General features: G+C 38.2%; 8 protein-coding genes and 1 pseudogene across 12 annotated transcripts in view; 1 reads left to right on the top strand and 8 right to left on the bottom strand.

The window, feature by feature from the left end:
• The window catches only part of LOC306858408 (putative methyltransferase-like protein 25), a gene marked incomplete at its 5' end in the record, with an annotated part of 14000 nt that extends 8256 nt beyond the window's left edge, over window positions 1–5744 (bottom strand). The window contains 6 exons of one of the 3 annotated variants that reach the window (XM_079398939.1): window positions 1–9; window positions 2411–2558; window positions 4237–4845; window positions 4924–5042; window positions 5173–5337; window positions 5459–5744. The exon at window positions 1–9 is cut by the window's left edge and continues 86 nt beyond it. In XM_079398939.1, coding sequence (XP_079255065.1) covers window positions 1–9; window positions 2411–2558; window positions 4237–4845; window positions 4924–5042; window positions 5173–5337; window positions 5459–5663 — 1255 coding nt within the window. The remainder of the gene's footprint in view (window positions 10–2410; window positions 2559–4236; window positions 4846–4923; window positions 5043–5172; window positions 5338–5458) is intronic. The other 2 variants (XM_079398938.1, XM_079398940.1) reach the window with 2 other exon arrangements.
• LOC306859027 (scavenger receptor cysteine-rich type 1 protein M130-like) overlaps window positions 1–20869 on the bottom strand; it is a gene marked incomplete at both ends in the record, with an annotated part of 112205 nt that extends 91336 nt beyond the window's left edge. Inside the window, 2 exons of the mRNA XM_079399837.1 lie at window positions 19630–19929; window positions 20863–20869. Of these exons, the coding sequence (XP_079255963.1) occupies window positions 19630–19929; window positions 20863–20869 (307 nt within the window). The remainder of the gene's footprint in view (window positions 1–19629; window positions 19930–20862) is intronic.
• On the top strand, window positions 5499–13180 carry LOC306858410 (thyroid transcription factor 1-associated protein 26 homolog). Of its 2 annotated transcripts, XR_013783208.1 has the most exons (5): window positions 5499–6115; window positions 6870–7212; window positions 7662–7773; window positions 7956–8177; window positions 12924–13180. XR_013783208.1 is itself a non-coding variant. In XM_079398942.1 (4 exons), exons 1-4 carry the CDS (start codon window positions 5962–5964, stop codon window positions 8118–8120), a joined length of 774 nt encoding a protein of 257 aa, XP_079255068.1. In that variant the 5' UTR covers window positions 5715–5961; the 3' UTR covers window positions 8121–13174. The 2 variants fall into 2 exon arrangements, 1 of the variants encoding a protein (XP_079255068.1); XM_079398942.1 differs by having other exon boundaries at window positions 5715–6115; window positions 7956–13174.
• On the bottom strand, window positions 9805–17295 carry LOC306858490 (antigen WC1.1-like; the record flags this gene model as incomplete). The annotated part of the gene is made up of 13 exons (XM_079399057.1): window positions 9805–10090; window positions 10213–10275; window positions 10471–10533; window positions 10623–10688; window positions 12902–12976; window positions 13272–13331; window positions 13743–13826; window positions 13925–14146; window positions 15100–15414; window positions 15630–15707; window positions 16081–16383; window positions 16553–16870; window positions 16956–17295. The coding sequence occupies 13 exons, from the start codon at window positions 17293–17295 to the stop codon at window positions 10035–10037; spliced, it is 2043 nt and encodes a 680-aa protein (XP_079255183.1). The 3' UTR covers window positions 9805–10034.
• Window positions 20870–25835: 4966 nt separating the features above from the next.
• LOC306859026 (scavenger receptor cysteine-rich type 1 protein M130-like) lies at window positions 25836–28152 on the bottom strand (the record flags this gene model as incomplete). Its single annotated transcript, XM_079399836.1, has 3 exons — window positions 25836–26164; window positions 26265–26561; window positions 27999–28152. The coding sequence occupies 3 exons, from the start codon at window positions 28150–28152 to the stop codon at window positions 25836–25838; spliced, it is 780 nt and encodes a 259-aa protein (XP_079255962.1).
• Window positions 28153–48500: 20348 nt separating this feature from the next.
• LOC306859025 (scavenger receptor cysteine-rich type 1 protein M130-like) lies at window positions 48501–58581 on the bottom strand (the record flags this gene model as incomplete). Its single annotated transcript, XM_079399835.1, has 16 exons — window positions 48501–48568; window positions 48771–48833; window positions 49145–49216; window positions 49361–49417; window positions 49594–49653; window positions 50473–50556; window positions 50655–50858; window positions 50972–51286; window positions 51380–51457; window positions 51569–51865; window positions 52484–52801; window positions 52878–53201; window positions 53335–53649; window positions 53755–54057; window positions 58023–58331; window positions 58524–58581. The coding sequence occupies 16 exons, from the start codon at window positions 58579–58581 to the stop codon at window positions 48501–48503; spliced, it is 2925 nt and encodes a 974-aa protein (XP_079255961.1).
• Window positions 58582–58769: 188 nt separating this feature from the next.
• On the bottom strand, window positions 58770–63167 carry LOC306859024 (scavenger receptor cysteine-rich type 1 protein M130-like; the record flags this gene model as incomplete). Its single annotated transcript, XM_079399834.1, has 8 exons — window positions 58770–58831; window positions 60096–60368; window positions 60576–60647; window positions 60773–61075; window positions 61662–61979; window positions 62264–62590; window positions 62709–63020; window positions 63149–63167. 8 exons carry the CDS (start codon window positions 63165–63167, stop codon window positions 58770–58772), a joined length of 1686 nt encoding a protein of 561 aa, XP_079255960.1.
• Window positions 63168–69461: 6294 nt separating this feature from the next.
• Window positions 69462–93354, bottom strand: LOC306859023 (scavenger receptor cysteine-rich type 1 protein M130-like; the record flags this gene model as incomplete). Its single annotated transcript, XM_079399833.1, has 24 exons — window positions 69462–69529; window positions 69826–69885; window positions 69978–70046; window positions 70447–70512; window positions 70697–70756; window positions 70960–71052; window positions 71151–71363; window positions 71477–71791; window positions 72195–72266; window positions 72374–72676; window positions 72803–73120; window positions 73197–73520; window positions 73730–74044; window positions 74175–74489; window positions 77778–78092; window positions 78249–78545; window positions 78629–78943; window positions 85104–85418; window positions 91522–91584; window positions 91715–91777; window positions 91902–91970; window positions 92630–92683; window positions 93163–93246; window positions 93345–93354. 24 exons carry the CDS (start codon window positions 93352–93354, stop codon window positions 69462–69464), a joined length of 4176 nt encoding a protein of 1391 aa, XP_079255959.1.
• A 125-nt stretch (window positions 93355–93479) lies between these two features.
• Window positions 93480–132196, bottom strand: LOC306859022 (antigen WC1.1-like; annotated as a pseudogene). The gene is made up of 30 exons: window positions 132145–132196; window positions 120272–120418; window positions 117217–117531; window positions 116850–116948; window positions 115270–115566; window positions 112936–113250; window positions 112383–112694; window positions 111959–112273; window positions 111513–111875; window positions 111158–111475; window positions 110746–111048; window positions 110053–110367; window positions 109736–109948; window positions 109542–109637; window positions 109274–109333; window positions 108302–108364; window positions 102664–102987; window positions 101538–101852; window positions 101003–101302; window positions 100609–100926; window positions 100047–100346; window positions 99277–99591; window positions 98942–99166; window positions 98763–98843; window positions 96917–96973; window positions 96724–96792; window positions 96537–96599; window positions 96348–96410; window positions 96115–96177; window positions 93480–93727 (listed from the first exon to the last, which is right to left on the bottom strand). The product of its transcript is annotated as an antigen WC1.1-like (transcript).
• Window positions 132197–144179: the final 11983 nt, after the last annotated feature.

Below are 144179 nucleotides of genomic sequence, written 5' to 3'. Positions count from 1 at the left end.
CGACACACCCTGAGCAACAACCACAAAACAACACAAAAAAACAGAGATGAAAAACATCAAATACTGTTCAAATGTTTGGGTCATAAGATCTTTTAAAAAAACATTATACTTGTAGTCAGCAAGGATGCATTAAGATTGATCAAAGATGATAGTAAAGACATTTATAATGTTATAAACTGTTATTTTAAATAATAATAATATTTCACAATTTTACTTTATTTATTGTATTTTCAATCAAATAAAAACACCCTTGGTGAGCACAAGAGACTTCTCAAAAACATTAAAAATCTTAACAAGCCAAACTTTTTATTGCATTTTAAACTAAACATTTTGTAGATGAGAACCTGTTGAACACATGCCATTCAAACAAGACCCACACTGCAGTTCGAGGCCTATTCGTGGCGCAGATAAACACTGTTTACTCCAGCTATCATGCTAATCTAAACCATGCCAAACTGAACAGGATCCAGAGTCCAGCACAGGCCTAAAAAATGTGTGTGTGATACAGAATGAGCTGTGCGTAAAAAAATGCCTGAGAGAGGGACAGTGTACAAAACAATATCAGCGATTTCATTATGAAACGTCAGACTTGTTATGAGTGAACTTTAATACGGTCTTGAAGCGATCAGCTGCTGTGTGATGTTAAACTGAAGAATCTTCAGTTTGCATTTGATAATACAACAGTTTAAAACTGAAATGTGTATTTTTTTTTTTTGATGAAAATGCACATTTAATGAATAAGCGACTGCATAACTAATGATGTTGGTGGGAGGGACTTCCTGTTTTCTGTTTAAGTAGGAGACATTGCGGGGGCTCTTCTGAATTGAGTCAAATGCAGGGCCTGAGAGGAGATATCATGGAAAAGTTTTACGCTGTCAAAATGAAAAGATCATAGCAATAAATTCTGCTCAGTGAAAGTGAAATTCTATGTAAAATCTTCAGAAATCTGTGGGATGGTGTGAGTGGCACAAAAATGACACACTTCACCTTAAATGCACAGCATGCTTTAATCGCACAAGGTTTTTAAGACTAAAAGACACCATGTGCATTTCAATTGGAACTGCATTTGTTTCATTATATTTTGTTTCTTCTTCAGAACAAACGTGCTTGTAAAGCGAGCCGCTGAAGCCCTGAAAACGCTGACTTCATCATGCTGAAAACGCCACATGTTGTACTGACTCTTCTTGAGTTCGTGAGATCAAACAGACAGTCTGTTGAAAGGGAAGAGTGTTTGTGATGTCAGTCCAGCTTTTGCACACACTTCATGCGTTTTAGCTCTGTCCCTGCAGCAATCGAGGCTTCTGTGATGTGATCAGCAGGCTTTAAAAGACAATGAGATATTATTGTAGCCCTGCTGTGTTTCATAGCACAGTAATTATGTGATCAAAATATCATATTATGAAGGCACTCCAATCCTTTCTGTACTGTCTGCTCTAAGAGAATGTGTCTAAGAGGCAGGCAGAAACCATATGCTCTCTTAAAACTAACACCAAGTTAGAAAGTCCACCTAAAAATAAAAATTGTCATAATTTACTTATTCTCACGTTGTTCCAAATCGGTATTCTCTATGAACATAATCTGAAAAAAGTGTCAGTGTTTTTTGTCCACACAATGAAAGGCAGTAGGTTATTATTTTAATAGTAAGTTATTATTTTTATAAATTTTTACAATTACAAATGGCAAATAATGACTGCATTATCTATAATAACAATTATGTTTAAACAATTAAGTCATTTAATAAACAAACATTTACATTTATAATAAAACAATGTATTATTTATTGTTAAATAATACATCAAATAATAATACTTTTTATTAGTATTATGTTATAAAATGTATTATTAACAATTTTATAATGAATAATACATTTATTATTATTGTTGCAGTAATTATATTTACTATATTACTAAATTATATTACATTATATATTGTATTGATATGATATTATAACAATTATTACAACGGTTGTGTTCATTTAATTCATTATTGAATAATAAGTATTATAATATTGTTATATAAGAGCATATTTTTTTTATATTTCTAGATGTTAATCATTATAGATGTTAATGATTAGGATGTTGTAAAAATTACAATAATGATACAAAAATGTATTAATTACTATGAAATAATTTTTTTATTTGCTAAACAATCAAGAACAAAAATATGAATTATAAAATAATTAATAACAAATAATAATAATAGTACTTTATTGCTTTATTAGTAGTAGTAGTAGTAGTAGTTATAGTAGTATTTTACTTTTTGTACCCAAGTATTGGTACAGGGGTGCACATTACCGGAAAAAAATGTTATACAGAGAAAAGCAATTCCACACAGCTTGTCTTGTTTGAAGACTTGTTCAACCATTCCGAAAGCGACTGATCAGTCCACGTGTGTGTGTGTGTGTTCTTACTCTGTCTGTCCTGATCAAACTCTTCAGAGAGCAGGTGGTAGCAGCAGCCCACACTGCAAACGGCGCGCAGCTCCTGTTTGGCTCTGAACATCCTCAGAGTGCTGGGGGCCAAATCTCCACACGTATGCAGACCAACCAGAACTGCATCCTGGGTACCAGCCAGAGAAAAGAGAGAGGGAAAAAGAAAAAAAAGGGGGATAATTTAGTGAAATCAACACAGACCGTTTGCCATCTCTCATTGATCATAAATAATGTGCAATGGACACATCCAAGTCCCTCTCCATTCTTGAGCTCAATTTCACCTAATTAACATGATTAGGATAATCGCAGGCGTCTCGCTGAGCTGGAATAGCATTGGTGCAACATCAGCTCTATAATCAGAGCCCACAGCTGGACAACTATAGCAGCATAAAGCTTCTCTTGTGCTATTATATGAGTTTAGTATACATCATTTATTTGATCCTGAGAGAATGTCATATGAAATTAATTCACAATGCATTTAAGAGGAAAAAAGCAATGCTTCAAATAGAAAAGAAAATACATCTTCAGCACCTGCTTAGTATTTTAAGCATGATATTATATGATGATATGATATTACAAAACAACAATGTAAAATTCTTTAATAAACTGATTATAATATATATATATATATATATATATAAAAAAAAGAATAACAATAAAAATTACAACAATAATAATAATAATAATAATAACAACAGTATTATTACAGAAATTCATATTACTGTTGTTGTTACTTTACATTTCTACACAATTTTTCACCCTTGCTTATTTGTTTTACAATTAATAATAAATTATTATTATTATTATTTGGATTATTACTGCTATTGTTATTGTTTTTATTTTAACAACATTTATTTGAACATTTTAAAATATTTCTACAATTATTATTATTATATAATGAATTAAATAATTGGTTTAATAAATCATAATAATTATTACTGTTGTTGTTGTTGTTTTACACTTTGTACACAATGTTTCTGCTCTGCTTATTTATTTTAGAACATTTTTAATATTATTATTATTATATTTAACATTATTTTACATTTTTAGAATATTTTTCTCTAAATAATTCTAAAATGTATTTCAAATTATTTCAGTCAATTAATAATAATAATATTCCCAAGGAGTTTTAGGCACGTTTTTGCATTTTTTTTGGGAGTGCCCCTCTCTCTCACCTTTTTGGACTCCGCTCTCACAGGACCTATCATATTTGTTGGGTACTGAGATATGTTTGACTCCGCGCTATTCTTTCATGAATGACTTTTGGGACTTCACCTTATCCGTCCAACAAAGATCTTTAGCTGCTCTCACAGCAGCAAAATAATTGCTGGTCAGCGTTGGAATCCTCCTCACACAATGGACAGACGAACCTGGACTTGTTGGACATTATCTCAATGGAACTCTCTACTTCTCGTATACATGGATCTAACGTGAAAACTGTTAATTCATGGCATTCAGCTTTTAATATTGTGTCTTTTCTAAAATCTTTGTAAAAATTATTTTATTGTTATTTGTTTATCTATTAATATTAATGTGTTTATTAATATTATTATTTATTTTTTGAGTCTACCAAGGGGTGGGATGGGTTGGGATTTAAATTTGTACAGCTGCATTTTGTTTTGTACCACTTTTCCACAAAATAAAACTTAATAAACAGCTGTTAACAAAAAATAAATAAATAATAATTTATGATTATTATTACTACTACTACTACCATTAGTTATTAAACCAATTAATTTGTTATTTATTATTATTATTAACTATTTGACATAGTCAGGATCCCCTGTATTATGACATCTCTTCACCTGCAGCTCTGTGATCAGCGTCTTGAGCTCAGTTTCTGCTGTGACATATGAGGTCAGAGGGGAAAACAGTCTGTCGTCGCTGTTGTTCTCCCTTCCTTCTCGAGCTTTCCTCTCCAGATTCTCTCTCTTCCTCTTCTCCCTTTCCTGCAGGCTCAGGTGGCTGGGGTGAACACGGGGAGAGATGTCCTCTATGACGTCCAGAGACAGCAAACTGAGGAAGCTGCTTCCTGAATCTGAATCATTTGGGTCTAATTGACATTCTGGGGCATTATCTGAAGCAGATAAATCATTGGTGACTTGTTTTGATAAAGCACTGATTTCCGCTTGAGCCTCAAAACGTCCCTTTTCCTTAGTAACAGAGTTTTTGTAGCCATCAGTATTTTCAAAGTTGCTGCTGTGTTGTTTACTCTCCTCCTCACTGTCCAACGGCTGCTTCCTAGGGGCTGTGTTCGGTTTCTGATAGGCTTTGGAGAACTTCTTCAGTTTCCTGTTTCTCTCCTGAGCTCCATGTGTGTTGGTGCTGGAGGAGTCGATCCCAAACACCTGTAGGTTAAACCGCATGGACAGAAACGAGCACAGGTAGCCTTTCCCTGAACCCACGTCTATCACCTGAGATGAAGAAACAGACAATGAAAAAGATGAAATTCAGTTTGTTTTTAACTAAATTACATTTTAAGCATTTTTTACCTGTTTGACTCGGCAGCATTTGGCCAAACTAGCCACAGCCTCAGACATAGCCTGCACCTCATGGGCCTTCTTACAGTTCATAAACTCATCCGGTGCAAGAACTTTAACTGATGACTCTCCTATGGGAATTACAGACAATGCATGAAATACGACCTTCTAATAACCTGAATGAACATGCATAATAATCACAATAAAGATCCAGAGGAATGTAAATGTGATTTTCAATGCTTCTGATCTGACTGTAGTTACCTGTTAAAGTGCCAGTCATCAATCTCAGATTCTGCATCAGATCTTCCAGCTGCATACAGACCCCCAGGTCTGGTAAACAGTGGGCTTTCGCTGCCCTCAGCAGGGCTGATATGTCCACCAACTTACTTGAGGCATTGCAGAAACCAAAGGTGGTGTTTTCCTTCTCTAAAAGTAATTAGATGATAGATAGATAGATAGATAGATAGATAGATAGATAGATAGATAGATAGATAGATAGATAGATAGATAGATAGATAGATAGATAGATAGATAGATAGCATCTTACCTTCTATCGCCTCCATGCGGTCTTGTGTGGAACTGACAGCACACAGCACTTCCTCTGGACTCACGCGCATGAACGTGCTCCAAACAGCACGCGTGTAAAAGTCCACAGTGTGTGCATTTGAGATACTTAATGATATGGAGAGAAAGCGCTTGACTTCATCTATTTTCCTTTTTAAAGCGTCGATGTTTATGTCATTAAATGCCATTTTTACAGGCACAGAAAAGTGCGAATATTTAGCGAGAGCAGCAGCTGTTGTGTTGACACAGTATTACAGACATAAGTAGTCAAATCAGGATATGATTGCCCTGAGGGACCGACTGCGCGGCCATGTTGGGTGTACTAGTCAGCGTTTTGTTGAATGGGCGAATCGAATTTTTTGCCCTCACACAAATGGCGTTTATTTTGATTAGTAATGCCTTGCGACCATCCGTACGTCATTATTGTGCGTCTCTACACGAGAAACATCCGTTTTGTCCACATACTAGCGTAAGTTGACGTGAAACATGGCACCTTTAAAACAAACCGCAAAAACTAAAGGTCCGATTAAAGGAAAATACATTAATAACACATTCACACATGGTGGTTTATCACACAATGCCAAAAGGAGAAGAAAATGGCTTCTGGAGAACAAAGTTTTTGATGGTAGTTTAAAAGAAGGTGAGATGTAACTTATACTTTAAACACAGCCACGTACATAATTAACATATAAGTAAATGTATTTTTTATGTGGAAAGTTCACAATGAATAAACAAATTCGACATAATGACAAATAAAGACGTCCGAAATTAGAAAAATATGTTAAGTGTAAAACGCACGTGCCCGTGTTTTTAGGTAACGTTATGTATCTTTGCTTTAACGTTGGTTACATACATTTTTGAAAACGTTAACTTACGTATTTTCCTTATATAAATTGCCATAATATATTTTGATTAACGTAATGGATCCAGAAAAAAAAATTTGTGTCACGACATCGACCAATATTTAAAAAAAATATTAATATTAATACATAAAAATAAGGGAAGTGATGTGTGGCCAAGTATGGTGACCCATACCCAGATTTTGTGCTGTGCATTTAACCCATCCAAGTGTACACACAGTAGTGAACATACACCCGGAGCAGTGAGCAGCCATAAAGAATCAATGAACGTTCATCAATGATAATTATCCGTGAATAAATCACAGACCATTATCCGATTCACGCTCAGAGGAGTGCACTATCACTCATCATTGTGGTTTGGAAAACGCAACACTTTCGAAACACATTTCCTAGTTAGAAACTATAGAAATTATCCCTGAAAGTGTAGTCATTTACTATATTTTTATAGTATATTTATTTACAACAAATATTTAATTGGGACTAAATGTAGAATGTGTACTGTTTGAATCTCATCTCCCTCTCATTCTTTCTCAGGTCAGGGATTTGCCTTCAAAAGGAAGGAGAAGATAAAACATGAATATAACAAACTTCTCAGAAAGGAGAGGAAGAAAATGCAACCATCAAAAATCCAGTTAGAAGAGGAATATCCTGAGCATCTGAGACATCTATACCTGGCTGAAAGAGAACGACTAGATGAAGAAGAACAAGAAAAAAAGAAGAAAAGATGTAAAGGGAGAGCAGTAGATGAAGAGACAGAGACAGATGATGAACTAAAAACTGAGTTGGATATACCTTTCACTGAGAAACACATCTCAAACACAATGTTTGACCAAACTATCATCCCTGATTCAGCTAATGAACCAGCAGAGCCTGACAGGTACAGTAATAGCTTGTTCATGAATAGTTGTTCATGAGTCCCTTGTTTGTCCTGAACAGTTAAACTGCCCGCTGTTCTTCAGAAAAAAATCCTTCAGGTCCCACAAATTATTTGTTTTTCCAGCATTTTTGTGTATTTGAACCCTTTCCAACAATGATTGTATGATTTTGAGATCCATCTTTCCACACTGAGGACAGCTGAGGGACTCATATGCAACTATCACAGAAGGTTCAAACGCACACTGATGCTCCTTTAAACAATAAACAATAGCATGCATTTTGTATGATCCCTCTTATTTTGGTAAAATAATCAACATTTTGCAGATTCTGCAAGCTGTGTATATATATATATATATATATATATATATATATATATACACACACACACACACACACACCCTCATATATATATATAGATAAAAAAAATCCACATTTCTGATTTGTCATCAGCTCCCACAAGACTCCATTCATCCAACGGAAGCAGAAGCAAAAAATGTCATCATATCAGAAGACAAAGCAAGAATATGAAAGGATAAAGGATGAACGTGCACGAAAAAGAGAGGTGAGAAAATAAAAACTAGAAAATTGATCAGTATGGTGGAATTGTACAGTTTTCCATTCCCTAATGAATCTTCTATGTGATGTCATTAAGGAAGACTTATGTCATGTAAACATACATTTTCATTACCCTTTACATGCTTTGGTAAATGATTGATACATGTTTTATTATACGTGTCTGTGTAGGAATTCTTGAAAGACAAAGCTCAGCGAGAGGAGGCTCTTAAGAAATATAAGGAAAAGAAAATGGCAACATATCAGTTGTTGAAAAGAAAAACTAAGAAGGGTCAGCCCGACCTTAACCTGCATATGGAGCTACTGCTGCAAAAGATTCAAGCTCAGCGCAAATAATTTAGTGTCATCTATAAAATCAGACTGTAAAGTTAAAATGGACCATAAACTGTTTGGGTGAGTGTTTTTTGTTTTTGTTTTTTTTTTTACCTCAAGGATGTATACCTTTATCTTTCCCAGTAATGTTTCTTGTAAATAAAATAATAAATTATGCTCTACTTCAGTGAATTCAAGCTGACAGTACAGAAATAATGCTATGACAGTAAGCTTATGGAAAAACATTTAAAGGGTTGGTTCACTCAAAAATGAGTTGGGTGATTTAGGCCCAATCCCAATTATATTTTATACCCCTTCCCCTCCACCAACTCCTTTCCCTTGAAACAGAGTGTCAAGGGGTAGGGGTGAAAATATTCCCCTAAGAATTGGGACACCACTACTATACTGTCACACATCGTCATACGTCGTATAGCTCCTACAATACACACACCTAAACTGGTGTGCATTAGAGCCTCCGCTCTATATTAATGCGCTGCTTAGTGACACACACACACACACACTTATTAGAGATCAAGCAGCTCACATATCCAGGAGCAAAGAAACTTGTCAATGCTGCCCCACGACTTTTATTAATAACAGTATAAATACTGAATCGCTACATTATATTTTCCAGCAACAAGAGGATAAAATTGCTGTTTTTGAAGTAAACTCACTCATTGTAAAGAGAGACCCGCATACATGCTACTTTCACCTCTCTCTCGATTTGGCAATATTTGAGAAAAGGGTTTAGCGATCTCTGATTATTTTGGGGGACTAGCCGCCCTCAATGTTTATGGTGGTTTTTGCCCTGATCAGACATGAAAATATGTTGTGTGTGATGATAAATATATGTGCAGTCTGTGATAAGACCTTAGCAACTTTAGCGATTTTTTTTTTTGTGAACGTTTCTTTGAATAACATGACCGTAAAAATTAACTCACAATTGAATTTATTGTAAAACAAATGATTACTTTTCATTAAAATCTTTATTAATGCCAAAAATGCTTACATTTATGTGTCTTGTTCGCTCGGGCAGCCATGTTGCCGCTGAAGCTGCTTTATGCTGATAATTCTCATACGCCTTCGTTTGAAGTGTGGTCCCGAAAAATCTTCGTTTGAAGGCCTATTTTGCCCTTCCCCTTCCCCTACCCCTCCAACAAAAAGAGAATTGAGACACCCCTTCACGTGAACGCAGGGCTAAGGGGTAGAAATGGGATTGGGCCTTACTCACCCTCAAGGCATCCTAGGTGTATATGACGTTCTTCTTTCAGACGAATCCAATCCAAGCATGTATGACCGTCAGCAGAAGTGAGAAAAAGCCGGAGCCGTGTGAGGCATGTTTTATTATGGATGCACACACTTTATTATGCGCACTGATTACTTTTGGACTGTTGAACAAAAACACCCACCTACTCCCATTCTAAAGCTTGGAAGAGCAAGGATAAGTTTTAATATAACTCCGATTGGATTTGTCTGAAAGAAGAAAGTCACATACAGCTAGGATGCTTTGAGGGTGAGTAAAACATGGACTAATTTAGATTTTTGGGTGAACTAACCCTTTAAGCTTTATAATATCTATTAAGTAGTAAATCTATTTTTATCATTATATTTAGTTAGATAATGCTGTCAGCAGCCTAAAAGTATAGTAGTGCCTCAAAGTACTTTTATCACATTATTTTCTACTTAAAGTATTTTTGTGACATGATGAATGAATGATGTCTTTTGTTTATTAGGTGAATGCATTGATATCAAAATAGAAATACAAATATTAAAATGTGTTGATACTGAATTTACAGAGCTTGTAATCTTTCAAACAAAAATATTTATAATAACATAAAAACACTGGCATTGATGCATTAGTAGCAATCTAAGACATTCCCAGTAGCTCCAGTTACTGTAAAATGATTTCAAGAACAGATGCAGGTGGTGTGGTCATTGTTATATGGCTCCTCCCTCTTTATTTGACTCCTCCCCCACATCATCATAGTCTGTTTCTAAAAATAAGCAAATTCACGTTCACATTTTTATAAATGCATCACGATTTAGTTTAAATAGGGTTTAAATGAGTGACATAATGATTAAAAGTAGATTATGTAAAAAGGTTATAATGACCTACCTAACAGGTTTCTCTCATCTTCACTGCTGTTCTTCACGTCATCATACTCCTCCTGATCTCCCTCTGATACACGAGAAATAAAACCTTACATTGTAATATGGAACACAGCTTGTGCCATTGATCTCTTTCATGACTTCTGAGACTATTACATTAAACCTGATAAAGCCATGATGATTCATGAATGGTAGAAACGCATGTTCAATATACCATAGAAACATATATAATAGTGATAATAAATTGGAGTTCTGTGTAACTCACCCGTTACACCTTGAAAGTTTGGTCCAATAATGATGACATCATCATAATGCTCTGGTGTGTCCACTACACATATGAAGATATGAACAGAAATATCACATCAGTACTGAGGATCAAGGTATTATGTTAAATATAAAAAAAATAAATTTAAACACCTTTTTTAATATCAGAGTTCTGTCCACCACTTGTCATGATATCATCATAGCTCTCAAGTCTGTCTTCTACAAATTCAACATGAGACATCACACCCATACAAAAAAAATAATTATGTGTATATATATATATAGAGAGAGAGAGAGAGAGAGATTTTATATCAGGGGTGTCCAAAACTGTTCCTGAAGGGCCACTGTCCTGCAGAGTTTTAACGTTAAACATTTAAAATTAAACACCTAAACCAAAGTAATCAAGGTCTTCAGACCCAATTGGTGTTTCTCAGTCCTGTCCTTCTGAGGCTTCAAGTCTAGAGTCCTTCTTGGCATTAAATGCTAGAATGAGGGTCTACTTAGTGCACATGGCTACGTCATAAATGTTTCTGCCCCTGCAGTCTATAATTTGAAGAATACTTTATACTAAACATTTTTATATTAACTGACTATTTTTATTTGACAACCAGCTGTGGTCTTCCACTGGTTTACATTACACACAGCTTAGAATTATGTGATTCATTTACAACTGAACATATGAAAACAATGTCTTTACCACAATGTATTTTCATGTGACAATACTGAAGAAATGACACTTTGCTACAATGTAAAATTGTGAGTGCACAGCTTCTGTAACAGTGTAAATTTGCTGTCCCCTCAAAATAACTCAACAAACAGCCATTAATGTCTAAACCGCTGGCCACAAAAGTGAGTACACCCCTAAGTGAAAATGTCCAAATTAGGCCCAAAGTGTCAATATTTTGTGTGGCCACCATTATTTTCCAGCACTGCCTTAAGCCTCTTGGGCATGGAGTTCACCAGAGCTTCACAGGTTGCCACTGGAGTCCTCTTCCACTCCTCCATGACAACATCACGGAGCTGGTGGATGTTAAGAGACCTTGCGCTCCTCCACCTTCCGTTTGAGGATGCCCCACAGATGCTCAATAGGGTTTAGATCTGGAGACATGCTTCGACAGTCCATCACCTTTATCCTCAGCTTCTTTAGCAAGGCAGTGGTCGTCTTGGAGGTGCGTTTGCGGTCGTTATCATGTTGGAATACTACCCTGGGGCCCAGTTTCTGCTTCAGTATGTCACAGTACATGTTGGCATTCATGGTGCCCTCAATGAACTGTAGCTCCCCAGTGCCGGCAGCACTCATGCAGCCCCAGACCACGACACTCCCACCACCATGCTTGACTGTACTTGTCTTTGTACTCCTCACCTGGTTGCCACCACACATGCTTGACACCATCTGAACCAAATAAATGTATCTTGGTCTCATCAGACCACAGGACATGGTTCCAGTAATCCAAGTCCTTATTCTGCTTGTCTTCAGCAAACTGTTTGCGGGCTTTCTTGTGCATCATCTTTAGAAGAGGCTTCCTTCTGGGACGACAGCCATGCAGACCAATTTGATGCAGTGTGCGGCGTATGGTCTGAGCACTGACAGGCTGACCCCCCACCCCTTCAACCTCTGCAGCAATGCTGGCAACACTCATACGTCTATTTCCCAAACACAACCTCTGGATATGACGCTGAGCACGTGCATTCAATTTCTTTGGTCGACAATGGCGAGGCCTGTTCTGAGTGGAACCTGTCCTGTTAAACCGCTTTATGGTCTTAGCCACCGTGCTGCAGCTCAGTTTCAGGGTCTTGGCAATCTTCTTACAGCCTTCACCATCTTTATGTAGAGCAACCATTCTTTTTTTTCAGATCCTCAGAGAGTTCTTTGCCATGAGGTGCCATGTTGAACTTCCAGTGACCAGTATGAGAGGGTGAGAGCGATAACACCAAATTTAACACACCTGCTTCCCATTCACACCTGAGACCTTGTAACACTAACGAGTCTCATACTGGGGAGAGAAAATGGCTAATTAGGCCCAGTTTGGACATTTTCACTTAGGGGTGTACTCACTTTTGTGGCCAGCACTTTAGACATTTGATGGCTGTGTGTTGAGTTATTTTGAGAGGACAGCAAATTTACACTGTTATACAAGCTGTACACTCACTACTTTACATTGTAGCAAAGTGTCATTTTCTCAGTGTTGTCACATGAAAAGATTGAATAAAATATTTACAAAAATGTGAAGGTGTACTCACTTCTGTATATATAGAGACAGAGAGAGAGTGACAGTGTGTGTGCACACACGCGTGCTTCTCAAACAGCAAGACGCACCCACTAGAAACTTCTAGGCAAGTGTGTTGGAGCTGGTTGGAGCTAAACCCTGCAGGATATTGGCCTGTTTTATATATTTAAAATATTTATTTCTAATACAGAATAACAGTGACACCTGTCTCACGATCTGCTTTCAGTCCATCAGTGATGACATCATCATAGTATCCCGGTGACATTTCCTTCAGCTCCTCTGCATCAACACATGTATGTTTTGTGCATTTTGGAATATTTTTGGAAACAAAATGTAAAATATGCTCTTGCAGGTCTTGAGACCTGCCATTGTATACATCATGTGTAGTGTTGAAAACTTTTTCTTGTAAGATAAAAGTTTTAGTATTGTTATTGAGTCATTGGTCACATATTAAATTTAGAAATAAAGAATATGTTGTATTTCATGAATATGTGGGAATTACTTTTTTTATATTTCTTTGAACATCAAATTATTTATTTTTGTTGTTGATTTAAATATACTTAAGCCCTCTAACCTGAGAGAAGCTCATCAGTATTTTCATACCCAGAATGCAGTTCTTCAGAGATGAGACTCTCTGTTAAAGAAGAAACATTTTCATCATTACAAACAGTCTGAATCCTCATCTCCTTTTTGCATCATAAACAGTGTTAGTGACAACAAAACAAAAATATTATTTACTTACATTTTAAAAACATTAGATACAGAAATGCCACATTTTTGGTTGGGTCTTTTAACAAACACACATGTATACTCGCATAAACCTATTCCTCACTGCCTTCCAGAAATACACACAGGAAGAGACTCTGTCTCTCTCTCTCTCTCTCACACACATACATATAAACATGCACCTGCAGCTCTGTGGTTTTCTGTCAGGAATTCTGTGGTTTGAAGCAGGAGGATTAACAGGACTAATAATAGATGAACATCAACTGTCTGACAGACTCTTATTAATGTTATTAAATGAGATTAATGGCTCATGTCTCACCCCTCTGAGTGAAGTGATTGTGTCTGCGCTGAATCTCCTCATAAACGGCCTCAGTCGTCGTCCTGTGTCTCCTCTTAGAGAGAGCTGTGAGTGTAGACAGACAAACCTGCTGTCAGTTCACAACACATGACTGATCACACACTGAATAAGACACAATATGACAGTCTCTGGATCTCTCCTACCTCTCCTCATCCCTCTGTTCTGCTGGATCAGTATAAGCAGTGGCACTAAGAGCAGTAAGAGCACAACTCCCAGTACAATCACAAGCACTGGGGGGACGGAGAGAGATGCTGCTGGAGGAGTTTGTGGAGGAGAGACTGATGTTGAGCGCACTGGAGGAGTAACTGGAGAAGTAACTGGAGAAGAAGCTGATGTTGTTGCAAGAGTAGTGGATACTGACAAATCTGGAAAAAAAATACTGAAATTCAATTTATGCAAATATATTGAATACACAAATATTATACACTCTAAAAGGATCTAAAAATGGATTTGTGAGCTGTTCTGGCAAAATGAGTCACAATGAGAAAATTTTCACATTCTGTGAAAATTTCACATGTCCTTCAAAATGATATATGATTTGTTGGATTTGGATGAAATATGACTGAGATACACCTGTTTGAAGTTGACAGTCAGCAAAGTCAGTTCTAAGAAAAATCAAGTTGAAGTTTTCTGAAGGTTCCAAAGCAATATCACCCAGCAACGTTGCATTGTTTCCTCCACTTTCTTTCTTAATATTAATTACTATAATAATAATCACAATATAGCCATTTTTTATTTTATCTTTGTTATTAAAAATAAGAACAGATGCAAAAAATAAACAGTAGAACAAATATAAGAAAGAAGCAAATAGGACTAGTGCATTACTGTTTTCATTTTACATCTAAACAAAAGCATTCAAGTAAGAAAAACAAATAATCAAATGTAAAAATCTTCAGTGTGTCCATTACAAATAAATTGATTATTAAAACTACAAAAGCAGTTCAGTTAAGAACAGTGATCTTTTCTTTTATTGTTTGATAATTAGACAGATGGCCTATATAGTAAGTCCTGCTGTACTGCTTGGATCTAATATAATGTGACACATCAGATGTTTTCATAGGTATATCAGTCATCGGCAGCGCAAGGTGAGCAGAGAAAAAGGTACTCTTCTCAGAAAATGTACAAATAAAAATGTTTAATTACTATTTGGAGCATTGGGATTGCTAGACGAGGACTTAATTAACAATTTTTTTGTGAAAACCTGAAATTTGACCAAAATCAACATATTTCACTTTTTCTGTCTGTAGCTCAAAATTAGCCCGTGCGCATTCCAACTCATTTTGCCACAACATTAAAATTCCTGTGTGTTTGCTGTGACCTGCACAGGTGAGTCCAGCGTGCTCTTTGTGGGAGCAGTCAGTGTGGTTTTTCAGGGAGAGAGGACAGTCCCACAGGTGAATCTCATTCCCTCTGCACTCGACTCTGTTCAGCCACACAACACCTTCACCAGCACCAAAGACTGAATTCCCATCAGCCCTCAGTGCTGCTCCACAACCCAGCTGCCTGCAGACCACCTGAGCATCGCTGATGTCCCACTGATCATCACAGACTGAGCCCCACACAGCGTTATGATACACCTCCAGCCTCCCAGAGCACCGGCCCTCCCCTCCACTCAGTCTGAGAGGAACATGATCTAAAAACACACACATCAATCAGCAATGCACATCAAACAAGCAACTTCAGCACATTTACAACAAAACAAGATAATAATACTGAAGCTAGAGGCCTTTAAAATTGATTATTTTGAGGTAAATAATAATGCAAATATAAATAATTGAACAGTAATTTACTAGTAAAATATAGGCTTACATTACAAACATTCAACACATTTGTTGTGAATAAACTTACTTGTGCACCGTCTCTGGTAAGGAGATGGTGAGGTAAAACATATCAGATGACTCTGAGGAGACTCACGAGTTTCCTCCTCTGAGATTAAAACGTGAAAATAAATTCAACAGAATGTTAGGATGAGACAAATTGCATCTCTCAGTGAAAACAAATCATTGTGAACAGGGCCATCCTTTGGGCGGTGCAACTGGTGCCCCGTACCGAACGGACCGAGACCCACCCACCCCCCTGGAGCACGATCGCGAACGGACCGAAGAGGATTACCACCAACCCCACCCCCAGAACGCGATCGCGAATCAGACCGAGGGAGCACCCGCTCCTTCCCCCGCACCAGGCCCCCTGTCAGCTAACTATTTTAATCTCCCAAATCATTTCACAATTCCCTTTATTAGACATAAAATGTATGTACAGAAACATGATTATTGAGACCATTTTTCAAATAAAATCCTACCTGAGCAGGTGATTTTGGCCACTTCTAACTCTTCACAGTTATTCTGTCCCCAGGGTGAAGATGGACACTGCCACAGATTTAAATCATTTGGTCGACATTTCACTTCATCCAGCCAGTTAGGAGCTGATTTCACTCTTGGTGTAGAATCAGACAAAGCACCAGATCTTCCACAGTTCAGCTCTTGACAGATCAGACTCGCTGTGTCTCTGTCCATCTGGTTCCAACACACATTACCCCAGGATCCATTGTAGAAAACCTCCACATTCCCTTCACAGCCCTCAGTTAACCTGATCTCTTTGAACTCTAGATGAAAAACAATGTGCAATAAAACAGCTGGAAGTCAGATTGAGCTAAATCTAAATTATCACCAAAATAACTAGTTAATACAAGGACAATGCATGCTGAAAGCACTTACAGCATCTAAAATATATTTAATTAATACATCTATGGAAATAATTTCTGTACTGTTTACCTGAGCACATGACTCCTACATCCTCCTTGTGTTGACAGTCATGTTTTCCCCAGCCTGGAGAAGAGCAGCTCCACAGGGACGTCTCATTCCCCTCACACTCCACCTCATCCAGCCATATGGGTCCAGAACCAGGACCAAACCAGGCTGGTACCTGCTGGTTACTGAGGGCCACTCCACACTGCAGCTGTCTGCACACCACATGGGCATCTTTAATATCCCAGGAGTCATCACACACTGTCCCCCATGAGCCGCTGTGAAAAACCTCCAGCCTCCCTGCACAGTCTCCCCCAGAACCCACCAGCCTGATGGACCCGCGACCTGATATTCAGAGAAAGAAAAACACATTATTGATCACTAACAACTGAAGTATCTGTTAGTAAATCCCAGATGTTGCTCTTCTCACCAAGGCAGGTGATTGACAGCTGTTGTGTGGAGCTGCAGTTGAGAGTTTGTGGAGAGCTGCAGTTCCCCAGATGAGCTTCACTCCCAGAGCACTGGAAGCCCGTCACACACTCATGACTGTGTTCAGGACTGGATGAAGAGGAGCCGTAGAAGTTCAACACAGAGCCACAACCCAGCTGTCTGCAGACCACAGAAGATTCAGTGAGACTCCAGGAGTCCAGCAGAACTCTCCTCCAGACCTGATGGATGAAAACTTCCAGCTCCCCCTCACACTGTCTCTCTCCAGACAACAGCACAAGACCATCATGAAGAGCCAGAGAGGAATCTGAAAGACGTGGCATTTCATTAAGATATTTCAAGATAATTTATATAATTTATTGAGCTGGGCAAGTTATCCCGTTATTATCGCGTTAACGCATTAATTGATTAACGCTGACAATTATTTTATCGCGCATTAATGCGGTTTTTTATTATTAAGAAAGTCCGTTGCTCACTGGCTCTGAAAACACATACAGACAAACGATGGGTCACAGGAGGGGTGTGATGTTGATCAGTACTGGCTTGGGATGGGTGTCATCATGCGTCTCAACAAATGAGAGCATTTGGGGTGTGCCTATAGAGGTGGCTCACATGAACACTCCTGATAAAATTATTTAGGCTAATCATCAACATTCACAAACCACTGTTCACTGTTATTTTTTAACAGAAAAGAATGCAACGTGTGCATAATCACGAGCATGTGAAGACAGTGGAGAAGCGCTCTTACTCAGCACAGTGGAGTGCATCGTTTTGTTAAAGGGGTCATATGATGCATTTTTAAAGAGCATTATTTTGTGTATTTGGTGTAACAGAATATGTTGGCTATAATGTTCAAAAAACACATTATTTTTCAAATACTCTAGGTCCTCTATGCCCCGCCTCTCTCAAACACTTGGTTTTCTACAAAGTCCATCCTTCCGACAAGTGCAGTCTGCTCTGATTGGCCAACTGGCAAAGTGCATTGTGGAAATGTAACGCCCCTTTACATAATCGCAAGCTTCAGCTTTCAAAATAAATGCAAAGACAGTTAATAATGTCCTTAGTTTTAGCATCAGTTCAAGCCAGAAAGGGGAACAGAGTTGCATGACAGACACAGTGTGATGCTTGTATGTATTTGCAAACAAGCCTGTCTTCCTCTCTCGCACATGCGAGCACACACACGCAAAACTCCGCATTTGAACAAATACTTAAATTTATAACAAAACATACTTGCAGTTGCTGATTCAGAAGTGCCAGATTGTCATAGCAAAGTCAGAATTACCTCCTCTTCTAGGTTCACGAAACTGTCGTTCATAAAATGCGTTGTGATAACATCTGGGTTGTGCTGTTCTGTTGTAAGTAATATAATGATTCCTAAATGCATCTACTTTCAGAAGGCCGAATAAAGTGCTTTTGCTTTCGCATAGAAACACACAGCGTTTCCCTGACACAACTGCATCAACACTACTGCAGTTACTGAAACCACGCCTTCTTTTCTCGTGTGAACATTTGGGCGGCATTACGCAAATATTTCCACATCGTGACGTAGACATGTGGGGGCGTGTTTGAATGAGCCGTTTTAGGGGGGCGTGGCAGAGTCTTAACTTTGATAAAGAATATCTTTTTGGTTTTGCAACTTCAGGGACCTTATCTATACACAATCAGCTTATAACACTCCAAAGAGAAATGAACACTTGAAATTGCATGACCCCTTTAACTTTGTGGTTTATTATTTTGAGTCATTTGGGTCTCTACCCACCCATCAAGTGTTGTCCCGTGCCGCACTCTGTTGCGTTGGGTCCTGTGATCGTGCTGGTCTCTACTTGGAAGGTGCCTGTTATAATATTATGATCGATCCTCTGGACTCTGAGGCTGAGCATTGTTTTTGAAGGTGACGGCCAAGAATGGTGACCCATACCTGGAATTTGTGCTCTGCATTTGGAGTTTGCAGGGCTTGTTTTGTTATTTATATTTATATATATTTTTATTTCTACCCGCCTGCACCCGTACTCTGTAGCGTTGGGTCCTGCGATAGTGCAGGTCTCTATTACTACTATCCTAGTTTTCTATAGGCTAGTGCCAGTTTACCAGGAAGTGACGATTTTGTTCTCTTTGACTCGAGTCAATTTAATCGTTGCCCAGCACTAATAATTTATAATATTTTGTTTTTCAATAAAATCCCCTCACCAGAGCAGATGACTCCAACATCTCGTCTATGAGAACATTCAGCTCGACTCCATGAAGAGATGGAACATTCTGAGAGTTTTGTTTCATTCCCGTCACAATCAAACACATCAGCCCAGATTTCACCGATTCCCTCTCCAAACCAGTCTGATCCCACAACAGACACAGCAGTCCCACAATTCAGCTGTCTACAGAGGACACTGGCAGCTCTCATATCCCAGCATGCATCACACACTGTGCCCCATTTACTTAAGTACTTCCGTTCAACTCGACCAGAACAGGAGTCTGGGCCGTTTACCAGTTTGAGATCAGTGTAATCTGGACAAAAGAAAAGAGAACAGAGAGTTTAGTTCAGGGGTGTCAAACTACACCCCTGGTTAAGTTAAACAAGATGAAACATGCAAAAGAAATATGTTTGGGGAAAAAAATGGTTTGTGATTATCATAATAAGTTGAAAACTACTGCCTCGTTACCAGAACATAACAGCCCAACGTCATTTTCATGGGTACAGTTGTGTTTGAGAGAAGATGATGGACAAAACGATATATAGGATTCATTTCCTCCGCACTGAATCTCTTGTGTCCACATCTGAGCATCTCCTTTCCCAAAAGCAGCTGCTCCCAGCACCTGTACAGGAGCCCCACAGTCCAGCTCTCTACACACAACCTCTGCATCCTGCTGGTCAAAGGCAGTGTCACACACTGACATCCACGTCTGATCATGAGGCACCTCTACTCTGCCAGAACAGCGAGAACCTCCAACCAGTCTGACTCCTTGAAATAAAAATGGGACAATTTTTATGATATTTGCTTAACTTATTGTCCTACTTCTTGCATTGTATGATTTATCATTTAATAGATAACATAAGGAAAATGTTTTTTTTTGGAAAACATTCAGAAAATTTCTCCATACTTTGGGTACTTGAGTCACTTTTTCAAACCCTTTACACAATATAAGCACAGCAGCAGTCTATTGTATGTTGGCTAAACTATGTATCATTGCTAGGACATTATGACTACTTCTTTCTAATTACATGAATTTTCTCACTACACACACCCTCAAACACCCACAAAACTATGTATGGACAAGAAAATTTGCATATATTTACATACTCTTTTCAAAACTGGTAAAGTTACAGTTTTTTAAAACTGCTAACAAGCATCAGTCAGTACTGAAGCCACAATATCAGAACTCTTCACACATTCAGCAAAAAAGAAGTCTAGACGGAGCATACTGTGAATCTTTTTTCATTACTTTCACGCCAAATGCATTCAGATTTTTTAAAATCCACTTTTGTTATTCATACTTCACTATCTGCAAAGCATTATATATTTGAGGCACATTTTTCAAAAGCTAACACTGTCACGGTTCAGTGGACAAACACAAAGAGGAAGAAGTTTCAATGTAAACAGTCTTTAATAAATCCACACAAGGGCAGACAGGCAGGATTCAGGAACCACACATATGGACACAGTGTAGACAAGTAGACCGGATGCTAAACTGAGAACTGAAAACAGCTAATAAAGGGTAACTAATGATGATAATTAATGACACACACCTGAACCAAATGACACAATCAACAGGAGACAGAAAGGTCACACAGAGCACAAGGGGAATGAAAATCACAACAAAAACGTCCAGGGGTGTGACAAACACACTGCTTTCAAAACTGATAAAAGCCCATTCAGTTCAGACTGATGGCAAACTGTCCATTTCTGCGGGAATTAAATTGAATTATATAATCTTAGCAGAATATTTACAATGAAATTAAATAATAATTATTCCAAACACAACTAGCAGGAGTTTCAGCTAAAAGTCAACCTAGATGTCCTATTTTTAGTCCTTTTATCCCGGTTATCTTTTGGTAATGGGGATGGCTTCCGAATAATTTTATATGGATACATGGATCAAGGAAGAAACATTGGTGGGAAAAAAAGAGAGAGAGAGGGTGGACTGTTGATGTTTACTTTATTTTATTTTTTGTAATTACAGATTTTTTTTACAATCGATACTTGAGTCCATTTTTCAAAACTCTTCAGAGCACAAAGTGTGATTTTTTATCATTGCTTTGGGACAAAGTGCATTCAATAACTACATCATTCAAATTACATAAATTCTTTCCTCACTGTAACACTTTATAATAACGTTCAATTGTAAGTCATTTATAAGTGATTAGTTAATGATGAACTAATAATTTACAAAACATTCATATTACAATTTGTGTATGTTTTGATAATTCATTTACAAGTAATTTACAAGTAATTACACTCTAAAAAATGCTGGGTTATTTTTTTTTAACCCAAATGCTGGGTTCAGCCTGTTGGGTCATTTTATTGGGTTATTTTAATGCTGGGTTGAACTCTCTGGTAAAACTTCTCAACAACGCAGCTGTTGAGAGCACAGGCTTTTTAAAGGTCCACTAAAGTGCCTTGAAACATGCAGCACTATTCTTTGTGGTGAAGTAATTTCAACTGAAACAGGAAAACAGGGTGGGACATATCGATCAGCCCCGCGCCCTTTTTAAAATAGCCAACAGCGTTTCATTTATATCTGCTCAGGCCAGAGCCGTTGAACTCGGTAAAGCAGCATTTGACATCTTAGGACAGCCACAGTCTAATAGATTACCCCTAGATTCAATATGATACTCTTACTAAAACAAAACAGTGATCATGGTATTTTTGGTAATTATTGGTAACCAAATGGTATTTTTGACGTCATTCACCATACTGTAGGTTCGCACAGAACCGTTGAGCCATTCTGTGCATGATTGTGGCATCTTTCGACTATTCAGTGACTACGTTTACATGGACATCAGTAATCTAATTATTTACCTTATTCTGAATAAAACAATATTATGATTAAGGTGTTTACATGAGTTGCTTTTAGAATAATCCTTTCATGTTCCTGTTTTACATGTTATAGTGCATAGATCGATTAATGGCATGTGTCATTACATCCCCACGCAACGCCATCCGACGTCCAACCCAGAATTTCATGTATAAACATATAGTTAGTTTTCGTGATGATGCCATATACAGTTTTGGGTGTTTCATTTTTAATTTTATGAAAGCTTCAAGTGCAGTTAATTATTTGTACGTGCATACAGATGACCGTGGTGTTGAAGCTCTTTTATTTGCCGTCAAACGGTTGAGGACTGTATCCTGTTGCAAAATGCGTCGAAAAGTCCTACACGACGGTAATAATGTGATTAAGGTGTTTACATGTCTGTACTGCACTTCAATAATGTGACTAAAATAGGAATACTCCACATGTCTTAATTCGATTTGTGTTTACTTCGATTATGACTTTAGCTGAATTAAGGTAATCAAAAAAATCTCTGTTTACATGGTAGATTCTTAATCAGAGTATTGTCTTAATCGTATTAAAATCAGAGTATTGATGTCCATGTAAACGTAGTCAGTGATTACTATGGTGAATGACGTCAAGTTTACCTCAATATGGCGGATGGCTTACATATAGCGGCCCATAGAAACAGACACTAATAAGGCATCTACGTTTATATATCTATGCTAATTCCATATGGAGAAAAATCTCTTCCTGCCCTCCAGCTGCATTTTGCCCACAGCAATGACGTCATGTGCAAACAACCTATTTGTCTTGTATTTTGTCCATGGGTGTTCTTGCTTAATAATAAATGTTCATCTTTTGATTATTGCTGTTGCCTATAGTAATTCTGTGTGTGATTTTTAATTTCCAGCGCATTTTAAGCCAACAATATAATAATTTTAAACAATAAATTAAACAACTCAGCACGGGTAAAAACGTTTAACCCAACCAGCGTTCTGTCCAATATTTACCTGTAAGAATGCACCCGCCAGTCAAAAAGCAGAATGGTCGAAGGTTCAATGCATGTTCTGTCTTTTACTTGCGCCTCTGAACTTATCTGGATTTAGTTTCAATTTTAGCTCCATGTACAATCTGACTCCAATTTCAAGTCATCATTAAATTTAGGCAATACTCTTAATTAAAAACTGATCACAGATATCGATTGTAACCTATATTAATTTAGAAATTTTATTATTCTAGACATCCCACACTTTCAATTATGCGGACCTAATGTCGCATAGAGTCTCACGGCCTGGGTTTTTGCGTAGATCTCACGGACACAAACTCGCCAGTCTGATGTTAGTCAGAGGGTGTAGGTAGACTAATACCTAATTGTCTGCCGCCAACTGCTTCCTTATGACAAAAAGTGTAGTTTACTTAGTCTTTTCCCATACAACTTGCTAACAACAGTGATAAACAGAAATCTGAGGTCTCCGATGACGTACCTACTGCTCCGTTCATTCATGAGCCTTCAGTTTGACCTATACTGGCCGTTTGCGGTAACAAAAGCCTCCTCACAGTCTAATAGTCAATGATTTCAGGACAGCTCAGAATAAATCAAATATAATAATTTTTTTTTAGTCAGGTAAAAACGTGTCATGCCAATTGCATAATTAAACAATAAGAAGCCAATTCAAAAATAACAAAATAAATAACATCAGTTGTTCAAAGATGAATCTAGGAATAAAATGTTTACCTGATTTCAGGAAGATACATACTATAGAGCATATGAAATATACTCCACACTACGGGCTGACCTGGCTACAGAGTCGCAATGAGATTTGCAACTTTCCCTTAAATACTACCAGAACAAAAGGCCCATAAACCTTTATTCTCTGCCCCAAACAGATTACATCTGTGTATGGGGGATGAGAAGCCTCTCTAGGAGCTGCTCTTGTGCCCCAAATGGTCACACCTGTAGGGTAATGTTTATCAGAGTTTGAAAGGAGACCGCCCACAACAGAAGTACAGAATTCACTTAAGTTTTCAATATTTCTCATAATATAAGTGATTACTGTGAAACTGAGACCAGTTTACCAATCACACAGAAGCCTTTAAAATGATACCAAACATGAAAGGGAAAAAAACAACATTGAAAATATCGTATATAAAACATCGTAAATGATCAAGGAGAAGGTTTGGTCAGGGTGGTGTTGTTTGTTCTTTTTGTAGATCTTTTCTCCAGATTTTATTGCATGGCATCTGTGAGTTCCTGAGTTTTGGCTTCATGAGGAGTTAATTTAATAAAGGAAATAATTTCACTCGCTACATACCCAATGCTGGGTTTGCAAAATAACCCAAGTTGGGTTGTTTTTAACCCAGCATTTTTTAGAGTGTAGTAAATGATGAACTAATCATTTAAAAAACATGACTATGCCTTCATAAATGATTAATAAGTGATGTTAATATTTATTTTGTAGATTAAGTTATAAATCATTTACAAGTGATTAGATGATGATGAACTAATCATTACAAAACATGTCTATATGTTCACAAATGATTCTTAAGTAATATGCTAACGATTTACAAATCTGTCGTAAGTTATATTAAAAAAATAGCATCATGAAATAAACATATCCTTAGTAGGCTAAATGGTTAATAGTTACTCGTTAAGTTACTAGTTAATATATTATTAATCACTTATAAATCACTGAAATGTCAACATTGTACTATCTCTATAAACATTTGTATAATCATGAACAAATGATGATTAAACCATTTGTAAATGATCAGTATACAATTCATGTATGTTTTGTTAAAGTTGTAAGCTGGTCTGCTAAAAAGCACAAAATGAAATTATGTAAATGCATGAACAGATCATTTACAAAGCTTTCTGCATCCCCTAATCTAAAGTGTGAACTGCTCATCACTTGTAAATGTGTTACACATCATTTGTAGATTTTTCTTCTATGTGTATATTGTGTGTGTGTGCGCATATATATATATATATATATATATATATACACACATACATACACACACCGGAAGGTTTGTAAAACATTTACAAGTGATGAGTAGTTTACACTTTAGATTAGGGGATGCAGAAAGCTTTGTAAATGATTTATGCATTTACACAACAGTTTTTGAATACTTTGTAGTGTGTACTGCAGTGTAAAGGCTGACTGGTGAGGGTGTAGACAGATGTCTTCTCTGACACACATGGAGTATTTTAAAGCTGTGCACTTGAGTGGAGGGTAAAACCGGTTCACATTATCACTAGATCCCACACACTCCACACAGAACACAAGTCTGTGATGATGAGAGAAAGGGTTTAACACAACCCACTGGAATCCCCTGACTGTAAGTTATTTACACATGTATATTCACTTGACAGCAAATAATTTATTATTATTAAAAATAAAAAATAGTTTTAGCATACTTGCATTTTTGTGCTTTTTAACAGATCATCTTACAACTTTACCAAAACATACATAAATTATATACTGATCATTTACTAATGGCTTGATCATCACTTGTTCATGATTAACACATGCTTAGTGAAAATAGTACAATGTTGACATTTCAATGATTAAAGTGATAACTTATGACAGATTTGTAAATCGTTAGCATATTACTTATCATTTGTGAATGTATAGTGTATGTTTTGTAAATTATTAGTTCATCATTATCTAATCCCTTGTAAGTGATTTATAACTTAATCTACAAAACATAAAAATATGAACATATCACTAACTAATCGTTTATGAACACATAGTCATGTTTTGTAAAAGATTAGTTCATCATTAACTGATCACTTATAAATGACTTACAACTGAACGTTATTATACAGTGTTTATTCATGCTGGAATTCTGTGTGAGAAAAGATTAGTGATTATGAAATAAAGATGAGCCTACCAGAGCAAATGACTCCAGCATCTTCAGTATGATTAACTTCTATTCCCCATCCATATAATCCACAGTTCATCAATGTAGACTCTGATCCAGTACACCGTAAATCAGAAATCCAGATTGTTCCTGATCCTTCTCCAAAGTGAGCACTCTTTGGTGCACTTAAAGCCTCTCCACAGCCCAGCTCCCTACACACCACTGCAGCATCAGGCATATCCCAGCCAGCATCATTCACTGTTCCCCACTCACCATCATGAAGAACCTCCACTCTACCAGCACAGCGACTGTTAGTACCTACTAATCGCACTGTTTCTGAAGGTAAAAGGGCATAAGAAAGATAGTGAAAATTGAAAAGAATTTTTGTTATTCAGTGGTTTTATGTCAATACTTAAAGTTCATGTTATTTACATACCAGCACATACAATGCTCACATCATTGTCATGGGAACAATTGTGTGAAAGTGACGTTGGACAGAGAGCAAACTGATACTCGTTTCCTCTGCACTGAATCTCTTGTGTCCACATCTGAGCGTCTCCTTTGTCAAAAGCAGCTGTTCCCAGCATCTGTACAGGAGCCCCACATTTCATCTCTCTACACACAACCTCTGCATCCTGCTGGTCAAAGGCAGCAGCACAGACTGTGTACCATCTGTTCCCATGAGGCACCTCTAATCTTCCAGAGCAGCGAGAACCTCCAACCAACCTGATGCCTGAAATGATAACAACAAACCATTTAAAATATCACAATAAATAAATAAATAAAAAATCTACATTATAAAAAAGTCATAAATGTGATTATGTAAATTTATATATTATATGGGAGACCATGTTGTAATTTTTCATAAGCCCCAGCTTGATGTAATGATTGACAGGTTGGGGCGTGATCGGCTCAGAATGCATTTTCAAATCCACATTGATTTTAACTACATTCATTGCGGGGTATTTAATGAATATGCATCTTAAATGTAAGTGTCATATACCTTATACCTTTGGCTCAGAATGCATTTTGAAATTCACACTACATTTTGCTACAATTATCATGTGGTATTATGATGAAAATGCAATCGCAAGTGTCCTATCCGTAAGTCTAAATGCATTTAGGAAAAATAGCATTTAAATGATAATTTTACTAAACATATCTAATCAATTTAATATATATATACATAATATATTTTCATTTTAATTTTGCCACTTTAAAGCGTTAAAAATATGTATTTAATTTATATATTAAAACTAGTGTAGGAAATGACAAATGTAAATTATATAATTGAATAATTGATTATATAACTGAATATTCATTTTGCACTAAACATTGCACGTGTATGAAAATGTCAACAGAAATACATTGCCATTTTACATATTGCATTGCCATTTTGCATATTACATTTCAAGATGAATATTACTACCAATATGCTTCCATACCATTTGGCACCTTAGGTGGCTGACTATTTATAGTTCACCCAAAATGGAATTTTAGGTATACTTCATTTAGCATCAAATATGGTAACAGTGCATCTAATATAGTAAACCCAAGAGGTCACATATTTGACCACCCATGTTTATCAATTATCATAAACAATTAACCATCCATGTTTATTAAAAATCATTCAAAATTACGCCGAGCGATGTTGTTTGGGTACTTTAAATAGAAATTTGTTGCCCATTCTCAGAGGGAAAGTGCCCAAGCAACATCGCTCGGCGACATTGCCTGGCAACATTGCTCAAAAAGTTGCCACATGTATCATCACCTTTAGATCACACCTGAACAGAGCATAAAACACTCTTCAAACGTATTACGATATTTTGGCATATTGTATTTGAATGTTTTGATGTGTAGTTTAACTTCAAATCATAACCCAACATTTTTTTATATAAAAACATTTTACACAAATTGAACATTTTTATATATAAAAATTTTATTGTCGTGCTGTTGAGTCTTTCCATTTTTAGACAGAGATAGGATGGTCTTTACCATCCGTAGCTCATTTCTGACTGATGATACAATTCACCCTGTGTTACACAGCTCCGTGGTCTTCCCTAAAGGCATCATAAAATCAAAATGAACAATTCTTTTTTTTGGGGGGGGGGGGGTTATTGTATTGTATTGATAAATTTGACAATGAAAGCTCGAGAGAAAATCAACTTACCTGAGCAGATAACGCCAACATCGTTATTATGCTCACAGTTACTTTCACCCATTTTTTCTTTTGAGCAATTGAATATTGAGGACTCTGATCCACTACATCCCACATCATCCATCCAGATTTTTCCTGATCCTGGTCCAAAGCGAGCAGCACGCATTGTGTTTGAAGTTTCACCACAGCCCAGCTCTCTACACACCACTGCAGTGTTTGCCAAATCCCAATAATCATCACACACAGTTCCCCATTCTCCATTATAATAAACCTCCACCCTTCCAGCACACGAATCATTACCACCCACCAGCCTCACATTACCTGTAGACAAGATATTGAAAGATGTAAATAAAATCTATCTGAGAGAAGACAAAAAATAACAGAGAAAAGTTAACAAAAGAGAGAGGAACAGAGAAAATGACCATGAGATAAATACATTTGCTTTTATATTAATGCAAATATTAAATATACAAAAGGAGAACAATAAATTATATTATGACCAATTCATAACACAAACACACAATCAATAACTATAACATAACTAACACATAACAATCCTAAGTGTGTACGTACCAGCTGTGGCGAGTTTGATCACAGAAGACAAAAAAATGAGAGTTAGATAGCTCTCCATCTTTGCTATTCATACACTTTCTTTGATTAACTCAGTACTGAAAGATTCAAGAGAGACAGACAGAAAGCTTCACCACCAAACAACAAGCCAATCAAAGACACTTTTACCTTATTAGACAGAAGAAAGGAAATCATCAAAAAGTTTCATTGACAAATCAGAAGACGTATTTATGTTTCTCACCATATTTATTTAAAGAACGTCAGCATTGATGGCCAGGACTCCTCCTCCACCTCATAGCGACACTTAACTGGGGAGAAACATGTAAGATAGAGGGGTGACAAAGTCAAACATACAGGAAACTGATTTCAGGGACAGGAAACATTCCAGTTTATTTACAGCATCAAAGCTCAGCACCTGCAATGAAATATAAAAACACAAGCGGTGGTAAACTGCTATGCGTCTCACTTTGAGTTCATGTTTACAAATATTAGTTGGATACAAGCATAAATCAAATGTACCATTTTAAAGATTTGTTTTCTTTACTGTTATTTATTCAGAAGTGTATTTTAGCAATGCTTGTCAAGTACACAGTATATACATATATTAAAACGTAGGGGTAGAGTAGGGGAAACCCCAAAATTTTTGTTGTAACTAGGACTATGTTAACGAGTGATGTAGTCTAGAAGTATTCACTATGATGCTTACACTGGTGATGTACTTGAGAGAAAACAGATTTCACAGTAAATTATTTAAATTTCAGCAGTAAGAAAATAAGTGTTTTAAAGCTTATTGTTTTGTAGGACATCGCAGTTATATATGATATGAGAACAGTAAAGCCTGTGGATAGGGAGTAAGTGTTATTTAAGAAAAGTAATTATATTTTCATAATGGCACAATTTTTTTTTTTTCAAACATAATCTGTGGGGTAAAACGGGCAAGTTACTCTGTTCGACTGGGTTCGAGACCGACTTTTGCCAAACTCGCTTTTCTTCCTTTTCTCTTCATATTCACTTAACGAGTGTTTAATAATAATGTATTACTTAGGGGTAGACAGGCTATAAGGAGGGCTTTGTTGTCCCAACAAGTCAGCATCTATAATTTCAATAAATATAATCATTTGTTGTTAAAATCTATATGTTATTATTGCATCCTGTTAATGTACAACAATACTGAGGTGCAAATAGTATATGCTACTATCATAGGCGTAATTTACGGGTGGGACATGTCGGGAAGTCGTGGCCTAATGGTTAGAGAGTTGGACTCGTGATCCAAAGGTTGCGGGTTCGAGTCTCCGGCCGGCAGGAATTGTAGGTGGGGGGAGTGAATGTCCAGCGCTCTCTCCACCCTCAATACCACGACTGAGGTGCCCTTGAGCAAGGCACCGAACCCCCAACTGCTCCCCGGGCGCTGCAGCATAAAATGGCAGCCCACTGCTCCGGGTGTGTGTTCACGGTGTGTGTGTGTTCACTGCTGTGTGTGTGTTCACTGCTGTGTGTGTGCACGTTGGATGGGTTAAATGCAGAGCACGAATTCCGAGTATGGGTCACCATACTTGGCTGAATGTCTGAATGTCACTTCACTCACTCACTCACTCACTCACTCACTTTTTACCAAGCAACTGAAAAATAGATTGTGTAAGGTATGTATTAAAGGAAAAGCACCATCTACAAATCGTCACTCTTCATAATCTAATTCATTCAACAAATTTTTCCGCCGGTCAGAAGCTTTTCAACGTCCTCAAAGATGAATATTGTTGTGAAACTATCGCGAGATACGCGATATGCGTCATGGGATATGTAGTTTCCTTTCCCTATAATTAGTCTACAGATCCTGTACCTTTCTTTTTACGATGTTCGTATTGTTTGGATACTGTTTCAAGGTTGAAATATTTTATTTGAGATTTTTGAGAAGATTAATTGGACAATATCTCTGGTCCACAAGTCAAATCATCACTCACTGTAGTCATCAAGTGATCAAGTGATGACTAGAAGGTGGACGACGGTTCTTCTTCAACCACGCAGCGAGGTGAGTTCACTTGAGGCATTGTTAAAAAGTCACAAGTCACGGTTATTATTACAAGTCATGATTAAGTGTTATATGAAAAATTAAGTTATGTAAGAAGTAACATAGAAGTAACCTTTTAGGCAACAGGACAATTCTTTGTTATGACTGGGATTTTCACAATTAAATCAATTAAAAAGTACAAGTCTTTAGTTCATAGTCCTTTAATTCAGTTTTGTATTAAATCACAGCGCGCTCCAGTGGCCGCCAAAAAAACATGATTAGCGACAGTATGTCTATATTCATGTAAGTTAAATATAATATGTTTTCGTGTTAAGCAAAGTAACTTACTGTGCGTGGCTGCTTCACTAAAAAGCTTCTTATATCACTTCCACACTTTCTTTTGGACATTTTGTTGATGTTTTAACATTTATGCTATAGGTAGCAACATTTACCGTTAACTAGCCTTTACATGTGGGGTGGGGGAGGAAAAAATAGAGCTTTTATAAAAACGTAATAAAAAAAAGATTTGTCAAAACAATTTCATTTATTTAATTATTTAATTAATAAAGGTAGTTTAACCATTTTAAACACAAATTAACGCTCATTCGTGTTTTACACAAGGTTTTGCATAGTTCAGGATTGGTTCAATTATTTGATTGGATGAGGAAACATTTTGTGTGCTTGTCTTGACTCTTGACATAATGTTGATTCTTCCATGTTCAGCGCGTGCATCGATCACACCTGCTTTAAGCAAGTTGTCCAGCTGGTATTAAGAGAACATATGCAAGTAATTCAAAGTAGAATGAATCATAATACACACACACAATTGTGCAATTAATGAATACGCTGCAGCTGAGCTGACCATGAAATGGTAAGTTCACCATATTTATCTTGCGTATTTTGATTGATATTAGCTACCCTGGATGTGTTGATGTGAATGTTACGTTTTGCTTATTCGGATGTTTATAGACATATTTGTGAATGTGATGCATGTATACATCAAAGTGAAAATTAAGTGCATTTCCAACTCTGAACTCAGTCCCCAAATAAATTCGGTTATTAAATAAACAAATAGCAAAACGAGTTGTGCGGTGTCCCCACCACTTTTCAAAGCAAAGTTACGCCACATTTATAAGCATAAATAGCATCTAAATAGCTATTTACACTTTGCAAAGATCTGATACTTTACATAACGTAAATAGAATGGCTATTTTCACTTAGAGTAAATAGCACATATCTAAAATGCTGCTGTTGTTAGTTAGAGTAAATAGTACATATAACTATTTTCACTTTAAATAGCATCTATGACAGGGGTGTCCAAAGTCCAACCGCGGGCCAAATACGGCCAGTGAATGAATTTCAAACAGCCCACAGCTTGTCTATTGAAATGTAGGCTGTTATATGTGGCCCGCCAGTCAAACTTTACAAATCATGCAGATGACAACAATTTGATAACTCATATGCTGTCATTTCTTTACCGCACCGAAAGCGGAAGAGCGCTACTTTGTGTGAAGCACGCTGCACGGACCGTTATTAGCTCTGCCCAAAGACAGCGCAGCGCGAGCTCAGAACAAATGCGTTTACTCGCAGGTCTCGATCACTGAACAGCGCTGTGAGAAGCGTTTGAGTTTAGAGCAGAGCTTTCTGATACAAACCACAGACTCCACGGTGATTTAAACACATTTAAAGGCAGATGAAACCGCCCTGCCATTCTCAACAACAACTGATGCGTAAAACCAACACGTTCTCACTCCCAACTCGTCACATATTGAAGCTTGGTCAGGACCTCTTTGGCGTCATGTTGTAACTTGCAGGGATTTATAGACCAGATATTAAACACTTTTACCAGATATGAAACTATGTTGGTCAGTGCCTCCTGAAGAAAACATGAACCTGGCAATCCATATATCCTCCAGTCCTTGGTCTCCCTTGACCCTGATTTAAAGAAAGAAAGAAAAAAAAAGCTATACATTTCCAGAAAAAAAAATCTAATGTTTTTCTTTACAGTACTTGTAATGAGTATCTATTGTGATGAGTACTGATTTAAGCCTGTAGGTGGCAGTAATGTAGGGTATAAGATGAAGTGCACTCTCCAGAGGAAGAGGTTGTAATGGAGACATGCTTTGTGTGCCACATGGAATAAAGACGCCAGTACCATCTATTCTTTTTATCTTTATTTGTTGTATCTGGAACAATACATGGTACCAGGAGTGGGGTCCGAGAAACCCAATGGATGCCATTAAACCACCGGGATCGTTGAAGTTGTGTGGAAATGTTGATGCACATTGGAGGACTTTTAAACAGCAGTTTGAGTTGTATGTTGTTGCTATTGGACAGAAAGCGGCGGTGGATGAAAGAAAAATCGCCCTGTTACTTACCATTGCTGGAGCTGATGCCGTGGAGGTCTATAACACCTTTAATTTTGATGAAGAGGCAGACAAGAAGAAACTGGATAAGGTACTGGAAAAATTTGATGCTCATTGTTTGTCAAGGAAGAACGAGACATATGAACGATATGTATTCAGAACACGTGTGCAGCATGAAGGAGAGGCTTTTGATTACTTTCTGACTGATCTCAAGATAAAGGCAAAGACTTGTAACTTTAATGAATTGAGAGATTCAATGATTCGTGATCAGATTGTTTTTGGTATCTATGAGAAGAAACTGAGAGAAAGATTGTTACGAGAATCAGAACTCACCTTGGATTATGCTGTCAAATTGTGCCAATCCAGTGAAGTAGCGAGACAGCAAGTGAAGCAGTTTGATGGGACTAATACAGCCGCTATGTCATTTCAGAGTGTAGAAGTTGATGCCATTTCCTTCAGAGACAAGAGAAGAGGTAACACACGAGGTTTCAGAGACAATGATACAAGAGGTTTCAGAGATAATGACAATGAAACATTCTCATGCAAGCGCTGTGGGACCAAACATAAGTTCAGACAGTGCCCAGCTTTCGGAAAAAGATGTTCTAAGTGTAATGGCCCCAACCACTTTGCAAAAATGTGTTTTTCAAAAGACATGAAGAGGGAAAATAAAGTGCATTTAGTGGAGGAGGCAGATGACAGTGATTTGAGCGACTCATTTTATGTGAACATGGTTTCTGAAGAGAAAGTAAATCTGGATGCTGCAACGTGTGTATCAAGTGATGATTCAGTCAAGTCTTCGCTGTGGATTGTTCCTCTTGTAGCGAATGGGACCGTAGTACCCTTTAAATTAGATACGGGTGCAAAAGTTAATTTAATTAACATCAGAGATGTGAAAGCACTGAAAGAAAAACCTCTAATTAAAAAACGTACAGTTCCCCTCAGAGCCTATAATGGACAACCAATTGAAACACGAGGAATATGCAGACTAAACATACAAGTAAAAGGAAAGATGAAGAGTTTGATGTTTGTTGTAGTTCCCAATGGTCATGAATCTCTTTTAGGAGATAAAGCGTGTGAGGACCTTCATTTGGTTAAAAGAGTGTATCAAGTCAACAAGGAAACCGTAGTCTTACAGCCTGTATGTGACAATATAACTGACATTGTCAAACAATTTCCAGATGTTTTTGAAGGTCAAGGCACACTGCCATTTACCTATAAAATACAATTGAAAGATGATGCTTCTCCAGTCATACATGCTCCTCGGCGGGTCCCTGCACCTCTGCGTGAGGCCTTGAAAAAGGAATTGGATCGCATGACCCAATCAGGAGTAATCCAACGGATTGATCAACCTACTGACTGGGTAAATTCTATAACTTGTGTGAAGAAGCCTAATGGTGACTTAAGAGTGTGCTTAGATCCTAAAGACCTTAATGATAGCATCAAAAGAGAACATTACCAGATACCCACTCGTGAAGAGATCATTAGTGACATGTCAGGAGCTAAGTTTTTTAGCAAATTAGATGCATCTCAAGGATTCTGGCAGATCCGATTGGATTCTGAGAGTAGCCAGTATTGTACATTTAATACTCCCTTTGGGCGATATTGTTTTCTTCGACTTCCTTTTGGAATCAAATCAGCTCCTGAGATTTTTCATCGAGCCATGGAAACCCTTATTGAAGGTCTAGAGGGTGTTCGAGTATATATTGATGATATTGTGGTGTGGGGGTCCACCATTCAACAACATAATCAGCGATTAGTAAAAGTGATGGAAAGAGTTCGAGCACATGATTTAAAGCTCAATCAGAAAAAGTGCCAATTTGGAGTCACAGAGATCACGTTCTTAGGGGACAAGCTGTCTGCAAAAGGTGTGGAGCCACATCCCGCAAAAGTGCAAGCCCTCCTTGATATGCCTCCACCTATAGATAAGAAGGGAATTCTGCGTGCTTTGGGAATGGTGAACTTCCTGGGAAAATTTTTGCCAAATTTGTCAGCTAAAACTACCCATATGAGAAAGTTGTTACAAAATGATCAGGAGTTTGTCTGGACTTCAGTACATGATCAAGAATGGAAGCAGTTAAAGGAGTCTCTTACTACTGAACCTGTCCTTGTTTTTTTTAATCACACACGACCAACTAAGATTTCTACAGATGCCTCTCAGGATGGATTGGGGGCGGTACTTCTTCAGGCCTTTGAGGATTCCTGGAGACCTGTGGCCTATGCTTCTCGATCTATGACAGAGACTGAAAGACGATATTCACAAATAGAGAAGGAGACTTTGGGTTTAGTATTTGGCTGTGAAAAATTTCATGGATATGTCTATGGATTACCTACTTTTATAGTGGAGACAGATCATAAACCATTAATCTCCATCATTCAAAAGAACTTAAATGATATGTCACCCCGAATTCAACGTATGATGATGAAATTACAGAGATATGATCTGAATCTAGTCTATACACCTGGAAAGTATATCATTGTGGCTGATGCACTGTCTCGAGCACCAGTAGCTTCGGAGATCAGCAAAATGGACGAAGTTGAGAGACATGTGAGTATGGTGTATTCAGCGTTACCAGTTTCAGATGAGATGTTAAAGCTGATCGCAGAGGAAACTGCAAAGGACGCTGAATTGCAGAGGGTTATTGCACACCTTCAACATGGATGGATCAAAGGCAAGTGTCCACAGTACTTTCCTTTAAGGGCAGAACTGAGTGTGGTTGAGGGCATGCTGTTGAGAATTAACAGAATTGTCATTCCAGTATCAATGCGCCACGACATGCTTCGTAGAATTCATGAGGGACATCTTGGTATTGAAAAATGCAAGAGAAGAGCTAGACAAGCTGTTTTCTGGCCTGGAATTAATGTGCACATTGAGAAATACATCAATCAGTGTGACGTCTGTCTAAGTCATCATTATAAACTGGCCAAAGAACCTATGATGATAGCTGCTCATCCTACTGAACCGTGGCAAAAAGTAGGAACTGATCTTTTCCAGTTGAATGGTAAGGATTATCTGGTGGTTATCGATTATTATTCCAATTATCCTGAAGTTGAACAGCTCCATCACATAACATCGAATGACCTGATTCAACGCATGAAAAGCATCTTTGCAAGGCACGGAATTCCTCATATTGTGCAAAGTGACAATGGTCCTCAGTACACTAGTTGTGAATTCAAACTGTTTGCGGAACAGTATGGTTTTAAACATACTACTTCAAGCCCATTTTATCCAAAGGCAAATGGTAAAGCAGAAAAAGGGGTACAAATTGTAAAAAGACTTATGAAAAAAGCCGCAGCAAGCAGGTCTGATATAAATCTGTCTCTTCTGAGTTACCGTTCTTCTCCACTCAGTTGTGGATTATCTCCTGGTGAGTTATTGATGAACCGAAAACTGCGTGATACACTGCCAAAAGTATCCCTGAAAACAGAAAACAACAGTCTATCATTGAAAGAGATGCAACATCTTAAAAAGAAGCAGAAAGAATATTATGACAAGGGAGCTCGACATCTGAAACCTCTTTCTGAACGAGATACAGTTAGAATTGCGGAGCCTACTGGATGGAAAAAGAAAGCTACAGTCCTAAAAGAGGTAAACCCAAGATCATATCTGGTTCAAACAGAAGATGGACAGACATTGCGGAGAAATCGACAGAGCTTGCTTAGGACTGCAGAGAAGTGTCCTCTTGTTGATGAGACAACCCTGTCTGCAGAACTGCAGTCTTGTGACATGCCCCCTGTTGATCTGCAATGTCATGAAATGCTATCTCCAGGTATGTTTAATTCTGCAGAACAAATTCCTGAACTCGAATTATCTGTACCAAAGACTGATATGCCTCTCTTGCGGAGAACTAATCGAGTTCGAAAAGCTCCTGTTCGAATGGACTTATGAAAAAAAAAAAAAAAAAAAAACATTGACATTTTTTACAGTTGGGTTGATGTGAATTATTATTAATTGTGAATCTAATGTGTTAAAAAAAAATGTGTTAAGATTGTGTTAAAAAAAAAAAAAAAAAAAAAAAAAAAGGAAAAGAGATGTAATGAGTATCTATTGTGATGAGTACTGATTTAAGCCTGTAGGTGGCAGTAATGTAGGGTATAAGATGAAGTGCACTCTCCAGAGGAAGAGGTTGTAATGGAGACATTTTTTTTTTTTTTTTTTTTTTTTTTTTTTTTTTTTTTTTTTTTTTTTTTTTATTATGCAATTATGTACATATTAATACAAACATATACAACTCACAACAGTAATAGGTTAGAAAATAATAAAAGCAAATGAAAAAGGGTATACAGAGAGAGAGAGAGAAAAAAAAAAAAAACATATATATGTATATCTTTACCAGGGGAAAAAAGGTTATACATATATTAAATAACCAAATTAAACTTACATAATGCTTCATAGGTCTTTTGAGCTTTTCTGTTTCTAATATTGTGCAAATTAGTACCATATAGTTTAATTTCTTTAATAAAATGTTCACAGTTTGGCTTAGCTTTAGCCCATTTCTTTACATGAATATGATACTTTCCAAGTAAAATAATTAGTTGTGTAAGAAAAAAAATTGTACTCCTAGAATCAATGTTATCTTGTACAAAAACAAATATGACATCATACATTCCTATATGTATTACTGTTCCAAACATCCTAGAGATGAAGTTAGAGACATCTACCCAAAATAATCTTGAGTATATGCACTGAAAGAAAAGATGAGTTACAGATTCTTTAACAACACCACAAAAATCACATGAGTTTTCCATATCCAATTTGAACCGTTCAAATAATTCTTTAACAGGATAAATTCTGTGTAATATTTTAAAAGATACCTCTTTTACTTTATTACTGATGAAAAACTTATTTGTGATTGACCATACTTTCTTCCACTGAATATTTTCATATTTAGATGACCAAAAGACTGTTGAGCATGGGACAAAATTCTTCTTTAACACATTTCTAATATATCTATTACTGCATTTATCTTTAACAATATTAATATCACCAATAAATATTATATCACAATTCAATGGCTGTTGGTCAGCATTAATGTAGTGTGCAGAATTGCGTAATAATGAAACAACTTTACTTGAAATTGCATCAAAAATAACAGCATAGTCTTTTGGTTTCACAGGAATTTTAAATTTTTTAAGAAACTCTGAGTATGACAAAAGCAAACCATGTTCATTAAGTAACTGATTAACGGTAAATATTCCATTGTCATACCAAGACTGATTAAAGATAGATTTTTTTTTATACAAGATATCTCTATTATTCCACAGAAAATATCGATGTGGTGTGAAATTGTGCTTATAGGCTAATTGCCAAGCCAGCAGTGCCTGCTTATGAAAACTCGCCAATTTAATTGGGATTTTATCAACTGAAAAATTACATTTTAAAAGAAAATTAATACCACCCAAAGAGTTGAATATAAAATTGGGGAATATATGCCACACAGTATCTTTATTTTTAATGTACTCGATTATCCATTTTATTTTAAATACCTCATTGAGGTCTGTAAAATTTAACACTTCAAGACCCCCAAATTCTTTACTATTATTTAAAATATATTTTCGTAAGTAGTGAGTTTTTCTTTTCCAAATGAAGTCATAGAGAATCTTATCCAAATCCTTAACAACATTCTTTGGAACTTCCATTGACATTGATACATATACAGACCTTGAAATCCCTTCTGCCTTTGACAGTAAAATGCGACCCATTAAGGACAAATCTCTCATTAACCATGTATTATATCTTTTTTCAATCTTTTCAACAATAGGCTTAAAATTTAATTCATTTCTTTGCATCAAATCTTTACATATTACTATACCAAGGTATGTTACAGTGTCTTTAATTGGTATTCCTTTAATTTCTTTCAAAGAACATTCTTTAAGGGAGAATAAAACGGACTTACTCTTATTCATCTTTAAACCAGAGACCTTAGAAAATTCATCTATACAATTTATAGCACTCTCCACTTCTTCACTATTTTGGACAAAAATTGTGGTGTCATCTGCTAACTGACTGAGTTTAATCTCTTTGTCAAACACTGAGATTCCATGAAAACTAGCTTTTTTAATATGAGTGGCCATCACTTGCACAGCTAATAAAAAAAGAAGAGGCGATATAGGGCACCCTTGCCTTATCCCTCGGCCCATATTAAATCTCGGACAGGTACCATGAGTTAATTGGACTGAGCTATTACAACCATTATAAAGAGTTTGAATTGCTTTTTGAAAAAACATACCAAAGCCAAAAAAATCTATAACTTTGAACATAAAAGAATGTTCAATAGTATCAAACGCTTTATAAAAGTCGATAAATAATATTAAACTATCATCTGATATAAAATGTCTGTAATCAATTAAATCAAGAATTAATCTAATATTATTTCCAATATAGCGTCCTTTCAAAAAACCTGATTGTTCTTCATCAATTATCATTTTTAGACATTTTTTAAGTCTTTTTGCAAATATATGTGAATAAATTTTGGTGTCGTTGTTTAATAAACTAATTGGTCTCCAATTTTCTAAATATAATTTATCTTTGTTAGGTTTCGGTATAAGTGTAATTACTCCTTGTTTTAGTGAAGAAGGGAGTTCTCCAAAATCAACTGATTCTTTAAAAACAGCAAGTAAAAAAGGTGCAAGAATATTACAAAAAGTTTTATAAAACTCCCCTGTCAACCCGTCGCTTCCAGGAGATTTATTTTCTTTAAGACTGTTTATGCAATCTATAACCTCTTCAATATTTAATTCTTTATCACAAAAATTTCTGAAATCTATAGTGATCTTATTAACATTGTCAGATAAGTTGCTAAGAAATAAATCTGTATTAGTGGGTTGATTAAGAGAGCTATACAATTTACTATAGAATTGAGATACAAAATTGGATACATCCTTAGGGTTCTCATTAGTAGCACCATTTATTACTAATTTATTTACAGAGGTTATTTCTCGATTTCTTTTTTCTAAACTGAAAAAATATTTGGTATTTTTTTCTCCTGCTTCCATCCATTTTCGTCTTGACCTAACAAATGCACCTCTAGCTTTCTCTTCATAAATATGATCTAAATCATTCTGCAATGTTGCAAGTTTTAACAAATCATTGCTTGACAGATGTTGGTCATTTCTGCATGTAATGGAAATAATTTCATTAATTATCTTGTTCTCATTTTCTTTTTTCTTTCTTGTAATAGATTTTCCATAGGATATTGCCAATTTTCTTATTTCAAATTTTGTTTGTTCCCAGTATTTTCCATAAATCTGGGTTGTAGATGCCTGTTGCCAATATTTATTAACTAAGGTCTTAATTTGAGCACAAAAATCATTATGTTTCAACAAACTATTATTTAATTTCCAATAACCTCTCTTAACCCTATTTGACTGACTACCTAGAAAGTTAACTTTAATTGAAATGCCTTTGTGATCAGTTAAAACAGATGGTTCAATAGTCACAAATTCTACCTTATCTTTTATATGCTCCGAAATAAGCCAAAAATCAATACGTGATTGCAGAGATCTGTCCTTATTACTCCATGTATACGTGAGAGAAGTTGGATTCTTATACCTCCAAATATCAAATATATTTAACCTTAAACATACATTACTTAATGCATTTATACTACTGTCAACTTTAGGGGGCCATCTGTCCTGTCTTCCATCAAAAACGGTGTTGAAATCACCACCCCAAATTACTTCAGCAGAAGGGAATTTTGAGTGTAAACGATTAATATGTCCCTCAATATCTTGAAAGATTAATCCATTCATTGTTTTATTGTTGGTGGCATAAATGTTTACGATGATAAATTTAACCTGATTTATTTCAACAAGAATAATGATCCAACGACCTTGATCATCTGTCTTGTGACTTATTACCTTCCCTGAAAACTTATCCTTTAAAATAGCGACACCTGCTGTTCTATTTGAAACACCAAAAGAAAACCACATGTCAGAACCCCACTGACTTTTCCAAAATAATACATCTTCTTTGCAGGCATGAGTTTCTTGAATGAAACAGAAATCAGCTTCTTTACCTTTACAAAACAGAAACAGAGCTTTTCTTTTTAGCATGTCTCGTATACCCCTGGCATTAACAGAAAATATTGTTATTGACATAAACTCGAACAAGAAAGAACAAACCTTAATAGAACAATTAGGTGAACAGTAAGCGAATTAAGGTTGAAAGTGTTGAGAGTGTATAGAGGGTACTCTTACTTCCATCTTCTCAAAGATCAGTCACAGCTAGACCTAAGATCCTGTTTGCTTCAGTTTGAGTAATAAAATAAAATGACAAAGTCTTGTAGGCTTAAGATCACATTACACTTGAATAGCCTATTAGTATTATGATGATGAAAAAAAAAACTAAATTCACTTTTTAAATGAATTATAGTAAAGCAAACAGAGTTTACGTATTACAGTAGTATAAGATTCAAAACCCCTATTAAAGAGAGCAATGATTTAAATCTTAATTTCTTTACCATCAACTATTGCCTTGATTCCAACAAAGAAGGCTCTTTTGCCTTCTTTCCGTGCTTTATCGATCGATGGCCAAAGGAGATTCCGCGTAGCCCTGTCTTTGACCGTAAGGTCTTCTTTGAAGTACAACTTGTTCTTCTTGAGAAAGTCATTTCCTTTTGCTCCTTTCCATGTGAGGTCCCGCGCTGTCCTGGAAGTGAATCTTATTATCACCGGCCGTGATTTCTTTCCTTTGCCACTGTTTGCGTTGGGTCTTCCAACTCGATGAGCAATGTCCACATTACTGGTCACAAAGTTACGATCTTCCTCGACAACCACCTCTTTGCAAATGTCCATCACCCGAGTCTTGACGTTATCCTCTGCACATTCGGTCAGCCCCTCCAATCGTAGATTCCATCTCCGACAGTACCGATCCTGGTCGTTTAGTCTGTCCTCCAATTCAGCGATGCGATTCTGGTTTGCTTCATTTTTGCTTTTCAAATCTTCATTCTCCTTACGAATGTCGAATATTTCTGAATGCACCACTTCCAGCGCTTCCTTTAAAAGGTTGATGCTGTTCGAGTTTTCTTTTACCATGTCTTTTATTTCTTCGGATGACTGTCTGATTATTTGAATGATGCTTTGCTGCACCTGGCTTAACGTTAAGTCATCCGTTGCATCCCCTTTTGCATGTTTTTTCAACGGAGGTGCTTTGGATGGTGTATTTGGAGTCGAATCACAATCTCCTCCCTTTTTCCGTTGACAACTGTAGGAGTGAGTTTCGCTAATAAGTCTTTTTTCTGTTGCTCTTTGGAGTTCAGTATCCATCTCTTCAGGGGCTGACATGTCCATGATAACTTACAGACAGTTCTACTCGAGTAAAAGACACGGAGCTTGTATTCACTGACTGTAATACTGTCTAAAAAACCAATAATACGTGTGACTTATTTCTTACATCAGCTTTTGCAAGATATACCCGAGGTTATTTTAAGCGCTATAACATGTGCGTCTATTCAAGCCGCCATCTTGGCTCGTGTGGCCTGTAATGGAGACATGCTTTGTGTGCCACATGGAATAAAGACGCCAGTACCATCTATTCTTTTTATCTTTATTTGTTGTATCTGGAACAATACAGTACTTGCCATGACAGTGTGCCAAATTTCTGGATTGCTTCTGAGAAGAATTGGTATGATGTCGAGGCCCGGTTCTTATTTGCTGCATTCAAGTACACAACCTGCAAATACAAAGGAAAAAAGAATAGTGCAACAAAAATAAAATAAGTAAATACACTGGAATTGAATGTATTACAAACTTCTTTTCAATAAACAGGAATCAGTTTTCATATACATCATAGTGAATGGACTGATCTTGATAGCAGACTGTTAAAAGTGTTCATGTGTATTATTATCACAAGACTGCAATCATTAGGAATCAGAATTCCTGTTAATGAAGTATCTGGAAAATATCTACTCTATGATCAATGGATTAAATTACATTAAATAAAGACAACAATAAATAAAACAAGCAAATTAAATGATAACTCACATATATCTGGTCCACTGATGAAGCTATTTGTCAAATCAAGTGAATTATGAATATAACAGGCGTCCAATTCTGACTTCCGGAAAAGTGGATTAACAATGAGGGCTTGTATAGACCATTTCAAGGACATAAACAATAACAAAGTCATTGGAAGCTTTTTAATGTTCTTTGCACCTCAGTCATATTTAAAGAGTAATTTTTTTATATATATTTTTAAATATCTAACTTGCGTTTTCGCTAGATTAACAGTATGTGCTGTAGGTTTTGATAGATCTGAGATTTAAAAATGGCGCTACCGGAAATGCTTCAGGACCAGACATGCGCAGTAGCTTCCAATGACAAGCCATTAAAACTTGTATATTTACAACTTTACAAAACATAAGCATCTTAAAGTTAAAGTGAAGCTCCTGACAAACATTATATGGCATAACTTGCATCGTTTGTATATTCATATCGGAAAACTCTAAAATGCATTTCACAAACAAACAAACCAACAGTGCAGCTCCTCACTCCTCTGTCCTCGCTCTCACAACGGCCCTTTGAAAAGACAACAAATAATCAACCACTGTGCCACTTTTTCAGTTAAAACAGATGTTTCTTGTCTTTTTAAAGATTGTATTTCCATTTAAAAATCAAGAATATCTTAAGACTTACCCATCTTGCTCTCCACTACGTGACTTCGCAGAACAGTTTCCTCCCGTCACCGATTAACCACTTGGACACTGACTTTTCTGCCTCTTTTCTGGTAATTTGCTTTGTAAGAGATTTTTTTCAAGATTCCTGTAAAACACAAAGAGCAAAGTAAGGTTACATTCCATATTTAAGCCCTTGCAATAAATAAGCAGTCGTCTCAATTTTTTTTTTTTTCAGGAAATACAATAATGGTATTGGATATAATATTTCTATCATAAACAAATGATTTCTGTGTAAACAAGGGCACAGGGCAACATTTAAAGGCATAGTTCACACAAAAATTAAAAGCCTCATTTAATCACAAACGTAAAAATCTGTCCATTTGAAATTATTTTAAACAGTTATAATTATCAGGCAAATATAGGTCCTTTTCATTGCCATTAAAGTGAAATAACTGAACATTAAACATAAAAAAAAATTATGAGAAAAAATAATTCTGTAAGTCATAATAATGAGAAACTTTCTTATAATTATGACTTAGTATCTCGTTATATTGAGAAGATTTCTCGTAATAATTACTTAGTTTCTCGTAGTAATGACTTTCTCGTAGTAAAGTCATTATTATGAGAAAATAAGTCATTATTACGAGAAAGTTTCTCAATATAACGAGATGTCATAATTATGAGAAAGTTTCTCAATATAACGAGATACTAAGTCATAATTATGAGAAAGTTTCTCATTATTATGACTTACAGAATTATATTTTTTCTTAAGGTGGCGGGAACGGGCTTCCATAGGCTTCCATAGAATTGCTAGAAAAAAAGTCAGAATTCCGAGAAAAAAAGTCAGAATTCCGAGAAAAAAAGTCAGAATTGCGAGAAAAAAAGTCAGAATTCCGAGAAAAAAAGTCACAAATACCTTGTTTTATTTTTTATTCATTGGCGGAAACGGGCTTCCATACTATTCAGACAAGATTTGCCAAAAAAAAAACCGGTTTATATTTCAAATCTGGAATCTGTAGATGTGTGTTTAGCACTGTAATGTGTAGTTCATCCAGCAGATGGCAGCAAAACACTTCTTGTAAAGAGGAGCAGACAAGAGTCTACTGGTGAACATTTTTTTTTTTTCAGGACAGAAATCAATTTGTGTTTACAGATACATTATATCTACAAATCAAATTTATTTAATATATCAATAATCATTTCACAGCACATTAATTTTACTCTTTGTCTGCTTCTATAATATACTCTAATTCAGAGTGACAGAATGATGTAAACTGTAGCAGTGAGTGATATTTCTTGCATTTTATTGTAATAATTGTTAATTAAGGTATGCATTTATTGAAGAAGTCATAACAGATCAGGACAAATTACAAAAAATAAAAATAAATAAAAATGAACCATTAATACCTTCTCATAGAAGAACAGAACCCTCAGTTACACTGTATGTCCAGTGTCTGCTGGTCACTCAGTATTTATTTGTAAAGATATTTATTATTATCATGTGATTTAGGTTTGTGCTGTATTTAAGGGCTGAACTATGGATGTGTTCACTGTCTGATGAAGAGCTTGTAGGCTCGAAATGTCACCTGTGGTGAGAACATAAATACATTATATATTATATATAATATATTTAAGTGAAATGCGTACACTTTTATATGACCTAATAAATAAATATAGACGGTAAGCATTTAAATAATTGATAAAATCTGAAGACTATTTAATATTTATGTCCAATAAAACCATTCAAGTGTAAATTATATCATCATTTTAATAAAACATACAAAATAAGGCAGAACCTATATATAGGCAGAATTATACCTGGTGGTGCATGAGTCCACTGTAGTAGACAGATATATTTTCTGTCACAGAAAAAAAACAAAAAACAAGTGTACACAAAAAATATTGTTAAACTCTGGAAGAATCTATTTCTGACATTCTATTTTTAACTGAAAAATATTTTTTGTACCCGTCTGGTTTTCTGAGAATAAAAGTATTTTATTAATACACGAGGTGCATACCCTTTTCCTGCCGCCATTTTGAATATATTATGCAATATCAGATCAAGGCTCAGAATAATCCATGTGACATCAGTGGTTCAACCGTAATTTTACGAAGCTACGAAAATACTTTTTGTATGCAAAGAAAACAAAAATAACATAAAATAAAATATTCAACAATATTCAGAAATAAAATATTCAACAATTCCTCTTCTCCTCAACCTATAGTGCTAATTTGGAGAGTATCACATACGTCCAGTACCACCAGGAGTACTACTTCTGCACACACTATTGAGGTTCTGAGGAACTTGTTTGCCAGAACTGGAGTCCTGTGAGGAAAGATGCTATCCAACACGTGTGCATAAACCACCACAGAGACTGATAGAGACTGTTAAGGTTCTTGGTTACAGCAGAAGCCATAGTAGCAGTACATTGATGCATTTGTGCTGGAGTTTTACATTTACATTTAATCATTTAAAGGACACTTTTATCCAAAGTGACTTACAAATGTTCAATTCGGTTCAGAAGCACAGACTTCACAAAGACTTAACTGGAAAAAAGTGCTACATTTATGTACTTCCGTTGTACTGTTGTTCAGTTTTTGTCCTGTCACAATCAGTACTTGTTTTTAAGGGAGGAGGAAATGTTGTATATCGTTAGCAGGACAGACATTTATTATGTATGTCTGTTATTCACACATGCAGAATTGTTTGCTCATGCCTGTCTATATGTGGTGATTCAGTTAAAGGGGTCATCGCATGCCCATTTTCCACAAGTTGATATGATTCTTTAGGGTCTTAATGAAAAGTCTATAACATACTTTGGTTAAAATTTCTCAATGGTAGTGTAAAAAACTTCTTTACCCTGTCAAAATCAGCTCTGTTTTCATAGAGCCCGTTTTTAGTCCATGTTGCTTTAATTGCTAATGAGCTCTGCTGACCCCGCCCCTCTCTTCCATGGGGTGACGAGCAGTACTCTTTACTTTAGCCGTAAAATTGGCTTACTAGCACATTATTAGGAAAGGCGATTTGCAAAGATTCATAAAAACCCGTTATACTCACTTCTTCCAGCTGGATCACGAATGATTAGCGTGAACATAGACACATTTAGGCAGATCGGGGATTTACACTTTCACTTCAAAGCGAAAGTAATGTTAATCCTCTGCGTCTTCAGCGGCTCAGATGTCGGGAGGAAATGACAACTGCTATATTAATTATTACATCCAACAACAAAGCACTTCAATCGCTTAATCTGAGACATCTTGTCTTCCCCTGCACCGGAGTCGACAGTCGAACTGTTCAATGGCAGTCGAACTGTTCACTCAGATCACTCAGGGCGGGTCTAAGGTAAGACGGCCTTGTCAATCAACTATCGTGGGAGGGGCCTGTACAGAACTACATCATTCTGACAGGAACCTCAGAACAGCCTGCTTTGAGAAAGGGGATTTTAAAATAGGGATTTAAAAAAAAAAACACTGGGTGGATTTTTATCATTATAGGATGGATGTGTACACACGTCCAACACACAATTATGTTCAAACAACTTGAAAAGTGAATTTTGCATCCGATGACCCCTTCAAGTAAAGCTGAAGTGAGTTCATGTATACACCTCGTCTTGTGATGCGTTCAAATTTCTTATCACAGATATAAAAACTGTATACCCCCAGGGGTCTAGTTTTGTCAGCAAAAGCGGGACCAACACAATATTAGGAAGGTGGTCATAATGTTATGCCTGATAGTGTATCATAGTGTATATTCTAATACACAGAGTGAAAGAATTATGTAAATACACTAGCAATGAGTGAAAATCACTGTATTTATATTAGGTTATAATAATAGTTACTAAAGGTAAGTGTTATTGATTAAAAAATCATACAAAAATGGAAAATGAAACTATAAATCTTTCTTTAAATGGTAAAAAACAATTCTGGATTCCTTTTGAAGTGATATCTTTGAAGTGATATTTGTCTGTTCACTGTGTTTGGTCACGCAGTATCTTATTGTAATGTAAATATAGTTCTAGAAGAGCAACATGCATACATGTTTTGAACTTGTTTTAAATATGAGTGTAACAATTCACTCTATTTCTCGATGCATTGCAGATTCATAAGAATAGATTTTGAAATATTAAGTTTAGTCTTTTTTTGCTGGCCAATAATAAAATGCCGTAAAATTATCTGATTGTGTCACTTTCATGTAATTGAATAATTGATGCTTGTATTATGCATGTGTAGAAATTCTTAAAAGAGTTGAAAAGTTCAGACCAAGAAGGATCAGTCTAGCCTCAACCTCCAGATGGTGCTAATGCAAAATATGCAAACTCAGGGTAAATTATTCAGTTTCAAAGACAAAATTAGACTAAACCGCTGTTTAAAATTCTTTAAAGTTCAAATGGACCATCATACAATAAATTGTGCTTTGGGATTGGTGTTTAAATGTGACTTTGTGACAACATTTTATTTTTTAAAATTATTTAAGTAGATAATGCTGTTGCCTTTAGCACTTTCATATACCTGTTCTTCTAAAAAACATTTTATTCATAAAGTTAATAGAAATTCACTTGCTCATAAAAAATTATTTCTTTTATGCATTGAAAACAATAGGCCAAATACTAATGACTGAATATTTTTGTTACTAAATTTTGCAAAGCATGTAACATTTCATACAAAGATTCGAAATAATACAAAAATGCAAAGCAGTGATGCATTAATAGCAGTATGAGAAACTCCCAGCAGCTCCAGTAACTGTAATATGATTTGATGAACAGAGGCAGTGGGTGTGGTCATGAGTAATATGGCCCCACACTCTTTATTTGACTCCTCCCCACATCATCATAGCCTGTTTTAAAAAACAAAAGCAAATTCACAGTTTTCATTATTATAATTACATCATTTTTTAGTTTAAATGGGGTTTATATGAACAATGTAACAAATAAAAATAGATACATTAATATGTAACAATAGCCTACCCAACAGGTTTTTTCCCATCTTCATTGCTGTTCTTCACATCATCATACTCCTCCTGATCTCCCTCTGATACACATGTGAAATGAAACCTTACATTGTAATGTGGAACACAGCTTGTGTGATTGATCTCTTTCTCCTCATGACTGTCTGAGACTATTAGATTAAACCTGATAAAGCCATGATGATTCATCGATGGTAGAATTACATGATCAATGTTTTAAAGAAAAAAGTAGCAAATGATAATAAAAAGCAGTTCTGTGTGACTCACCGGTTACACCTTGAAAGTTCTGTCCATTAATGATGACATCATCATAATCCTCTGGCGTGTCCACTACACATATATGAACATATAAACATCATCTCATCATCATATCAGTACTACTGAGCATCACTTTAAAGGTATTATGTTAAACATACACAATAATAACAACAACAATAATAATAATAATAATAATAATAGAGAAAAACACCTTTTTCAAAACGAGAAATTTGTACGTTCGTCATGACATCATCATAGCTCTCAGGTGTGACTTTTGCAAATTTAACATGAGCCATTACACCCAAAACCAATCTAAAGTATGTCTAAATTAGATTTTTTTTTATATATACATTTCTTCCAATTACATAATAACAGAATGACACCTGTCTCTCGATCTGCTTTCAGTCCATCAGTGATGACATTCTCATAGTATCCCGGTGTGATTTCCTTCTCTTCTGCATCAACACATTTGGTATAGTTTGGGCATTTTGGAATATTTTTGGAAACAAAATGTAAAATATGCTGTTGCATAATGATAAATTATTCCGTTTTTAAAATAATCTAGTAATGAATTGTGATCAGTTAACAAGCTCACTGACCTTTCAGGCCACTAGCATTGGTGACATCATCATAATATCCAGTCTTGAACTCTTTTTCTAATAAGATAAAAGTTTTAGGATTGTAAACAGTTGAGGCACTGGTCACATACAGTTATATTTTATTGTCTATGTGTGGTTTAATAAGTGTGAAATGTATTGTGGTTATTTCTTTAACTTTGTACATCAACTGATCTACTTTAGGTATTGCTTTGAATACACTTCATCTCTCTAACCTGAGAGCGGCTCATCAACATTTTCATACCCAGAATGCAGTTCTTCAGAGATGAGACTCTCTGTGAAAGGAGAGCAGAACAGTCAGAAACATGTTCATCATTACGAACAGACTAAATCCTCATTTCCTCTGGATTGTAAAGTATTGTGTTAGTGATGACACAACAAAGATGATAATTACTCAGACTTTAAAAGCATTAGAGGGTGAAATCCCATTATTGTTCATTTGTTTGTTTGTTAGGGCTATTAGTAAACACACATATATCCTCACATGAACCCATTCCTCACTGCCTTCCAGAAATACACACACACACACCTGTACCTATTTATACAAACATTTGACCCCCCCACAACCACCACCGCATTACCCTCTAAAAATATATACAGGAAGAGACACTCACTGACACACACACACACACGTTTGTTTTTTTTGTGAATTGTGGGGACATTCCATAGGCGTAATTGTTTTTATACTGTACAAACCGTATTTTATATCGCCCTAAACCTACCCCTTATAGGAAACTTTGTGCATTTTTATTTTCTCAAAAAAACTCATTCTGTATGATTTATAAGCCTTTTGAAATATGGGGACATGGGGTTCCTCATAAATCACCTTCTCCTTGTAATAGCTCTGTCATATCATACCCATGTCATTATACAAATTTGTGTCCTTATATGTCACAAAAACGCACGCACACACACACACACACACACAAACACACACACACACATATAAACATGCACCTGCAGCTCTGTGGTTTTCTGTCAGGAATTCTGTGGTTTGAAGCAGGAGGTTTAACAGGACTAATAATAGATGAACATCAACTGTCTGACAGACTCTTATTAATGCTATTAAATGAGATTGATGGCTCATGTCTCACCCCTCTGAGTGAAGTGATTATGTCTGTGCTGAATCTCCTCATAAACAGCCTCAGTCGTCGTCCTGTGTCTCCTCTTAGAGAGAGCTGTGAGTGTAGACAGACAAACCTGCTGTCAGTTCACAACACATGTCTGATCACACACTGAATAAGACACAATATGACAGTCTCTGGATCTCTCCTACCTCTCCTCATCACTCTGTTCTGCTGAATCAGTATAAGCAGAGGCACTAAGAGCAGTAGGAGCACAACTCCCAGTACAATCACGAGCACTGGGGGGATGGAGAGAGATGCTGCTGGAGGAGTTTGTGGAGGAGAGACTGATGTTGAGTGCACTGGAGGAGAAACTGGAGGAGAAGCTGATGTTGTTGTGGCAGGAGTAGTGGACACTGACAAATCAGGCAATCTGTCGAAACAGACGCAAACACGTTAAAAATGATGTCTTGAATATATAAAAAGATTAAAAAATGAAAAAATAAAATTGCTCAGTGTTTGCTGTGACCTGCACAGGTGAGTCCAGCGTGCTCTTTGTGGGAGCAGTCAGTGTGGTTTTTCAGGGAGAGAGGACAGTCCCACAGGTGAATCTCATTCCCTCTGCACTCGACTCTGTTCAGCCACACAACACCTTCACCAGCACCAAAGACTGAATTCCCATCAGCCCTCAGTGCTGCTCCACAACCCAGCAGCCTGCAGACCACCTGAGCATCGCTGATGTCCCACTGATCATCACAGACTGAGCCCCACACAGCGTTATGATACACCTCCAACCTCCCAGAGCACCAGCCCTCCCCTCCACTCAGTCTGAGAGGAAGATGCTCTAAAACACACACATCAATCATCACTGAGCAACTTCAGCAACAAAACATATTTTAAGATCAATAAAGAAAATATAACCACATGATAAACGTACTTGAACACTGTCTCTGGTGAGGAGATGGTGAGGTTGAACATGTCAGAAGACTCTGAGGAGACTCATGAATCTCCTTCTCTGTGAATTAAACGTTAAAATTTTCAAAACATCACTGAAAAGGACATTAGACATCATAAATAATCTTTAAACAAATATGATATCTTAAAACTATCTTAAATATCATGCAACCTGAGCAGGTGATTTTGGCCACTTCATTATGACAGTCGTTCTGACCCCAGGGTAAAGATGGACACTGCCATAAAGTGGAATCATGTCGTCGACAATTAAGTTTATCAAGCCAATTATGAGTCTTCAGTCCCTCTGAATCACTGGGTTCACTTCCAGATCTTCCACAGTTCAGCTCTTGACAGATCAGACTCGCTGTGTCTCTGTCCATCTTGTTGTAACACACATTACCCCAGGATCCATTGTAGAAAACCTCCACATTCCCTTCACAGCCCTCAGTTAACCTGATCTCTTTAAAATCTAGATGGAAAACCCTTTAACAATTTATTCAGTTTATTTACTTGTAAAATATTTAAAAATAAAATAAAAAAAATTTTTAGTTGCCAGATGTTGAGATAATTTCAAAAATATAATTGTGTGGAGAGGATACATAAACGCATACTCACTTGCAAACAAACTACTTTATTTAATTAACCAACGTTTCGGCAAAACGACTTTGTCAAGGTATGATTTATACTGAAAATATCAGAAAAAACAAGTCAAAATTAAGCGAGTTTTTGCTTAGGACAAGCAAAATAATCTGCCAATGGAGTAAACAAAAACTCACAATTTTAACTTTTTTTTCTGAAAACAAGACAATAATTTTTTACTTCTTGATTTAAGAATTTGTAGATATTTTGGCTGGAAACGAGACAAAACATCTAAGGAAGATTTATTTTATTTTTTTTTGCAATGTACAGTACTTTGTCAGAACTGAAAAGCTGTGAAAACTGTTTAGTTTTTTTATAGTTAAATAAAAAAAGAACCAGTTGTGAGTTCCCAACCCTGCTTTTAATTAATATAATGCACACTGGATATTGTTAATTATCAACCATATACATAAGTTACTTATCGTTTACATTTTTGTTCACTATTTACCTGAGCACACGACTCCTACATCCTCCTTGTGATTACAGTCATGTTTTCCCCAGCCTGGAGAAGAGCAGCTCCACAGGGACGTCTCATTCCCCTCACACTCCACCTCATCCAGCCATATGGGTCCAGAACCAGGACCAAACCAGGCTGGTATCTGCTGGTTACTGAGGGCCACTCCACACTGCAGCTGTCTGCACACCACATGGGCATCTTTAATATCCCAGGAGTCATCACACACTGTCCCCCATGAGCCGCTGTGAAAAACCTCCAGCCTCCCTGCACAGTCTCCCCCAGAACCCACCAGCCTGATGGACCTGTGACCTGATATTCAGAGAAAGAAAAACACATTATTGATCACTAACAACTGAAGAATCTGCCCAGATGTTGTTGTTCTCACCAAGGCAGGTGATTGACAGCTGTTGTGTGGAGCTGCAGTTGAGAGTTTGTGGAGAGCTGCAGTTCCCCAGATGAGCTTCACTCCCAGAGCACTGGAAGCCCGTCACACACTCATGACTGTGTTCAGGACTGGATGAAGAGGAGCCGTAGAAGTTGAGTACAGAGCCACAGCCTAGCTGTCTGCAGACCACAGAGGATGCAGTGAGACTCCAGGAGTCCAGCAGAACTCTCCTCCAGACCTGATGGATGAAAACTTCCAGCTCCCCCTCACACTGTCTCTCTCCAGACAACCGCACCAGACCATCATGAAGAGCCAGAGAGGAATCTGAGGAGAAGATGTCATGTTTTACTAAACTGGTAGAACAAAGTATTGCAGTTACGCCTTACATAAATCGTATTATATATTGCATTTCATTCAGTATTAACATTTATGACCCTCTTGATTAAATCTGCTTTACCAGAGCAGATGACTCCAACATCTCGTCGATGAGAACATTCAGCTCGACTCCATGAAGAGATGGAACATTCTGAGAGTTTTGTTTCATTCCCGTCACAATCAAACACATCAGCCCAGATTTCACCACTTCCCTCTCCAAACCAGTCTGATCCCACAACAGACACAGCAATCCCACAATTCAGCTGTCTACAGAGGACACTGGCAGCTCTCATATCCCAGCATGCATCACACACTGTGCCCCATTTACTGAAGTATTGATGTTCAACTCGACCAGAACAGATGTCAGGGGCGTTTACCAGTCTGAGATCAGTGTAACCTGGACAAAGAACAGAGAGTTTAGTTTAACAGTATGAAACAAGCAACAAATGTTTTTAAAAAAATAGTTTGTGATCATCTCAATTAGCAACTACTGCTCCATTACCAGAACATAACAATCCAATGTAATTCTCATGGATGCAGTTGTGTTTGACAGAAGTTGATGTTGGACAGAAAGATATATAAGACTCATCTCCTCTGCACTGAATCTCTTGTGTCCACATCTGAGTGTCTCCTTTGCCAAAAGCAGCTGCTCCCAGCACCTGTACAGGAGCCCCACAGTCCAGCTCTCTACACACAACCTCTGCATCCTGCTGGTCAAAGGCAGCGTCACACACTGACATCCACGTCTGATTATGAGGCACTTCAACTCTGCCAGAACAGTGAGATCCTCCAACCAGCCTGACTCCTTAAATAAAAAAGGCACAGTTTCAATCATATTTGCAAATTCTTTTCCTAATATTACTTTATAAAACTAAAATGGTCACATTTGATCAATTGTCAGCAGTTTGTTTTGTGCATAAAATTCACTTATGCTCCTTGCATTTTGTGCTCATAAGAGTGAATGCGTTTTTCATTTAATGGATAACAAAAAAAAACTTTTGTGACCAAAATGCACCCAGTTATCATTAAAATTAATTTTGTCTGTGAAATGCTCAATCTCTGAAAGAGGAACTACATATGCATTTAATTCACAAAAGGAATTGTCTGTAAAAATGCATTCATCACGTCACATAATACATATAGTACATAATTGTAACAATTTATAAGCTCAAAAGTGAATTGTATATAAATAATTATGATTAATTATGATTAATTACAATTATTAATATCGGCTGACAGTAACAGCTTTCGTAGAATTAAATTGCCATCAGCTGATCTGTCCGTCCAGCGAACATTCAGTTTAAGCTTGTATCAACTCTAAGAAAGGGTATTTCCTTGGCCACAGAAAATACTTTCCTATTAATGCATTAGAGCATGTAGCGAGGGTCAAAATCGTAAAGGGACATTTAATATGCAAAGCAGAATCAGAAACTCATGTAATTTGTGCACACAACTTTTATTAACTAAACACTAACACAGACTAGTCTAACAAACAAACAAACTAACTAACAAACACACATACAATCACTCATACATGGGAAAGGCTAATGAGAGTTGATGGATGAAACCATAAGGAAAACCAGAGAAAGCAGTTATGGAGAAAGTCATTTAACCACCGGAGTAAAACCATCTGCACCATTTATAATGGGGTCTATAACTTATACTAAACCTCTGTTTCGTTTAGTTAAATGTTATACTTGCACTGCCTTTGGTCAGGTCGAGTGTCCAGAATGCAGTCTCAGATGAAAGTCTTAATGGTTTCAAAGTTTTGGACTCCCGATCACGTTCTTCCGGGTTGAAGAGTGATGAATTCCAAAGATTTTCTGAGGTAGAAATGTTCTTCCAAGTATTGAATGGAAAAGAGCTAAGAAAGAGATCTGCTGAGGTCCAAGGAGCTTGGTTGAATGGAAAGACGAAGCTGCAAGGCCTGGCACAAAAACTTGAAGGATCTAGAAAAAGTTCTAGCTCACATCCTCTTAGGATCTAACAAAACCGCAGACTGCTTGGGCGTCTCTGAAGTGAGAGCTTATCTGCTATACAGGTCACACCTCTGGGGTGTCAAATACCCAATGGAGTCCTGGATTTTTGGAGGGAAAGTTTTACGATTCTTTGTCTCTGGACATGGTAATTTGCATAGGTAATTCAGCTGGGTTAATGCACAAACTTCTAAAGATTCTTAAGACACTAATATGTCGCATAGGTATCAACATGTAATATTCACTCTCAATTAGATCATCCGAAGACAAATTGATAGAGACTAAACATGATACAGCTAGAGTGATGTTAACTAGTGATCTATCATAAGCATGCATAAAATGGTGTACAATACACAAAAACATATACAAGAACAGTAATAATATACACAATGCCCTGAAGATATGTGTGTTCATTCAAAGAAAGGTTTTCCTATAAATTAATTAGAGAAGATTCCATTTTATGACGTAATGTGTCTTTCCTAAGAGGAAGTGTTTCTCTACCCGCATTCCATTGAGCAATAAAACAAGTGTTATCAGATGGGTTGCCATGAAACCAGGGGCCTGGAGTCATTGATAGACATACTAGCACCAGTATGTGTATTAGGTGGTGGGTCTGTGACCATTTGTTAATCTAATAACTAATTGATTTGTTAAATCAAATGCAAAATTGTGTGTCTGATTGGTCAAAATGTTACATAATACTTCACTCATCACAGTTACCTGATGTAACACTGAATGTGCAGCAAAAATCTGTATCCATCCTGGAATTATGTGGGAGAAACGATTAGTAATTCTGAAATAAGTCTAGTTGAGCTTACCGGAACAGACGACCCCAGCATCTTCAGCATGATTAGCTTCTATTCCCCATCCATTGAATCTACAGTTTGTCAATGTAGACTCTGATCCAGTACACTGTAAATCAGAAATCCAGATCTTGCCTGTTCCTTCTCCAAAGTGAGCACTCTTTGGTGCACTTAAAGCTTCTCCACAGCCCAGCTCTCTACACACCACTGAAGCGTCAGCCAAATCCCAGCCAACATAATTCACTGTTCCCCACTGACCATCATGAAGAACCTCCACTCTACCAGCACAACGACTAACACCTACTAATTGGACTGTTTCTGAAGGCAAAATGGCACAAGAAAGATATAAAAATATTTAAAAATATTTTTTACAATATTGTTCAAGAATTTTAGATCAATACTTATAATTAACGTTATTCACCTACCAGCACATACAACGCTCACATGGTTGTCATGGGAGCAAAATTGTGAAGGTGATGTTGGACAAAGGGCAAACTGATACTCATCTCCACTGCACTGAATCTCTTGTGTCCACATCTGAGCGTCTCCTTTGTCAAAAGCAGCTGCTCCCAGCACCTGTACAGGAGCCCCACAGTCCAGCTCTCTACACACAACCTCTGCATCCTGCTGGTCAAAGGCAGCATTACACACTGTGTACCATGTGTTCCCATGAGGCACTTCTAATCTTCCAGAGCAGCGAGAACCTCCAACCAGCCTTATGCCTGAAATGTTAGTAATAACAAAATGTTTAAAATCATAATATAACAAAGACCCCCCCCCCCCCACAACCCCCCCCCCCCCCACAACCCCCCCCCACAAAAAATAAAAATAAAATTGCATACTATACTAGGAGAGGAGCGTTGTAATGTTTTGCTTTACCAATTTTTTGCCACAATTTTTCCTCAAATTAAAGTTGTTTTGAAATCTACAACTTATCCTAAATTAATTAGAGAGTACTGTTGTTACAGCCTAGTGTAACATAGGGAGTCCCGTGCTTGTCCTGCTCCATTTGGCACACTAAGTTGACTAGGGATGTAACAATATACTTTTTCATAATATGAAAATGAAAGTTTAGACATTTAATGAGTTAATTTGCCCATATAATCATTAGGAAATAGAGTAAACTTTTTTGGCTTGCTGTCCACTGATGAGGGGCTCATGAAGCAGCTTCCGCTCGAGCTCTGATATACCCCCCAGGGACTTGATATAAGGTAATTACAAAGGGCAAGGTACCTAAGAAGAAGGTGGAGATTGGGGAGGTGGAGGGATGCTGGAACAGCTGAGACTGGAGAGAGGTAAGCAGCTCTCTCCACTCTGGCTGTTGATTGAAAGATTAGATGGGCTCGCTCCTCCCTAACTTATGTTTAGGAACTTCATTTAATTTAGCATCAAATATGGTAATGGAACATTAAATATGGTAAACCCAAAATGTCACACTTTTGAGCGTCCATGTTTATTTATTAATAATAAATTAAAAATAAAATGCATAATTTAATAAAATGTAGTCGGAGACAGAGTGTACGCATATGTGTCTAACATAATTATGTATTTTTAGTTAAGCTGAATCATTTAATATTTCTCTTCTGGTGTCACCATTGCCTTCTGCATGGGTGAGAAGGACCAAGTCCAAGCCTATTTAAGTCCATTCTCGATGGTCTGTTTTTAACATCTAGGTGAAAGTTTGTAACATTTAGAGACAAATTATGTATGAAATATTATATATGAAATTACAAGAGAGTTTTAAGTAACCTAATACATGTACTGTTATGCATTAACCCGATCACAATTCAAATCATAATCCAACATTTTACATTTAGAATTTGTTATTTTTGTGTACTGTAGTGTAGATCCTTCGCATTTTTAGTCATACAACAACTTTCACATTCAGAAATACTCACCCTGTATTAAATCCTTCCTTAGTCTCTCCTGATGGTACATTTATTAATAATGTATAAATTATAAATATGATGAAACCAAAAAAATAAGCCTACCTGAGCAGATAACTCCAACATCTTCATTATGCTCACAGTTATGATCTCCCATTTCTGTTTTTGAGCATTTGAATATTGAGGACTCTGATCCACTACATCTCACATTATCCATCCAGATTTTTCCTGATCCTGGTCCAAAGCGAGCAGCACGCATTGTGTTTGAAGTTTCACCACAGCCCAGCTCTCTACACACCACTGCAGTGTTTGTCAAACCCCAATAATCATCACACACAGTTCCCCATTCTCCATTGTAATAAACCTCCACCCTACCAGCACACGAATTATTACCACCCACCAGCCTCACATTACCTGTAGACAAGATATAAAAAGGTGTACATAAAATGTGTAAGACGATGGACATCAACAGATATTAAAAAAAGAGTTAAATTCACTTCTATATGAATGCAAATATTACACATACACAAATTGATGTGTTCTTCTAACACAGTCGATTAATATATAACATGAACTCACACAAAATGATCCTGAGTGTGTACGTACCAGCTGTGGCGAGTTTGATCACAGAAGACAAAAAAATGACAGTTAGATAGCTCTCCATCTTTACTGATGATACACTTTGTTTGATGTTTGATCAACTCTGATCTGAAAGGATCAAGAGAGACAGAAGGCTTCACCACCAAACAAGAAGCCAATCAAAGACACTTTTACCTTATTAGACAAAAGAGAGGAAATCATCAAAACGTTTCATTGACAAATCAGAAGACGTATTTATGTTTCTCACCATATTTATTTAAAGAACGTCAGCATTGATGGCCAGGACTCCTCCTCCACCTCATAGCGACACTTAACTGGGGAGAAATATGCAAGATATAGGGGTGACAAAGTCAAACATACAGGAAACTGATTTCAGGGACAGGAAACATTCCAGTTTATTTACAGCATCAAAGCTTAGCACCTGCAGATATACAAATACAAACTGCTTCTCGCTTTGAGTTCATGTTCACAAATATTAGTTGGATGCAAACATAAATGAAATTAACTGTTTTAATTATTGTTATTTATTCAGAAGTGTATTTTAACAATGCTTGTCAAGTACACCGTATATAATACATATATTAATGCATGGCAATAATTAGTAGTATAATATCTTTAAAAAAATTAAAAAGACAATGAAATATGACCATACAAAGTTCATCATACAAGAATACAAGTCCAAGTTTGCAGATGTACGGTACTTGTATGTGTTTAATACTGCAATACCGATCTACTCCTGTAGGCAGTAAAAAGAGATGACAAGAGACTCGTTTGACTGCCACGAGCCCCAAATAAAATACTCTTGTCTGTGACTTTACTCATAAATATTTGACTGCAGTATACTGACCAGGGAAACATTTATCCTGACAATACTTCAGGAATTAAGTCTTGTTGTCAGTTTGCTGTTTAGAATCACAACAATTCCCGAATTAATCTTTCTTTAGACTGCATTGTTCAGTGAATCATTGAACTGAATCACTGGAGCTCACTCAGCAAAACTGTAACGAGATATTAACATTGAGATAACTAAATGAGTGCTCGATGGACACTTACTTACAGTCAACCAGAACGAAACCTGCCACTACATAGCTTGTCAGGAATGAAGAAGCTCTTATAATGGACATTTTCTATTCAAAAGAAGCACTAAGAAGCAGGACATTTACCATGGTTTCATTTATGTCTGCAGCACTTGTCATGCAAGACAACCGGTAACTTCATTTGTTTTATATTTATGGATATGAGCTGCACTGCGTAAAAGTTACTTAATGCATACAAAATAATTGCAAAGATTTATTTATTTCAGCATTATCCACTGACAAAACTCCAATACTTGCTGTGACGATGCTGAGTGCTGTTAAATCACAGATGGTCATTTGGGCTTATGTTTAAGATGTCTTCAGTTGTCACCACGGTTATGCATTAAAGGGTAAGATCAGATATTTTAATTCAGGGACTGTGTAATGTCTTGTTGAAATACACACAAAAATGTATTGCTATTAACAAGGCCAAAAAAACAATACAACAAAATCTCACAAAGGCATATAAGTGTTAATACAAAAAAGGGAGAAACACAAAAACCTGAGTTTTTCAGGGAGAGAGGACAGTCCCACAGGTGAATCTCATTCCCTCTGCACTCGACTCTGTTCAGCCACACAACACCTTTACCAGCACCAAAGACTGAATTCCCATCAGCCCTCAGTGCTGCTCCACAACCCAGCTGCCTGCAGACCACCTGAGCATCGCTGATGTCCCACTGATCATCACAGACTGAGCCCCACACAGCGTTATGATACACCTCCAGCCTCCCAGAGCACCGGCCCTTACCTCCACTCAGTCTGAGAGGAAGATGATCTAAAACACACATCAACCAGCACTGAACAACTTCAGCACAACATTTACAACAAAACACACACTGAAACTGAAGATAGAGTTTTAAATGCAAATTTAAATGCACTGATTTTAAATGCAAATAATGTAATGCACAGATAATAATACATGAGGCAAATACAGGCTTAAACAACTAACTAATATTAACAAATGTATCATCAGGAAACTTACTTGAACACTGTCTTTGGTGCGGAGATGTCGAACATGACAGACGACTCCGAGGAGACTCATCACTCTCCTCCACTGAAATAAAACATTATACAATCAAGACTCTTCTCACCTGCTCTGTTTAGTTTTGCAGAAAAATTAGTTTACTTACCACATAAACCTAACCATATTAAATCCAAAACCAATTAGATTACTCTTACTTGAGCAAATGATATTGGCCACTTCATCTTCACCACAGTAGTTCTGTCCCCAGGGTAAAGATGGACACTGCCATAAAGTGGAGTCGTGTGCTCGACATGTTACTTTATCCAGCCAGTTAGAAGCTGATTTCACTCTTGGTGTAGAATCAGACAAAACACCAGATCTTCCACAGTTCAGCTCTTGACAGATCAGACTCGCTGTGTCTCTGTCCATCTGGTTCCAACACACATTACCCCAGGATCCATTGTAGAAAACCTCCACATTCCCTTCACAGCCCTCAGTTAACCTGATCTCTTTAAACTCTAGATGGAAAAGTTTGACAATTAACCTCAGCTCTCATTTAATTTCAGTCTGATAAGTAGGAATGGGAATAATAAAGAATTCAACAATTCCTCAATTAACATGCAATACCATTACCAAAAATTGTGTTAATCTCAATCTTTTTTTTTTTAATCCAACTTCTCAATGATGTTTGCAGGCTTTTTAGAGGCAATTTCAATGTACTATTGCTAGACAAACAAATGTGAAAACATATTTCATTCATTAATACTATTGATCAAACACATAATGTAAATCTTTAGCATCAACCCAGTCAGTAACTACATGGAATTAAGTAATCTGGAAAACAGACTATTACTTCAGCAGTGTTGTGCTGCAGCACCCATGACTATATAGTACAGTATTCCTTTCACATCAGGAAATTTGACATGCATGAACTGTTCATTCATTAATTCGCTGAATGATGAAACTGCATCTGAATAAGAATTGCTTTTCAGTTGATTAATACTGCTGTTAATGTGCAATGCAAATACACTGTATACTGTTAACAAGTAGTCCCATATATAAGTTACTGAAAAGTTATTATTGAGATCATTGTTCACTGTTTACCTGAGCACACGACTCCTACATCCTCCTTGTGATTACAGTCATGTTTTCCCCAGCCTGGAGAAGAGCAGCTCCACAGGGACGTCTCATTCCCCTCACAGTCCACCTCATCCAGCCATATGGGTCCAGAACCAGGACCAAACCAGGCTGGTACCTGCTGGTTACTGAGGGCCACTCCACACTGCAACTGTCTGCACACCACATGGGCATCTTTAATATCCCAGGAGTCATCACACACTGTCCCCCATGAGCCGCTGTGAAAAACCTCCAGCCTCCCTGCACAGTCTCCCCCAGAACCAACCAGCCTGATGGACCCGCGACCTGATATTCAGAGAAAGAAAAACAGTGATTGTACGTGCACATCTTTTGATCACGAATAACTAAAGAATCTGCCCAGATGTTGATTTTCTCACCAAACTTCTTTACTGACAGCTGTTGTGTGGAGCTGCAGTTGAGAGTTTGTGTTGTAGTTCCCCAGATGAGCTTCACTCTCTGGAGAGAGTATTTATTTGTCATTCAATATTTATCTAAAATACACTACATCTGTTAAAATGTGTAGTTTTAATCTGAAACCCATGACTTCAGTGTGTTATGAATGTGCTTACCAGAGCAGATGACTCCAACATCTCGTCTATGAGAACATTCAGCTCGACTCCATGAAGAGATGGAACATTCTGAGAGTTTTGTTTCATTCCCGTCACAATCAAACACATCAGCCCAGATTTCACCACTTCCCTCTCCAAACCAGTCTGATCCCACAACAGACACAGCAATCCCACAATTCAGCTGTCTACAGAGGACACTGGCAGCTCTCATATCCCAGCATGCATCACACACTGTGCCCCATTTTCCAAAATACTGAAGCTCCACTCTTCCAGAACAAGAGTCTGAACCGTTTACCAGTCTGAGATCAGTGTAACCTGGACAAACAACTGACAGCTCTTTTAAGCAGTATGAAACTAGTGTCAAGATAATTAAGCAATACAACAGCAGTGTATTACATAGGTATGTAATTTATCTAAGGAGATGTCAAATGATGTCAAATAATACTCAACCAGAACAGATCATTATCATGGGAACAGCTGTGCTTCTGTGAAGATGATCGTGAACAGACGTATATCTGAGATTCATTTCCTCTGCACTGAATCTCCTCTGACCAAACACGGCCTTTCCCTTTCCCAAAAGCAGCTGCTCCCAGCACCTGTACAGGAGCCCCACAGTCCAGCTCTCTACACACAACCTCTGCATCCTGCTGGTCAAAGGCAGCATCACAAACTGAACCCCATCCTTCTGTACGAAACAGCTCCACTCTACCAGAGCACCGGTGAAGCCCGTCCACAAGTCGAAGTCTTTGCTCTGAGTCTTTGAATTATAAAGACAGATTATTAATTAAACATCTTAGCTGGAGGACTAGAGAAAACTGTCATTAAATTTTGACATTTTTTATTTATTTAATTAATTCCCTTAATCTGCACTAATTTTGTATGTACGGTGACCCGGAGGGGACATGTTAGGTTCACTTAGTTTTGTCCTGGCCACGAGATCATTTTGTCAATGTACTGACATCCTTATGTCGTGGCAACAAGATCCTGTTATTTAGGCTAATTATTATATTAACTATAGGCTACAGGCCCATGTGTGTGATGTAGACAGCATTCGAATGAAGTTTATCATGAATGTTACATAAAGTAATAAAGTACATACAATAAAAAAGGCCTACAAGAAAACATTTTTATCCATCCAATAGTTTTGTAGTCCATTACTTCATCGCCTTTTTCTCGTAATATCTGTATATTATTATTATTATTATTATGTATTTGATTTAGGCTATTTTCCCTTCATTTCGATCTATTTACTTTACGTTCTGAACAGTTTTGTAAATAATAGCCTAAACTGTAAATGCCTGACATACCATGCTATATGACTCACGGGAATTTGTAATGGAAGTACAGTTTAAAGGTTGAATTTAACATATTTCATTTTATTTCAGCTAATTAATAGATTATTATTATTATTAATAGAATAATAAATATTAATACAATTAAATTGTCGTTGATGAATGAATCATTTGTGTAGTTTCATTAGTAAATGAAAACAGAACATGCTCATTTATCGTCACATATGGGCATAAATACATTTATAAAGTCAAAACTTTATTGGTATAATTGTCAGGCGTTTACAGTATTTGCAAAATATAAGGTGGCATAATAATACTAGCATAATTATACAGAACGTTAATTATGTAAAACGATACATGAGTTGAAAGGGGAAATAAGCATATATAACAATAAATATAAAAATATATCCCTAACCAGTTAATATAATAATATTATTATATTAGGCTATAGTTATATAATAATAATAATAAAATACAAATATTAAATTAAAAGACACGATCAGTTAACAGATTTACAAGACTGTGGGATGGATAAAAATCAATCTCTGATAATCCCAGGTTGCTATGGTCACGCAGGGTTGTTTATGCATTAAACTCGTAAATATAAGGATGTCGTTAATCTCGACAAAATAATCTCGTGGCTATGACAAAACTAAGTGAAGCATGTCCCCTCCCGCTCACCATAGATATGTAATTTGACTTTACATCCTTAATTTTATAATCCTTATTAAATAAACAACGTAAATAAGATTGTCAAATCAGACTGTCTGCATAAACAAAAGACTTGACATATTTAATGATGATTCTCTTCATCATAGTTCATTGTAAGATAATAAGGAATAGGATTAATATATTATGAACAAAACAATTAAACAGACTGTCTGTTTCATAAGATTGATAGTGATGTTTGTAAACACCAGCATAAGTTATTGCTTGAGTGAGAATTATAAAAGAGAGTGATGAAATAACAGGCTGAGGTTTGGAGCAGTTTACCTGAACAGACAACACCAGCATCTTGACTATGATCACAGCACTGTATATACCAGCTGTCTGAACGGCAGTCTTTCAGTGCAGTCTCTGATCCACTACATCCTTCAAGAGCCATTGAAATTGGTCCTGATCCTTCTCCAAATTGAGCATCATATGTTGGTTTTACAGCCGTCCCACAGTCCAGCTCTCTACACACCACTGCAGCATCAGCAATATCCCACTGATAATGACACACTGTTCCCCACTGACCAGCTTTATAAACCTCCACTCGACCAGCACAGGGATTATTGCCATTCACCAACCTCACGCTCACACTGTCTACACATGAGAGAGAGACAATTAGTGAATATACCAAACATAGTATGTAGTAAAGTGTAACATTACATGTAAATTATTTCAGTTCATTTTAAAGAATAGATTACCTATTGACCCTCAGTATGTACCTACCAGAGGTGATGAGTTTTACCATATAACACAGAAACATCAGCATCAGACAGCTCTCCATCTTCTCCTTCTGCTCGACACACACTATTTCATCAACTCAGAGCACAGCACAAGTTTCTCGTCTGCTCCTCAAACACACTGAAGAAACAGGCTCCTGTCAGCCCCCTAAAGAGAGAGAGAGACTCACAGCTGCCAATGACACTCACTGTTACCTTATTAGACACAACAGAGGAAATCATCAAACACAATCAGTGACAAATCAGAAAGCAGCATTTTGATTTTCTCCATATATATCAATAAAGTGTCAGCGCTGATGAGCGGGACTCCTCCTCCAGCGTGAAGAGACACTTCACTGAGGACAGACTCGTGTCAGTCAGAAGTCAGTGTGGAGATAAAGTCACACTAAACTTAAAGCAGATTGATACAGAAACACTGCAGCTTATATTCAGCATCAAACCTGAACCTGAACACAGCAGATACAAGCACTAATGACTGACTGCTCACTTCACACGCTTACTAAAACCTTACTTCACACAGAAAATAAGTTGATATTTGCTATAAATATATCAATTTTAATAAATGGAACATTTAAAGTTATTTTGGGGATAATGGGCATAACATTAAGGGAATTTTACTACAATGTTATGACATTCTAACGAGAGCACAATTCAAGTTTTTTTACTTTAATAAAGTTATAAAATGATTTGGACTGTTTGTGTACAACAAATAGAGAGCTATTCAGACAAGATTTGTAAATAAACATTGGTTTCTATTCCAGAGATATTCATCTGATAGGCCTATTATATCAAATACATTTGTATCTGTAGATTTGTGTTTAATACTGCATTGTGTAATTCATCCAGCAGATGGCAGCAAAACACTTCTTATAGTAAAGAGGAGCAGACAAGAGTCTTATACTTGTGTCTCCACAGGAGGGAGATTCTTACTCTTGAATATTTTTCTGGACAGAAACTGTTATTTATACAGAAAAAAACTTGATATGTTGAGACCGAATTAAGATAATTGAAATTAAATTAATTTTGTTTTAATGATTTTTAATGGGCCTTAATTTTGAAAGAATTTTAAAATGTAAAATGTGTTAAATTTAAATGACCAGTGTACATATTTTTAGTACAATCCAATTAAAAAAAAAAATGTATTGAAGTTTAGAAGACAAATACACACAGTATATATTATAATTTATAATCACTTTCAAAATACATTAAAAAAATTTATTTTGGAAAACGCACTTCAGTTTAAATGAAAGTCAATTATTTTACATGTGCTTTAGTATATTAATCAATACATTAACATAACTACCTCTTTAAAGCATGACAAACATTTAATATTTTAATTAAATTTTTTATTTAAAATGTAAGTTTAAGTAAAACTTAATTGCACAATATTACAAAGCACATTTTTAAGTGCACTTAAAGTGTGTTAAGAAACATAAAGTGAGTACTCAGTTTAGATATACTTAAGTGGCCTTTAATTTGATGTATAATACGTGCACATTAAGCACACTTCTTCCTACCGTCAAGAGCAGAAGGGATATAAACTTCTAAACATACCTGCTTTAGCATCTGTCCTGTGGAGAAGGGTCTCAGGTGGGTATCAGTCTATCTTCACTGTCCCAATAAGAAATTTGAGTCATATGGTCTCCATTTCACTTCAGCCAGTTATGAGCCGACTCAACACCATCTTCAAGAGTTCAGTCAGTTCTGTTGTTTTGGTAAGCCCCTGATTAACTCACACACTTCTCTTCCTTTGATTACTCCCTGCTATCATATATTACGGTTTCTTTAGTTTTGGTCTTGTGTTGATGTTATGATGATGTTTTATGGTTGTGCCAGTGTTTTTTTTGTTTTGTTCCTGAGTTCATTAAAATACCTTTGTCTCTATTTCATCTGGTCGTTTGGGTTATATACACCTTTAAACTAATACACATAAAAGAAGAATATTTAATGCAGTTCTGTGTAACTCGTCCAGCGCTGTCCATTAATGAAGACATCATCATCATTGTTTAGTGTGAACATTATTCTCACACACATTATAAGCTCTTAAATGTAACATTAAACTGAAAAAGTGACATTTTTGTCTTTATAGCCCTTAAAGGAACAGTGTGAAAAATAAATAAAAAGCAAAAATATATTGTAGAAATGCATTATATAATAACAGAACTGCAGAATCATCATCACACACTGTTCCTCACTGACCATCACGATGAACCTCGTCCTCCATCACTCAGCAGCTCAGAGATACTGCCACCCACCAAACTCTCTTTGACTCTACACAAGTACAAATAGTGAATACAAATAGTTTCTAAGTGCATATATTCATAGGTAAATTATGATCTCATTATCTTGAAAACAAAGCTTCATGTCTTTAAAGTCTGTACAGTCAGCATTATTTCTCTGAATAAGTTATGATATAGCCTATTTTGATATGATATATTTATGATATATTTTATTTCCTGATTGAGCAACATCTAATTCAGACTGCACAAGTTCTATGGCATTTTACTGAATTAGTTTTCATTGGAGTAAAATGTTTTGAATGTAATTATTAATTTAACCAACATTTAAATCATTAAGTGCTTCAAATTACATACTGTTAACAAAATCAATGTTGAAACATTTGCAGTTATCCTACTGTACTAATAAAACAATATTACAACACAACATAATTACATAAGCACAGTGAATAACTGTACACAGTGCATACATTACAAAGCATACATATTTATTCAGATTTCAGAATGAACACTTTGACATTTGTAATACATGTTGAGATGTCTTGTTCAAATATTCGCTACCATAATAATATGAAGGTAATTTTTTAATAAGAAGTGGATATTACCAACATTAAGCAACCATTTACAGGCTTATAACATCTGCATTGTAAGAATGTATAGTGAGACTTCAGATATCAATTCTGACTCGTTAGGTGACATTTTCTATTTTTTTTTTTCTTTTCTTTTCTGATCATGATTTCCTAATGTGTGGTAATACAGGGCAAAGCAAGCGGTGCGGTGGTTTCACTTTTTGTGATGTCACGAGCAAGTACAGGACAAAAAGTGAACAACATGCTTTTCTGCATTGTTGTGATCTTTGATTTGTGTTTTTGATGTAAACTTGCATATTAATGTTATTTGTTTCTGTTTTTTTGTAAAAATCTCTTGTAAAAGAGATTTGAATCTCAATGAGTTTTTAAAAGGAAGGATTATTGCTCATGTTTTCTTTTTGTAAACTTATTAAGTACATTCTATGGTGGCCGAGAGAGCTCAACACAATGCAAATGAAAAAAAAACAAGCAAATAGAAAAAAAACACATGCAAATTAAGAAAACATCTTAATAAATTTGACAACACACGCACTGCAAATACAACACAAACAATAAAGAAACGTGCGGCAAAAACAGAAACGCACTGCAAATAGGCACAGAAATCATTTTTACAGAAACCAAATGACTAACACAGCTGGGACATGCTGATCAGTGTTTGCCCTGAAAGGTGAGATTTATTTAGACTTACTTTCACAAGTTCCTTTATAAAAATTAACCACAGCCTTAAAATAAATTAATTTTGGTAATCAAAACGCCAAAAAAAAAGTTAATTTTCATTTTGCTGGGGTAATTTTATTGTGATCTGTGCTACTTGCGTGTTTCTTTTTTTGTTTGTGTTGGGAGTCTTTGCAGCACATGTGCTTTCTGTCAGATGATGAAGATGTTTTCTTAATTTTCTGGAGCTATTTCTATTTGCATGTGTTTTCTGAAGTTGCAGTGCGTTGAGCTCTCTCGACCACTGTAACTTTCTAATGTCCTTTAGAAAAATATTAACAGTGAACCATCAGTGAATGGTATTTTGATATTTAATATTATGATATTATTAAGTTGAAGATACTGTAATCCATTAATGATGGGTTGAAGCTGAATGGTGAACAATCTGAACTCAACACAATTATGTTTATACAAAGTAACTGAATGTCAGAAAATGACAGGTTTTTGTTCTCTCAGATTTCTAAGGCTACACAATAGAAAAGATTTGTAAAAGCATCTGGAAAAAGTCAAGCACTTTATGAAAAGGTCATGAACGCAAAGCATTTTTCTCTGTCAAAAAGTGCAATTGTATATTTTAATACAGAATGTAACAAAACACTGTTAGATTGTAGATTGAAACTTATACAGTAAGATTGCTAAAACTTTAAAAGCTTTGAAAGGATTTGAAGCAGTGTGTGTGGTTTGAGTTATACAGCTCCTGCCTGTTTTCCTGGATCCTCCTCCACATCATCATAGTCTGCTTTTGGAAAACAAGAGCAAAGTCATTTATCAATACATTAAAATGCATTTAAAAAAACACTACAAGACTAAAATATACTAGCAGTAAATTTAAATGAGCTTTCATAACCACAGAAATTGATCAGATAAAGTAATTATAAAGACTAAACGAAGGTGTTAATAACGTACTAAACATGTCACTCATATTCTCCGACATTCTTCACATCATCATACTCCTCCTGAACACCCTCTGATATAAATGTGGCTATTATTAATACATGAACAAATAGACTATATCAGGGGTATCCAATACTGTTTTTGGAGGGCCACAGTTAAAGCCCCAATTAAACACACCTGAACCAGATAATCAAGGTCTTTAGGGTTACTAGAAACTTCAAGAGGGGGGAGTTTGGGACAAGATGGAGCTGAACTCTGCAGGACACGGACCCTCCAAGAGCAGGTTTGAACACCACTGGACTTCATACTTTATATCACACCATAATTTGAAGAAAAATAAAAAAACTTGCTCCAATCTAGAAGGTTGTAAATTGAATCCCACACCTGCTTTATCATTGGAGAACTGTCTTATAATGACGACATCATCATAGTTTTCCAGTACATCTACAAAAAAAAAAATACAAAAATAAATGCATATATTAAAATAGACATATTTATAGTGTTAAAACATGTAGAGACAATGATAAGAACTAAACCTGAAGCATGAGGTCTTAGTCCAGCAGTGATTACATCATCATAGTTCTCTGGTGTGATTGGTTGCTCTTCTAAATGAGTTAAAAACAAAGACAGAACAGACTTTAGTCAGGGCAGCACCATAGTCATTTTTTACAGGAATGAAAACGAGGCTGTGAGGAATAGGAGTTCAAAGTGAAGTACAAAATGTTCAATGGCTTGTATTGTTGTTTAACATGTCAACTGTTCAACTGACAAAATATCTTTATGAAAAACTTCAGTAAATAAAAACTTTGAAAATGATGCGATCAAGGACCTTTGTACAGTAGTGTATGTCACTGTTAAGACTTTAAGTCTGTCCCTCACAACCTCATTTTCATCTGCAGAAAATATGGTATCTACCTTGACTAAGGTCTATAAACAGAAACAGATTTACTGTTCACCTTCATCAAAGGGTTAAAGAAGTGAAACCCATCAGCTGAAGTTACTGACCTGTCGGGCCTTTAGTGGTGGAGAAATCATTCTGGTATTCAGGTGTGACTCCTTTTGCAGATTTTGCTTTAATAAAAATGTATGTATGAAAGAAAGAAAACCATATCTAAATAATGTGCTGAATATAATTTTATAAGATAACTTTTTAAGTGCATTTTAATAAATTACATATGCTTTACACAACATGTAGCAGGCTAAACATAGGCTAATGTATGTAGCAGGTAACATTACTATACTTAAGTCCTCTAACCTGAAAGAAGCTCATCAGCATCTTCATACCCAGAATGCTGTTCTTCAGAAAGTACACTTCCTGTTATGGAGCAGAACCATCATACATTCACAATCACAAATTTGCCAAAACCCCCACTTCCTTTGGATCATTAAACACTTAACGCTATATAATTTCAAATAACACAAAAGGTCCCACAAATCAATGTAATTTATTCCACTCATCCCTCTGAAAGGGATTATCCAGCTGATCTCCACAAATCAGACACTATGACACTTACTCACCCTTCTGAGTGAGGAGACTGTGTCTAGTGGGCTTGTGCTGAATCTCCTCATAAACGGCCTCAGTCGTCGTCCTGTGTCTCCTCTTAGAGAGAGCTGAGAGTGTAGACAGACAAACCTGCTGTCAGTTCACAACACATGACTGATCACACACTGAATAAGACACAATATGACAGTCTCTGGATCTCTCCTACCTCTCCTCATCCCTCTGTTCTGCTGAATCAGTATAAGCAGTGGCACTAAGAGCAGTAAGAGCACAACTCCCAGTACAATCACAAGCACTGGGGGGACGGAGAGAGATGCTGCTGGAGGAGTTTGTGGAGGAGAGACTGATGTTGAGTGCACTGGAGGAGAAACTGGAGGAGAAGCTGATGTTGTTGTGGCAGGAGTAGTGGACACTGACAAATCTGGAACATCTGTCGAAACAGACACAAACACATTCAAAGCTATGAATGCTCTGAATTTACCAATATTACACATTTTAATATGGTCTAAAAATAAATATTAGTTTTGCTGTGACCTGCGCAGGTGAGCCCAGCGTGCTCTTTGTGGGAGCAGTCAGTGTGGTTTTTCAGGGAGAGAGGACAGTCCCACAGATGAATCTCATTCCCTCTGCACTCGACTCTGTTCAGCCACACAACACCTTCACCAGCACCAAAGACTGAATTCCTATCAGCACTCAGTGCTGCTCCACAACCCAGCTGCCTGCAGACCACCTGAGCATCGCTGATGTCCCACTGATCACCACAGACTGAGCCCCACACAGCGTTATGATACACCTCCAGCCTCCCAGAGCACCAACCCTCCCCTCCACTCAGTCTGAGAGTAACGTGATCTAAAAACACACACATCACAAAAAAGTAGATACATTAATTGCCAGCAGAGTACTGTCAGAACAGCAACATTTGTACAGGAGTGTGAGATCATTTGTATATCCCAAGATGAAATCCTGGTTTCTCATTTTAGAACATTATCTTACGTCCCTGTCAAAAAAAACAGAATATGCTGGGTAGATATGTTATGAAGCATGGCAGCTGGTTCTGAGCTAGTTATGTGCTGGTCTAAGCTGGTCTTAAGCAACTAGCTCCTGCTCAGGACCAGCTCATAACCAGCTCATGACAAACTAAGGACCAGCTTAAACCAGTTGCCATGCTTCAAAACATACCTAGCCAGCATATGCTGTTTTTTTCAACAGGGGTTGCATTCAACATTCATAATTTTCCGTTAAATGAACTTACCTGAACACCGTCTCTGATGGGGAGATGTGGAGCATGTCAGAGAGCTTCGAGGAGACTCATGGATCTCGTGTTCTGTAACAACAATTAAATATTATAAAATGTATTCCATACATCTTCTCAAAGCATTAATACTAAAAGATAACTCTTATATTGTTTACTGTTGGAAAAATCTGTTTAACCTGAGCAGATGATTTTGGCCACTTCATCTTCACCACAGTCATTCTGTCCCCAGGGTAAAGATGGACATTGCCATAAAGTGGAATCATGTGGTCGACATGTAACTTTATCCAGCCAGTTAGGAGCTGATTTCCCTCTTGGTGTAGAATCAGACAAAACACCAGATCTTCCACAGTTCAGCTCTTGACAGATCAGACTCGCTGTGTCTCTGTCCATCTTGTTGTAACACACATTACCCCAGGATCCATTGTAGAAAACCTCCACATTCCCTTCACAGCCCTCAGTTAACCTGATCTCTTTAAACTCTACATGAAATGTGAATTTTAAAAATCACAAATTTGAAAAATGTGAACATGGACACTTGAATGTTGAAATGTGTAAAACCTTAATTAAACTTAATTTCATTGTAAACAATTTAGCAGCCTGTTTACCTGAGCACACGACTCCTACATCCTCCTTGTGATTACAGTCATGTTTTCCCCAGCCTGAAGAAGAGCAGCTCCACAGGGACGTCTCATTCCCCTCACACTCCATCTCATCCAGCCATATGGGTCCAGAACCAGGACCAAACCAGGCTGGTACCTGCTGGTTACTGAGGGCCACTCCACACTGCAGCTGTCTGCACACCACATGGGCATCTTTAATATCCCAGGAGTCATCACACACTGTCCCCCATGAGCCGCTGTGAAAAACCTCCAGCCTCCCTGCACAGTCTCCCCCAGAACCCACCAGCCTGATGGACTCGTGACCTGATATTCAGAGAAAGAAAAATACATTATTGATCACTAACAACTGAAGAATATGTCCAGATGTTGTTGTTCTCACCAAGGCAGGTGATTGACTGCTGTTGTGTGGAGCTGCAGTTGAGAGTTTGTGGAGAGCTGCAGTTTCCCAGATGAGCTTCACTCCCAGAGCACTGGAAGCCCGTCACACACTCATGACTGAGTTCAGGACTGGATGAAGAGGTGCCATAGAAGTTGAGCACAGAGCCACAGCCCAGCTGTCTGCAGACCACAGAGGATTCAGTGAGACTCCAGGAGTCCAGCAGAACTCTCCTCCAGACCTGATGGATGAAAACTTCCAGCTCCCCCTCACACTGTCTCTCTCCAGACAACCGCACCCGACCATCATGAAGAGCCAGAGAGGAATCTGAGGAGAAGATCCGAAGTTTTTGTAAAATACTGCAAGTTTGAGAATAAAACATTTTATATATATAAAAAAAAATCAATACTAAAATAATTGACAAAAACATTCTTTCAGACTGAAATAAGTAAAATATAAGAGACAAAATATTGTATTTCTACTACTGAGTCTTTGAGCAGCATAATATCAGTCAATCTTACACTATATTGACTCACCAGAGCAGATGACTCCAACATCTCGTCTATGAGAACATTCAGCTCGACTCCATGAAGAGATGGAACATTCTGAGAGTTTTGTTTCATTCCCATCACAATCAAACACATCAGCCCAGATTTCACCACTTCCCTCTCCAAACCAGTCTGATCCCACAACAGACACAGCAATCCCACAATTCAGCTGTCTACAGAGGACACTGGCATCTCTCATATCCCAGCATGCATCGCACACTGTGCCCCACTCATTGAGGAACTGAAGCTCCACTCTTCCAGAACAAGAGTCTGAACCATTTACCAGCCTGAGATCAGTGTAACCTGAGTGAAGTAGAGGGAGTTCAGAAACAATGCATAAAACCTTATTCCGTTAGGCTCTCATTAGATTAATCACATTTTAGACATGACCCATCAAAAACAAATGAAGAGATGCTGAATATTTATACTTAACCAGAGCAGATCAGTCCCACAATGTTGTCACTGGTGCAGTTGTGTTTGTGTGATGATGATATTGAACAGAATGAAATATGAGATTCATTTCCTCTGCACTGAATCTCTTGTGTCCACATCTGAGTGTCTCCTTTGCCAAAAGCAGCTGCTCCCAGCACCTGTACAGGAGCCCCACAGTCCAGCTCTCTACACACAACCTCTGCATCCTGCTGGTCAAAGGCAGCGTCACACACTGACATCCACGTCTGATCATGAAGTATCTCTAACCTCCCAGAGCAAAGATGAAACCCATCAGTGAGTCTGGAGCGCTTATGACCTGTTTATAGTGCATAACAGTGAACATTAGGTGAGCTGGTTTTGTTAAACGGGTTCTAGATGTGGCCAGCTTTACATTCAATTACATTTTTAACACTCAGTGAAGTGTGTTTTACATTTACACATTTTTAAATGTTTACTGTAGTACATTATGACGGCGGCTTTTAAAGTGAATTGCCCAAAAATTCTAATCATCTCCTTCAAATCTCTGCCTAGGCTGCTTCTTTTCATAAATAAATAAATAAATAAATAAAACTAAGCTTTGGACACTTTTCCTTAATGTTAAAAAGTGACAGACTCAAATACTGGGGTGTTCTTATTAATTCTTCTGGTGTTACTGTCCCTCTTGATCCTTATTAGCTCATTATGACTGGGGTGAATGTGTTGTTGATGTATGAACATGCCTATACTGTCAGAAAGTTCAGAATGAGCATGTTTTCGCAGTTCACTTTCAATAGTATGTTTTTAATATTTGTTTAATGGCATCTTTTTTTATGACTTACAGCGAGTAGGCCTATCACTGATACCAATACTACTTATGTCTCAAGGAAATTGTTCTTTTTTCCTAATATTCATCCACTGACTGAAGCCATTCAACATTACAGTATAATTGAGAGCTATTAATATAACATTTTTTAGACTTTAAAAATAACTTCTAATTTAAGTGAACTTCTTCACATAAACTCATTATAAGAATAAGATATAATTTTTTAAACTGAACATGCAGTTAACCACATCCAAAAAAAAAATATGTCTTTACTTTCTTACATAATCAAGACAAAATGATCAGAAAGTGTGGGGTACACTGAGGTTTAATTTTATTCACCTGAGCAGATGACTCCAGCATCACGAGCATGAGTGCAATAGTGTTTATTCCACCCTCCTGATCCACAGTTCTTCAGTGTAGACTCTGTTCCCGTACATATTAAAACACTCATCCAGATTGGTCCTGATCCTTGACCAAAATGAGCACGACCCAAAGCATCTACAGGTTCACCACAGTCCAGCTCTCTACACACCACTGCAGCTTCAAGCATATCCCAGCTAGAATCACACACTGTTCCCCACTGACCTCTGTGAAGAACCTCCACTGTACCAGCACAAGGACTGTTACCATTTACCAGTCTCACATTCATTACATCTATGAGAGAGGGAAATAGACAGAAAGACAGAGAGAAAAAAAAAAAAAAAAAATCAATCTAAAAAGATGTCATCATATTTAAAAGTGGCATAACTACTGATAACTTTAGGTAGCTGCACTGGGGCCCTGTAGGTACTGTGAACAAAAACAAAGCTATTTTATCTTCTTAGAAGACTTGAAACACAGAGCATGAATAATATGGACTACATTTATGGTCAATTTTTGGAGCTTGAAGCAAAAGATCTGAAATAATAAAATACAGTATATGCTTAGTAGTGCTTGCCCATGCAAAACCTGCCAGAATTCGGGTCAAATATTTATTAATGTATCCAAAATGTAGGGATAATAACATTTAAGGAGAGACAAAGACATTCAGAACAAACAATTACAGTGTTATATTTTCATGAATTTTAGTTCATTCTTGTAAGCTGTGGGTGTGTTGAGGGCACTACCAAGTTTTAATGCGCTGAGGTGCATGTGATCCTAGTTATGCTAGTAATTGCTCTCATATTATTGTGTGTGTGTGTGCACTTGGATGGGTTAAATTCCGAGTATTGGTCACCATACTTGGCCACACGTCACTTTCACTTACCAGCACACAAAAGTGCCTGGTGATCATCATGGGAGCAGTTGTGTTTGTGTGGTGATGTTGGACAGAGGTGAATCTGAGATTCGTTTCCTCTGCACTGAATCTCTTGTGTCCACATCTGAGCATCTCCTTTGTCAAAAGCAGCTGCTCCCAGCACCTGTACAGGAGCTCCACAGTCCAGCTCTCTACACACAACCTCTGCATCCTGCTGGTCAAAGTCAACAGCACACACTGACATCCACGTCTGATCATGAAGTATCTCTAACCTCCCAGAGCAGTGAGAACCTCCAATCAGCCTGACACCTGCAGTAGTGAGAGAAAATAAACTTAAAACCGTCATTAATTAATTACCCTCATGTCATTCCAAACCCGTAAGTACTTCATTCATCATCGGAACACAAATTAAGATATTTTGGATGAAATCTGATAGTTCTCCGACCCTGCATAGACAGCAATGCAACTGAAATGTTCCCAGAAACGTAGTAAGGGCATCAGTAAAACAGTCCATGTGACATCAGTGATTCATCTGTAATTTTAGAAAGCAGCGAGAATACTTTTTGTGCGCAAAGACTTTATTCAACAATTCTTCTCCTCAAAATCACATCTTCCGCCATTATCAAGAGTTACGGGTTTGGAACGACATGAGGGTGAGTAATTAATGACAGAATTTTCATTTTTGGGTGAACTATCCCTTTAAGTAAAGTTAGATGTTATCATTGTTATCATAGACTTCTACCGCATTTAACCACATTTATTTAAAATAAGAAAGGCAAAACTTTATAATAATATTTACAAACATTATTATAACATTCAATAATGGTGACAGATCATTATTTTATGTGCATTCAAATTGTTATTGAACTTTGAAACATATTTTGTTTTTTGAATGTACATGGACTACTGACACATACTAAACATTACATCACCAGTTATGGTGTTTCTGCACCATTTGGGATGACATCCTCACATCCTGAGCAAATGCTGACCAGTTGGAGAATGGGAATGGGTGTGGGACACTGAGAACCATCTCAGACAATGGGGTCTTGAAACTTCATTAACATACAGACCACAGCTGTTACAACAGGACTAACTTCTTTTACATTAAGGGTAGTAAACTGTAACTGTATAAAAGCTTTGAGTTTAGGATGTTCGGGGTTCATTCCGACTCTGTTGAACCCAAGGTACTACAGGTATTTTGTCACTGCTGTGCTGCAATAAACATCTTCAACGTCCTTTTTTTACAAGGCACAAGTATTTATGTCAGGAAATAAAGTATTCATAATGTACTGGGCTGGTACAATAAAAGCTTCTGAGAAATAACTGATCATTGCATTATTTGGATTTACATTTACATTTTACATTTATACATATAGCCAAAGCCACTTACTGTACAGATGCATTCAAGATTAACAATTTTATCAGTTCATGCACTACCTGAGAATTGAACCCATGACCTTGGTGTTGCTAACACCTGTTGTTAAAAAATAAAACTTTGGAACTAAAATATAAGATATGTGGATCAACAGTGATGTAATTGGTGAAATTTTAGAACAGCTCACCTGAGCAGATGACTCCTGCATCTCTATCATGATTACAGTCATAATCAAACAACTGAACTGATCCACAGTTCTTCAGTGTAGTCTCTGATCCAGTACATGTCATACGATTTGTCCAGATTGGTCCTGATCCTGGTCCAAAATAAGCATCACCCAGAGCATCTACCGGTTCTCCACAGTCCAGTTCTCTACACACCACTGCAGCATCAGCCATATCCCAAGCACCGTCACACACTGTTCCCCACTGACCTCTATGATGAACCTCCACTGTACCAGCACAGCGACTGTGACCACCAACCAACCTCACATTCACACGGTCTGTTACAGAAAACAAGAGAAGCAGTACTCATGAACAGAGCGAACAAGACAATAAGTATAATCTCATAAAAAGAGAGAAGAAATCTTTCATACACAGAGTCAGGAGATTTGACACAAGATTTCAGTGAAGTATAAAACATCTGCTCAAACCTGCACAAACCAGTCCAACATCAATGTAATGTGAGCAGTTGTATTTGTGTGGCAGTGATGTTGGACAGAGGTGAATCTGAGACTCATTTCCTCTGCACTGAATCTCTTGTGTCCACATCTGAGCATCTCCTTTGTCAAAAGCAGCTGCTCCCAGCACCTGTACAGGAGCCCCACAGTCCAGCTCTCTACACACAACCTCTGCATCCTGCTGGTCAAAGGCAGCGTCACACACTGACATCCACATCTGATCATGAAGTATCTCTAACCTCCCAGAGCAGCGAGAACCTCCAACCAGTCTGACACCTGAAAAACACAATGAGTATGACTTAACCTTTCAGAACAAAACATACAATACTTTTTTTTACAAAATTAAGTTTTGAGGTTACCTGAGCAGATGACTCCTGCACTCTTGCTCTTACACGCACCTTGAAAATCCCATGTGGCAGATCCACATTTTTTCAGTGTGGATTCAGATCCAGTACACATTGCATTATTCAGCCAGACTAGTCCTGATCCGAGTCCAACTTGAGCATCACCCAGAGCATCTACAGGTTCTCCACAGTCCAGCTCTCTACACACCACTGCAGCATCAGCCAAATCCCAACCAATATCACACACTGTTCCCCACTGACCTCTATGATGGACCTCCACTGTCCCACTGCAGGGACTGTTTCCATTAACCAACCGCACATTTATTATTTCTGTATACAGTAAGGGGAAAAAAAAATTAGAAGAGATCTATCAAAATTAAATGAATCTTTCCTGTTGAAACAGTCAACACAAACCTTTACAAAGCAGTCCAACATTATTTTTGTAAGAGCAGTTGTATTTGGGTGTGAATTTGAAAGATGTTTTACACATATGAATCTGAGATTCATTTCCTCTGCACTGAATCTCTTGTGTCCACATCTGAGCATCTCCTTTGCCAAAAGCAGCTGCTCCCAGCACCTGTACAGGAGCCCCACAGTCCAGCTCTCTACACACAACCTCTGCATCCTGCTGGTCAAAGGCAGCATCACACACTGACATCCACGACTGATCCTGAAGTATCTCTAACCTCCCAGAGCAGCGAGAACCTCCAACCAGTCTGACACCTGAAAGAACATAAATAATTATAGTTCTGTCAGGACCACTATCGATAATATGACTGACGCTTAGCATAAAGTTTGGGTTGGCGGCATGGTTCTGTTCTGGGTAAAAATATGAATGAGCAGGGAGAGCAGCAATAACCCGCTAAGGGTTAATAGAACAGAACCAAATGTAGCAGATATCATTAGTGCTCTTAATGACATAGTGCAGGGGTGCCCAACCCTGTTCCTGGTGATTGACTGCCCTGCAAAGTTTAGCTCCAACTCTAATCAAACACACCTGAAGCAACTAATTAAGGTCTTCAGGATCGCGTGAAAATTAAAGGCAGGTGTGTTTGATTAGAGTTGGAGCTAAACTTTCGATCGCCAGGAACAGGGTTGGGCACCCCTGACATAATATAAACATTATTCAAGATAAAAGAAGTCTGATTCGGGAAACAAGGAATATTAGAAAGCCAAATCCTGTGACAAGAGGAGGAGTTGAGGATGGAGGAGGGTAATTTGCTCCTGAGCAAAATTGATAAAGATGCTGAATAATACTGAATAGACCTTATATAGGAGTGCTGTGATAGGTGTCATATTCCTATAGGTAGACGTGGATCAGCTGAGAGTCATCTGATGCAAGCTTGACTCGTGTGACCTGCCAGAACTATTGCTGCATTCACGCCATGTCCTTATTACTAGGTGCGTTCGACTTCATGCGGCGCCGCAAGGATCGGCTGCCGCCTGACAAAAGCAATGCATTCTGGTTAGGACATTTGTCCGACTATGACCGATGTCGTGCCGAATTCTGCACCCTGCCAGATTATGCATCCCCTAGTATTGGTAAATTTAGGAATAGGTGTGGGGGAGGGGTTAGGATTAGGGGTGGGGTTGGGATTAGGCAATCAGGTAGCGATTTCAACGAGGGGATGCATAATCTGGCAGGGGTGCAGATTTCGGCACAACACCGGCGCTGCAGCCACCTTACAATCACATGTGACATCAAAGTACCGCGAGAGCAAAACGAGACCAGCCGCTGAGGTCAGGCGCTGCAGTTGCTCAAAATCGGCTGCGAAAGCCTTGATGACGGCACACTTTATTCTCATTGGTTAGATTCTGTCATGACAAGCACGAGGTGTGTTAATTCTAACAATTAATTTCCAATAATGCTCACAAATGTTTTATAACAGTAAATCTTATTTAGTGTAATCACACTGTTATCTTGAGTTATTTGTTTTATCAAAAACCCTGATAAAAGCATATATACCCACACTTTATTGGTATTTAGTAGCCTATATGTTTATGCTGAACTTTATTCTTGAACAGACTGCGCTGTATTAAGCAGTATATAAAAAGTGTTTCTTGCTCAAACGTTTCTGTGTATTTCACGTATATTGTATTTAATACACTGTATTTGTGATTAAGAGCATGGAGCAGAAAGTGTCCGTTTTTTAATTCCGCCCCGACTGCAAGCGGCTACTCTCTCTAGCCGGTGGCAGGCTAGTATAGTTCATCTCAAACAAGCCTACTGTGATTTCGAGATGACAACACGTGACATTCTAATTGAAGCTGTTCACACCCTCAGACTTGTAACCATCACACTATCAATGCCTAAACATAGCACCTAATGAATCTGTTGTGGTCAGGTGGTATAAGTCGTAGCTCTCAGAAAACTCCCAGTTAACAAGTTGTAACTGACCTATTGGTAAGCCCCTCCCCTCGAAAGCAGACTAGCCAATGGCAGTCGAGTATCAGTTGCACGGGGAGCGGAACTCGGACATCTTTAGGTTTCAGCACCATAGAGAAACACTGGAAGATCCGAAGCTCGCATTGGTTTTATGGAGTTTATGCTTCAAAAATGGAAAAACTATGTGCCCGGGGTACTTGTAACACTGATTCCAGATATCCTGCGAGGATGGCCAATATAATTTATTTGATTACATTTCCTGAATCCAAACAAAACAGAGCAAAATGTCCCTAAGCATTCAACCCCAATACAAATGAAGACATTTTCTGGTTGTCACACACTCATTTAGTTACAGTTTTCATCTGCTCAAGCAGAACGTTAATGTTATCTTGTGCTTTAGCAAGGTATCTCTGGCTAAAACTAGCTAACGTTAAAGTTAGTGAGTCCACGCACAACATGCTCCTGAACACTAGTTGTTTCTCTTACTTTCATTCTCCCCCATTCACTTTCAATGACTGGCCATTTTTGACAAGTGTGACTTTGTGCAATTTTGTAAAGGCATTTAAAAGCAAACTTCCTGATTAAACATTAAAGCACACTAGTGTGAGAAACAGTGCATATTTTCTTTCTTTTTTTTTTACTCAAAAAATTAGGTCTATGATTAATCAGATGCAAATAGAAACACGAAACCAGTCCTAAATGAAAGAAAACAAGTTGACAAAAACAAAAAATCCAGTATTTGGTGATAATATAGCAAAATGAGATTTATAAGCAATTGTTTGGAGTCTGGTCATTTTTGTGGAACACCACAAGTGTGACAGGAGTCCGAACACAACCAGAGGGTTAACAGACCCTTCAAACCTTGAAATCAGTAAATATCATTGGGATTTGGAAATGGCATTACTAATTTTATACATTTGAACAAGCAAAGGGAAAAGGTAGAGGAAATATCTTATGCGCCCACAAATAGTGTCAGTTTTGTCACACTGTATAATAGTTACACATTGTACACGTTAATAAAACACAATCTAAGAGGCAGAAAATTTTATTTATTGTTTGTTTCCAGTCGTAGCTGTATCCCTTTTAGCCACAACCCGTGTAGACCTTGTGTAACCCCGACCCTTTTCAGCACTGCACTCGTTGTCTTCCAGTTCAAGTTTACACAGAGTGAATATCAGGTTGTATGAATTTATGAATCAACCACTCATTTAAAAAATCTTCCTGGTCTACTGATGTTTGCACTTTAATTATTAAAGTACACATAATAACTTTTGTTAACACTAAATTAAGTAAATCCACTTCACCAGCTAATTACTCCAACAATGTTGCTATAAAGAACAAATTGTAGCTACAGATGGTTGTGCACTTGTTTCTATGACCCATAATGGGAAACAGATATTTCTCTTCTTGACTCACCTATAAAACTACTGATGGCAAATGAAGTCAGAAGTAAACTTTATTTGTATACACATATTCAGGGTCATCGCTAGTGGGGTAAATGGTGGTGACGATTATGAGTGCTTAAACAGCTGCTAGACTGACTGTGATCATTTAAGAGTTTGTTCTTTCACTGCACGATTCAGTCTAACAAAATTAATTTAGAATTCTTCCAAACTTCAAGATTTGGGGGCAGAAAATGTATATATTTATATAATTTCAGATAGTCAATATTGCAAGAAGAGTGCCGTTTTTTCTGCAAAAATCACAAATATGATATTGATTTTATACAACAATTCAATAAATGAGCAGTTAATATTAAGAGACTTACGTTTTAGACAACATATCGGCTATTTTTGCTCTGTTTAGCCAACAAAAATCATTCCACAGCACTGTTTTGCGTCTCTGAACAACACGACGGTGTTTCGTTCCTGAATGAATCAACTGTTTAAATTATTCGGTTCAATCGCAATGACTCACTTAGTAACAGTGACTTAACCTACAGCGGTTTAGTTTTACATTTAAAGTATTTTTTTTTTTTTTTTTTTTTTTATAATTTTAAATATCGGGATTCAGCATTTTTAGGATGCAAAAAATCACAATATTATTTATGCATTTTTAATTGCAGGTTAAATGCATTCATGTTCGTCTCTAAACAGTGTGTAAATGCATCTAAATGCCACTTCGGATGCAGCTTCTGTGTTTCCTCTGCACTGCAAAGATGAATTTAGTTGATAATGATTTTATTTGTTTGCAAATAAAATGTCTTATTATTATAATTGACTTTATTGACTAAATATAATAATTTGACGGAAATGTTAACGCACACTTCTAGAAAAAAAAAAGCTTTATAAAGGTAAAAATGCCCACAAGGGTAAAAAAAATCTCTTTAAACTTGTTGGAAAAGATTAATTTCTCTCACTGCTGTGAACTGACCACACAGAATATGAAGTTTATCAAAAACTTTAGGATTCAGCTGTCTACACTCACTGCCCATTACCAAATTACTTTGTAGTTTTAACAAGAATTAATTTATATTTAGTATAGTGAAGACTATGTAATGATATTTTACATTTGATTATTCGGTTTCTATACCCAAACACCTACAAACTTAAACATTGTTTAATTTTTATATTTGTTCTATTTATTTGTGCTATTTTCTCCATTTCAAACAGGGGCCCATGGATACGACCAGCACTGGGGCCCCTTAAACCGGAGTTACGGCCCTGCACATCTTATCAGCTCAAGCAAATGCTTTAAATCCCACTGACTGGCCAGGTGATGATTCGATACATACCGCAAAATAGGGCTGTCAAAGTGGTTAAAAAACTAAATTCCACTTTTTTACTTTAATTACTAATTATTACTAATATTCTAATTATATACAAATTTAAAAGAATTTCAGAGAGAAAAGGCCTGAGGCCACAAGAGAACACAATATAACATGACTGTCTTTAAAAAACAAACAAACAAACAAACATGTATCATGTATTTAGGCATATAAGAGCCAAAGCGCCGAAGATGAGATGTTTTAAAAACATGCAGTGGAACAGAAAGTAAACGGAAAATAAATTATATTTGTGAAGCATTTGTATATCAAATGTTGCAATAATATAACATGTTAAGAATATTTTCTATTTGAAGCAATCTTTGTCGTCCCACTTTAGAAAACATTATTTCAAAAGTGGGACAAACTAATGTGGGACAGTCAAGGTTTTTCTATTGATAAAATGTGAATTAAGAAAGTTAAATGCCATTTTTTGTTACATTTCTGGGCTTATAATGCAGAAATATTATTTATTTTAAGATCTACAATTCAAAATTTTGAGACTAGAGGACAATGGGATTCTGGACCATGATGAGTCCACGGCTGACAAGGACTGCTTATTTTGGTTATGAAGTGTTTTTACCATTACGATTTGCATGACACATGCTTTTGAAAATATGTTCCATATTCTTACCATGTGCAGATTATAGAATCTTAACAACAGTTTAAATACATTCCATATTCTAAAGCATAGATATTTTTTAATCTTTTATGAAATTTAGCTATCTTTGTTAATTCCAGTTTTATATTTGTTACTTTATAACATGGTTGTTATTATTGTTGCTGCCAGAAATGAGTCATTTTTTAAATAAATTATTTTAAATGGTATGATTTCTGTGTTACTGTATATACTGTAGTTATATTTAACATTTCACATGTGGACATTTAGGCTACTATAGTTTATTTAGACAAACTGATAAAGACAGCAAACACATTAACTAACCAAACAGGGTATATGCACATTTAATCAGGAGTGTAAAAATGTGAAGTTATCTTTGTAAAAATGTAATTATTTCTCAAGGCCCTACAGAAGCTACATCTCAACCAGCATATATCATGAATATGTGCAGAACTGTAATTGTTGTTTAATGCTGGAAAATGTGTTTACACAGGAATAGGATATTTGATGTTTTAAACATTATTTATGAAATGCAAAATAAAGATTTTTTTTTATTAATTTGTGTTCACTGTACAGTACCTATCACACATACATTTACTATCTTTGTGAACATTGTGCGCATCAGTCTAAAATGTTGTAAAATATTGCATTGAGTATTTTGACTGTTCATACTTTAGATATTATATGAATAGCAAAACTCGGGTGTATGCGCAAATGTTACCTGAGCAGATGACTCCAGCATCTTTAGCATGATCACAGTAACTTTGGCCCCATCCTCCTGATCCACAGTCCTTCAGTGTGGATTCTGAACCAACACATCTGACAAAATCCATCCAGATTGGTCCTGATCCTGGTCCAAAGTGTGCATTACCCAGAACATCTACAGGTTCTCCACAGTCCAGCTCTCTACACACCACTGCAACATCAACTAAATCCCAGGCAACATCACACACTGTTCCCCACTGACCTCTGTGAAGAACCTCCACTCGACCAGCACAGCGACTGTGACCACCAACCAACCTCACATTCACACTGTCTAATATTTTAAAAATAGAAAATAAGAGAGAAATATAGGCATATTGTGAAATAATAAAAGATAATGTTGCCATCTGAAACACTACATTATAATCAAACATTTTAAAGCACGCGATTTAAAAAAATATTCCGACCACTTCAGATAATTCCAGAAAGTAACATTGCTTTACCTCTATTTTTTATTAAACTTGTGTACTTACCGGCTGTGATGAGTATTACAACTGCAGACAGTAAAATGAGTGTCAGGCATCTTCCCATCATCCTCAGCATGATTAACTCAACACCCAGTACAAGCTTCTCCAAACTGATGATACAGAAGTACAGGCATCCGCTTAATGAGAGAGAAAGAGACCCAACACCCTCCAATCACACTCGCTATTACCTTATTAGACACAACAGAGGAAATCATCAAACAACTGCAGTGACAAATCAGAGAAGACATTTATGATATTTCCCATATATATCAAAACTGTCAGTGTTGATGAACTCCTCCTCCCCACACATCAAGACACCCGACTAAGGGAAGACATGCACGCATGCACACACACACATATATATTTGACTTACAGGAGACAGGAAACTCTCCAGTTTATTTACAGCATCAAAGCCAAATACCTGCAGAGATGAGATAAAAGCACCGATAACTAACTGTGAATGTCCAAAACACTGTATTAGTGTTCACCTGTCAGAATGACATAATAAACCCAACAGCAAAACTGTAAAATGACAACGAAAACCATAATTTCCATTCTCATGTTGTTCACCTTGTGACCAGCAGAGTCAGTGTGTAACTGTACATTCCACACCACTTCCAAAATAGTGTAGCAACATACTAAAATTGTACATTTGAACAAAGAAATATCGAATCTCTGTGTATTTTATGCTTGAGAAAAAGTATGGTTTTGATAGCATCAGTGGTATCTTGCACATTAAATTAAGATGAATGAGAAAATAATGACATAACCTAAATAAAACTTCAAATAAACCCTCCACTAAACACTACATAGAAAACAAAACTGGAGTTGGTTTGCATGTCCGTCAGATAGTCTCTTCTTCTGTTATATACCCAGGACAAAGAGAGGACGGTTAAATGGTTTTATTGAGCAAGACAGCAGAATGAGCAGGGGATCAGGTGAGTAAGCAGAGCAATATAACTTCGGATATCTTGATGAGGTAGGTGATGATAGACTTGTCTTACAGGACCAGGAGATTGTGGATGAATGAGATTGAGAGAGAGACCACACCAGAATGAAGACCGGAGACAAGGAGACGATGGAGAACACACTGGAGAGAACACAAGAGGTAAGTACAGGTAATAGCACTGGAAGGATATAGCTTGAGACGCTGTCTTTCGTAGAGAAGGAGTCCACTGCGCATAAACGAGACCGGACAATGATGGTGACTGAGGTGAGTGCCTTTGTACTGGGTTGGTGATGAGATAATTGGATTAATGACAGGTGCAGGTGATTAGAACTCAGGAGAGGGAGTGCGCTGGGATTGGCTGGTGTGGTTCTCTGGCTGTTCTGTGTCAGCATAGTGGTTCTTGTCCAGAATAGTTTAAAATGTCAACTTTTTCCACATGTAGTCAAAGTTTACAACAGTCAGTTAAACATTGGCTAAACATTGGCAACAACATATCAGACTGATAGATATAATTAAAAAAATATATATATTTTCTGAGTTTTGAGACATTTGTTCCTGTTTTGTGCACATTGTCATAATATACTCCTGTCAATCGAAAAAAAAAAAAAAAAAAAAAAAAATTTCTAAAATTAACTGCATTTAATTGCATATTAATATAATAAATGTATTGTTAAAATTTCACACTGAATCTCCAAATGAATGTAACAATATAAAGATGATATATTTTAAATATGAGTTTAATAAGGCTAAATATGAGTTAAATCAGTTTTTACTGAGTAGCCTTTTGTTAAAAAAGACTAGTATCATACCAATATTGCTACACTGATGTCTAGAATGCATTTTCCCTCAATTTTATCCATTAATTATAGTCATTCAACATTACACAACATTACAGTATAATTGAAAGCTATTATTTTTAACATTTAAAAGGTTTTGAAGTGAACTTAAACAAAATAAAACTTCACATAAACTATATTCGGGGGGAGGGGGGCCGTTAGTGTGGCTAAGTGGCTTTATTAGACACTTGCACTATGAGAATAAAGCTCAAATAGAGTTTTTTGAGCAGTAAATGACGGAGATCTGTGTTTTGTCTGTCAACAGCCGCATCTGAGGCAGCAAATGCATCGCATTACAGGCTAACGTTACGCTTTCATCAACATACTGGTTATAACTTTTACTGTAGCTATATGGGTGCTTAGTTTTTTGTCGTTTAATACACTTGCCCAAAATCTCATGTTATATACGATGAAGCACTAAATGCACAGCATATTAAAATGTAGTAACTCGCGGGCCGTGCCCCCACAAACGAGTTACTGTGCCCCACCACTTTCCATCCTCCCTCCTCCTTGCTGAACGCGATCGATTTTGAAAGCGAAAGATAAAACAGCGCACATCCCCCCGGTTGAGACACAGAGACACAGACCGTGCGATCCTCCTTTCCACCCCCCCGGGAGATATATCGTGACTGCATGATTTGTGCCCCCCCCCCCCAGGAATTTAAATGCCCCCCCGACGGAGGTGACCATGGCGCCGGCTCTGGTGAAGTTACAAGTTTTCGCTGACAGTTTGAGGATCCAATTGCATTACAAAGTTTAGTGACAAGCTCTTTTTAATGATTTTCATATAATGAAGACCAATAGCAGTGATTTTAAATAATAATAACGAACTATAATAGAGAGTTCGGATAATTTTCCACAGCACACCTGACCGTACGGAAACACCGCCCCTGGGCTGAACTGAATATAAATTAATCTTAATTCAAGCAACAGAAGTTAATAAGCGAAGAGTGAGTCAGTGATTTCTCTTTTTCTTTTGTTCTTTGATTTACATCAGTGACACACTGCAGCAGGTTTTACTTTAAAAGCAGGTCTTTTTTAATAAAAAAAAGTTCATGTTAATTATTAAATCAAATATACTTTTTTAAAGATTTATTTTAATTAGGCTACTGTTATTCAGAAGAATATTTTAGCAATGCGTGTCAGGTACACAGTATATATTAGAACATATACTATATTAGTAGGTCATTAAAAAAAGATAAAGGCCTGGTTTCACAGACAGGGCTTAGACTAAGGCAGGATTAGGCCATAGTTTAATTAGAACATTTAAGTAATTTTTATAAATGTGCCTTAGAAAAATACATTACTGGTATGCATCTTGAGACAAAACAAAGGCACCGATATATTTTAAGATCAATCAGTGTAAGTTTCTTTCAGTTTAAACAGCTCAGACTTAGATTTTAGTCTGGGACTAGGTTTAAACCTTGTCTGTGAAACCGGGGGAATAAAGTATATCTATGACCATACACAGTTCTGCTGCTTGCATGTGTTTAATACTGCAATACCGATCTGTTCCTTTGGGTGGCTGTAAAGCACTGAGATGGTAAACTTGTTGAGAAGGTACGGAAGCGTATTGCATTCACTTGAGGAAAAAAAAATCTACTCTGTTTTTCTGAATTAACTAGTTAATTGAGATAATTTTTCATAAAAAAAAAGTTTTTGCTCTGTTTTTCTGAATTAACGAGTTAATTATCTCAGAATTACGAGATAATTTTTAAAGAAAAAAAAAGTTTTTGCTCTGTTTTTCTGAATTAATTACTTAATTATCTCAGAATTACGAGATAATTTTTCATTAAAAAAAGTTTTTGCTCTGTTTTTCTGAATTAACGAGTTAATTATCTCAGAATTACGAGATAATTGTTCATTAAAAAAAGTAAGAAGGCCTACTGAATTGTTCAACGAATAATTGAACTGATTAATTGTAGCTCACTCAGCAAAACTGTATAGAGATATTAACATCGAGACAACAAAATGAACAGTCGATGATGTGGATACTTACCTGTAATCAACCGAAACGAAACCCGCAACTACATATCTTTTGTCAGCAATGAAGAAGCTCTTAAAATGTTGTGTGCAGCTTTGAATGACTCGTTCCTGCAGGTAAGGACAGTTTCCAACCGAAAGCATATTAAAAGTATCAGGACATTACTATGCAAAAGTAGAAGGACATTATCATGGTTTGATTTATGACTGCATCGCTTGTGAATAGATGAAACTGCAGTGACCTCACACAACAGGCAACTGCGCTCGTTTCAGAGAGGCCTGCAACTGACTTGTGGAATAATATTTATGTGTATATATTAATATTTAGGTGCGGTTCGGGTCGGCTCGGGTTCTGTCTGATAACAGGTCGGTGTTCTGTCAATTACCGCGGGTGTGGGTTTATCAAACAGGACCCGTGCTGGGCTCTGGCTTGTTTTATATTGATGAATATGACATGAGCTGCACTGGGGTTCTGATGATTGTCTGTTGTTAAGCATTTTTCAGTCATAATATATTGTAAAAGTTATTATAAAGTGATTCATATGGATGATAGTGATGAAATATGTCTTTTAAACATGTTACATGTTGTTGAATTACACATAACTCAACACAGCCTGATAAATGGTGCACATAAAAACCAGACCAGCAATAAAAACACACCTTATCGCATAAGATAATAGAAATAATTATAATAATAATAACATCATAATTACTACTATTATTATTAAGTTAGGCCTATATTATAAGTTAGTCTACTTATTTATTTATTTATCTTCAACATTTAATTCCAGTAGGCTACTTGCTGCAGCAATGCTGAGTGCTGTTAAATCACTGATGGTCATTTGGTATTATGTTTAGGATGTCTTTAACTATGTGGTTGTGCTTTATAAGTATAAGAAAAAATGTCTGAAAAGTTTTCTTTTTATTGATATTAACAAGGTCAAAAACAAGATTTTTTGATCTGAGGCAGTGGGTGTGATCATTAAGCCAAATGCCTTATTTGTTGTCCTCCTCCTCCACATCATCATAATCTGTTATTAAATACAATAAATATTCAATCAGGTCAAATGTTGTTTTTGGATGAATGTTTTAAAAGTCTAAACAAGTGGAAAATATTAAATTAAAATAAAGATGTTAATATAATGAGCTTAAAGCTTACCCAACAGGTTTCTCACATCTTTATTTATTTATAATAACTTTTCACTCATCACATCATCATACTCCTCCTGAACTCTTTATTTATTCATAATAACTTTTCACTCATCACATCATCATACTCCTCCTGAACTCTCTCTGATCAAGAATTACATAAAAACATGTCATTTCAGTTTATAAACACTTTATCTCATTTGAAGGATCCCTTTTCCCTTAAGTGAACTGATTACACAGAACACGTCTGAGGCCTAGTCCACACGTATACGGTTATTTTTATAAACAGAGCTTTTCCTCAGTTTAAAAAAAAATCTTGTCCACATGAAAACACAAAAACATGCTATGAAGCGCTCTCAAGAGCATGTCAAACCAACAGGTGTCAATATAACCCTAACCGTAAAAAGCCATGTTGGCCAACCAGAAGCCTGAAAAAAGCATGGAGTGATTTACCGGCTACACGACAACACTGCAGCTGGAGTTTCTGAAAATCTTCACCCTGGCAGGAGTGTTTAAAAAAGGTTCGGTTTCAGTAATCTGATACTGTGTTTGTGTGTGGACGAATAACCAAACCAAAAAGCTGCGGTTTTGAAAATACCCATGTTCATGTGGACTGGGCCTGATATTTGTTACATGTTTCCTGTGTGTTTTCTGCCCCTGTCTGCTGTCTGCCTTGTTTGTCTCCATAGTTAACCTCATTAGTTGCCATAGCCCTCATTTGACTACACTCATCTGTTTGTTAGTTCCCATATACATAGCTATTGTGTTTCTCTTGTGTTTTGTCAGCTGTTGAATATATTGGTGCTTGTTTTATCCGTATTTCACTTCCTTGTATTTTTTGTTTCCCATTTTCCTGTTTGTTCTCTTGTTTAATTCTATGAAACTCTTGCAATTAGATCCTAATCTCAGCCAGCTTTCTCCATCACATTACAATACTCATGTAAACATGCGAAGGGTGATTTAAAAAAATAAAAGTAGTTCTGTGCATCTCACCTTTTTCACCTTGAGATCTCCGTCTATTAATGACAACATCATCATAATTCTCTGGTGTGTTCACTACACATAAAAATATGATTCAAAATTAGATGTAAACCAAAAAACCATTAAGACAGCAATTTAAAGTATTATCTGTAACAATCTTGAATTTATAGGAAAAATTTTTAAAAGTTGCTAAAAAGTAAAACACCTTTTCTGATGTCAGAGTTCAGTCCGCTCGTCATGACATCATCATAGCTCTCAGGTGTTTCTTCTACAAATTCACACATTCATTACATTCAGAACTCATCTGTTATGTCGATCTTCAACATACTGTAATATTTTAATTTAAGTGTATTATAAGCTGTTGTAGAGTAAGAGAGAGACACCTGTCTCACGATCTGCTTTCAGTCCATCAGTGATGACATCATCATAGTATCCCGGAGTGATTTCCTTCAGCATCTCTTCTGCATCAACACACAATATGTTTGGATACAAAAGCCAAAATATGTTCTTGTTGCAGATCATGAGACTGAAAATGTATTAATCATTTTGTAATGAATCATGTGATCAATTAAAAAGGACCCTTTAGGCCACTGCCGTTGGTGACATCATCATAATATGCAGTCTTGAACTTTTTTGCTAAAAAAGGAAAACAGACTTCTAATATATAAGTAAACAGCAGTATTTGAATAGTATCGAGTATCAGTCAAATATGTAAGAATTTATTTATTTATTTAGGTGAATTATTTAAAACGGATTTGAGTGGAATGTGAAATGAATATACACTTCGGCCGTTTCTCAATATGCGTACTTGTCTGTACTTGTGTTCTTGTGGACTTGTGAAACGTCATCAGTCGCTGCCCAAGTACTGTTCCAATTCAAAGTTCACATCTAGCCAAGTCCAGTTCAAATCCCCGGATGTGTTCTTGATCCGCCCCTTTTACCGAGGATGCATCGAGAGGTGACTTGTGCGGACTTGATACGGGCCATAACCCAGAATTCAGTTCGTCCTCCCGTCCTCAAGAGTTCGTTCTTCTGAGTCGAACTTGGCAAGTCCAAACTCGAAAGGACGGAAGTCCAGACTCTGCGAACTTGGTATTGAGAAACGGCCTTCATCTCTAACCTGAGAGAATATCATCTTCATACCCAGAATGCAGTTCTTCAGAGATGAGACTCCCTGTTAAAGGAGAGCAGAACAATCAGAAACATGTTCATCATTACAAACAGACTGAATACTCATTTCCTCTGGATCATAAAGAAGACAACACAGCACAAATATTAATTATTCACATTTAAAAGCATTATAGGCAGAAATCCCTTTTTTTGTTGTTGGGCCTATTAACAAACACACACGTATCCTCACATGAACCCATTCCTAACTGCCTTCCAGAAACACACACACACCTGCACCTACCCTTAAAAAATATGAACACCTCCTTATGACAATCTAAAAATACACACAGGAAGAGACACTCACTGAGACACACACACACACACACACACACATATAAACATGCACCTGCAGCTCTGTGGTTTTCTGTCAGGAATTCTGTGGTTTGAAGCAGGAGGTTTAACAGGACTAATAATAGATGAACATCAACTGTCTGACAGACTCTTATTAATGGTATTAAATGAGATTGATGGCTCATGTCTCACCCCTCTGAGTGAAGTGATTGTGTCTGTGCTGAATCTCCTCATAAACGGCCTCAGTCGTCGTCCTGTGTCTCCTCTTAGAGAGAGCTGTGAGTGTAGACAGACAAACCTGCTGTCAGTTCACAACACATGACTGATCACACACTGAATAAGACACAATATGACAGTCTCTGGATCTCTCCTACCTCTCCTCATCACTCTGTTCTGCTGAATCAGTATAAGCAGTGGCACTAAGAGCAGTAAGAGCACAACTCCCAGTACAATCACAAATTCATGACTGTCTTGAATACATAAAAAGATCATAAATTGAATAATATTACTCAGTGTTTGCTGTGACCTGCACAGGTGAGTCCAGCGTGCTCTTTGTGGGAGCAGTCAGTGTGGTTTTTCAGGGAGAGAGGACAGTCCCACAGGTGAATCTCATTCCCTCTGCACTCGACTCTGTTCAGCCACACAACACCTTCACCAGCACCAAAGACTGAATTCCCATCAGCCCTCAGTGCTGCTCCACAACCCAGCTGCCTGCAGACCACCTGAGCATCGCTGATGTCCCACTGATCATCACAGACTGAGCCCCACACAGCGTTATGATACACCTCTAGGCTGTTATACCTGATTGGTGTATATCAATAAAGTGTCAGTCTGATGAGCGGGACTCCTCCTCCAGCGTGAAGAGACACTTCACTGAGGACAGACTCGTGTCAGTCAGAAGTCAGTGTGGAGATAAAGTCACACTAAACTTAAAGCAGATTGATACAGAAACACTGCAGCTTATATTCAGCATCAAACCTGAACCTGAACGCAGCAGATACAAGCACTAATGACTGACTGCTCACTGACTGAAACTTTATTTTAAAATAGTTGATTTTTGCTATAAATTTATAAATTGTAATAAACTGAAGATTTAAAAAAATAAATTAAATGTGCATAATATTAGGTGGACTTTACTTGACCATTATGTTCTAATCAAGAGCACAATAAACAAACAGTATGTTAATACATTATAAAATGAACTGGACTGAATGTGTACAACAGCAGAAGGCTATTTGGACAAGATTTGTAAATAAACATTGGTTTTTGATCTAAAGATATTAATTTGCCATCATATCAAAGACATCTGTATAAGTAAGTATATTTTTAATAATTTTTCTATAATCATCTCTAAAGTAGATGATCTCCAGTTCTCTGGAGGATGACATTGGCACCTCAGTTGAGCAGGGCAGAGGGACAGTGGTTCTAGCCACCGGGTCACCACTCTGTGCATGGCCCTGGGGGTGGGTTTACCATTTTGGGAACCTAAGCAACATCAAGACCCCAGACCCCTCAGTAGAAATTGTACAGGGAGCCCCTCACAATTACATAGTTTCCTGTTCTTATCTGATGGCAGTGGCACTCGGTATGGTCTTCTGCTGCTGCCCATCTTCTTCGAGGTCCAATGTGTTGTGCGTTCAGAGATACTCTTCTGCTTACCTCGGTTGCAATGACTGCTTGTTTGAGTTACTCTTGCCTTTCTGTCAGCTCTAAACAGTTTGTCCATTCTCCTCTGACCTCTGCCATCAACAAGGCATTTTCACCCACAGTACTGCCACTCACTGGATATTTTCTCTTTTTTTTGGACCATTCTTTATAAACCCCATGGGTTGTATCGGAAAATCCCGGTAGATCCGGAGTTACTGGAATACTCAGGCCAGCCTGTCTGGCACCAACAACCATGTCATGTTCAAAGTCAATTAAAACAGCTTCCACATTCTGATGCCAGGTTTGAACTTTAGCAGATTGTCTGGTCCATGTCTATATGCCTAAATGCATTAAGGCATGATTGGCTGATTAGATATTTGCATTAACGAGCAGTTGAAGTGGCCAGTGAGTGTATATATTAACACAGAGGGAACAAAATGGGAACTCTGTTTAGTGGATACTTACCTACAATCAACCAAAATAAAACCTGCAATTACATACTATTGTTTGTAAGCAATAAATAAGCTTTTATTAAGTTTTTTTTCAGGACTGCAGGTAAGGACAATTTCCAACAAAATTATTTAAAAAATACCCAAATGTATGACGTCACACAAAAGGTAATTACGCTTGTTTTACAGTATATTGATGGATGTGACATGAGCTGCACTGGGGTTCTGATGATCTATTATTAATTCATAATATATTGGTAAATGTATTAATTCATAATACATTGTTACATTTATTATAAAGTTATTCATATGGTTTATGGAGAAGAAATATGCATTTTAAATGTGTTACAGGTGTTACATGCTGTTGAATTACATATAACACAACACTTCTAAAGCCTGATAAATGATGCATATAAAAGTAAAACGCCCAGTAGATAAGCGATATGCATATTTCATTATTGGTTAAAAACACATCTGATCACATAAGATAATATTTGATACAGACTTCTGTGTGTTTCTGTTGTAGAAGTTAGGCTACTTAATGTATCCAAAATAAATGCAAAGATCAGCATTTATCAACTCTCTAAACTCCAGTATTGCTGTGGTGCTGCATGTTGAGGGCTGTTTAATCACTGATGGTCATTTAGGCTTATATTTAGGATGTCTTCGATTGTCACCATGGTTGTGCTTTGTGTAATGTATTACTGAAATACACACAAATTTTTGTCTGACTTGTTTTTATTGATATTAAGACAAAACATCTCACAAAGACAAACTCAAACTAAATTTTAATACGAAAATGTCAAACCTGAGATCTGACATCAATCACATATCACTCAAACTTTGTTCAGATTTATTGAACCGCTTCTTTGTTTGACTCCTCCTCCACATCATCATAATCTGTTATTAAAAACAAAATTTTAAACCTGGTCAAATATTATAATTAGAAGAATATTTTAAAAGTCTAAAAAATGGAAAACTATTTAAAAGATTAAAATATAAATAAAGATGTTATTATAATGAGAACAAAAGGCTTATAGTAACTTACCCCACAGGTTTCTCACATCTTCACTGACACTCATCACATCATCATACTCCTCCTGAACTCTCTCTGATCAAGAATGACATGAAAATATATCATATTAGTTAAACAAATTAGTTAAAAAAAAAGTTATAAAACAGTCTCATTTAAAGGTTTCCTTTTTCCCTTAAATGATTTGATTACACAAAACAAATGTAAACATGGAAAGGGTGATAAAAATGTAGCTCTGTGTATCTCACCTGTTACACCTTGAGAGCTTGATCTATTAATGATGACATCATCATAATTCTCTGGTGTGTCCACTACGCATAAAAATATGAGTTAAAATTAAATATAAGCAAATAAAAAACATTAAGATAAATTATTATCCATAACAATTTTATGTTAGAGGAATATTATTTAAAAAAAAATTATAAAAAGTAAAACACCTTTTTTGATGTCAGAGTTCAGTCCGCTCGTCATGACATAATCATAGCTCTCAGGTGTGTCTTCTACAAATTCACACATTCAGAACAAAATTTGAAACATCCGTCTTCAACATACTGTAATATTTAAATTAATTTTTAAATGTATATAATATGCTGTTGTAGAGTAAGAGAGAGACACCTGTCTCACGATCTGCTTTCAGTCCATCAGTGATGACATCATCATAGTATCCCGGAGTGATTTCCTTCAGCATCTCTTCTGCATCAACACACAATATGTTTGGATACAAAAGCCAAAATATGTTCTTGTTGCAGATCATGAGATGGAGAATGTATTAATCATTTGGTAATTAATCATGTGATCAATTAAAAAGGTCACTGACCTTTTAGGACACTGCCATTGGTGACATCATCATAATATGAAGTCTTGAACTCTTTTGCTAAAGAAGGAGAGAAAACTGTTAATATACAAGTAAACAGTAGTATTTGAACAGTAATGAGTCATTAATCAAATATGTAATAGAATGACTAATTTCATATATAGCATATTCTTTAAAGTGCCCCTATTATGGATTTTTGAGAATGACCTTTCATGCAGTGTGTAACACAGCTCTAAGTGAATGAAAACATCCTGTAAAGTTTTAAATCTGAAAGTGCCCCATGTATAAAGTTATTGTCTCTATTCAACGATTCAGAGTAGACTCTTTCTTTTTAGAGTCATTTTTAAAAAAAAATCTCAAGCCGTTTCATGTTGACGTCAACATGAAACATTAGCATATTGCACGCCCACTTGTTGCATGCGTACACCTGGGAAAACTTGGGGGAAAATGCTGCCTTTAGAGGACACATTCCAAGGTAAGAAGGCATTAAGGCATGTCCGAATTCAATGTTAGCTTCAGTTCCTTTCTCCTGAGATGCCTTCATCTGGCCGATTTTTGAAGGAAGCATATATGTATCCTACGCTGCCTTTGATATCCCACAATCCTGTGCGTTCCATTGTGTGACAGTTAAGATAAAAACTAAAGATGGCGCCTGAGAGTTGCGGTCGGTGGTCAGTTTGTGTGTAAATGTACGTTTTTGATTTGATTACGTCATTTCTAGCGAGAAATTACTATTGCAGTAATTTAATATTCACTTAGTTATTACCAAAGCTCTCTATAATATTTTCCTCTAGACATTACACTGCCGCAGAAGTCTGTCCTAAATCAGTTTCGTGAGGTGCCTTCGTGCGCAAATGCTGCCTGCTAGTCATTGCCTGATAGGGCAGTGAGGCGACAAATCAGCTGCCTGACGCAGCCTTGATTTTCGCATTGGTCTGAATGAAAATGCAAATTCATTCTTTGCCACTAGGTGCCGCTTTTGGTGCGTTAAAAGCTCACAAACACTGCTTTAAATGAAATCATCCAATCACCGCAGATTAGCGTCACGCAAAGGAGGGGTTTGGAAAAATTAATCATTGAGCAAACCCTTTGGGAGTCGTTGAGCAAATAAGGTAAAAATGAATGCATATTATAAGAAAATAAAAGTGTTTTTTGACCTTGCATGCCTGTCAACCTGTAGTTGGGGATTCTCAAAACCAAAATATGAACCTTTCATAACCCATAATAGGGGTACTTTAAAAAAGTATTTGCTGTGCAGTCAGCTTTATTGTGTTCTCAAAATATATTCTCTAACCTGAGAGAAGCTCATCAGCATTTTCATACCCAGAATGCAGTTCTTCAGAGATGAGATTCCCTGTTAAAAAAAAAAAAAAAAAAAAAAAAAAAAAAAAAAAAAAAAGAGCAGACCAGTCAGACAAATGTTCATTACAAACAGACTCAATCCTCATTTCCTTAGGATCACGAAACATTGTGTTAGTGACAACACAACAAATTACTTTATTATTTAACACAATAACTTTATTATTTAAAGCATTCAAGACATAAATCAAACACATGAACCCATTCCTCACTGCATTCCAGAAATATATGCAGGAAGAGAGACACACACACACCTGCAGCTACTGTACATGTATAAACATGAGTCCCTGCTTATGACCCTCTAAAAATACACAGGAAGAGACGCTGCCTGACACACACACATAAACATGCACCTGCAGCTCTGTGGTTTTCTGTCAAGAATTCTGTGGTTTGAAGCAGGAGGTTTAACAGGACTAATAATAGATGAACATCAACTGTCTGACAGACTCTTATTAATGGTATTAAATGAGATTGATGGCTCATGTCTCACCCCTCCGAGTGAAGTATTTGTGTCTGTGCTGAATGTCATAAACAGCCTCAGATGTTATCCTGTGTCTCCTCTTAGAGAGAGCTGTGAGAGTAGACAGACAAACCTGCTGTCAGTTCACAACACATGACTGATCACACACTGAATAAGACACAATATGACAGTCTCTGGATCTCTCCTACCTCTCCTCATCACTCTGTTCTGCTGAATCAGTATAAGCAGTGGCACTAAGAGCAGTAAGAGCACAACTCCCAGTACAATCACAAGCACTGGGGGGGACGGAGAGAGAGACACTGCTGGAGGAGTTTGTGGAGGAGAGACTAATGTTGAGAGCACTGGAGGAGAAACTGGAGGAGAAGCTGATGTTGTTGTGGCAGGAGTAGTGGACACTGACAAATCTAGAAAATCTGCCAAAACAGACACAAATGCATTAACAATCATGATTGTCTTGAATACACAAATATTATTACCTCTGAAATGATCAAATGAATGAAAATCTCCAGTATTTTCCTGTGACCTGCACAGGTGAGCCCAGCGTGCTCTTTGTGGGAGCAGTCAGTGTGGTTTTTCAGGGAGAGAGGACAGTCCCACAGGTGAATCTCATTCCCTCTGCACTCGACTCTGTTCAGCCACACAACACCTTCACCAGCACCAAAGACTGAATTCCCATCAGCCCTCAGTGCTGCTCCACAACCCAGCTGCCTGCAGACCACCTGAGCATCGCTGATGTCCCACTGATCATCACAGACTGAGCCCCACACAGCGTTATGATACACCTCCAGCCTCCCAGAGCACCAGCCCTTACCTCCACTCAGTCTGAGAGGAACATGATCTAAAACGCACACAGCAACCAGCACTGAGCAGCTTCAGTACATTTACAACAAAACACACCGAAACTAAATGCATATCTTTTAATAATTTATTAGAAAGATAAGGCATGCATTAACTAAAATTTAACAAATTTGTTGTCACAAACTTACTTGAACACTGTTTCTGTTGAGGAGATGGTGAGACAAAACATGTCAGATGACTCCGAGGAGACTCATGACTCTCCTCTTAGATTAAAACATGAAAATAACATTAGTATAAAAGACATACTGTAACATCGCACATTGAAACACATCATCAATGTGAAAACATAATTTCATACTCAAATCATTAATATATTTCCTTTAGCTCAGGTTTCTTTTTAAGAAATATTACTTTTCTCACCACATTAGATATAAACATTGTTTTTAAAGAAGCATGGCTTAGACATCATTAAACATCATTGAAATACCATCCTACCTGAGCAGGTTATTTTGGCCACTTCACCTCTACTGCAGTCATTCTGTCCCCAGGGTGAAGATGGACACTGCCATAAAGTGGAATCGTGTCGTCGACATTTAAATTTATCAAGCCAGTTATGAGTCTTTAGGCCCTCTGAATTACTGGGTTCACTACCAGATCTTCCACAGTTCAGCTCTTGACAGATCAGACTCGCTGTGTCTCTGTCCATCTGGTTGTAACACACATTACCCCAGGATCCATTGTAGAAAACCTCCACATTCCCTTCACAGCCCTCAGTTAACCTGATCTCTTTAAACTCTAGATGGAAAGGATGTACATTAAAACAACTGCAAATCAGGTGGTGCTAAATTTAAAATATCACCAAAATAACTGGTTAATTCAAGGCTGATTCATGCTGCCAGCACTGACAGCATTTAAATATTATGTTAGCCTAATTCTATATTACTTGCATAATATTGTACAGGTATATGGTATCAGCATTTGCAACATGCATTAGCCTATTTGGGCGAAAAGCAAAAAATATGTTTATGGAGAACAATTCCTCTAGTGTACTGTTTACCTGAGCACACGACTCCTACATCCTCCTTGTGTTGACAGTCATGTTTTCCCCAGCCTGGAGAAGAGCAGCTCCACAGGGACGTCTCATTCCCCTCACACTCCACCTCATCCAGCCATATGGGTCCAGAACCAGGACCAAACCAGGCTGGTACCTGCTGGTTACTGAGGGCCACTCCACACTGCAGCTGTCTGCACACCACATGGGCATCTTTAATATCCCAGGAGTCATCACACACTGTCCCCCATGAGCCACTGTGAAAAACCTCCAGCCTCCCTGCACAGTCTCCCCCAGAACCCACCAGCCTGATGGACTCGTGACCTGATATTCAGAGAAAGAAAAACACATTATTTATCAATAACAATTGGAGAATCTGCCCATATGTTGTTCTTCTCACCAAGGCAGGTGATTGACAGCTGTTGTGTGGAGCTGCAGTTCCCCAGATGAGCTTCACTCCCAGAGCACTGGAAGCCCGACACATACTCATAACTGTGTTCAGGACTGGATGAAGGGGAGCCGTAGAAGTTCAGCACAGAGCCACAGCCCAGCTGTCTGCAGACCACAGAAGATTCAGTGAGACTCCAGGAGTCCAGCAGAACTCTCCTCCAGACCTGATGGATGAAAACTTCCACCTCCCCCTCACACTGTCTCTCTCCAGACAACCGCACCAGACCATCATGAAGAGCCAGAGAGGAATCTGAGGAGAAGATCTCATGTTATCATAAAATGTGTTAAAGACCACAGAGGAACATTTGCATAACAAATATGCTTTATATCATTATTATATAATTTTACATAATCATTTAAAAAAACGACACAAGCATTAATCTTCAGTCTGAAATGTAGCCTACATGTATAGAGCACAAATACTGAGTATGAGATTTAGTCTCAGAAGCTTAATGTCAGTAAATGTTACAGTAACTTGGACTCACTAGAGCAGATGACTCCAACATCTCGTCTATGAGAACATTCAGATCGACTCCATGAAGAGATGGAACATTCTGAGAGTTTTGTTTCATTCCCGTCACAATCAAACACATCAGCCCAGATTTCATCACTTCCCTCTCCAAACCAGTCTGATCCCACAACAGACACAGCAATCCCACAATTCAGCTGTCTACAGAGGACACTGGCAGCTCTCATATCCCAGCATGCATCACACACTGTCCCCCATTTACTGAGATACTGACATTCAACTCGACCAGAACAGATGTCAGGGCCGTTTACCAGTTTGAGATCAGTGTAACCTGGACAAGAAATTGAAACTTATTTAAACAAGATGTAACAGATTAATTTAGAGGAAAGAGAATTGATTGTTTATTTTTACTTCTGTTCTCACTTTTCATAAAATATTACATGCTCATAATAAATGTTGATTAAACAGTTATATTTTAGTATATTTATTGATTAAAATGTTGGATTTGATTTATTTATTGATAGGATAAACAGTGACATTTTACCAGAACATATCAGTCCCACATTGTTGTCTTGAGAGCACTGTATGTTCTTTGATGTTGGGCACAATCGAATACTTGATTCATCCCCTCGGCACTGAATCTCTTGTGTCCACATCTGAGTGTCTCCTTTGTCAAAAGCGGTTGCTCCCAGAACCTGTACAGGAGCCCCACAGTCCAGCTCTCTACACACAACCTCTGCATCCTGCTGGTCAAAGGCAGCATTACACACTGTGTACCATGTGTTCCCATAAAGCACCTCTAATCTCCCAAAGCACAGGTGAGGTCCATCAGCAAGTCTTGTAAATCGTCCATAGTTTATGGTCTCTAAATATTTCCATAATACATAAAACCAATTTAATTGTGAGTCTTACTGTGAGTGTTACAAACAAACAATAACTGCGAGTATCATTCGACTGAATTAATATTGAAAACATAAAAACTGGGTCATTTCAACATTAAAATTTCACAATTAACTCGTAAGTTTATTGTTTATAACTAGCTCAGAAATTAAATGTATTAAATGATTCAATATTGCATATGTTGTGTTAAGAGAAGAAAGTTTAATAGGTGATTAAACAGAGAGGTCCATGAAATTGCTTACTTGAGCATCTGACTCCAGCATCATAATCATGACGGTCACAGCTTTTACTATGTGTGCCCCATCCTTTTGATCCACAGTCCTTCAGCATCGATTCTGATCCATTACACTGCACTCTATCCATCCAGATTTGCCCTGATCCTTTTCCAAAATAAGAATATCGTGGTGCTTGTAAAGCCTCTCCACAGTCCAGCTCTCTACACACCACTGCAGCATCAGTCATATCCCAGTTATTATGACACACTGTTCCCCACTGATCTCTATGAAGAACCTCCACTCTACCAGCACAGCGACTGTCCCCATTCACCAGCCTCACATTCACTCTGTCTATCCATGAGAGATACATCATAAAATGAGCATACAATATAATAATTGCCATATAGAAGTTATATAAAAAAAACACATAACTGCATAATCACATGTAAATCAATTTAAAATAAAATTCATATATACAATATAGAATGTTTTATAAAAAAAAATGCTTTATCTGTCCCTGAGAATACTTACTAGCTGTGATGAGTGTAACCACTAAATACAATAAAATAAATGTCAGACAGCTTTCCATCCCTCTTTGTTTTCCCAAAAGACTAATTAACCATTACCAAAGTTTCTCCTCAGGTCCTTCAAACACACTGAAGAAACGGGCTCCTGTCAGCCCCATAAAGAGAGAGAGAGACTCACAGCTGCCAATGACACTCACTGTTACCTTATTAGACACAACAGAGGAAATCATCAAACACAATCAGTGACAAATCAGAAAGCAGCATTTTGATTTTCTCCATATATATCAATAAAGTGTCAGCGCTGATGAGCGGGACTCCTCCTCCAGCGTGAAGAGACACTTCACTGAGGACAGACTCGTGTCAGTCAGAAGTCAGTGTGGAGATAAAGTCACACTAAACTTAAAGCAGATTGATACAGAAACACTGCAGCTTATATTCAGCATCAAACCTGAACCTGAACACAGCAGATACAAGCTCTGATCACTGGCTTTTGTTAGTCTGAACACTTCAAACACTTAAACTTAGGAGAACCAATTTCTAATGACTAATTTTAATGAATTAATGGATTTTACTCAGTTGCTCTTTATTGTAACCAAGAAAACAATAAAAATGTGATTACAGCACAGTATAAACTATATTGTTGCTAAAGCTATTTTGACAAGTTTTTATTAAATGAAATATTATCTACTTTCTTTAGGTATAACTTAATAAAATAAAATAACAGCAGTAATCATGTGTGTTTAATACTGCGGTGTTGCATTTGTCCAGCAGATGGCAGCTAAATACTTGTTATTGTAAAGAGGAGCAGCCAAGGCTCTTGTCCCTGTGTTTTTGCATGAGGAACTTCTCATTAGTAAAAGTATTACAGGACAGCCTCTATAATGTGGAATGCCAAAGTTGCCAAAATAATAAATAAATGAGTATATAAATATACTAAGAAAATAAATAAACAAATAAAATGTGAAAAAATAAATGAGAATTTTACTTATATTTCATTATGTATAATTGTATTTTATCTACATTTATTTTTCATTTATTCGTACATTTATTAATTTTCATATTTATGTATTATTTATATATGTATTTATGTCACATTTGAATAAATGTGAAAATATATAAATGTTGACAAATACATATATAAATAAAAGTGAAAATAAATAAGCGTATAAATAAATGAAAAAAAATAAATGTGGAAAAAAATGCAATTATACATTTAAGGAAATATAGAAATACTTAATATTTGTTGTTTAACATTTCTTTGTAGATGTATTTATTTATTTATTTGATTAGTTTCCAGTTCACGTGCTGGAGAACAGAGGAGCAAGAAACAAGGCATCAGTTTGAGTATTGAGAAGCACCTTATCTGAACCAGTTATTTGATAACAATAATTTATTCAGTCACTCAGATTTAGTTTTGAAATACTAATTTACAGTATCCAGGAAAGAATTTAATATAGCTTTCAATCTCTTTGGAAATGTGTATGCTCTTTACTTTAATTCACTGGTTGGTTCTATTTGTTTCTCAATGCAAAAGAGTAATTACAAAGTCAGATTCTATTTTTGGACCATGTTACCTCAATTCCTTCCGCAATGTGCTATTGAAATAATATTTATGATGATATTACTGGCCACATGTGTGGTCACTCCCTCAATTTTCTTTCCTAATGAATAAAGTTAAAGAAATGATTATTACACAATTATTCATAAATTTCACCCCGTTAAGCATTACTTAAAATACCATTGACACATCCTGCTGTTTTTGTCAATCTTTGCCTAAAACTATTAGTCATTTGTTTTGGGATTGTCCTTTCAATCCTTTTGGAGTAATATTAACGCTTTAATTATTCAGAATGTATTACGTGATTTTTCTTTGTCTGATAATTATTTTTGGGTTACAATACAATACAAAAAAGCACTTGGTGTTGTGGCCATATCACCACCTCGGGTGTGCATTATTTTTGAATCATTACTGATTACAGATTACATGAAAACTGTAGTTAGTTAGTTATAACTGTAGCGTAATTCATTTTAGCTAATGTATTCTGACTACTTTTTAGATTTTATTTTAAACTTGCCATTAAACATACCATATTGATATAAAAAAGCAAATAGAAATCAAATATGGAGGGGTGAGAACCAGAAGGGCGTAAGTGACACTTTTGGTGAAATGGAGATATATACACATCAAATAAAAGCTCTTAATGAGCTCTTTCTTCCAAAAGTACTGTCATCCATGAGTGTACAAATTTGTATTATGAACAACTGAAATCAGTCAGATCAAACTATGGTAAATTTGTTGTTTTGGCTCGCCGGTAAAGTTGGTGAAATGTCACTTACACCCTTCTGGTTTTCACCCCTCGATATATTAAAAACTGTTGATATCATCATCATAATATGCATTACAAATGCCATTAATTCAGGGTTTCCCAAACTGGGCTTAATGTAAGAACTGCAGTGGGGTTGTGAGTTGATTAAAAAGCGTATAATTATTTAAATCATAAATTTAAAATAAATTATTTGAACACTAAAAATAGAAATATTGTATTTGTTTTGTCCACAACCAAAGTCTTTCAGGTCAGACTTCCCAATTCAACAGTTAAGATCATTCTGGATATGATGACGACTGCTATATTACATTACTACCCAGCTCTGGAAATCATTTACTGTATGTACCATGGTACTGTATATACAGTAAATGCCATATAATCATCATCATTTTACTTTTTTGGAAATTAGGCTACTTAATATTTACCCTTCAGAAACATTCACTCATACAGAAATCAAAAGTGTATTTTTTTCATGATCTGATTTTAAATGAGCTTTCATTTTATCAGGTTTTAAAATTAGTCTGCAAACCAACTTTTTTTTCATCAGCACGAAAAAGAAAGCGAGAATAACATGACCTGGCCACATATTTGTTCGGAGACCAGACAACCACAGATTAATAAGATTAATCAGAAACATTGATTAAAGCGGCTTACGTACCCGACACAAAAGATGCTGTTCTCCTCAGAAAGAGCCTCTGTTGGGTTGCATTCAAATCTCAGAGAATGTTTGTCTTATTGGAGACATTAGAAGTGGTCTGGATAAATAATGACACTCAAAAACTTTATAGCCATGGTATTTAAGATAAAAGTTAAATAATTATTCAGAATAATTGTAGTCTAAAAGTTTAAAGATCTACAAATCCAGTTTGAGCTGGGAATGGAGCTCAAGCGTAGTTCAGGCCATGGCGTGACAGCGGCATCAACTGACACTCAGCTGATCGTAACTTGTAAACTTTATTCTACTTTAGAGTCGCTGTCCATTCATGGAGTGCTGAAATATCAATCTACCTTGCTTTTTTAGGTAACGTTATAAACATTTGTAATTTACTTGATGGAAAAAGTTTGAATTTATTTTTCTTTTGTCCCTTTAGGTCATTTCTCCTCATGGTTCAGCCCGGAACTCAAAAGTAATGAAATCTAAGGGTAGGCGTCTTGAACAACTATAGGAAACCTCACCTTCATGCTCATGCTGGGACTTATTCAGACTAGATATTGAAATATAAAGAAGCACTCAACACTGCACGCTCTACCTACCTTTCCAGTGTTAATAATAAAGCAGTGTAAACCCAAGACTCTTTTCTCTGAGATTAACAAACTTCTCTAACCATAATCTTAAACAATGAATGTCTCGTTTGACCTTTGTAAAACTTTTCATTCATTTTTCCTACATAAAACTGGTGTCATCTACTAAGTTTTTTCCCATCTGCTCCTCCAGATTTTTCTCCTTCTCAGTCTGTCCTCCCGTTCTCAACCTTTTTACCTACTAATACATCTGAGGTTGAACAGCTGATTACTAAATCTAATTTCTCTTCCTGTCAGCTTGGCCCAATTTCAACTCACTCAAAAACTTCTTGCCTTCTCTCATATCACCCATATGATAAACAGATCCCTTGATGCTGTTTATGTTCCGCTAGGTTTAAAAATAGCTGCTATCACTCCAGTACTAGGAAACCAAGTCTGATCACTAACCTGAGTAACTTTAAACCAGTTTCCAATCTTTGGTTTCTAGCGAAGGTATTTAAAAAAGATGGTTGTCACACAATTGCAGTCTCACTTGGATAAAGTCCCGCAGTGGCCGCCATGCCAGAGTCCAGTCATCATGGCTGCCATATCAGAATGTACTAGGGCTGTCTCAAGGCATTTAGGACTAGCTTCCAAGGTGACAGACCCTCCTTTGATGCCACAGAGGCCATATCTAAACAGACTTATGAATCTGAAATCATAGCACAATATCCAATATACAAACTGACTGAATGTTGGGAAAAAATGTTGTTGTTTTTTTATTCTCTCAAATTTCTAAGGCTACGTGATAGAAATGGTTTCATCCTGTGCAGCTGCAAAAACTGCACAATGTGTAAAAATGTCTGGAAAGGCAAATTCAAACATTCTGAAAAGGCCATGAAAGCAAAGATCAAAGCAAAGAAAAACTAAAAAAAAAAATTCAATACAAAATATAATGAACCATTAGATTGCATCTAAAACAAACAGTATATAGGATTGCTTAAACTCTGCAGACCACTAAAAAGCTTTAAAAATATTTGAGGCAGTTGGTGTGGTTTCAGTTACACAGTCCTTCCCCGACATCATCATAGTCTGTAATTAGAAAACGGAAGTAAATTAATGTATCAATACATGTCACTCATATACTCCCTCTTTGTATCATCATTCTCCTCCTCCTCCTCAACACCCACTGATATTAATGTATATTATCAATAACAAAAAAATAGTCCTCATATTTTACATGACACTGTCACGGTGCATACAGCAGGGAGGAACAAGGAACACGTTGTAACTCAAATAACATACTTTACTTTAGACATCAGGACAGGGCAGGGCAAACACAGACATCAAACACCGGGGAGTAACAAGTAGACCAGACGAAATAACATTGCACACACAGGACTATAAATACACAGGTAAATAAACGAACATGGCTGGACAAGGATAAAGTACTAATGACGTGAAACGAGGACAGGAAACAAACCAAATATGGGCATGAAAACACAGGGAGCACGTGGAAACACAAGACACACACAACAGAGGACTGACAGACACTTTACAATATAGAAGTATATAATTTGAATCCCACACCTGCTTTATCATTGGAGAACTGCGGTACAGTGACAACATCATCATAGTTTTCTGGTAAGTCATCTACAACAAAATAATGAAAAATGAAATGCATTCATAAATGTCAGAAATTACAATTTTATGTATCTAAATATATAGTGTTTAAAACTGTAGAAATAATTTTAAAATTAACCTTTAGCAAGATGTCTCCAACCAGCAGTGATTACATCATCATAATCCTCTGGTGTGATTTGTTGCTCTCCTAAATGTTTTTAATAATACAGAAAGAAATAACAGAAACTAAGTTTACTGTTCACATGCCAAATACAATTAAGTGAAATCCTGTGATCAGTTAACAAAGTCACTGACCTGTTGGGCCTACAGTGGTGCTGATTTCATTATAGTAGCCAAGTTTAACACTTTCTTTTTTTTTTTTTTATTATTATATTTACATTTTTGTCACAGTGTCATTCAGTCTGGAATTTGTTTTGCATTTGCACTATTTCCCTGCCTGTGTTTTCACGGTTAAAGATTTGATGATTTGATTTGCCACTAATCACCTTGTTTGCACTGTGTATTAAGTTCTCTCGGCTTCAGTTCAGTTTGTCTGGCCTCGTCCATGTTACATCTGTGCTAAAGCTACCCTGTGTTTGTATTGTGTTGGTTTAAAGACTTTTGGAACATTCATCTTCATCTTTGTGCTTTTTATAAAGCATAGTGTGACACATTCATTCATTTACCGGACGCTTTTATCCAAAGCGACTTACAAATGAGGAATATAAGTGATTTATCATAAAGAGGCAAATAGACACAAGAAATGCTATTATTATTAGTGCTGTTATTAATAATAATACCTAATCTGAATTATGTGCTAAATGGTTTATAATTGAATCTCTGCTAAGATAACTTGCTACATGAATGCTTTTAATTAATTTAACATACATACATGCTTCTATATGTAGCAGGTAACATTATGATATTTCAGTCTCTAACCTGAATCAAGCTCATCAGCATCTTGATACCCATAATGCTGTTCTTCAGAAAAAACACTTCCTGTTATGGAGAAGTAGAACCATCAGACACATTCACAATCACAAATCAGCCAAATTCCCCATTTCCTTTGGATCTGATAAAACTAACACTATATAATTTCAAACGATACACACAAGATCCCACAAATGAATCTATGCAATTTACTCCACTTACCCCTCTTAGTGAAATTATTCCACTTTTTATCTCAACACATTAAATGCTTACTCACCCCTCTGAGTGAAAAGACTGTGTCTATTAGTGGGTCTGTGCTGAATCTCCTCATAAACGGCCTCAGTCGTCGTCCTGTGTCTCCTCTTAGAGAGAGCTGTGAGTGTAGACAGACAAACCTGCTGTCAGTTCACAACACATGACTGATCACACACTGAATAAGACACAATATGACAGTCTCTGGATCTCTCCTACCTCTCCTCATCACTCTGTTCTGCTGAATCAGTATAAGCAGTGGCACTAAGAGCAGTAAGAGCACAACTCCCAGTACAATCACAAGCACTGGGGGGACGGAGAGAGACGCTGCTGGAGGAGTTTGTGGAGGAGAGACTGATGTTGGGCGCACTGGACGAGAAACTGGAGAAGAAGCTGATGTTGTTGTGGCAGGAGTAGTGGGCACTGACAAATCTGTCAAATCTGTCAAAACAGACCCAAACATTCAAATTTATGATTTGTTTGAATACATAAAAAGATCATAAAATTAATAATTTTATTCCGTGTTCGGCTGTGACCTGCACAGGTGAGTCCAGCGTGCTCTTTGTGGGAGCAGTCAGTGTGGTTTTTCAGGGAGAGAGGACAGTCCCACAGGTGAATCTCATTCCCTCTGCACTCGACTCTGTTCAGCCACACAACACCTTCACCAGCACCAAAGACTGAATTCCCATCAGCCCTCAGTGCTGCGCCACAACCCAGCTGCCTGCAGACCACCTGAGCATCGCTGATGTCCCACTGATCATCACAGACTGAGCCCCACACAGCGTTATGATACACCTCCAGCCTCCCAGAGCACCGGCCCACCCCTCCACTCAGTCTGAGAGGAAAATGATCTAAAACACACACATCACAAAAAAGGAAACATTAATTACCAGCAGAGTACTGTCTGAACAGCAGCGTCTGCACAGGAGTATGTGTGTAATTATTTGTATACCCAAACACGAAATCCTGCTGGTGCCTCATATTAGAACACTATTACCTTAGGTTGCATACAAAATTCATAATTTTTATGTTTTTTCCATTTAATGAACTTACGTGAACACCGTCTCTGGTGGAGAGATGTGGAGCATGTCAGAGAGCTTCGAGGAGACTCATGACTCTCCTGTTCTGTAACAACAATATTATAAAATATGGATTCCATACAACTTCTCAAAGCATTAATGCTAAAGGATAACTGTATTGTTTTCTGATGGAAAAAGTATCTGTTTTACCTGAGCAGATAATTTTGGCCACTTCATCTTCACCACAGTCATTCTGTCCCCAGGATAAAGATGGACATTGCCATAAAGTGGAGTCATGTGGTCGACATGTTACTTTATCCAGCCAGTTAGGAGCTGATTTCACTCTTGATGTAGAATCAGACAAATCACCAGATCTTCCACAGTTCAGCTCTTGACAGATCAGACTCGCTGTGTCTCTGTCCATCTTGTTGTAACACACATTACCCCAGGATCCATTGTAGAAAACCTCCACATTCCCTTCACAGCCCTCAGTTAACCTGATCTCTTTAAACTCTACATTAAAAAAATTACATTTTAAAATCACAAAAACGGACACACGAATGTTGAAATGTGTAAAACCGTATATTTAACTTGAATGTAAACAATTTAGCAGCATGTTTACCTGAGCACACGACTCCTACATCCTCCTTGTGTTGACAGTCATGTTTTCCCCAGCCTGGAGAAGAGCAGCTCCACAGGGACGTCTCATTCCCCTCACACCCCACCTCATCCAGCCATATGGGTCCAGAACCAGGACCAAACCAGGCTGGTACCTGCTATTTACTGAGGGCCACTCCACACTGCAACTGTCTGCACACCACATGGGCATCTTTAATATCCCAGGAGTCATCACACACTGTCCCCCATGAGCCGCTGTGAAAAACCTCCAGCCTCCCTGCACAGTCTCCCCCAGAACCCACCAGCCTGATGGACCCACGACCTGATATTCAGAGAAAGAAAAACAAATTATTGATCACTAACAATTGAAGAATCTGCCCAGATGTTGTTGTTCTCACCAAGGCAGGTGATTGACAGCTGTTGTGTGGAGCGGCAGTTGAGAGTTTGTGGAGAGCTGCAGTTCCCCAGATGAGCTTCACTCCCAGAGCACTGGAAGCCCGTCACACACTCATGACTGTGTTCAGGACTGGATGAAGAGGAGCCGTAGAAGTTGAGCACAGAGCCACAGCCCAGCTGTCTGCAGACCACAGAGGATTCAGTGAGACTCCAGGAGTCCAGCAGAACTCTCCTCCAGACCTGATGGATGAAAACTTCCAGCTCCCCCTCACACTGCCTCTCTCCAGACAACCGCACCAGACCATCATGAAGAGCCAGAGAGGAATCTGAGGAGAAGATGTGACATTTTATTAGGATATTGCAAGGGGATTTATGTACCTTTTTTTTTTCTTCAATAAAATCCCCTCACTAGAGCAGATGACTCCAACATCTTGTCTATGAGAACATTCAGCTCGACTCCATGAAGAGATGGAACATTCTGAGAGTTTTGTTTCATTCCCGTCACAATCAAACACATCAGCCCAGATTTCACCACTTCCCTCTCCAAACCAGTCTGATCCCACAACAGACACAGCAATCCCACAATTCAGCTGTCTACAGAGGACCCTGGCAGCTCTCATATCCCAGCATGCATCACACACTGTGCCCCATTTACTGAAGTATTGATGTTCAACTCGACCAGAACAGGAGTCTGAACCATTTACTAGATTAACCTCAGCGTAACCTGTATAAAGAACATAGAGGTTCAGAAACAACATTTAATGCAGCTGGCAGCTGACAAGTTGCATTGTGTCAAAAAACAAAAGATGGGACACTGAATATTGATACTTAACCTGAGCATATCAGTCCCATAATGTCACCGGTGCAGTTGTGTTTATGTGATGATGATATTGGACAGAATGAAATCTGAGATTCTTCTCCTCTGCACTGAATCTCTTGTGTCCACATCTGAGTGTCTCCTTTGCCAAAAGCAGCTGCTCCCAGCACCTGTACAGGAGCCCCACAGTCCAGCTCTCTACACACAACCTCTGCATCCTGCTGGTCAAAGACAGCATCACACACTGACATCCACGTCTGATCATGAAGTATCTCTAGCCTCCCAGAGCACAGGTGAGATCCATTAACAAGTCGAGGTGGTGTATGACCTGTTTAAATAAAATTCATTACAGCACATAAAAACAAATGCTAGCTGACAGTGAATAAAACACATGATAGTTAAATACCCTAACAATACAACAATTTATATATACAGTTTTCCAAACAAAACACAATTATTCTTTGTGTCATCATAAATACACTGGCAACAAGTTTTGTTTGCCTGAAACCCCCCCCCCCCCCCCCCCACCCACACACACACACAATGCGTTTATATTTATTTATATTTACCTGAACAGATGACACCAGCATCAGAATTGTGAGTACAGGCATGTAGGCTCCATCCTGATGAACCACAGTTTTTCAGTGAAGACTCTGATCCAGTACATACTACCGCACTCATCCAGATTGGTCCTGATCCTGATCCAAAATGAGCACCACCCAGAGCATCTACAGGTTCTCCACAGTCCAGCTCTCTACACACCACTGCAGCATCAGGCAAATCCCAGAAATCACCACACACTGTTCCCCACTGACCTCTATGAAGAACCTCCACTCTACCAGCACAACGACTGTGACCATCAACCAACCTCACATTTTTTTTATCTAAGTGACAGAAGAATACAGAGAGAGAGAGGCTACAAATAAAAGTAGGGTATTTTTTAATAATAAGCCTTATTTTAATTCTCACCAGCACATAGCAGCCCTTGGTAATTATTATGTGAACAGTTGTTTTGATGTGATGGAGATGTTGGACAGAGATGAATCTGAGATTCATTTCCTCTGCACTGAATCTCTTGTGTCCACATCTGAGTGTCTCCTTTGTCAAAAGCAGCTGCTCCCAGCACCTGTACAGGAGCCCCACAGTCCAGCTCTCTACACACAACCTCTGCATCCTGCTGGTCAAAGGCAGCATCACACACTGACATCCACGTCTGATCATGAAGTATCTCTAACTTCCCAGAGCAGCTGGTGTTTCCAATAAGCTTGACATCTGAAGTAATACAAAAGAAGAAACGTTTAAAAAAAAATTATTTAAAAAAAAGCAATTGACAATTGTTTTCATACTATTTTTTTTCAATGTGTAATGCTTGTCGTTATTACCAAAAAAGTAACATTTACTGTGAAAAGGAATCACAGTAAACTATTCAGATGATTTAAGAAGGGTTCATTTAAAGGATTAGTTCACACATACACGAAAGAAAGAAAGAAAGAAAGAAAGAAAGAAAGAAAGAAAGAAAGAAAGAAAGAAAGAAAGAAAGAAAGAAAGAAAGAAAAGAAAGTCATAATTTACCCACTCTCATGCCAATCCAAACTAGGGCTATGCAATTTAGACAAAAAATTCCATCCTTCAAAAATGTTGTAAAAGTGCTTATTATTAGCATGTTCTTGTACTCCTGCAGCTCACTTTAAATTGATTTCCAGGGGCATTTTGACCTTTATAAGGGCAATTGTTCTAACCTAATTTCACAAGTTCCCCTGCCCATCCAGTCTTAATAGTTAATGGTAAGCAAACTTGGCTTGCTGTCTTTGACAAGAGAATCAAACCAGAGGCTTGGCTTGAGCTCTGAGTTCAAAAAAAGAAAGAACAGCATTCATTTGAAATAGAAATATTTTGCAACATAAATGTCTTTACAGTCACTTTTGGTCAATTTAATGGATCTTTGCTAAATAAAAGTATTTATTTTCTCGGCTTTTACAGGAATAAATTATATTTTAAAATAGAAAACTGTTATTTTAAAATGTAATAATATTTTACAATATTACTGTATTTTTCATCAAATGTAATAAGACTTCTTTCAAAAACATTAAAAAATCTTAACTATTCCAAAATTTTGAACAGTGGTGTACTGTCAGCTTGCACATCGTTAAAATAATAATTTTATCATAAACAATACATATCAAACATCCATAATCTAAACTTGTATATATTTATTTCTCTCTTTCTTGATGGAAAACAAAAAGTGAATGCTTAATTAAAGAATATCCTAGCATTCGTTTCAATGTAACGAAAGTGAAATAAGTGCCTTTTGTGCTCCACAGGAAAAAGTAATACAGGTCGGAAAAGTCATGAAGGTGAGTAAATAATGAAAGAATTTTCATTTTTGGGTGAACTATCCTCTGAGGCAGGTGAATCATCAGTAAAAATAGGATGATGTTTGGGGCAGATTACCTGAACAGATGACTCCTGCATCCTTAGTATGATCACAGTCATAAAAAAAACACTTCTATTGATGCACAGCTCTTCAGTGTTGACTCTGATCCATTACATAGCTTGAAATGTGACCAGATTGGCCCTGATCCTGGTCCAAAATGAGCACCACCCAGAGCATCTACCGGTTCTCCACAGTCCAGCTCTCTACACACCACTGCAGCATCAGCCAAATCCCAACCAATATCACACACTGTTCCCCACTGACCTCTATGAAGAGCCTCCACTCGACCAGCACAGCGACTGTTACCATCAACCAATCTCACTCTAATATTGCCTATACAATGAACAGAGAGGGAATTTAAAAAGGTTTCAAAAAAGAAAAAACTATAGTGAAACTAAACTAATATTTAGTCTGTATTTAGGAACATTACATTTTATTGCAGTTTATTTAAAAAGGCCCAAACCTGCACACACCAGACCAACATCATTTTCATGAGAACAGTTGTTTTGATGTGATGGAGATGTTGGACAGAGGTGAATCTGAGACTCATTTCCTCTGCACTGAATCTCTTGTGTCCACATCTGAGTGTCTCCTTTGTCAAAAGCAGCTGCTCCCAGCACCTGTACAGGAGCCCCACAGTCCAGCTCTCTACACACAACCTCTGCATCCTGCTGGTCAAAGGCAGCATCACACACTGACATCCACGACTGATCATGAAGTATCTCTAACCTCCCAGAGCAGCGAGAACCTCCAACCAACCTGACTTCTGAAAAAGCAACATTTAAGTTGACTGGTACACTGTATTTATTGGTAAATGAATCAATCATAAGAAATGTAAAAAATATTGTGATATTTCCATATTATGGAAAATTATATTTTTCTTTATCCTCTGAAAAAAGATATTCACTATGGATGTAAAATATCTGAATACATTAACACATGACCAGTCACATTTTCATGTAAATGATCTCATGTCATGTGTATTTGTTACAAAACATGTCTGTTTGTAAGAAAATTGGTCTGCCCAGTCACAGTGAGGTAATAAGGAGGAAATAGAATATATACTACTATTCCTAAGCAACAGAAAATCTAAATTTAAAATTTGAAGTCTTCAAATTTTGTAGTGTTATTTGTTGTGCCTGCTACATTTATTACATTAGAATGTAAAGTTAGAGACAAGCTGCTGAAGTTTATTTTTAACAAGGCCCCTGATTATTACAGTCTGATTTTAACGGTGTGTATGGTCAAAGAGAAGGTGGAAAATTACATTACAATTGCTTTTGGTGCAACTGTTTTGTACTATAAGACAGGATTCTTAGCTTACCTGAACAAATGACTTGAGCATTTTTATCAAGACAGTCGTCACGATAAAGCAACGGTGCAAATCCACAATTCTTAAGTGAGGACTCAGATCCAGTACACAATGCATTTTTTATCCAGATTGGTCCTGATCCTGATCCAAAATGAGCATCACTCAGAGTATCCAGAGGTTCTCCACAGTCCAGCTCTCTACACACCACTGTAGAGAGCTGGACAGATAAAAAAAACCATCAACCAAATCCCAACCAGCGTCACACACTGTTTCCCACTGACCTCTATGAAGAACCTCCACTCTACCAGCACAGCGACTGTGACCACCAACCAACCTCACATTTATTTTGTCTTTGAATGTAAGAGAGAGCAATAGAAAATTAAGTGTCCATTTAAAATTTTACAATAAAATAAAATATGCTCTAGACCTTAATCAGTTTAGACACCATATTGAATTGAACATAGATTCCTGTCAGTCCTCAAACATTAAATATGCCCTACCAGACTAAGGTCTTTTGTATTGTGAATCCTTACCAGCACACACCAAACCAATGATGTATTTCTGAGAACAGCTGCTTTTGACTGATGGTGTTGTTGGACAGAGGTGAATCTGAGACTCATTTCCTCTGCACTGAATCTCTTGTGTCCACATCCGAGTGTCTCCTTTGCCAAAAGCAGCTGTTCCCAGCACCTGTACAGGAGCCCCACAGTCCAGCTCTCTACACACAACCTCTGCACCCTGCTGGTCAAAGGCAGCACCACACACTGACATCCACGTCTGATCATGAAGTATCTCTAACCTCCCAGAGCAGCGAGAACCTCCAACCAGCCTGACTCCTGAAAGGACACAGATAAAAAACCCCACAGATTAGTTAAAAAAAACCCAAACATTTATGGATCCTCAAGATCACGATTTATACATAATTTTGGTCTTTGAGTAAATAAATAATATAAAAATACAAAAGGAAAACACAGAAAACGCAAATATGAAAAATATTTATTATTGTCAACATTTTAAAATCAACTTCTTTAGAAATTAGAAGTCAGAATGGCAGCACAAAAATCGTATATAGATATGAATAAAATAATAGGTAAAATACTTTACCTGAGCAGATGACTCCAGCATCTTTAGAATGATCACAGTTATTTTTACCCCATCCAAATGACTCACAGTTCTTCAATGTGGACTCTGATCCAGTACACAAGACAAAAGTCATCCAGATTGGTCCTGATCCTTGTCCAAAATGAGCATCCCGCAGAGCATCTACAGGTTCTCCACAGTCCAGCTCTCTACACACCACTGCAGCATCAGGCATATCCCATTCCTCATCACACACTGTTCCCCACTGACCTCTATGAAGAACCTCCACTCGACCAGCACAGCGACTGTGACCACCAACCAACCTCACATTCACACTGTCTGAAAATTGAACAGAGACAATGAGAGAGAGATGAAGGGATGAGAGAGTTTAAGAATCACAAACTGGGACACAATGTTCATGGGACTGATTCAAAATAACATCTCTGTCAGTGATATTTCCAAATTAATGTTTATCACAACAGAGTATTGACCTAGATATTCTAGTGACTCCAAATGTGCAATGAAATTCACTGCCATCCAACTCAAGGGGCCGAGACATGTGCTTATAATGAATATTAGCATTATTTTGAGACTCCATGAGAGAGAGAGAAAAAACAGAGAGAGATAAAATGTCTGCTATAAGCAATACAGGATCAAATTCAACATACTGTGCAAATGCAATTACCCTGTCATCTAAAACAACACATTACAGTACAGTTTAATTTTAAGTGACAAAAGAACACAATCCCGACCCCTTCTAAAAATAACTTTTTTGATTTCAGATGTACTTACCAGCTATGAGTATTACAACTGAAATCAGTAAAATGAGTGTCAAGCCTCTCCCCATCATCCTCATCCTCAGCATGAAAAACTCAACACCCAGTACAAGCTTCTCCGCACTGAAGATACAGAAGCACAGGCATCCGCTTAATGAGAGAGAACGAGGCCCAACACCCTCCAATCACACTCGCTATTACCTTATTAGACACAACAGAGGAAATCATCAAACAACTGCAGTGACAAATCAGAGGATGCTTTTCTGACTTTCACCATATATAAATATATACATCAAAACTGTCAGAGCTGATGAACTCCTCCTCCTCACACAACAAGACGCCTCACTGAGGGGATGTATACACACATACATGATACTTACAGGAGACAGGAAATTCTCCAGTTTATTTATAGCATCAACACCTGCAGTGACAAGATAAAAGCACTGATAACTGAATGTCCAAAAAATAGTCTTTTAATGTTTACATATATTAGCAACACATATACACACAAACAAAACTCAACCTAAGACCAAGAATGAAAAAGCTTCTTTTTTTTTTTAAGTTTACCAAGAGGAAAGTGCACAAAGCCCTTTCAAAATAATTCCTGACTCATGTGAAACTGACTTCACTGCATAACAGTGGTCTCTTTCAGTTTTCTCCATGGACTTTAATATAAGAATATGTCATTTTGTTGTATTTCAATTATAATATTAATAATAATAACAATACTAATATATGAATGAATGAATGAATGAATGAATGATGCATTTATATAGTGCCTTATTGTGTATTGCTGTACACCCAAAGCGCTTTACAATCATGTGGGGGGTCTCTCCTCAACCACCACCAGTGTGCAGCATCCACTTGGATGATGCGACGGCAGCCACACTACAACGGCGCCAGTGCGCTCACCACACACCAGCTACAGGTGCAGATGAGAGAGAGTCATAGAGCCAATCAAGTGGATGGGGATTATTAGGAGGCCATGATAGACAAGGGCCAGTAGAGGGAATTTGGCCAGGACACCGGGGTTACACCCCTACTCTTTTACGAGAAGTGCCATGGGATTTTTAAATGACCACAGAGAGTCAGGACCTCGGTTTAACGTCTCATCCGAAAGACAGTGCTTTTTGACAGTATAGTGTCCCGTCACTATACCGGGGCGTTAGGACCCACACAGACCACAGGGTGAGCACCCCCTGCTGGCCTCACTAACACCTCTTCCAACAGCAACCTAGTTTTCACCGGAGGTCTCCCATCCAGGTACTGATCAGGCTCAACCCTGCTTAGCTTCAGTGGGCAACCGGTCTTGGGCTGCAGGTGGATATGGCTGTGGCATATTAGTTTCTCACATTAAAATTGTGAACAGTGAAACAGATATTGAATACAGATGGATGATAAAATAATTAAGCACTGCATATCAATTAAACCCACCCCATTAAACCCAACACTGCATTACAGCAGTCACAAGTTGATATGATTATTTCAACATTAGTCCTCCAGCTCATAAGACTGTGTATAGGTCGTGTCACTATCCTCAAATACGACACATATGAGCGTTCTCTAAATTAGCGGGCAATAGGAGATGCTACAGAAACTTTCGCCTAAATGCATTGTGGGTTTCTTTTAAAATGCGTTTTAAACTGTCCCTATTCGAAGTGTTTTATTGCTATAAAGATATGGATTTGTGATCACTTTGAGACACACACAGGTAGAGTTTACAACCATCTCGTAAAGTGACCCGTATTTATGAATGAAATGATGTCGTGTTTAATATCGATACTGTAACTTACGCTGTTTGTCCATTACTTCAACATGTTTGACGTTCAGATCATTCAAGCGGACCCCGCCAGCATTATAAAGTTAGTTTTCTGTGTGCTATTTGTTTGAAATTAGCCTGTGGTGGGAAAGGGATCATGTAAAAGTCCGCACATTTACCATGTTTTAATGTGGTATTTGTAGTTAAAACACGGTAACCACGTAGGCTACCTTGTTTTTCCACAGTAACTGTGTTTTTACTGTGTACTATTTGTAGTTAAAGCACAGTGACACAACATTTACCACTGAATAGCACAAAATAATTAAAAGACAGAAAAATACTATTTAACCAACCAAAACAATTTCTAACCATCTTAAATTAGTTAAATATCATCTCACTTGAGCAGGTGATATTGGCGACTTCACACAGTCATTCTGTCCCCAGGGTGAAGATGGACACTGCCATAAAGTGGAATCATGTCATCGACAATTAAGTTTATCAAGCCAATTATGAGTCTTCAGTCCCTCTGAATAAATGGGTTCACTGCCAGATCTTCCACAGTTCAGCTCTTGACAGATCAGACTCGCTGTGTCTCTGTCCATCTGGTTGTAACACACATTACCCCAGGATCCATTGTAGAAAACCTCCACATTCCCTTCACAGCCCTCAATTAACCTGATCTCTTTAAACTCTAGATGGAAAAGGATGAGAATCAACCTCAACTCTCATGGAATGACAGCGTATTAATTAGGGATGGGAATTATACATCATTTAATGATTCTGATTAATCCTAATAATTAGCCTACAGTTCATTAATATTTCCATAAATTTTTGGCAGTGGCTATTTACGCCAAGTGAAAATAGCAGTATTTTTTAACGATATAATTACACTAAGTGCAAATAGCTATAGTTTCTGTTTACACTGTTAAAATAGCAAGATTTTCTGCTATTTATTGCAAATAGTGGCGATTATCTGCACCTCAGAATTTTAGTAAATTATAAAACAGTACGCAATAATAACGTATTGAGAGTAAATTACCCGTATTGACCCGAATATAACACGATGTTTTTTTTCTTGGAAATACATCTGAAAAAACGCGGACATGTCAATAATGTCAACATGTCATGTCAACACCCAACAACAATAGGAGGCGCCAAAAACGCATAAAACGTGTGACGTGTGAAATATGTAATGTAATGTGTTGTAAAGATCGCGAGAGAAAACATCATAAAAAGAAAATGTTTACAGCGGCATGAGTCGTGACTGTCATGTTAGCCTGATGAGAACAAACTTCCTCTGTAAGTGATTTTAAAACATAAGACAGTACCCAGATTTGAAGACTACAATATGTTTTCACTTCTACTGTTGATGACATTTTGGTAGGCTAATATGAGACATACAGCCTAAATTCAGATGGGCTACCTGTTATTTTTATGGTATATCAAAGAGTGTATATCTTTAAATGTCATTGTTGGTACATTTTACCAGTATTTATACTTTCAAAACGAAAATTAAAATAGGAAAAATACAGAGAGAAAAAAAACCATCAAGATTTGGTTTAGAAAAAAATATATATATATTTTTCCAAAAGGTACATATGGAAAAGGGGGGGGGTTGTCTTATAATCAGGGTGGTCTTATATTCGGGTCAATACTTATAGTTTTAATTCAAATTATTTAATGGATGACACCTTATTGGGACAATAAAGCCCTCCCTACACCTATTCCCTAACCCTACCCGATACTTTTTTTTTTTTCAACATTTTCATTATTTCCTTAATTTTTGTTGAAAGTAAATGTCTTTCTGATGCGGTATCCCATCATTATCATGGGAACAGCTCTGTATCTGTGAAGACGATCGTTGATTTAAAGTTATTTTGGATATAATGTGCATAAGGGAACTTTACTACAATGTTATGATATTCTAACAAGAGCACAATTAACTTTTTTTTACTTAATAAAGTTATAAAATGATTTGGACTGTTTATGTACAACAAATAGAGAGCTATTCAGACAAGATTTGTAAATAAACATTGGTTTCTATTCCAGAGATATTCATCTGATAGGCCTATTATATCAAATACATTTGTATCTGTAGATGTGTGTTTAATACTGCATTGTGTAATTCATCCAGCAGATGGCAGCAAAACACTTCTTATAGTAAAGAGGAGCAGACAAGAGTCTTATACTTGTGTCTCCACAGGAGGGAGATTCTTACTCTTGAATATTTTTCTGGACAGAAACTGTTATTTTCTTTGTTTACAGATGCATTATAGCTACAAATAAAAAAATTTCATGTATACCTCATTTCACAGCACATCATTTTACTCTTTGTCTGCTTCTATAATATATTATAATTGATACAGCGTGACAGAATGACGTAAATACACTAGCAGTGATATTTATCATAATTTTATTTGGTTCTCACAATAATCGTTTATGCAGAAAAAACTCTTATTTTCCAACTCTTGATATGTTGAGATATCTCGAGACAGAATTTAAATTAAATTAATTTTGTTTTAATGATTTTTAATGGGCCTTAATTTTGAAAGAATTTTAAAACATTAATCTGTTAAATTTAAATTACCAGTGTACTAAAACATTTCTAGTACAATCCATTTTTATTAATTTTTTTATTGTAATGAAGTTTAGAAGAAAAATACACACAGTGTATATTATAATTTTTAAACACTTTCAAAATACATTAAAAAATTAAATTTTGGAAAACGCACTTCAGTTGAAATGAAAGTCAATTATTTTACATGTGCTTTAGTATATTAATCAATACATTAACATTACCTCTTTAAAGCATGAAAAACATTTTTTTTTTTTTATTTAAATTTTGATTTAAAGTGTAAGTTTAAGTAAAACTTAATTGCACGATATTACAAAGCACATTTTTAAGTGCACTTAAAGTGTGTTAAGAAACATAAAGTGAGTACTCAGTTTAGATATACTTAAGTGGCCTTTAATTTGATGTATAATAAGTGCACATTAAGCACACTTCTTCCTACCGTCAAGGGCAGAAGGGATATAAACTTCTAAACATATCTGCTTTAGCATCTGTCCTGTGGAGAAGGGTCTCAGGTGGGTATCAGTCTATCTTCACTGTCCCCAATAAGAAATTTGAGTCATATGGTCTCCATTTCACTTCAGCCAGTTATGAGCCGACTCAACACCGTCTTCAAGAGTTCAGTTCATGACAGATCAGTGATGCACAAACTACTAAATTGAATTTAAATCTGAACATTTTTAGGATTTTGAACAGTTAGCAACACATTTTATAAACATTGCTTCAGAAGTATTTAATATTTTGCTCTATCTTTATGTCACTAATTGTCACGTGTCAGTTCTGTTGTTTTGGTAAGTCCCTGATTAACTCACACACTTCTCTTCCTTTGATTACTCCCTGCAAGCATATATTACAGTTTCTTTAGTTTTGGTCTTGTGCTGATGTTATGATGATGTTTTATGGTTGTGGCAGTGTGTTTTTTACTTCCTCAGTTCATTAAAATTCCTTTGTCTCTATTTCATCTGGTCGTTTGGGTTATACACACCTTTAAACTAATACACATAAAAGAAGAATATTTAATGCAGTTCTGTGTAACTCGTCCAGCGCTGTCCATTAATGAAGACATCATCATTGTTTAGTGTGAACATTATTCTCACACACATTATAAGCTCTTAAATGTAACATTAAACTGAAAAAGTGACATTTTTGTCTTTATAGCCCTTAAAGGAACAATGTGAAAAATAAATAAAAAGCAAAAATATATTGTAGAAATGGATTATATAATAACAGAACTGCAGAATCATCATCACACACTGTTCCTCACTGACCATCACGATGAACCTCGTCCTCCATCACTCAGCAGCTCAGAGATACTGCCACCCACCAAACTCACTTGGACTCTACACAAGTACAAATAGTGAGTTTCTAAGTCCATATATTCATAGGTAAATTATGATCTCATTATCTTGAAAACAAAGCTTCATGTCTTTAAAATCTGTACACAGTCAGCATTATTTCTCTGAATAAGTTATGATATAGCCTATTTTGATATGATATATTTATGATATATTTTATTTCCTGATTGAGCAACATCTAATTCAGACTGCACAAGTTCTATTGCGTTTTACTGAATTAGTTTCCATTGAGAGCTCAACACACTGCAAATGAAAATAAAAAAAAAACACAAGCAAATAGAAAAAACACATGCAAATTAAGAAAACATCTTAAAGGTGCCATAGAATGCATTGATACAGTATTTTAAATTGTTCTCTGATATCTACACAGAAGGTATGTGGCTTAGGTAAGGGCAAAAAATCTCCAGAAACGATTTTACATGTCCATTTACAACCCTAGGATTTCTCCCTAGAATGAAACGGTCTGTTATTGGCTTATTTGGCAGGGTCATGAATAATAATGAGCTCTGCTCTGATTGGCTGTTTCACAGTGCTGCTCAATGTTGAGCTCTGCTCTGATTGGCTGTTTCACAGTACGGCTCATCAGCAAGAAGGAAGCACAGGGACGAAAATATATATTTAAATACTTTCTCTCGCAGTTATATCGTCGGGTAATTATACTGTATATAAAACGCGGGCATCAGGGAGCCGTTATTAATATGCGAGGCATTGAAACTGCTTTTGAAGGATCCATCGATCGCGTTATAGTTTCACTTTCAACAGACGCGATCACACAATGTTTACATTATGGAGCAACAGTACTTACCACACATTTCACAAGATCAGAACGGCCGTGGTGTTTCACAAGATCGGCCGGCTTAGAACAAGGGCGGGTTTATGCAAATGTTGGGGGCGTAGTGATCCCGACTATTGCGTCACAGTCGGTGTTATGTTCTGATTCGCCTGTTTTTCAGTGGTCTTTTTTAATACACGAGATTTACATATGAAGGAGGAAACTATGGTGTTTGAGGCTCACTGTATGTCATTTCCATGTACAGAATTGTTATTATTTAAATATGCCAGGGTAAAGACAGTTTTTCATTCTATGGCACCTTTAATAAATTTGACAACACACGCACTGCAAATACAACACAAACAATAAAGAAATGTGTTGCAAAAACAGAAACGCACTGCAAATAGGCACAGAAATATTTTATTTTTACAGAAATCAAATGACTCACACGGCTGGGACATGCTGGTCAGTATTTGCCCTGAAAGGTGAAATTTATTTTAACATCCTGTGGCTGACTTACTTTCACAAGTTCCTTTATAAAAATTAACCACAGCCCTAAAATTACTAAATTTTGGTAATCAAAACGCAAAAAAAAAAGTTAATTTTCATTTGCAGTGGTCATTTTATTGTGGTCTGTGCTACTTGCGTGTTTCTTTTTTTGTTTATGTTGGGAGTATTTGCAGTCTGTCAGATGATGAAAATGTTTTCTTAATTTTCTGGAGCTATTTCTATTTGCATGTGTTTTCTGAAGTTGCGGCGCGTTGAGCTCTTTCGACCACTGTGACTTTCTAATGTCCTTTAGAAAAATATTAACAGTGAACCATCAGTGAATGGTATTTTGATATTTATTAAGTTGAAGATACTGTAATCCATTAATGATGGGTTGAAGCTGAATGGTGAACTATCTGAATCCGTGTATCATTCGTTCTTTCCATTTTCAATTGATACATGAAAATCAAAAAATGAAAATCAAAAAATAGTTTTTTTTGTTATTTGATTTTGAATCAGAAACGAAAAATGAAAATTGTCTTGTATTTCATATTTTAAAATTTCGTTTTGGATCAAAAATACAAAATTGAAAAGGGTCCACACAACAGAATCTGTTTTTAATATTTAATTGCTGGGTTGTGCGTCACCCGGACATTTTTCTGCGAGCAAATAGGCGGGCTTGTGTACCCCCTGGCAGTTTTTCTGTTATTGTATTACGCTATAATTGTTAATAAAGCTTAAAAAAAAGAAAACAGTTAGCGACACTATGGCAGCGCTGGAGCCACACTCCACATTAATCATGGAGTTGTTCAAAACCGGTATGACACACGCTGAAATTTCCTGCACATTGAAGCAGATGAATATCGTAGACTGCTCGGAAAGAAGCATCAGAAGATGTTGTGCTGGACACGACCTAAAGAGAAAACTATGGAAAGCCAAAGTATTCATAAACGCCTGCTCGGGCGTCTGATTGCACACTGACACGTTAAAAGCGTGCTCTTTGACAGCATATGCGCGTCGTGGACGTGTGATTTCCTATGAAACGCGCGTTCTTGACGCGCGCTTTGGAGTCACCAAAAACGACCTAGGTTACGTATGTAACCCAGGTTCCCTAAGGGAACGAGAGCTGCGTCCGAAGACGCTATGGGAACGCTCTCAGCGTCATTCCGCTCTGAATATCGTATGCAATCAGTCCAATAGAAGGGCGAAGCGTCACGGGCGGGGTGACGTCACGACCAGGAAGTATATAAGCACGTGAGGCGGCGCCCGCGTTAGCTCCATGTCATGAAGCAAGCGCTGGCAGGGATGCCGGAAGTATGGCTGTGAGACGCAGCTCTCGTTCCCTTAGGGAACCTGGGTTACAAACGTAACCTAGGTCGTTCCCTTTCAGGAATGTCGAGCTGCGTCCGAAGACGCTATGGGAACGCTATACCAACGCCTCCATACTGACAAGTCCCTGTCTGTGTCAGGACAAGAGGACAGAGGAGCCCGGAGTGGCTCGGACATCAAGGTTGTAAAACCTCGCAAAGGTCAGGGGCGTGGACCATCCCGCAGCGTCGCAGATGTCCCGTATTGGGACACCTGCCCAAAGGCCCTTTGAGGCCGCCATACCTCTAGTTGAGTGCGCTCTGACTCCCAGCGGATGGGCAAGCCCAGAGGCCTCGTAAGCAAGGTTAACAGCATCCACAATCCACCTACTAAGAGTGGGCTTCGTAGCAGGAAGACCCCTCTTAGGCAGACCATAGCATACCAGCAACTGGTCCGTCTTTCTCCACAGGGCAGCTCTGTGGATGTATGCGCCCAGTGCTCGCACTGGGCACACACAGTGGTGCTTCTCCTGGTCAGGCTCCCTGAAGGGAGGAGGACAGAAGGCCTGCAGTACGACCGGCTGTGGTACGACTGTCGGGACTTTAGGAAGATACCCCGGACGGGGGTAGAGAAATACTTTCGCCATGCCGGGCGCAAAGTCAATGTGAGAAGGGGCCGAAGAAAGAGCCTGAAGGTCCCCCACCCTCCTCAGAGAGGTGATGGCCAACAGGAAGACTGTCTTAATAGTGAGGAGTCTATCAGTTATCTCCTCAAGAGGCTCGAACGGCGCCCTACTCAGAGCCTCCAATACCACAGCCAAGTCCCACGTAGGGACTCGTGGTCGCACCGGGGGCCTCAGCCTCAGCGCACCGCGGAGGAAACGTATCACCAGGGGTTGTCTGCCCACTGACTGGCCATCGATAAGGGCGTGGTATGACGAAATAGCAGCCACGTAGACCTTAACCGTGGAGTGGGTTAACCCTGCGGAGAACCGGGCCTGCAGGAACTCCAGCACTGTACCAACTGGGCAGTTAACTGGGTCAAATTGGCGGTCTCCGCACCAGGAAGTGAAGAGTTTCCACTTCAGGGCATACAGTTTCCTCGTAGAGGGAGCTCTGGATTGAAGGAGGGTCTCAACAACCTCAGTTGACAGACCGGAAGCTACGAGTTGCGCCCCCTCAGAGGCCATACCCACAGCTTCCATAGCTCCGGGCTGGGGTGCACAATGGTGCCCCCTGCCTGTGAGAGGAGATCTCTTCTGACAGGCACCGGCCACGGGGTGCCGTCGAGAAGAGCAATCAGGTCCGAGAACCATACTCGGCCCGGCCAGAAAGGTGCTACTAGCAGTAGACTGACCGCGTCCCGCCGCACTCTCTCCAGAACTCCCGGGAGCAGAGCGATCGGGGGGAAGGCGTACAGACGCAGCCTCGGCCACGTCTGTACCATAGCATCCAGACCCAGCGGGGCTGGCGGAGCTAGAGAGAACCAGAGGGGACATTGCGCTGACTCTCGAGTGGCGAAGAGGTCCACCTGTGCCTGGCCAAAGACCTTCCAGATCTGCTTCACCACCTCTGGGTGAAGCATCCATTCCCCGGGCCTCAGCCCCTGCCTCGACAGAACGTCTGCTCCCACACTGAGATGCCCAGGGATGTGAATAGCTCACAAGGATAGGAGCTTGCCCTGGGCCCACACCAGGATCTGGCGCGCCAGCTTGTACAAGGGGCGCGACCTCAGACCTCCTTGGTGGTTGATATAAGAGACTACTGCCGTGCTGTCGGTGCGCACCAGCACATGGCGGTCTCTTAGGTCCGGGAGGAAGTGCTTGAGTGCACGGAACACAGCTAGGATCTCTAGCAGGTTGATATGCCACGACTGGTGGCGTCGACTCCACAGACCACGGGCAGGGTGGCCACTCATGACCGCACCCCAACCAGTGAGGGATGCGTCCGTCGCTAGCGAGATACGGAGACACGGAGCTCCCAGCACCGGGCCCTGAATCAAGAACTGAGGATCTCTCCACATGTCTAAGGCACGGACACCACGGCGTGACACTTTGACAGCGCGGAGCGAGTCTCCCCTCAAGGAGACCCCCCTGTTCTTGAGCCACCACTGTAGGGGCCTCATGTACAGCAGGCCAGAAGGAATCACGCTGGACGCTGCTGCCATAAGCCCTAGCAGCCTCTGAAACTACTTGACAGTGAATGGCTGGCCTTGACGCACTCTCTTGACTGCCGTGAGAATCGACTCGATCCGAGCAGGGGTCAGCCACGCCTGCATCGTGGTCGAATCCCACACCACGACTAGATAAGTGGTTCTCTGAACTGGAGACAGCACACTTTTCTTGGCGTTGAGTCTCAACCCCAACTCTCTCATGTGGGCGAGAACGACATCTCGATGCCGAACCGCCAACTGCTCTGTCTGAGCGAGAATCAACCAATCGTCGATGTAGTTGAGTATGCGGATGCCCTGCAGTCGCAACGGGACCAGTGCCGCATCCACACACTTGGTGAAAGTGCGGGGTGAGAGTGCTAGGCCGAAAGGAAGAACCCGATACTGATACGCTTTGCCCTCGAAAGCGAACCTCAGGAACTTCCTGTGAGAGGGAAGGATGGATATATGGAAATAGGCATCTTTGAGATCTATCGAGACAAACCAGTCCTCGGACCTGATCTGAGATATAATCTGCCTGACTGTAAGCATCTTGAACTTCAGCTTTCTGACTGAGCGGTTCAGAGCTCGCAGATCCAATATGGGCCTCAGCCCCCCATCCTTCTTTGGAACAATGAAGTATCGGCTGTAGAAGCCGGCATGAGTCTCGTGAGGAGGAACCAACTCGATGGCTTCCTTCCTCACTAAATTCTCGACTTCTTGTTCCAGAACCAGAGCCTGCTCGGGGCGGACCGTAGTCACGCAAACCCCGTTGAACGGCGGAGGTGGCCCATCGAACTGGATGGAATAACCACGCTCTACCGTCCGCAGGACCCAAAGAGACACATCTGGCAGCCGCTGCCAGGCCGCCAGATGATCTACTAAGGGAATCAGTCTCTCGAGACTGACCTCTGGTGTTAGAGATATGGCCAGACCACTGTCTTGCTGCGGCTCTCCGGAGGAAGACGTGGTCTCTGGCGCTTGAGGCGAGTTTCTCAGGCCCGCAGTCAGAACCGGCAGGGAACTCTGAGAACAGCACTCGCTGGGACCTACTGTGCCCTGGAACTGTAGGGTTGACAGACAGATCCCCGGAGGGCACCGAGGGGAGACGGTCACCGGGTACCGCGGTGTAAGCCGCTCCACCCCAGTAGGGGCCGCCCTCCGAAGTCCTGGAGCACGCCCATCAGGACTTGTGTGCCGAGGACCTCCTAGCCATAAGGGTATCCCGAAGATCAGCCTTCGGCTTAGAGGTACTCGGCGCAGAGCGCCGCCACACTCGGCTCCGCCGCGGGGGAGCACGAGTGGCCACGCTCTGCTTCTGCGCAGCACGGTACGAGGAGCTGGTATGCGGAGGGGACTGCTCCCGCCCAGCAGTCCCCCGAGTTAGAGATCGGTGAGGGAGAAACCGCTGAAATGCCTCTGCCTGCTTACGAGCCTCCTGAATCTGTCGACGACCAAGCTGACTGCGTCGCCGAACAGACCAGAAGGCTGAAGCGGGGCGTCCATGAGGCAGAACCTGTCTTTCACCTGAATTTCAGACAGGTTCAGCCACAGGTGCCTCTCCGTCGCCACCATAGCTGCCATGGAGCGGCCGATGGCACGGGCCGACTCCTTGGTAGCGCGGAGGGCAAGATGAGCAGTCTTCCTCAGCTCAGAAATATCTTCTGGCCTAACCTCGCCGCCCTCATCTAACTCTCTCAGCAGTTCGGCCTGGTACGCCTGTAACACCGCCATGGTGTGCAGACACGCACCGGCCTGGCCTGCTGCCACATACCCCCACTAAGGATGAAGTCGTGCGCAGAGGCTTAGTAGGCAGGGTAGGAGCCTTCAAGGACGACGCCGTGAGCGGGGACAGATAGCTCGCAAGCGTCCGTTCAACCCGCACGCGTCCAGGTCCCGCACATTGCCATAATAATATGATGCGGGGACGAACGGGCGGGACGAGAACGGTCTCGACCATGATCTCGACACCTCAGCGTGGAGATCGGGGAAAAATGGAAGGCTCCTGCGGTGAGGTGGTTGCCACGAGCGCAGAAAACGCTCATCTAATAGACTTGGCTGCGGCTTTGTTGATTTTTCGGGGGGCCAACTGATGTCAAGCTTGGCCACTGCCCTAGTAACCACCTCTAAAAGCTCCTCGTACTGGGGTGTGGGCGGCGAACCCTCGTCGGCGCTCGACGCCTCAGCCTCCTCAGAGGACGAGAGACGGAGCTCCGAGCCCTCGTCTCGAGAGGAAGGAACCGCTCCCTCAAGAGACGGGGCACCAGATCTGGCGGTTACGGGAGGAGATAGGGAAATTCCCGTCTCACTCTCGTCCGCCAAATCAGCCTGTGAACCCCACGAGTGCAGCCGCCGCTCTGCCTCGGCAAAAGCGGGGCCAGCACCGCGTGGGACGCTCACAAAGGCTCCCTTCTCAAAGAGAGCCCTCTGGGTGCGGAGTGTGCGCAGCGAGAGCCGCTCACAGTGCGGGCAAACGGCTCCCTCGAGAGCCGCTGCCGCATGCTCCGCACCCAGGCAGACCACGCACAGATCATGTGTGTCCTCACCCGTAATGCAGCGCGGGCAAGGACTAACACACAACCTATAACGTGATCTGAGATCACCCCCTGCCTTGGTCTTAGCTTTAGGCTTTTTCTTGTCACTTTCACTCAGGACAAACAACAGTAAATAAGACTCACAAGACAGATTGGACTGACACACACACAGAGCGCTTGCTGAATGACAGAAAGCTAACGCGGGTGCCGCCTCACGTGCTTATATACTTCCTGGTCGTGACGTCACCCCGCCCGTGACGCTTCGCCCTTCTATTGGACTGATTGCATACGATATTCAGAGCGGAATGACGCTGAGAGCGTTCCCATAGCGTCTTCGGACGCAGCTCGACGTTCCTGAAAGGGAACGCGCGTTTTTGACGTGCATTTATCATAACAGGAAATGGGCGTCGAATACGTGCGTTTGGAGTCCAACAAAACGCACGTTCTGAACGTGTTAGGTAAACCAAACAGGCAGAGCAAACGTCTTTTGAAGTATCCACACAGGCGAAAACAACGTGCTCTTTCTGTAGTGTTCTCAAAATGGCACGCGTCAAAAGCGTGTGCTGACTTCATTGCCCGATTCTGTCATGTGTCCGCTATATCCTCCTGAGACCCCCCCAAAAAAGCTTTTTTTCATGTCATTACATTGTTTAGACAGCATTAGAAAAAAATGGAAAAATAAAATTTTTGAAAAAATATATTTTATTCATATTTTTTTCCTAAAAATAAAATTGCATGAATAGACATCAAAAAGGCAAAAACAATGGGATTTTTTTTTTTAAATCACCAATATTGGTGATTTTTTTCTTCTAAACTTTTTCTTCTAAACTTTGTTTAAGGATGAGTCTCAACTATGTTATAAAATATATAACAAAATTATTTGATATACCATTTTGTTTTATGCAATATGTCTGTAAAAATTTCCATAAACTGGTTTTCCCATTAAACACAGTGTATCTATACTGTATCTAATTTGCATATTAATGTGTTGCTGTTGGGACAGCATGTTGAAAAAAGAATTGTCATAATGGGAGTAATAATTGGCCAGATGTTCATAACAATATATAATATTTCATAAGAAAATGTATATATATAATTTATTTTCCTATTCAATTGTTATGGCTTTCCATAGTTTTCTCTTTAGGTCGTGTCCAGCACAACATCTTCTGATGCTTCTTTCCGAGCAGTCTACGATATTCATCTGCTTCAGTGTGCAGGAAATTTCAGCGTGTGTCATACCGGTTTTGAACAACTCCATGATTAATGTGGAGTGTGGCTCCAGCGCTGCCATAGTGTCGCTAACTTTTTTCTTTTTTTATGCTTTATTAACAATTATAGCGTAATACAATAACAGAAAAACTGCCAGGGGATACACAAGCCCGCCTATTTGCTCGCAGAAAAAATTCCGGGTGACGCACAACCCAGCAATTAAATATTAAAAACAGATTCTGTTGTGTGGACCCTTTTCAATTGTGTATTTTTGATCCAAAACGAAATTTTAAAATATGAAATACAAGACAATTTTCATTTTTCGTTTCTGATTCAAAATCAAATAACAAAAAAAACAATCAGATTTTAATTTTTTGATTTTCATGTATCAATTGAAAATGGAAAGGACGAATGATACACGGATTTATCTGAACTCAACACAATTATCTTTATACAGAGTAACTGAATGTCAGAAAATGACAGGTTTTTGTTCTCTCAGATTTCTAAGGCTACACAATAGAAAAGATTTGTAAAAGCATCTGGAAAAAGTCAAGCACTTTATGAAAGGTTCATGAACGCAAAGCATTTTTCTCTGTCAAAAAGTGCAATTGTATATTTTAATACAGAATATAACAGAACACTGTTAGACTGTAAATTGACACTTATATAGTAAGATTGCTAAAACTTTAAAAGCTTTGAAAGGATTTGAAGCAGTGTGTGGTTTGAGTTATACAGCTCCTGCCTGTTTTCCTGGATCCTCCTCCACATCATCATAGTCTGCTTTTGGAAAACAAGAGCAAATTAATGTATCAATACATACATTAAAATGCATTTAAAAAAAACACTACAAGACTAAAATATACTAGCAGTAAATTTAAATGAGCTTTCATAACCACAGAAATTGATCAGATAAAGTAATTATAAAGACTAAACGAAGGTGTTAATAACGTACTAAACATGTCACTCATATATTCTCCGACATTCTTCACATCATCATACTCCTCCTGAACACCCTCTGATATAAATGTGGCTATTATTAATTACATGAACAAATGGACTATATCAGGGGTGATCAATACTGCTTTTGATGGGCCACAGTTAAAGCCCCAATTAAACACACCTGAACCAGATAATCAAGGTCTTTAGGGTTACTAGAAACTTCCAGACGGGTGAGTTTGGGACAAGATGGAGCTGAACTCTGCAGGACACTGACCCTCCAAGAGCAGGTTTGAACACCACTGGACTACATACTTTATATCACACCATAATTTGAAGAAAAATAAAAAAAAACATGCTCCAATCTAGAAGGTTGTAAATTGAATCCCACACCTGCTTTATCATTGGAGAACTGTCTTATAATGACGACATCATCATAGTTTTCCAGTACATCACCTACAAAAAAAATACAAAAATAAATGCATATATCAATTAAAATACATATATATTAAAATAGACATATTTATAGTGTTAAAACATGTAGAGACAATGATAAGAACTAAACCTGTAGCATGATGTCTCAGTCCAGCAGTGATTACATCATCATAGTGTAACATGTCCCAAGTTATTTGTATTTTATTTTCTTATTTCTGTATGACTATAGCGGTTGTAGTAATTCTACAGGGTAATTCTACAGCTTGCATACAGGATATAGAGGTAGCTGATAGAGAGAAGAAGGAGATTCGTTTGGTGGAGGGAGCATGTGGTTGTGTTCCCTTTTGCTTCCAAAAAATGTCTGAATCCTGATTGAGAAACCTTGTGGTTTTAGCTCAATCTAAAGGACTCCTTAATATTCTAAATATCTTTAAGCTTGTTTTTACACCACCCTAGAAGAAGGGAGAGTGTTCATACAGCTGGATGTTTATGCTCAAAAGGATTTGGTATGCTGAATTGAGAAGGAAGAAAGTTGGAGTTGGATTGGATTGGTGCCTCAAACAACCACATTATTTCAGCGTACTCAATGTTTTCCTATATACTGGAATAAGCCTGCAACGATTGGGGAAGTAGTAACATTTTTTTTTTACTACCTCAAAGACACTGAACTGTTTTTTATTTTTATTTTTTTCTGTTTCTGAAATCAATTGTTTAAGTTTTTGGAGTTTTTTTTTTTGTTGTTAATAAGAGGCTTTAAGTTAGATTTGAGCACTAGAATAAACAAGGAGTACACAGAATCAGCTCGGTGGTTGTTTCTTTAATTTAGTAAGATCAAAAGAAATTACTCTGGTAACACGGTAAGTGTTACAGATGGCGCCCGAACAGGGACAACCACCAAATTATCAGAGCTGAAAAACTATTCGGTGTGAATTTTTGATTTGGGAAGTGTTATACTTAGCCTTTGTTAAAAAAAAAAAAACATAAAATGGAGGGTGATGAGATCGCACCTGATCAGGATTTTTCTTCTAAAGCTTTCACTCAGAGAAGAGAACCTGTTCACGAAATCATTGATACCTTTAATGAGCTTTACATTGATTCAGATGATGAAAAAGAAGTAATTGTTACTGAGGACCTACCACCACCACCCCTACCCCTTGATTTTAATTAGGATAGTCACCACATGTATGGAGTTGATGGCAACCAGTCACGTCTCACTAACATTGAGGAGCACCTAGCCAACCTTGAACATCAAGTAAGTGAGCTAGTTAAGGAGACGCAAGTCGCGTTAATGCTAAAATCTCTTCAAGATAAAGTTTTTTATAAGTTGCAAAGATAAACTGATAGATTAAAGGAGTGGACTCAAAGCAAGATGGATGACATGGGAAAAACCGTCATTGATTGTTTGAAACGCAGAGATAAGCAAATTGAGGAGCGGATGAGAGCTTTTCAACCAACCGTCTCTACACCAGTCACTGATGAGTTACCTAGAAAGTCAGTAATCTATCAAACTCCGGTGACACAAGTCACAAACAGTCACCAAAGTCAGTCTACTTCATCTCAATTCTCTGTAACCCAATATAATCCTCCAGTAAAGCTGGAGTTTCCTACCTTTGATAGCTCAGATCCTGAAGATGCTGTTACTTTTATAGAGAGAGTGGAAGAATATCTTGATCTTCGTCTTTTAACTAATGAAGAACTCTTGGCTTCACTCTCAATTGGAACAGGCAAGGACTGGTGGAGAGCAGAGAGAGCTAACATTACTGACTGGAAAACTTTCAAGCAGAAGTTTTTATTCTCCTTCTTAAATGAAGACGGCCAAGAAGTCATTGCTCAGAAACTGGCAAGTCGCAAACAAGGTCCAAATGAAAGCGTCAGAGACTTTGCTTTTAATTATCGAGCCATCTGCCTCCGAAGCAAACCTGAGATGACTGAAGGTGAGATAGTGAAGGCCATTCTTAGGAACTGCAACCCACGCTTGGCATCACTTCTCAGAGGCACAGCTAAAACTGTGGATGATGTTGTTCGTTTGGGGACACAAGTGGAGAAAGATTGGGTAGAGAGTAAGAAGTACTGGACACAAGTAAGTGGTGAAAATCAGAAGAAAAGAGTAACCTCTGAAAAACCAGACCTGAAAACTCATCTTATGATGGTAGACCGAACAGATAATTTCAGTTCACTTCAAACGTCCATTACCATTGATCATAAATTCATCAATGCAGTGATCGACACCGGGAGCACTTACTCCTTGATACAAGAAAAGGTATGGGAGATGTTGAAACCTCAAGCTAAATGTTTGCCTCCCAGTACACAGACTTTCATGCTCGCCAATGGACATCGACAAAAAGCTGTTGGTAAAGTAAGAGAGAGCTGTGTGGTTCAAGGGAAGACGTTTGAAGTACAGTTCTATGTACTCAAGGATGGTGACCTGGTAGTACCGGTTGTTTTGGGACTGGATTTTTTAAAACTGTCACGAATGGTAATAGATTTTAATTCTGATCAATTCTATTTACCAGACGTAGACACAGCCCCAGCCATTCCTTTTAACTTTCACGTGGCACAACCAAGTAATTACTTTTTTCTTGCATTACCTCTAGAGGAAAACCTCCCGTGTGATGATGCAGATGCTAAACTGATTCACCAGGTAGCTCAAAAGGCTGAGACCTCATCTGATGTAAAAGTACAGCTGCAAAATCTCATGTTGGAGTGGCCCAAGGTATGCACTCAGAATTTAGGCCGTACCTCACTGGTGAAACACAAGATCATCACTACGGATGAACATCCAGTAAGGAAGAAGCCATATCGTGTGTCAACTACTAAGAATGAGTTTATAGAAGGACAAATAAAGGAGTTGTTGGAAAAGCAGATCATTCGTCCATCCATTTCCCCATGGGCATCGCCTGTTGTTGTAGTAGAGAAGAAAGACGGCACTTCTAGAATGTGTGTTGACTATCGTAGCTTGAATGCCAAAACACATTTAGATGCTTACCCTATGCCTTAAATTGTGGACATTTTAGAAGCCATGCAGGGAGCCAAGGTTTTTAGCACACTGGATCTGAAATCTGGCTATTGGCAACTGGAGATGGACTCTGCAAGTGTTGAAAAAACGGCATTTGTCACTTCATCAGGGCTATATGAATTTTTATGTCTACCCTTCGGGCTTAGAAACGCTGCAGCATCTTTTCAACGTTTGATGGAAGATGTTCTTAGGAAGCATAAGAATCAGTTCTGTATGGTGTACATTGACGACATTGTTGTTTATTCACCAGACATCTCCACTCATCTCACTCACATGTGAGAAGTCTTCACTTGTTTGCATGACGCCGGACTCTCTCTCAACTTAAAGAAGTGCAACTTCATCCAACCTTCTTTGACATTCTTAGGGCACATTGTGTCTGCTGAAGGCGTTAAAACTGACCCTGAAAAGGTGAATGCAGTGGAAAATTTCCCCGTTCCAACTTCAGTTAAAGAAGTCCAGAGATTTCTTGGGATGGCCGGTTGGTATCATCGATTCATTGAAGACTTCTCTTCCAAGGCAGCTCCATTACATGCATTGAAGAAAAAAGGTACAAAGTGGAAATGGACAGAGGACTGTCAGAGAGCGTTTGAGGAGATCAAAGAAGATCTTACCAAAGCTCCGATTCTAGCAGTACCAGACTTCACATTGGATTTCAAAGTTCAAACAGATGCAAGTGACACTGGTCTGGGAGTGGTATTGACCCAAGAATTTGATGGTCAAGAACGTGTCATAGCCTTTGCATCCCGTCTGTTGAGAGGAGCCGAACAAGCTTACTCGGCTTCAGAAAAGGATTGTTTAGCTGTGGTATGGGCCGTGGAAAGATGGAGGCACTATTTGGAAGGTAGATGTTTTGAAGTTTTAACTGACCATGCAGCGCTTACGTGGGCTTTTAATCATCCAAAACCTTCCTCAAGATTGGAGAGATGGACAATTCGATTGCAAGGGTTCAATTTTGTTGTTCGTTACAGGAAAGGTCAATGTAATATTGTACCAGATGCACTGTCAAGAAAACATCAATCAGAGACAAATTTAATCATGGTAACCACAGCAATTCATTCATCTACCATCACCAATGATCTTCCAGTGGATCTGGCTCAGCTTGCACAAGCTCAGAAGGCTGATGCTGAAGTCCAGGAATTGGTGGTGAAGAGCAAGCAACAAAACAAGGATGACACTTTGAGAACACATTTTATTGGAAAAAATGATGTGTTGTTCAGAAGTGTTCCTGACGGTAAGAAAGGTCAGAAGCTGCAAGTTGTTGTTCCTGCTGTTTTTAGAAACTCGTGTTTAAGATATGCACACAACAATCCATTGAGCGGTCACCTTGGAAGTTTTAAAACTTTAATGAGATTGTTGGATTTTTCTTTCTGGCCTGAGATAAGGAAGGATGTATGGAGATATTGTAGAGAGTGTTTGGTATGTCAGCAACACAAACCTACCACCTCTAAACCTGCTGGTCTATTGCAGAATACTACCATTGTTGAGCCCGGATATATGTTGGGAGTTGATCTGATGGGACCTTTTCCTCGCAGCACCAAACAACATGAGTATCTGATGGTCGTCGTGGACTATTTCTCCAAATGGGTGGAGTTATTTCCACTTCGCTCTGCAAAAGCACCAACAATTGCAAAGATCCTAATAGAGGAGATCTTCACACGATGGGGTACTCCTGCTTTCCTGGTTTCAGACAGAGGAACACAGTTTACTTCCAACCTTCTCAAACTTGTCTGCAAGCAATGGAATGTAACTCAAAAACTAACCACCGCATATCACCCACAAACCAACCTGACTGAACGAGTTAACCGTAATCTCAAGAATATGATTGCCTCTTACGTACAGGAGAATCATCGTTCATGGGACCAATGGATTTGTGACTTTCGATTTGCATTGAATTCTGCATGGCATGAGAGTACAGGATACTCACCTGCAGAAATTGCTCTAGGGCATAAGCTAATAGGACCATTGGAGAGAGCACTGCAAAATCCACCTGATCCTGACCAACCTAGCTATGATACTGTAGACAGGCAGTCTCAATTGTTTGATCTGGTAAGAGCCAATATGGAGAGATCACAAGCCCGACAAAAAAAGTACTATGATCAACGGAGAAAGAAGATTGAGTTCTCTGTTGGAGACATAGTTTGGGTGCGATCTCACACCTTATCCAAAGCTGATGATGGGTATATGGCTAAATTATCCCCTAGGTGGAAAGGCCCAGGCAAGGTTGAAAACAAATTGGGACCAGTTAATTATCAAATTGCTCTAAACTCTGACCCTACTCTAATAGACACTTATCATGTACAAAATCTTAAAATTTGTCACAGTAAGTGACAAATTTTCCACAAAGGGGGGGGGAGTGTAACATGTCCCAAGTTACTTGTATTTTATTTTCTTATTTGTCACGACTACCTAGGTCACAGTAGCAATGACATAGGGGAGACCACACCGTTTGTTATATAAATCCAAAATAATTTATTAAAACTTTAAATCAATGAATGTATCAAGTCAGTAAATGAAAAAGCAAAAGAAAACTAATCAAAAGTGTAATGCAAATCAGTCAAGTGTAGACTATGTGTACTGCAACGAAGACAAATAGAAATAGGAGTAGGATGGTGCTGGTGCTGGTGCTGCCAGCCAGCCAGAAGACCAGAGCAGAGACGCGCAGCCCTGAGCAGACTCCGAGCAGTCCAGAACAACTGGCAGGTGGTGTTTTTAAACAGTCCCGCCCATCAGCTACTGTCCGATGGACCGAAAACAAACAGCTCCCCCTTCAGATTGGGGGGAGAGAGACGGCCCAAACATATTCTGTCCATGGTGGAGTGAGCACACCCAACACGGCCAAGCCGGGCGTGACATCACTCCCCCCACAAAACAGAGACCCATATGGGACTCTGTAAAACTATATTCTACTCATTACACCATTCCCCCTAATCAATACTAAAAACAGAAACAAACCCAATGAACTACACCCAAAAAAACAATAAATGACTAAAACCAATACCCTTTTTAACCAGTTACCCCGAAAGACTAATGTTAGACTAAACTAAACTCTCATCACCCTTAACCCACACTCTCAATACAACAGCTACCACTGGAAATGACCAAACTCACCCCCCCCCAGCCCACCTAATCCCCCCCCCCCCCCCCCCCCCTTCTTCCCACCCAGCAGATCCTGACGTCTGGATAGCAATTTAAGAATGGAAAGACAGGAGACAAGAGAAAAAGAACCAGAGACCGAAGAAGAGATAAACACCCTCTTAACAGTCATCAAGAGCCCGCGACAAGGCATCAGCCATGACGTTGTCGGACCCCTTGATGTGCCTGATAGACAAGTTATAAGGATGTAGAAAAAGAGCCCAGCGCATAAGGCGCTGGTTTGTATTTTGAAGAGAAGAGAGGAAAGTAAGAGGATTGTGGTCAGAGAAAACCACCACAGGGTGTAACCCACCACCAACATAAACCTCAAAATGTTGTAGTGCCCAAATAAGGGCCAGGGCCTCCTTTTCAATGGTTGAATAGTTAAATTGGTGACGATTAAATTTCCGAGAAAAATAGGAAATTGGTCTATCTATTCCATTCTCATCCTTTTGAAGAAGAACGGCACCTGCTCCTACCTGGCTGGCATCTACTTGCAGCTGGAAGGGCTCCTCCAGCCTAGGAGCAGCCAGGACAGGTGCAGAACTCAAAAGAGACTTAGCATTTTCAAATGCATGTTGGCAATCTGAAGTCCAATTGAATTTAACCGAACCCTTCAACAGGTTAGTTAGTGGAGCAACGACAGATGAAAAATTACAGCAAAAGTTCCTGTAATACCCTATCATGCCAAGGAAGCGCATCAATTCTTTCTTAGTAGCAGGACGTGGGAATTTATCAATGGCCAGGACCTTCATTCTCACTGGCCGAACGTTCCCTTGTCCGACCACCTTTCCCAGATACACCACTGTAGCCCGAGCAAACTCACACTTTGCCAAGTTCACAGTGAGGTTTGCAGCCGCAAACCGCTCAAATAATGAACGTATACGGGCAAGGTGGACCGTCCACGTGTCTGAATAACAGACCACATCATCAATATACACAGCGCACCCCTCCAGTCCCGCAACGACTCGATTCATGAGCCGCTGGAAACTGGAGGGGGCGTTGCGCAACCCAAAAGCCATTCTTGTATAGGAGTAGAGTCCCAATGGCGTTATAAAGGCAGAGATCTCTTGTGCCCTAGGAGTAAGAGGAACCTGGTAATAACCCTTTAACAAGTCAAATTTGCTCACATAACGAGCCGCACCGACTTGATCCACACAATCCTCTATCCTAGGCAGTGGATACGAGTCTGGTTTTGTTACACAATTTACTTTTCTGTAATCCGTGCAAAATCTGTACGTCTGATCAGGTTTTTTTACTAATAAACAGGGCGAAGCCCAACTAGAGTATGACTGTACAGCAAGACCATTTTCCAAAAGATATTGAACACTATCATCCAGACTTTTACGCTTATCAGGACCAGTGCGATAAAACCTCTGACGAATTGGCTTTGCATCACCAACTTCTATGTCATGCTCGATTAAAGTTGTACAGGTCGGAGTATCTGAAAACAGACAAGAAAATTCAAAGATTAAAGCTTTCAATTCTGCTTGCTGTTGCAAATCCAAATGATCTAAAACTCCCTCTAATTTGGCCAACGTCTCTGAATTATTGAGACGAGCATGCAACATGGAATCGTCAGGGCCTCGCACATCATCCTCTAACTCTGGAGAAGCTACGACCGTGCTTGCTACGACCAAGACAGAAGATTCACCCTTACAACTAGGCGACTGTGACGATGCATAATATGGCTTAAGTAAATTGATATGACATAATTGTGTCGCCCGCCTACGATCAGGCGTAGCAACCACATAATTGGTCTCTGACACTTGACGAACCACACTGTAAGGCCCTGAATACTTTGCACCAAAAGGAGAACCAGGTATCGGCAACAATGCCACCACCTGATCCCCTGGGCTAAAGACACGAGCTTCTGTTTTGCGGTCATAATTTTGCTTCATTTTTCTTTGGGCATCAGTCAAATTTTCAGTTGCCATTTTACATGCTAAAAGTAACCTGCGACGGAAACCATCCACATAACTGGACAAACTCTTAGGTGGTTCAGATGAATCCAGATCACCTGATAACACAGACAATGGGGTACGAACCTTGTGACCAAATACCAAATCATTAGGACTAAAACCTGTGCTTTCTTGCACAACCGCTCTAGCCGCCAACAATAGCCATGGTAGACCATCCTCCCACTCCCGTTTCATCTCTATGCAGTATGCACGCAATAGAGACTTAAGAGTGGCGTGGAACCGCTCCAAAACCCCTTGACTTTGCGCATGGTACGCGCTACTCAAGTTGTGCTGGATACGCAGCTGTTTCAAAGCTGCTGCAAATGTTTTTGATGTAAAATTTGAACCTCGATCACTTTGAATGATTCTGGGAAGACCAAATATTGAAATAAACTGCGACAATGATTTCACCACAGACCTTGTAGTAATGGTCCTCAAAGCATACACAGCAGGATATCGAGTCGCCTGGCACATGATGGTAAACAAATAAACACAGCCTGATTTTGACTGGGGCAAGGGGCCCACACAATCAATGACCAAATGCTCAAAAGGCTTACCAACAGACAGAATGGGCTGTAAAGGCGCAGGCTTAATGACAGCATTTTGCTTACCTGCCACCTGACAGACATGACACGTTTGAACAAACCGTGCAACATCCCTCTTTATCCGTGGCCAGTAGCAATGTTTTAACAATTGATTGTATGTTTTCTTTACCCCAAAATGACCCGCTGTTTCCCCATGAGCTGTTTTTAGTGCCACTTCACGAAACTTTTCAGGCATCACCACCTGCAAAATCTGCTCTCTCACCTCAGTTTCCGCAGTAGGTGACCACCTTCTTAGCAACAAGCCATCCTTCACAAAATAACAGCGATCTAAATTGTCATCTGCAGTCAAATCAAAATATTTTTGTAAGCTCTGATCACTCTTTTGAGCCTCAGCAATGTCAGATCGAGACAAAGGTACTGGTAACTGCGGAATAAATACCTGAGCAGACGTGTGCTTCGATACATCAGACGAGTCTGCATCCCGCTTATGCGCCATAGCGCGCGTCACAGCGCATGCCGTAAAAACCTCTGGAAAATCTTTTTGACACCTATCTGACTCATCCAATAAAGAAGCTCCAGTCTTAACCACGGGAGACGGTAAGACCTGATCAAGAAAAACACGATCATGAGCCAAATTATTACCCACAATCAGATCAATTCCCTCTATAGGTAAAGAAGGACGCACCGCAATGGTTACTTCCCCACTCACAAAACCAGAAAACAACTGAATTTTGTGCAGAGGCACTGGAAATGACTGGAGACCAATTCCCCGTATTAACACACAATTTTGGGTATCAGACTCAGACGAGAAAGGCAAAACAGATTGACAAATAAAACTTTCTGATGCTCCAGTATCACGCAGAATTTTCACTGGAACGCGATGTGCGTCTCCAACCAATGCCACAAAACCCTCCGTGACAAACGGTGCATAATCCGTTATACTAGATGCAGGAAATTCAAGATCATCACATTGTACATTTCTCAAACCTTTATCAACTGACACTATACATTGTGCACGATCCAATGTCTTTGCTGGAATTTTCTTAGCTTTACTCCCTGAGCGCACAGCAGGACCAGATGAGGCGCAAAGGCCAACTTTTCCTCCATCACCCTTCCCCCGATTACGCTCCAATAACGCCGGGCAATTTTTTTTCCAATGATTTTTCCCAAAACAGTAATTACAGTCTGTTTTAAGATCGAAATCCAATGGTTTACCACATGTAATTGAATTGGAAAACACAGATGTGTCCGTATTAACATGACTATAGCGACGTTCTTTGTAATTACTATTAGAACGCGGACTAACAACACGAACTGGAGTCTTGTGTATGAGAGAAAAATTATCAGCAAGAACAGCAGCATCTGCTGCTGCTTTCCCATGATGTTCGCTAATATAAGTGGCTATGCGATCAGGCAAAGTGTTCTTAAATTGTTCTAATATCATAAGATCACACAACTCATCAAAAGAATCTACCTCTTCAGCTGTAAGCCACCGATGAAAAACACTGGTTAATTCCCTAGCCCACTCAGCATAAGTTTTGTCTGATTTTTTCCATGATCGAAAACGCTGTCTATAAGCCTCGGGGATTAACTCATAACACTTTAACACAGCTGTCTTAACACATCGATAGACCTTCTTTTCAGAAGACGGTAAAGCCACAAATGCCTTCTGTGCACGGCCAATTAACGAAGTTTGTAACAATACAATTTTATCCTCATCACTCCAATTTTGCTCAGTAGCAATATTCTCAAATAACGAAAAAAATACATCTGGATCATGCTCATTAAACTTAGGCAGGAACTTGATCATACTGGCCAGGCCAGACTGCTGCGATTTGCCAAGTTTGCCTTCAGCTACTAATTGCAGCCTCGTACGCTCAATCTCACGTTCCTGCTCTAAATTTTTAAGCCTTTCCCATTCCAACTCGCGATCTTTATCTTTCTGTACAGCTTCTAACTTTTTACAATCCAATTCGTTATCAAGTCTTCTTTGAGCCAATTCGTCATCTAATTTTTTCCTTGCTAATTCTTGTTCCAATT

This window comes from Barbus barbus (assembly GCF_936440315.1).
Source record: "Barbus barbus genome assembly, chromosome: 39".
Classification (NCBI taxonomy): domain Eukaryota; kingdom Metazoa; phylum Chordata; class Actinopteri; order Cypriniformes; family Cyprinidae; genus Barbus; species Barbus barbus.
This window is presented reverse-complemented; position numbering and strand designations above follow the sequence as displayed.

Bases quoted from the DNA above. Each gene is read 5' to 3' on its own strand.
- LOC306858410 (XM_079398942.1), top strand. From the start codon at position 5,962: ATGGCACCTTTAAAACAAACCGCAAAAACTAAAGGTCCGATTAAAGGA. The intron at 7,213-7,661 runs GTACAGTAATAG...ATTTGTCATCAG, and splicing joins GAACCAGCAGAGCCTGACAG to CTCCCACAAGACTCCATTCA. The intron at 7,774-7,955 runs GTGAGAAAATAA...GTGTCTGTGTAG, and splicing joins AACGTGCACGAAAAAGAGAG to GAATTCTTGAAAGACAAAGC.